Source organism: Bubalus kerabau, chromosome 19, assembly GCF_029407905.1.
Source record: "Bubalus kerabau isolate K-KA32 ecotype Philippines breed swamp buffalo chromosome 19, PCC_UOA_SB_1v2, whole genome shotgun sequence".
In the NCBI taxonomy this organism is placed as follows: Eukaryota; Metazoa; Chordata; class Mammalia; order Artiodactyla; family Bovidae; genus Bubalus; species Bubalus kerabau.
This window is the reverse complement of record NC_073642.1, coordinates 62,165,950-62,310,128: the sequence shown is the minus strand read 5'-3', so window position 1 is coordinate 62,310,128 and position 144,179 is coordinate 62,165,950. Positions and strand designations below refer to the sequence as shown.

The window sequence follows — 144,179 nt, the reverse complement described above, 5'->3', positions numbered from 1 at the left end:
CGTGGCGGCCCCAGGCTGCCACCCTCCTGCGGGCAACAAGTGAGTCCCTGTGTTTCAGCGGTGTAACCCAGTGGGGAGGAGGGTCTACCTGCCCTGCGTGACTGCGAGGGTCCCAGCTCTGGCGGAGGCAAATCCTGACCACGTGCTGGGCGCCATTCTGGGCACTGGGGAAGTGGCAGTGAATAGGACAAAAGACTCCCTTGTCGTGGGACTGGCAGAGGAGACGCACCACAGTAAACAAGCAAACACGAAGACTGATGAACGTCGAGAACTGTAACACTGTGACACAGTGAATCTGGAGTCCCTGGGATGGGGGTGAGGGGTTAGCAATGGAGGTGATGAGCCGGTTAGGGCGGTGTGAGGGCAGGCATGTTCCCGGGAGGAGATGACCCGAGGGCAGAGAGAGGGGCGCGTGTACACAGACCAAACATGAACGTAAGCTGGAACATTCCAGAAACTGGGGGAAAAACAAAACAAAACACAATGCCTGGGGCAGCGTGAGCCAGGAGACAGGAGCCCAAGAGGCGGAGAGGTGTGGGTGGGGAGGGGGGCTGTGCGGGGATTGTAGCCCAGGGACAGCTGGGTCATGGGAACATGTGTGACACTCGAATTTAAAATCTCCGGTCATCAAAGAGCAGAAAGACAAACCACGGATACCCACCGTTCACATAAGCAGCCAAGTCAACAAATCAGAACGTATATGAAGAAGGTCTACAAATCAGTAAAAACAAACAAAAAGGGAGGCGCCGGGAGGGGACAAGTGAAAGGAAAGTCTCTGAACAGACTTTTCACAGACGGAGAAACACCAAGAGACCACAGGCAGGCGCTGAGATGGTTCGCCTGGCAAACAACTGGGAGATGCCAACTTGCTGCCCATGGATTCCAGTTGTGCAGGGTCCATAGCGAGCACATACTCCATCAGGAATCGATTAGACCTCCTGGTGGCTCAGTGGTAAAGAATCTGCCTGCAATGCGGGAGACCCAGTTTTGATCCCTGGGTCGGGAAGAGCCCCTGGAGAAGGGAATGGCAACCCACTGCAGTATTTTTGCCTGGGAAACCCCATGGACAGAGGAGCTAGTGGGCTACAGTCCATGGGGTTCCAAAGAGCTGGACATGAGCAAGCAACTAACTTGACTTTGACTTTGTGTGGTTGTTTAAGAATAAAATCAGAACATACTTTTTCAATTTGTATTTATTATTTCCTTCAGATGGCTACTGAGACGTTGTTGTTTAGTCACTAATTTGTGTCTGATTCTTTCACAATAACCCCAAAAACATATGTCCAAGTGCTAACTTCCAGAACTTGTGAATGGGCACCTACTTAGAATTAGGAGTCTTCATGGGACTTCCCTGGTGGTCCAGTGATTCAGACATCGCCTTCCAGTGCAGCGGATGTGGGTTCAATGCCTGGTTGGGGAGTGAAGATCCCACATGCCTCATAGCCAAAAAACCACAACATAAAGCAGAAGCAATTTTATAGCAAATTCAATAAAGACTTTTTTTTAAAAATGGTTCACATAATACTTTTTAAAAATTACTAAAAATGAGTTAGGAGCTTTCACAGATGGAATTATGTTGAGAATCTCCATACAAGAGCATCCTGCAGTTAGGGTGGGCACTACTTCCATGACTGGTGTCCTTATAACAGGAAATCAGGAGACTGAAGGCCCAGAGAGGCCTGGGGAAGATGGGTGATGTGCAGACAGAGACTGGAGAGGTGCTGCCACAAGCCGAGGATCCCCAGGAGCCCCATTCACTGGAAGAGATGAGGAAGATGATCCCCGAGAGCCGTTGCAGGTGACATGGCCTTGATGACACCTTCATTTAGGACTTCTGGCCCCCAGACCTGGGAGGAAACGAAGTCCCATTGTTTTAACCCACCTAGCTGGTAGCCCCAGGAAATGAGGTTCAGTTGACATGGGATCTACCACCAGCCAACAGTGGGGATTGGGCTTTATTCAGAATTCAGGATGGGGTTGGCACATTGTAACTCCCAGCAAACCCACCAACTAGGTCCAGACGTGTTTCGTGTAGCATTAGCAACTCTGTCCTTGGCATGGTGGCCTCCCCATGTGGGCTCACTTTTCCTTCTGCTGCTTCTTCTGCACAGCATTCCTAGGCAGAAGGAGACAAAGAGCTGCAGGGGGGGAGCCCTTTGCTGGTTCTCATCCCACATCCACCATTCTGTACTGTGCAGTCATGGATCTGCCATGTCCCTCCCTGGGCACCTGTTGGCCCATCTGCAGATGGCCTTGCAGAGAAATGAGTCAGCAATTAGACCTTTAAAATCCACCTGCAAAGGACTCTATCATGGGTCTGTTAGCCACAGACCACCCTGAGTTGTCATGTCACCATGGTAATAGCATCTAATCCCTGGGGGGAGGTGAGGTGGTTTCTGCATGTATCTGTCATCTAACGCTGCCATAACAAAGTACCACTCTGGAGCTACCAGCTAGGTGGGTTAAGTGAACTGAGACTCATCGTCTCCCAGCTCTGAAGGCTGGAATTCTGAGATCAAAGTGTCAGCAGTGTTCATTCCTTCTGAGGAAAAGTGAAAATGAAAGTCGCTCAGTTGTGTCTGGCTCTTTGAGACCCCGTGGACTATACAGTCCATGGAATTCTCCAGGACAGAATACTGCAGTGGGTAGCCTTTCCCTTCTCCAGAGGATCTTCCCAACCCAGGGACTGAACCCAGGTCTCCCACATTACAGGCAGATTCTTTACCAGCTGAGCCACCAGGGAAGCCTTATGAGGAAGTGAGAGGAAATCTGTTCCTGTGTCTTTCCCAGCTTGGAATCCCCAAGCGTTCTTTGGCTCGTAGACGGTTTTCTCCCTGGGGCTTCCCATTGGTCTTCTTCTGTGGGTATCTCCGTGTCCAGATTTCCCCTTTATGTCAGGATGTGAGGACTTCATTTTAACTCAACTGCCTCTATAAATGACTGATTCCAATGAAGGTCACAGTCTGGGATACTGGAGGTTAGGACTTCAACATGTCTTATGAGAGGGACACAATTCAATCTGTAACCTTGGAACAGCAGCAACAACAACAACAAAATGGGTTGATTTAGCTCCTCCTCACATCTAGCCAGCTAGAGGGTGCAGATCCTTCCAGAAGTCAGCCCACCGCTTGTCACAGGGGAGGTGGGAAGGGAGAAAAGAGCAATCAAAGGTGGTATTTGTCGGTCAAGTGCCTGGCCATGCTGTCTGGGCTTGAATCCCCAGCTTCATCTTTCACTAACTTGGTGAACACAGGCAGTTTTCCTAAACCTTATAAGCCTCAGTTCCTTCTTCTGCTACATGAGAACAAAAGTCAGGGTCCCCGTCCTGCTGGGTGACTCTGAGAGTCTGTAAGATGTTCTAAGCACCTAGAGCACGACAGGCACATGGGGCGCCCCAGATGAACCATAACTGTTACTGCTGCTTGTGTCCTCAGTTTCTTGCATCTTGTGGGGGTTCCCTTCATGCGTGGGGAGTCCGTGTAAGAATTCAGAGAATATATAAATGTAAACCAATACGCTGGCATAATTTTTACAGGCTTAGAAATGACCACTCACCTTCCTCGCTGATGCAAATGACACATGTGCCTGTGGGCTGGAAAGATTGCCAGTTGCCGGCGCGTGTTTCCACCAGGGGCGACTTCCGTGGGAGACGGCAGCCCCACGGCTTCTCCCACTGTAGAGACTGGTAAATGTTTTATACTTATTTACAAGGCAGAGCAATTATGTGTAATTATTCCATAATGCAAACACATTATGAATACTTACAGCACCCCTTTCCCCTCCTCCTCTTGAGGAATCTGGCTGAACCGTGCGTGAAAGATATTTTGTGTAATTGAAATTTGGAACAGGTGTAGGAAGGGAAAAAGGAGCCTTCTTGATGGAGGTGAAGAGAACTGCAATCAGGTCTCCTGTTAAAAAAATCAGAAACGAGGGACTTCCCCGGCTGTTCAGTGGCTACAACTCTGTGAACCCAATGCAGGGGGCCGGGGTTCGATCCCTGGTCAGGGAACTAGATCCCACATGCCACAACGAAGATCTGGTGTCCCACAACTAAGACCCGGTGCAGCCAAATAAATAAATACTTTTTTAAAAATTGGAAAGCTATCCCAGGAAGGACTGGGGAGGGGCTCTGTTATGGAGGAATCCTGCATATGAGAGAGCATCAGACTCAGTAGGCAGGGAAATCAAGACCTCAGAGGAAAAGGTCCCAGACACAGCGAGGCCACCACTGAAAGAATCTTCATTTGATCCCTTGCCCGCCTCCCGCATGGGGGGGTCTTGTTCACCGGTGTGTTCCTGTAGCCACAGCACCCCAGAAAGGTCTGGGCACACAGTAGGCACTCAATAAATGCCTGTTAAATAAGCAAGCAAAGCAATGAACACATCACTCTCTGGAGGGAAGCCAAAGGGAGGAGGAATTAGCATTAAATGAGCGCTTACTATGCAGGACAGTCACATGCTCACGTTCACTCTCACAAACACTCTTGGGTCTGGGGTTTGACCCCAGTGCACAGGGAAGAAGCCTGGGATTCAGAAACACTAAGATCACAGAGGTACCGCGCTACGGAGATCAGAGTCTCGCTCAGGACTGGGCTCTGTCCGCCGCACCCCTGACCTGTCTCCCATGTCTAATATCAGCACCCTGATAAAAGAGGCATGCTGTCTGGGTGCCCAGAACATCTTAAATCCCGCAACTGAACAGCACTTCCAAGATCAAAAGAGCCGTCAGACACAAACGCTGTTTTCAGAAAAGAAAAGGGAATCTGAGTAGCTGGGGGAGGCCGTTCATCAGGGGAGCTCATTTTCCCGACAGCTGCATGGAAACTTGAACTACAGCCTCTCAACCTGAACTTCGACTTGGCCTCATTCTATATCGAGCAGCGACAGTTTGCCATCTGTCCTGGGTCTGGCCTGAAGAGGACCTCAAAGGGCAGATCTCATCTCTTCTTGCTTGGCCTTGACATTCCAATCCGTCTGTTCTTACTTAGGAAACAATACTGGCATTTATGCCCTGACCCCTCACAGATGGCCGGTCAGCAGCCTGCTCCCTCTGTCCCTCCATCTGAGAGAGCTGGGAAGGGACAGTCACTTTCAATCTCGGGTGGAGCCGATAAAAGCCCTCATAGCTGGAATTAGACGGGACGTGACAGACGACTCTCATGCACCTTTGCCCTAAGTGTCAACTGGAGACGCCCCATGGAGACAACATGGACTTAGGAATCAGACTGTCATCGGACCCTGGCTTCTTCCATGCTAGCTGTGTGAACTTGGACAAGATCATTTACTTCTCTGTTCAGCTGTCTTTAGCTTCAAAGATGGCCCCTTCCCCAGTGGATTACTGAAGATTTAATTTAATGGGATAATGTCTGTAAATCACCCTGGCTCTGACACGGAAGGAGCTTCTTAAATAGTAGGTATTACTGTTAATAATACCTAGCGAGACAGTGAGTGCGTCTTAAGCTAGAGAAGTCTCCAGGAACACAGCTGCAAATCTTTTCCTTTGTCACACTAAGCTCTTCCCAGGACTCATCCAGAAAGTCAGTTCATCATAGAGCCGTGAGAGACCTTAGAAGCAATTTGATCAGCCCACTTTACAGATGGGGACACCAAAGACCAGAGGAAAGGGATGCCAGAGCCACCCAGTGAGACAGTGGCAGAGCCAGGAGTGGAACCCCAGGTCCCCGCGTTCTCCGTCTTCACTTCCCCAGCTCTGTATGCTCTGTATCAGTTACTCTTGCTGCATAACAAATATCTCCCAAATTTAGTGACTTTAAACAACAACCACCATATTCTTATCTGTATTCATTTGCTGGGCTGCCAGAGTAAAACAATACAGACTTAGTGGCTCAAACAACAGATCTTTTTTTTCTTCTTCTCATAGTTCAAGTCCAAGATCAAAGTGTCAGCAAGTTTGGTTTCTCCTGAGGCCTCTCTCCTTGGCTTGCAAATGGCCACCTTCTCGCTGGGACCCCTCTTGGCCTTTTCTCTGTGCACCCACATCCCTGGTGTCTCTTCCTCTTCTTAAAGGAGACCAGTCATATTGGAATTAGAGCCTCACCCTTATGAACTCAGTGAACCTTAATTGCCTCTTTAAAGACCTGATCCCCAAACATAGTCACATTCTTAGGTACAGGTTAGGACTACAGCGTGTAAATTTGGAGGAGAGAGACAAGGTTCAGCCATGGCAACATCTCTCACTGTTTCTGCAGGTCAGGGGGTTTGGAGGCAGTTCTGCTCCCAGGGGGCAGTTCTGCTAAGGGTTTCTCCGGCTAAAGCAGTCAGATGGTGGCTGAGATGAAACCATGGGGGCTGGGGCATGTGATGACTCTCCACATAGTCTCAGGGCTCCGCTGGGGGTCTCTCCACGAGGACTAGCTTGGGTTTCCCCTAGAGGTGGGATGGCTTACCTGGCAGCACAGGCTCTGACCCAGGTGATCAGCCAATGAGCTGTCAGGCATGCGGTCAGGCAGGGCATCACTTTCGCCCCTTCTGTGGGTCACATGTCACGCGCTGTACCGGGTAGGAGAGTGCACACCCAGAATCCATGTACACCCAGAACCTCGACATGTCACTTTATTCAGACACAGGGTCTTTGCAGATGTGATTAGTTAAAATGAGGTCCTAGACTTCCCTGGCGGTCCAGTGGTTAAGAACCTGCCTGCCAATGCAGGGACACTGGTCTGATCCCTGGTCTGAGAAGATCCCAAATGCCCCGGAGCAACTAAGTCCACACGCCACACCTACTGAAGCCCATGCACCTAGAGCCCAAGCTCTGCAATGAGAGGCCACTGCAGTGAGAAGCCTGTGCACCTCAACCCCACTCGCGGCAACTAGAGAAAGCCTGTGCACTGTGACGAAGACCCAGCACAGCCAAAAATAAATAAATTAAAATTTATTTTAAAAAATGAGGTCCTACTGGAATAGAGTGGGCCCTCAGTCCAATGTGACAGGGTGTCCTAATAAGGAGAGGGGGATTCATATCCAGAGACACAGAGGAGACACAGAGGGGAGGGGGGTGAAGACAGAGGCAGAGACAGGAGGGCTGCAGCCCCGAGAATCACCAAGGATGGCCGGCTGCCACCAGAAACCAGGAAGAGGCAAACAGAGTCTCGCCTAGAGCCTTCGGAGGCAGCGTGGCCCAGCCAACACCGAGAGCCCTTGATGCTCCTGAATAAATATCAAGAGAGTATATTCCTGCTGCTTTATCCAGTTTGGATAATTTGTTACCCAGCCTCAGTGAACCAAGACACAAGCCCTCCCAGATTCAAGGGCCCAAGGGAATTAGACTCCAGCTCTGGAGGGAAGAGGTGAAGGTCTTGAAGAGCACAGGAGATCTTCTTGCAGGGCCCACCTGTTACCAGTGCCATCTGCCCCAGACTCTGAGTCAATTAGACAACTGTGACTTAAGTCACAGGCCTCCAGACCCTCCCGAGCCAAGCCTAGCTCTCAAGGGTGGGCCACCCCCAGCTTGGGGAGCTCCGGAACCATTAAGATAGTGGTTGGACCTGGGGCCAGAATGAAGGCTGGCTCAGGTGGGCAGAGAAGCTGGGGAGGAATGGCCTCTGGACTAACATGAAGCAAGTCCCCTTGAAGCCTGAATAGGGATGTTGACCAGGCAATGCCAAGAGTCTGTCTGAGCTTAAGGGAGATCTCATCTTTCCAGGGCCAGCTGGGGCTAAAGAGGAGGACCGTTCTGATTCTGGAGATGCTCTGCTGCTGCTCCTGGCTGCTGTCCTGCTCTCTTACCACCTCACCCTCCACTGGGGCCAGGAGGAACTGCATCGCAGCTTTTTGCATCACAAGTGCCAACCTTGATTCAGAGTGTTAGGGGTCAGGGCTGGGGGCCAGGGAGACCTCCATGCTAAGACCAGTGCCCAGAGGTCTCAGCAGGAGATCCTAATCATTCCATCAATCGGGATGCTGTGTGTGTGTGTGTGTGTGTTAGTCAGTCATGTGCAATTCTTTGCAACCCCATGGACTGTAGCCTGCCAGGCTCTTTTGTCCATGGGATTCTCCAGGCAAGAACACTGGAGTGGATTGTCATTTCCTTCTCCAATCGGGATGCTAAGAGCTGCCATAAATCAAAGCTCTACCTCGATCTCAAAGGAAATGTTTTACTGCCTAAAAGTGTCAGACCAGGGGTGGGGCAAACTCCAGGCAGACCATATTCGTGAAGGAAACCCTAGTGCACGCAAAAGCAAAGTCACAAGTGATTAATGCCACCAAGTACAATAGAGGTTTATTTCTCTTTATTCTCTTTATTTCTCTTTATTCATGTAAAGCCCAAAGCAGGGTTCTGACGGGCAGGTGCCTCGTCTCCTAGGTGTGATTCAGGGACCCAGGCTCCTTCCATTCTGTGGCTGCTGTATCTTCTCCCATATCGCCACATTCAACTGCATAACTTACAGAAATGATAAGCTCAGGGTAGAGGGTTGCTTACCTCCTGTCTTCCTGACAAGAATGCAGGGGCCGTGAGGGCAGAAAGTTGAGTCTGTTTTATGCTCTAATATATCACCAAATGCCAAGCAGTGCTTGGAACATTGCAGACCCTCAATAAGTCTGTGTTGGACAAATGAATAAAAGGGTTGCTAGGGCAATCAGGGCTGTGTGCCTCCTGATTCACACCAAGCAGGGCAAGGAGAGGGGGTTTAAAAACTAATATTCCTCCAGCTATGAAATACAGACTCCCTTTTCTAGCTTTTGAATCTGACCAGGCCAGTTTAGGAGGCATGCTACCCCAAGACTAGGATCCGCCACCCTCACTGACTTGGCTCTTTTTATCAAGCTTCCCCCTCGTGGTTGCAAGATAGCTGCTGTAGCCCCAGGCATTACATCTTCACACTGTAGCATCCAAAGAAAAAAAGGGAACTCCAGCAAAAAGGAGATCCCCGTAGATACTGCTCTCATCGGAAAGGAAACTTTTTCTCAGAAGCCTTCCTGAGCAACTCATACTCCAAAATAGGAAGAAAGACTTCCCCTAGCTGTAAGAGAGCTGAGCAAAGGAACTACCAGGATTTTTGAGCCCCCAGCATGGAATGTGAACAAGGGTGAGGGGTAGGCAGCCAGTAATGTTTAGCACACAGCCTCATTCATGACCAGCTCAAGGTGGAGCACTGTAGAGGCTGCAGGGAGGAAGAATTCGAGGAATCCAGGCCACCCTGGGAGAGAGCCAGCATAAGCCACACACAGCTCCTTGTCAACTAACCGGAGCAGAGATGGGCTCTAAGCCCGACTCTCCACGGCCCAGCCAGCATCGTCCCCCAAGCTCCAGGAAGCCCCACTCCATGGGGCATGAGCAAGAAGATCCTGGGGAACGCCCATGAGTAGGCTCAGTGGCGGCTTCCCGGGTGGCTCAGCAGTAAAGAATCTGCCTGCCAATGCTGGAGACCCAGGTTAATCCTTGGGTTGGGAAGATCCCTGGAGGAGGAAATGGCAACCCACTCCAGTATTCTTGCCTGGGAAATCCCAGGACAGAGGAGCCTGGCGGGCTACACAGTCCATGGGGTCGCAAAGAGTCAGGCACGACTGAAGCAATTGAGCATGCGTGCACGCAGCTTCAGAGGCGCCCACCTCCCTCAAGACGGAGCGCAGGATGGAGACAACGCACTTCACTGCTTTCAATCAATCCCTGATTTCTGTCATGGCTCCTCTCCAAAATCAACAGCAGCACCCTGACCAAGGAGAAACCGGCACACATCACCGTTCACCACCTCACGCCACCCGTGCATCCTCCTGAAGCTGTTTCCTCCTATTTAATTTCCTCCTCTTTGAGCCACTGTAATATACAGTACAATATATATATTTTTCCCGGAAGGGACAGCTATTTTATCAGCATTACCAAACACCTTCAATTTGAACTCAACTTGTAACCACAGCTGAGGACTACTTCACGTTTAGTCACCATTATGTTGGAATGTTATTCATTACTTTTTCCTATTTTCAGCAATATGTTTTCTAACAATGTGTATCTTTTGTGACTCTTTTTTCTTTTAACACGATTGAATTCTTCTCTACCACACTATTACTTGAGGAGAACACGTGTGCTAAACTCCAGCGTGTCTTTGACTTCTTGGAAAGGGAAAGCAAGGTGGAACTGAATTGAGGCTCTTTTCCCTGAGCCTATCCTCAGGACCTGCGGTGACCCCACTTCCTCCACCCTCCACCTGCCAAATGAGAACCGGGCTCCGTGGGGACACAGGGCAGGGTTGGTCTTCCTGGTTGTCCCAAACTTTGGGGCTCGGTGGGTCATGCAAGCCCACAAGTCTAAGTTGGAGAGGAGGTGGGTGGCCCTGGAGACACCCCCCAACAGAGGGGACAGTCTGCTCTGGCCAAGGGAGTGGTTACAAGTGATGATAAGGGGAAGCAGCCTTGGCACATAGGAGATTCAGGCTGGGAGCAGAGCCTCAGAGCCGGTCTCCACAAAGTGGGCTCATCCCCTTGGGCAGGGGGAGGGTCACAGTCTCTCCCGGTCATGGTGTGTGGCCATCTCTAAAAGTCAGGGCTCTCTACCTGGGAGTCTTGGCTGGTCTTCAGAAAAAGCAGAACCCAACAACAGGGATTGGGGACCTGACAGTTTGGGAAGGAAGAAAAGCAGGAAATGCCTCCTAACTTCAAGGTCTGTCCAATGCCACCTCTGCCAGGAAGCCTTCCTGATTCCTCCACCCTCATCCCTGTTGCTCCTCGCACAATATTCACTTGGGTTCTGCGTGTTTCTGCCACACCCAAACTTCTCTCACTCATCAGTGGAAGCCAAGAGCCTACTTTCTTCTGTTTTTAAGATTTTTTTGATGTCGGCCATTTTTAAAGTCTTTATTGAACTTGATGCAATACGGCTTCTGTTTTACGCTTTGGGTTTGGAGACCCCGAGGCATGTGGGATTTCAGCTCCCTGACTAAGGATTGAATCTGCGTCCTCTGCATTAGAAAGCAAAGTCTTAACCACTGAACCACCAGGGAAGTCCTACAGAGCCTAATTTCTACTCAACACTCAGAAAATACTAGCTGACTTGCTTGATGAGCTCAGGCATGTTCAGGGTGGTACGGCCGTAGACAAAGTTGACTTGAGAGACAGTCAGGGGTGCTGCTGCTGGGTGCAGACACAGGTAAAGCTGAATAGCGCCAGCCTCTGCAGCGAGTCCTCTGAGCTCAGGGTAAGGGCGCTCTCGAAACACAGCTCCTTGAAGAACTGACTTAGAAAAAGGCAAGGCACATCCAAGGGCTAGGTCGTGGCCGAGTGGTCCTTTGGAAAGGTGAATCCCATCATTTCCGCATCACCTGGAGAGCCTGTAATTAACCAGCTCCTGGCAGGTGTGTTGCCATTTACAAAGAGCTCTGGAGGACAGGAAGAAAAATACATTTGAAATGCCTAGGTTGGTGTTGGGTTAGTTAGTATCTAGAATGGGCATGCTGCTGCTGCTGCTAAGTCGTTTCAGTCATGTCCGACTCTTTGTGACCTCATGGACCACACAGTCCATGGAATTCTCCAGGCTGGAATACTGGAGGGGGTAGCTTTTCCCTTCTCCAGGGGATCTTCCCAACCCAGGGATCGGATCTAGGTTTCCCGCATTGCAGGCGGATTCTTTACCAACGGAGCTATCAGGGAAGCCCACGAGCTTAAGAGACCACTGATTTCAGAGAGGTTAAAATAATTAAAAAGATGCATATAATCCCTGAAACTTGGTAATTTGCGGACTTGGAGGTCATCTGGGACTGATGGAGGAGAGGAGATTGAGATTAGGCAGTGGCTATAAGCACTGGTCAGGAAGCACACACATGACTGTGTAAATCAAAACAATAACTCTTACTAAACTTATTAAGGTGGGTGTCTACGTGGAGGGAAAGATAAAGAGGGGCATGGGGAGAAAGTGGAAGAAGTAACTAAGTAATGAACAATAACAATGGTGACAAAAGCGAGAAAGGGATCTTGAAAATATTAAAGGAGGTCACCCATTCAGCTCATTTAATCCTCACAACTCTGACAACCTCCAGCTGGTAAAACTGAAGCTCTGCAAGAGTGGGATGGAGACCCAGGTCCAGGAAGGGGAAAACTCTTATTTATTGAGCACCTATTGTATACCAGGTGCTTGTTCAGCCTCCTAGCAATCTGCCCAGGCAGGCACGATTGTCCACATTCTATAGATGCAGAAACTGAGGCTCAGAGAGGGAAGCTTTCTTGCCTGAGGATACACAGCTCAAAAGGACCAGGCTGAGATTTGAGCGTGGGGATGAGGCTCCACAATGTGCCTGTTTAGCTGGGTGCCCTTTAAAGGCTCAGGCCAGGAGAGAGGGAGAAGAAAGTATGAGGAACTGGAGCCTAAGGCCATGTCTGCAGGGAGTTAAAGGGCTGTGAACCCTGGAAGACGGTGGGAATGGGGAGCTCCAGCCAGTGGAGGAGCCAATCCCCTCTCACACTATGAAACTATGAGCTTAGACGGCTTCACCCACAGGGCTCAACATGTGGGAGGAGACATGTGGCCCAGGATGGCTACAGCCACAGGGCAGGCTTAGTAGACAAACCCCTGTGGGTGTCTTTGCTGCATCCACACTCTGCCCAGACCTCCAGGCAAGTTTCAGAGCATCTGAGCCCTGTGCATCCTTCCTTCCAGCTGCCTACAAACACTTCCGTGCCCAGCTTTGGAGGCCGGGCAGGAGGCTGATACCCAAGGGACAGTTCAGAAACAATGGGGTTAGTAGTAAATTATGGGCCAGTTGAAAGACAGGAGGGCTTCTTGGAAGAAGTGATCTTTTGAGCTGGTGGGAAGGAAGGATGACAGCAGCTTGCCAAGGGGTGCGGATAGAGAGTGAACACCAAACCCCCAGGGCTGTGACACGCTGTCCTTGCACGGCCACCCTGTGCACAGAAAAGGTGTGGCCTGTGTTGCCCTGATGAGAGATTTGAGTCCCAGAGACACATGAGGGCTCACTTGGGTCTGTCTACCTCCAAACCCTGCACACTTCTTGCAGTATCCCAAAGCCCAGCCGATGTTCAAGGTAACAAAACCACTGGGGCACAGGAGCCCTTCAAAAGGGAAGCAAGCTGGGGTGGGGAGAGACCTCGAACAGCCCCCTGTAACTGGAACTGTAGTCAGCGGGCAGAGAGTAGTCATGAGACAGGTGGGAGGGGGAGGCTTTGTTCAGAACTCTGACAAGTCTACCCTGACACCCCCTACCCCACACATAACATGCAACCCCCACCCCCATCCTATCGTCCTTATCCCAATTCCAGGGGTTGCTGTTCAGTCACTCAGTCGTGTCTGTCTCTTTGTGACCCCATGGACTGCAGCACGCCAGGCTTCCCTGTCCTTCACTATCTCCCGGAGCTTGCTCCAACTCATATCCATTGAGTCAGTGATGCCATCCAACCATCTCATCCTCTGTCGTCCCCTTCTCCACCTGCCTTCAATCCTTCCCAGCATCAGGGTCTTTGCCAATGAGCTGGCTCTTTGCATCAAAGGGCCAAAGTATTGGAGCTTCAGCTTTCCAGTGGGGAGTGGGGGTAAATCCCAGCTCACACCGTCAAATCACACGCCAACCAAGCAGATTCACTGGCCCTTGGCCTTTGTGTCCTTCCCACGTATTAGTTACTTTATGTATTTAGCTGTTCTGTTTCCCTCCCAAGAGACTGCAGCCCCCATGAGGGCAGGATCTGCTTTCTTCTCTGCTGCATCCTCTGATCTAGAACAATGTCTGCAAACAGGCAGCCTCAATCAAAGCTTTGTTGCATGAATGAACTCATGTCCATATTCCACACGGTAGCAGCACTAGAGCACCACATCCTGAGGTACTGGAGCAGCCACTACATAGTCTGAGCCAAGTTGGGACATGCTCAGATGTGCAGGAGTGGATAATGGTTAGAAGCCAGGTTGCCAGTGTGTGATTCCTGATCCTACCTCAGGCCAGGTAGTTTTTTTGTAGTTTTGTGGTTTTGTGCAGGTCACGGAATCATACCTTCCTCACGTGCAAAGCAGGAATGAAAATAGTACGTCCTTCATGGTGTTTTGTGAGCAAGAAATGAGTTAACACACATCGTGTTCAGAACAGTGCCTGGCACTTACGAAAGGCCCAAGAATTGATGCTTTCAAACTGTGGTGCTGGGGAAGAGCCTTAAGAGTCCCTTGGACTGCAAGATCAAACCAGTCAATCCTAAAGGAAATCAGTCCTGAATATTCTTTGGAAGTACTGATGCTGAAGCTCCAACACTTTGGCCACCTGATGAGAAGAGCCAACTCATTGGAAAAGACCCTGATGCTGGGAGAGATTGAGGGCAGGAGGAGAAGCAGGTGACAGAGGATGAGGTGGTTGGATGGCATCATCGACTCAATGGACGGAGCAAACCTCAGGAGACAGTGAAGTGCAGGGAAGCCGCGTGTGCTGCAGGCCATGGTATGAGACGTGACTTAGTGACTGAAGAACAACAGTGGGAGTGTTAGTCGTGTATCTGCTAGTGTTTACTGTGCAACACGCTACCAAAAGTAGCGACTTAAAATGGCAATCGTTTACTTAAGGCATGATTCTGCCCTTGGCAATTTCGATGGACGTCAACTATGAGGTTCTTCTGCTTGGCCTGGCTGGACTCATTGGTGCGTGTGCTGGCAATCAGAGATCACGCTCACATGCTGTTTACAGGGAGACCTGGGTGTGTGTCTCTCTCATCTTCCTGCAGGCCCTCTCAGGCTTCGCTACGTGGAGGCAGGCGTAGTTCCCAAGAGCAGAAAGAGAAAGCAAGCCCCCGCATGGAGGCACTTCCCAAGCCCTGGTTGCCTCATTTTGCTAATATCCTACTCACTAAAATAGAGCCACCCCAGTTCAAGGAAGAGAGAGAGACAGACCATACTTCTTGATGGGAGGGGAAGAATTTGTGGCTGTTTTGCAACTTACTGCTGCCTTTACTTTTTCAGGAAGGCCAGAGGCAGCTAAAGGGAACTCAGAAAGCCTTTGCTGATGGCCAGATTGGCTAGAAGACTGGGAGCCCTCTGGCATGTGAGGAATGGGAAAATCCACCCATCTCCCCCCGCCTCCTTGTTAACATTACTTCCCAGTCCTCTGACATAAAAACCAGTTATTTTGCGAGGTTGATTTCTGCTTTGTCTCAAATGGTCCTTAAACTTCAGGGGCTGGGGTGCTGGCTCAGAGCAGACCCTCTTTCAGGGGGTGGTCCCCCTCTGCCTGCAGCATCCTTCTGAGGTGGGGGGTGGTGTTCTCATCCTCAGTCCACACCATCCAGGCTGTAAAAACCGTCTCACTCAACGCCTGCTCAAACAATAATTTGAAATCAACGAATCCTGCTCTAACGTCCTCCGCCCCCATGATTACTGAGCTCTAGACACAGGGAAACAGACATTCTCCACTGAGCCTTCAATCCGTGATTACCGTTATTGCATAATTGAGGACATCAGGAGCAACCGAGGGCCTCGAGCTGCCAGGCCCCAGCTCCCGCTCAAATGGCACCCTGAGTTCAGCTGCTGGGAGACGGGAAAATGTTGGGTAATTGAGACTAAAGACTGTTCTGTGCAGCTTTCTAATTTTCTACAGTTAGTTCCTTTTCATTCTGCAGTGGGGTCCTTTTGGTAATTGACTTTCAAAAACTACTTGTTACATATAGCACTTAAGCAGGAGTGTTCATGGCAGGGCTGAGCTACACAACGGGTCTAGAAGTGGATGTCATCAGGGGAGCCAGCTCTGCAGATCTGGGCTACCCCCAACCGTGCCTGCCACATGCAAGTGCTCAAGAAACATGAGCCATGAGACACATTCGCACAGTTATCAGTGGACAGAAATCATGGCACGATCCACGTGGCAACCACAAACAGAATCCCCACATCTTTCCTCTCACATCACACATCTGGTAAAAAGCTCAGAAGGACAAGTGATAAATAAGGAAACGGAGATACAAATTTGGATCAGTCCTTACCCCATTTAGTTTATTACACACCTACTCTAAGCCAAGCTGGAAATACTGACACGACTAAGGTACGATGTTCACAACCCTGATGGGGACACGGATCAGGAGACAGAACGAGAAAACAAATCATAGTAAAGCAGCAGGAACGTCTACACAATAAGGACTGATACAAATGCCAAGATGGAGCTGAAAGGAGAGGAACTCTCTGTGGGCACTAAGGAGGTAAAAATCCAGTAGGGTCTTAAAATGTGAGCAGGAATCAACCTGGTGGAGAGAGGGGTAAGGCACCCCAGTTAAGGCAGCAAACAAATGTGCTGTCTATTGTAGGGAAAGGAAGAAATTTCCCAGGACCCATGTGCCAAGGGCCTGACCTCAAGCCCCTGGCCTGGGCAGCACCCAGTTTTGCGGGCATGTGCTATCAGACTGTTTTGCAGATAAGTTGTCTGTTTCTGCTCGTGTGGGCCCTCACGCAAGGCTCCCATGACATCCTCTGGGGAAGCCACATGCACTCCAATCTTGTTTGGAGTCTTGTTTTCAAATTGCCACTGGAGTCCATTTGTAAGCCATATAACAATTTTGTTTTTATAACAATATAATGTTTTTGATCCCAAGAGCTATATTCCTCAGCGTAACTATCCATTTTGTTGCTAGATTTGGATAACTCCAGAGAATTTGGGACTCTCTCCAAACATTAAATCTAGCCTCAGAGATTGATGATGATCTCTGCACTGTACATTTTCAAAGAAATGGGCAGGGGACCTGGTGCCCAAACGCTGATGACGCTGAGTATCCATCAGTGGCTCTTGTCTTTCATTTAGTGGGATTATTAAGCTGGTCCTGTCCTCATCCCCACCTTGGGAGTTAGCCAATTTATTCACTCTGGCCTAAACAGGTCACTTTCATTTGCAATTCTTGTGACTCAAGGTCAGTCAGAGGAGCTTAGGACCCCAAGATTTGGATTGGGGTTCAGAAAGCTCTAAGAGGTTCTGCTTACTTTGACAGACAACATACTTACTGAGATACAGACAACACAGGATGTGAGATACAGACAACACAGGATGTTTGTTATCAAAAGTCTGATGAGTGTTTAAAAGCCACAGTTTGTATGCAGACAATGATGGGAAGAGTAGCAAAGCATTTTCCATTAAAAAATGTTGACAAAACCTTTTTCCAGGGAACATGATCCTGAATCCAGATAGATGGACCCAGAGCCCACGTGTAGGCCACTGCATGAGTCACAAGATTCCCCTCCTGTTGTCAAGCGTGGGGGTGCCCCCCTGCACCAGGCTGGTGTGTGAGCCCCTAGCCTGGAACCCCACCACCACCACCCGGAGGATACTGCTGTTCTAGGATGCCAGCTCTGGCTCTCGGAATTACAGGCTGTGAACTACTGAAACTAAAACCCCAGGACCACAGAGGGTAGCAGACAGAAGGACTGGCATTTCCAGCCTGGGAATTCCAGATTGAGGTCCCTGGGTGGGGGCTATGGTTCCCCCTCGCTCCCGAGGGCAACCAGGTGGGTGGCTGCCCCGCTTTCCCCTGGCGCCGACGAGCAGGGTGACACCGTCATTCACCAGGAAAAGTTCATTTTCCCAAAATACCACACGCTGCAGGTATATGGAAGAAAGGTCAGAATGATGTAGGCGTGCGTGTTATAAACCATCTCGTACATAAAAATTGCCTAATTACTGGGAAGATGTGGAAGAGCACATATTACTCTGAGCAGCGGACCCTCAGGGCTGTGCAGGAGTGAGGGGGCGCGTCTCGGGATGCTGAGAACTTCATGCTTCCTCTAGCTGCAGAAAATGCCAAAATTCTTCATACCCCCATCCCCACCACGTTATTACATATAAAGCAACCTCTGTACCAACAGAAGGGAACATCACGCCTATGCGAATCTTCTGTCTTCATTTCACACTTAAGTGATGTGACCGATCATTGTTTTTGACTCTTTGCTCTTGGGTTTTCATTATGAAGATTCAAAAAGGTGTAAATTTCACCCATTAGGTTTGGGAGCACACATGGCATGTTATTTGAATGAATTACATTTTGTTGACTTGTGTCTATTTCAGTCAGATTTTGAAATAAGATGGGTATACATGGTATGCCCCAATCTCCTTTTATTTTGCTGGGTACCCAGTCTCTCTGTGGCCCAATTCAGCAAATAGAGGCTCTTTACCATTCACACACAGTTTCTTCTGCAGCAATACCATTCTGTTTTTTAAAAAAAAACTTCCTAATTCAATTACCCCACCCAAAATCATTTATTAAATGTCTCTTATGTTGTAGACCTTGGGCATTGCTCCCGTATTTCTGTGAACTTTTTGGGGAAAAAACCACATAGCGGATATGTAATTATAAAACTAGCTGTTCATAAATGTAAAACAGGGAGCAAATAGGAGATTGATGGGATCTAAGTCAGGATGATGAGATCAGGGAGGGTTTCCTGGAGGAAGTGAAGCCAGACTTTTAAAGAATTAGTAAGAATTGCTGCTGCTGCTGCTGCTGCTGCTAAGTCGCTTCAGTCGTGTCCGACTCTGTGCGACCCCATAGACGGCAGCCCACCAGGCTCCCCTGTCCCTGGGATTCTCCAGGAAAGAATACTGGAGTGGGTTGCCATTTCCTTCTCCAATGCATGAAAGTGAAAAGTGAAAGTGAAGTCGCTCAGTCATCTCCGACTCTTAGCGACCCCATGGATTGCAGCCTACCAGGCTCCTCCATCCATGGGATTTTCCAGGCAAGAGTACTGGAGTGGGGTGCCATTGCCTTCTCCCTAATAAGAATTAGTTCATTGCAAAAGAGAAGAAAGGGCTTTGCGGGCAGCGAGAGTGTCCTGAGCAAAGACATGGAGGCTGACGGAGCAGCTCATTTGAATAACTGCCAGCCATTTAAGATGCATGACATTGTCAAGAATTGTGAGTGGCAAACCCTTTATTTCCAATTAGTTTTTCTGTGCAGTAAATAGAGCTCCTTCTTGAGTCTTCCTTCTTCTTCCCTTCAGGGTATGATGGTGACATCAGTGTTAAAAGTCGATACCATTTTTTCTAGGAAACAGCCACTATTAGAATACAGAAACCAGGATAACAGAGATTTCTAGGGAGATGGAAGAAAGAGCAAACAGTGAAGCTTTTGGAAGGACCAGTGAGGGGTTTCTCTGGTGGTCCAGTGGTTAGGAGTCTGTCTTCCAATGTGAGGGACACAGATTCAATCCCTGGTCAGGGAACTGGGATGCCATATGCTCTGGGCAGCTAAGCCTGCATGCTGCAACTAAGACCCTCAGATCAGATCAGATCGGATCAGTCACTCAGTCGTGTCCAACTCTTTGCGACCCCATGAATCGCAGCATGCCAGGCCTCCCCGTCCATCACCAACTCCCGGAGTTCACTCAGACTCACGTCCATCGAGTCAGTGATGCCATCCAGCCATCTCATCCTCTGTCATCCCCTTCTCCTCTTGCCCCCAATCCCTCCCAGCATCAGAGTCTTTTCCAATGAGTCAACTCTTCACATGAGGTGGCCAAAGTACTGGAGTTTCAGCTTTAGCATCATTCCTTCCAAAGAAATCCCAGGGCTGATCTCCTTCAGAATGGACTGGTTGGATCTCCTTGCAGTCCAAAGGACTCTCAAGAGTCTTCTCCAACACCACAGTTCAAAAGCATCAATTCTTCGGCACTCAGCCTTCTTCACAGTCCAACTCTCACATCCATACATGACCACTGGAAAAACCATAGCCTTGACTAGACGAACCTTTGTTGGCAAATGTCTCTGCTTTTGAATATGCTATCTAGGTTGGTCATAACTTTCCTTCCAAGGAGTAAGTGTCTTTTAATTTCATGGCTGCAGTCACCATCTGCAGTGATTCTGGAGCCCAGAAAAATAAAGTGTGACACTGTTTCCACTGTTTCCCCATCTATTTCCCATGAAGTGATGGGACCGGATGCCATGATCTTCGTTTTCTGAATGTTGAGCTTTAAGCCAACTTTTTCACTCTCCTCTTTCACTTTCATCAAGAGGCTTTTTAGTTCCTCTTCCCTTTCTGCCTTAAGGGTGGTGTCATCTGCATATCTGAGGTTATTGATATTTCTCCTGGCAATCTTGATTCCAGCTTGTGCTTCTTCCAGCCCAGCATTTCTCATGATGTACTCTGCATATAAGTTAAATAAACAGGGTGATAATATACAGCCTTGATGTACTCCTTTTCCTATTTGGAACCAGTCTGTTGTTCCATGTCCAGTTCTAACTGTTGCTTCCTGACCTTCACACAAATTTCTCAAGAGGCAGATCAGGTGGTCTGGTATTCCTATCTCTTTCAGAATTTTCCACAGTTTATTGTGATCCACACAGTCAAAGGCTTTGGCATAGTCAATAAAGCAGAAATAGATGTTTTTCTGGAACTCTCTTGCTTTTTCCATGATCCAGCGGATGTTGGCAATTTGATCTCTGGTTCCTCGGCCTTTTCTAAAACCAGCTTGAACATCAGGAAGTTCATGGCTCACATATTGCTGAAGCCTGGCTTGGAGAATTTTGAGCATTACTTGACTAGTGTGTGAGATGAGTGCAATCGTGCGGTAGTTTGAGCATTCTTTGGCATTGCCTTTCTTTGGGATTGGAATGAAAACTGACCTTTTCCAGTCCTGTGGCCACTGCTGAGTTTTCCAAATGCTGGCATATTGAGTGCAGCACTTTCACAGCATCATCTTTCAGGATTTGGAATAGCTCAACTGGAATTCTATCACTTCCACTAGCTTTGTTCGTAGTGATGCTTTCTAAGGCCCACTTGACTTCACATTCCAGGATGTCTGGCTCCAGGTCAGTGATCACACCATCGTGATTATCTGGGTCGTGAAGATCTTTTTTGTACAGTTCTTTGGTGTATTTTTGCCATCTCTTCTTAATATCTTCTGCTTCTGTTAGGTCCATACCATTTCTGTCCTTTATTGAGCCCATCTTTGCATGAAATGTTCCTTTGGTATCTCTAATTTTCTTGAAGAGATCTCTAGTCTTTCCCATTCTGTTGTTTTCCTCTTATTTCTTTGTATTGATCGCTGAAGAAGGCTTTCTTATCTCTTCTTGCTATTCTTTGGAACTCTGCATTCAGATGTTTATATCTTTCCTTTTCTCCTTTGCTTTTCACTTCTCTTCTTTTCACAGCTACTTGTAAGGTCTCCCCAGACAGCCATTTTGCTTTTTTGCATTTCTTTTCCATGGGGATCGTCTTGATCCCTGTCTCCTGTACAATGTCACGAACCTCATTCCATAGTTCATCAGGCACTCTATCTATCCTACATGGCCAAATAATTTTTTTTTTTTTTTTTAAAGAAGGGCTGATGAAACAATCCAGGGCCCATGGGAAGCAACTCTCTGACCATCACAGGAGAAATGGCAGGTGCTAGTTTCTGCAATTCCATTTCCCATTTCTGCATGTGTGAACACACACACCTAAGGGTCATCCGGGGTGACTCTTGGGCCATTTAGGTGAAGGGTTGAATAGATTCATACAATAGATGAAGAGAAGGTCCCTCATGCCAGACAAGGAACGAGACATGGCTCAAAGCTCCTTCCTCTGTAGTTAGCAGGACACACAGTCAGAGTAGATTCTTCTTGGGGAGTCCTGCCCTGGACCAGCTGTCCTCTGTGGACGGGGCACATAGGAGCAGGATAAAAATATCTGAGAAAGGAGTTCATGGTCTTGATATTTCTAATATTCTTCAGATAGCTACTTTCCATTAGTGATGTAGCATGGTGTAGTGGTAAAGAATCCACCTGCTGGTGCAGGGGACACAAGAGATGTGGGTTTGATCCCTAGGTCGGGGAGATCCCTTGGAGGAGGAAATGGCAACCCACTCCAGTATTCTTGCCGGGAGAATCCCACGGACAGAGGAGCCTGGCGGCCTGCAGTCCGTGGGATTGCACAGAGTTGGGCACAACTGAGCGTACACACACATTAATGATGTGCATTGCGCAGCTGATACTTCCTGTCTTTCTAACGTGGATCTTTCTAAAGGACTAAATTAATTTAAAAACTGAAAGAAAAAAAATGCAGCCAAGAGCCTGAAATGTGAGCTGGACTGGGGCTGTGGTCCCCAGACCTTTACTGAACACACATTCCATTACTGGTTCATCTACCGCTTCATGGTCTGATGTTTGTCAAGCACCTTCTAGATGCCAAGAGTCGTGGGAGATGCAAGGGCGAACCAAGAAGTGCTTCCTGCCAGTGAGGAGCAGACAGTGAGAAGACGTGACCACACTGTAGGAAGGGGGCTTGGGAGGGCTGCACCTCCACGCTGTGGAAGCAGAGGAAGGGCAGCCCCCGTCCAAAGACAGGGTGATCCAGGGAAGGGCACACAGGGGAGCACAAAGGTTTGGGCTCCCTCCTCTTGGGGGAGGTGCCGGGGCCTGCCTGTGACCACAGCGTGGTCTAACCTCGCCCTCTGTCTTGCCTGGCTTTTCCTTCACTCCCATGGGTGCTGACATATGACCCTGGGCACCTCTTCCCAAGTCTGCCTCCTGTCACATCAGCAGCTAGAAATCAGCCATGGGGGGACTTTTACCCCAGGGAAGTTGTCAAACTATAGATCAAGACTCCTCCCCGCCAGGAAGTGGTTGTTAAAGCAGTAGCTACATGCGTGCCCCACTGTCGGTCTCGACACTCAGCGAGCTTCCTGCCTCAAGACCCTGTCCCTGCTCAGGGTCCCTTTCCTGGAGACCCGGTTAAAGATATCGGGCGACTCAGGTGGGTGCACAATAACTCTACCTTGACACGGGGACTTTGGCCACTTCACCTGATCACAGTGAGCCTTCTGTTTCTCAAATGCTTTCTGGGTTGTGTTACATGGAATGTGGGATGCCCAGGGCGTCTGCAAGGTGGTGGAGAGGACACCTCATCCATGTGCAGCCTGGGACCTAAGCCCCAGGGTCCCCGTCTAGTAAATGGGAATGTGTCCCTCAGGTTCTTATAAGGAATGGAGACCAGTCCCAGCCCAATGCATCTCTCTGCATGAGTGAAAGGCTCTCAGACGGTGGTCCCTGAGAACGGGATTCTTTACTCCCCCAGAACCCAGTGGCTCAAAAACATGCCAAGTGATTAGACAGAGTAGACCACAGCAAACAAAGAAACAGGTAACCAGCCAATCCAAACACAAGACTTTCACTCCCATTTTTTTTCTTTGTTGCCACCGTAAACAGAAGACAGGGAATTCTAGAAGTATTCAATGGCCACAGAGTTCAAATCAACCACCTCTTTAGGACTGCTCCGCTTTGCTTCCACTGTCAGACTACCGGCTGGTAGGTGGAAAGGTCTGCCTTGGCTTTCAGCATCACGCTCTTGTTGCAGAGAGTGGATTAGATTTACCCTCGCCTATCTGCATCCAGCTACAGTTGAGGGTTAACTATTACCTCAGAGTGGGCACACAGCTGTAGGTCTCTCCTTGTGAAGCCTAATCAAGAGGATTCCTAGTAACCCAAGATCGGTATCAGGCCTTTCTTGGAAGCAGATGAAAGCCATTTGTCTTCAGCATTCCATCGTGCACCTCACTGATCCACAAATGATGTGTTTGGGAAGACAGTCTGAGACACTGCTTCTGCATGGCTGTTTGGCAGGGCGTTTTCCCAAGCTCTGTCTCACATCATTTGAAAATTAGCAGTATGTGCAATTCAGGTGGGGTTTAGCAAGCAGAAACACAGGATACCCAGTTACATGGGTGTAACTTCAAATAAATAATGAATCGTTGTTTTTAGAAAAAGTATGTCCCAGGCAATACTGGGGAGATGTTTATACGAAGAAGTTACGTTCATCTGAAATTCAAAAATAACTAGGTATCCTATATTTGGGGGCTTCCCTGGTAGCTCAGCTGGTAAAGAATCCAACTGCAACACAGGAGACCTGGGTTCGATCCCTGGGTTAGGAAGATCCCCTGGAGGAGGGTATGGCAACCCACTCCAATATTCTTGTCTGAAGAATCCCCATGGACAGAGAAGCCTGGCGGGCTGCAGTCCATGGGGTCACAAAGAGTTGGACTCAACTCAGTGACACTTTCTTAGCCACCTGGAACGTCTTCTAAGTGATCTCAGCTACTGCCCTGTGACAAGTCCTGCCGCTTTGTCCATCATGTCCATGTTCTTCTGGAAACAGAGGGGAGCTGAGTTAAGAACCTCTGCCTTTTCTAAGTTGGTTTATTTCTGGTTTGGTGCTTGATTTCCAAACAGGGGAGAGTACCACATTCTATCTGAAAAGTTGGTGGGGGGTGGGGAGAGGAGAGAGTAGAGGGTAGAGGAGACTGAGAGCCAGAGCTAGAAAGACAGAGAGACAGGGGGAGATATCTGAAATTGTGTGTAGCACAGGGCTTGCCCTCAGCCAGAGAAAATGCTTGGATTCTCACCTGCATTCCTGGACCAAATAGAATAAAGAGGAGGGGTGGGGGCGGGGGCAGGAGTCTAAAACCTTCTGCACTTCCGTTGACTACATGATCAGTGCTATCATGGCTCACCTTTGGCCACCAAGGCTTGCACTCAAGGGAGTTAAGGACTGAGGCTGTCCTCACAGTCTATTGGTAATTATAAAACAAGATTGTCTTCCATAAGCTACAAGGAAACTCAGCTCTCATTATTTAATATTGCTACATCATGATCTGATGCAAGTAACTTGTTATTTCAACCCCTTCCTGCTTAGGAATGAACTCCACTCACGTTGCTGACCAAGTATTCCCAGTTCTTCTTGCCCGGGTAGGCTGGGTCGTGGAGCCTCCAAGGACTCATATTGTTCGTTCACAAGACAGATTTTCAGCTCTTTGCCGACACTGACTTTCTCCACCACACTCCCTGAGACCACTTCTGTCCTCTTCTCCAAATGAAATTATCCGTTCTTCCACTGTTTCCTGGCGTGGCAGGGTTTCTTAACCATCCTCTATCCTTCCCACCCTCTTTGGAAGCACCTCCCTTTGTCTGGGTCCATGCGAATGGGGCACCAAGATGTGATCTGTTGGCTGCAGAGTGTATCAGTCAAGCAGCCTCTGGCTGGTCACCACCCTTCCACTGACCTGGCCCAGGGGACGGTCAGCAGCTTACGTCTCCTTCCCCTCCCTATGATTTGCTGCTGGGCCATGCCTTCTTCATCCCACTCTTGGTAAGTAAGTGTTAGTCACTCAGTCGTGTCCGACTCTTTGTGACTCCAGAGGTAGCCCGCCAGGCTCCTCTGTCCATGGGATTCTCCAGGCAAGAATACTGGAGAGGGTTGCCATTTCCTTCTCCAGGGGATCTTCCCAACCCAGGGACTGAACCGAGGTCTCCTGCATCACAGGCAGATTCTTTTCCACTAGCGCCACCCAGGAGGCTGATACTCTTGGGTAACCAATACTTTTTCCCTGAACATTAATGCTTGGCAGATTAATTTCATTTCCCAGTTTTCCTCAACTTCCAGCCAGTCATTCATTTATTCAGCAAATAGTTATCCCCCGTCAATGATGTGCCAGATGCTGTGCTGAGAACTGAGGCTACAAAGACCAACATAAGAGGCTCAAGGACTGCTGAGGGAGAAGGACTGATAATCAGAAAGACTGTCCAGACTCTTCTGACTCCTGATATCATCCAAAGTATAAGCTGCTGTTGCTAGTAACTTTTTCATCTGTAGACATGACGTTTTGGGGGCTCCAAAAAAAAAAGTGTCATGTCTACAGAGGAATGACAGCAAGGAGATCAAACCAATCCATCCTAAAGGAAATCAACCCTGAATTTTCATTAGAAGGACTGATGCTGAAGCTGAAGCTCTAGTACTTTGACCACCTGATGCAAAGCGCCAACTCACTAGATAAGACCCTGATGCTGGGAAAGACTTAGGGCAAAATGAGAAGGGGGTGGCAGAGAATGAAATGCTTGGATGGCATGACCAACTCAATTGGTATGAGTCTGCACAAACTCTGGGACATAATGAAGGACAGGGAAGCCTGGTGTGCTGCAGTTCATGGGGTCACAAAGTCTGACACGACTGAGCTACTCAACACCAGCATGACACGCAGGTTCTTATGTCTTTACGTAAACGACAAAGGAAATGTGGGGAGGACTGAGCATGATAGCAGGACAGTGAGGCCTTGTCTGGGGGAGCTCTGCCCTCCAGCTACGACTCCACCTGACGATACGATGCCCACATTTCTGCACGGTTCCCAGGACCCTTTGTTTTGCTGAAATAAAGTTTCACTCTTTTTATTCCTCATAACTAGTGGCAAAGGAAATATACAAGAGAGGAAGGGAGGAAGGGGGAAGGAAGGAAAAAGGGAAGGAAGAGAGGGAGGGCGGGAGGAACGAGGAAGGCTTAAAATGAAAAAAAGATTTACATCAGCATCAGGTTTAAATAAATCCAGAATATGATGTGATGATGACATTTGAAGATTTGCCCATTCTGTTATTTTTTCATTTTTTTCGGGGTTACTCAAAAATCACCAACCGTGTTTCAACCATCACATACCAGCATGTCCTGGCTGTCCCCTAGGGTGCAGGAGGTCAGTGCTTGGACAGCTCGGTTCACGTGATGTGTACTCCTGACTCCACTTCTCTTGAGCTTTGAGCATCCCTTAGAGAAATATTTTCCTTTAACAGTTCTGCTTGCCCTTTCACCTGCCAACATTTACACAGCACCCAGCAGACAATGGGCACCCACTGATGTAGCAGCACAGAAGCCCCTGGAGGGCTCCCGTGGGCAGCACAGGACCCCAGGTTTCCCAGGGAGCTGGGGAGAGAGATACAGGGCTGGAAAGGAGACAGCTCACTTGGACCCTAGTCTTCCTTCCCCACTCATTGTGGCCTTAAACATTTAACATTGTCTCTAAAAATGTTTAAGGAGAAATTGAAGGAAACCTCCCCAAATCTGGGATGAAAAAAATTAAGAGAAAAAACAAGGGATCCAAGAAGTAACTGCTAAGATATAAAAGAGAAATTGGAAAGAAGGACATAAAGACTACAAGAATGCTTCTCAGAACTGAGAAACAAAGTCTCCTCTGGTCAGAAAAGCCACATCGTGTGAGCTCAGGACCTTCACTCTTCCTTTTGCCTCCAATAGAGAACTATCCTCTCCAGATTGCTTCCTCCTCCTCCTCACTCCCCAGTCTCCGCTCTGACATGATCTCATCAGAGGGAGAGGGGTCTTCCCTGACGCCGTCCCACAGACGTCCTCCAAATTCATTTTCCTCTTCTATGTTCTTCACTGTCCTGTCACTATGTGAAATTATTATAGCTATCTATTTCTTAGTTTCCCCTACCCGATTATAAGCTCTATTGAGAGTGAAAACCTCATCTATTTTATTCACACATCATCTCCAGTGTTCTGAACAGTGCCTGGGACAAAGTAAATTCTCAGTAACTGGCAAATAATTGATTTCCTAATACAGCAAATGACAAGATGCCTCACTGAGTCATGAATTATTATAACAGCAAAGTTAAAGAGAAGATCCTAAGCGTTTCAGAGAGAAAAGGTAACCAATGCATTGGACATCCCTTGGGCAACATTAAATGCCAGAAGGCAGTGGTGCAAAATTCTACAAAATCTTGAAGGAAAAGACTTTTCAACCTAGGCTTCTATACCTAGCTAAATATCTACTACATATAAAGACAGATTAAAGATACACCCTTTCAGACATGAAAAGATTTTTTAAAAATTAATAATAACCTCCCACACATTTTTAAAGAAGCTTCGGGAGGATTACTAGTGCAAAGTAAGAGTAAGGATGAGAGAGGAACTGTAGAAACCAGAACAGGAGATACACTACAGCGAGTGACATGGAGTTCAGTATTACAACCAGGAGATGCCCTGGGTGCAGAGCTCTGCAGGAACCCAGGGACTAACTGGCATCCAACAGAGCAAGAAGGCAGGCTCCAGCTGATTTTTAGCATATACATGTAATATACTATAGGTTCCCAAATGTTATATGGTATGCTATTTTAAAATTTCTGCCAATCACTTTTTTCCATCATTCTCTCTATACAGTCTTAAAAAGTATAGTAGACATACAGTATTGTTACAGAGTGCTATATAATTACTATTTACTTTTATTCCTATGGATTTTAGTATCATGTACCATTACATGTACTACCTATTCAAAATGAGTATTTCCTAAAGGTTAGTTCAAAATGATGTATGGGTAAGGGAAGTCTAACATATATTGCAGACATTCACTTAAAGCCCACAAAGGCCATCCATCAATAGCTAGAGGGTCCCCTGAAAAACCACGGGAGGGCTGTTTCTGCCTTCAGTCGCCACAGGAGAAACCATCAAGCCCTGACCTCTAAAGAGTTTGACCTGATTTTCAAAGCCAGTTCTATTTTTATCAAAGGCCAATTAGTTACATACACATTTTTAATAGTATATTAATTAGACAGACTTAAGAGCTGAACCATAAAGGAGGCTGAGTGCTGAAGAATGGATGCTTTTGAATTGTGGCACTGGAGAAGACTCTTGAGAGTCCCTTGGACAGCAACGAGATCAAACCAGTCAATCCTAAAGGAAATCAACCCTATTTTGGAAGGACTGATGTTGAAGCTGAAGCTCCAGTTCTTTGGCTACCTAATGTGAAGAGCTGACTCATTACAAAAGACCCTGATGCTGGGAAAGATTGAGGGCAAAAGGAGAAGGGGGCAACAGAGGCTGAAATGGTTGGATGGCATCACCGACTCAACAGACATCAGTTTGCACAAACCCTGGGAGACAGTGAAGGACAGGGGAGCCTGGTGTGCTGCAGTCCATGGGGTTGCAGTTGTACATGACTGAGTGACTCAACAATACAATTTGACTGCACATAATCTAACACGGGATAAAATGACCTTGCCCTCTTCTGTCAGCTTCTAGCAGAGGACAGAAACCACCGGAGAGGCCCTCCAGCATTTCTGGTCCTCTGCTAAGACAGGTGAAGTTCTTCACCCTTGTCAAGGAGGACCACTCTCTCACTGATGGCAACCCAGTCATCTAGCCAAAGGCTACAGGAGCAAATCCCGATGAAAGATCGTGTGTGAATGTGGACTACTAAACACACTTACAGTTGAAATGTCACTATTATGAAAGCTTGGGTTTCACTAGAATTTGCCTGCCAGGTGGCCTTCAGTAGGGAGGATAGCACCAGCAAAGCTACAGCTTCACAGTTCTGAGACTGAAAGCTAACCCAAGTAACAGCCAGACACTGGGGAGTGGAAAATATTCAAACATACTTACTGCTTTAAAAATTAAGATTAAACTACAATTCCTAATGTCTTCTGAATGGGGAAATTTAAAAAGCCACCATTTGAAGTAAAAAAAAAAAAACACACAAATAAACCTGTACGTTTTTGATGGGGATCAACTATTCATTTCAAAACAGGTCATGGGCAAGAGGGGCAGCTGGAGGTGGGGATGAGCTTCGGATGCACTCAACCTATTTGCCCGCTAGTTTCTCCCCACATCTTCATTCGCAGGGTCCTGACGACTCAGAGGAAATGTCAACTGAACGTGCCTGTGCTAGTCTAATTTCTTTTGACAGCCTGTTTCACAAATTAAAAAAAAATTCTGAAATTAAGGATCTTTGAAAATGGAAAACAGACAAACTGTCCCAGGATGGAGGGAGGGGGCACGCCATGGATAAAGTAAAAATTGTGGCAACCCAATTCGCAAAGGGTTGGGGGTGTCAGTGTTAGAAATGGTCTGAATTAAAAAACACGAACAATAGAGACTATCAATTAAGCACGAGGGCTCTGAGCCTATGTGCTGGCTCGTCTACAATTTTTTTTTTTTTTTAATGTCTGGCAGAACGTTTTACAAACTAAAACCCAGCAAGACTACAATTCTACCAGAAGGTGCCTCAGATGGTTTTGCTAATAATTTTGATCAGCTGAAATGGAGAAAAGCATCATTTCAATTATTCACTTTTCAAAACCTGTCAATTTTAAGTTGGAATATTAAATGCCCCTTTTCTTTCTCCACCACCAACCAAATAAAACCAAATCCCAAAAGAACACTCACAGAAAGGAAAAGGGGGTCGACAGTGACATTTTCTAGTATGTTAACATAGTAAAAATCTTGATGTTGATTTCTTGCCACTCAGAAGGAAGTGGGAGTCCAGCTTACGTGTAACTTTGAGGGACAGAAAGTTCCTTGAGACAGAGCGAGCTAGGGGGGAGGCTGGCATTGCTCCTGCCGCAGAGATACAAGTGCAAACCACCATATATTGGCTTTTGTTTTAATAGCCTTTTAACCAACTTTGTTAATGGACTGAATGCAATTTAGATATGGAACTTGGCTAAAACGTAGCTTCAATTGGCTATTAAAATTTAAGAGCCAACTAAGATAGCTAATTACAAAAAAAAAAAAAAAAAAGCTCCAGTGATAATGCTAAGCAGAATTAGTAATAGCAAATGACAGTCTGTCTGGTCTTATTCCCATAGGGAAAGAAACTCTTAACTGAAGTCAACCAGAGACTGTGCAGCCAACCTAATTGCATTACTGGTATTATGGCACACAAACCTGGCAGCTTGCTGGGACACAACAGCAAAGGCAGTCTATCCAACCCGAGGCAGAAAGTAACGGCCCTCTTCTCCATACCAGTTACAACAGGTTCCGGGAAATTTTATTTTTATTCGGTTGATGGGGAGGTGGTCTTTCCTGAGGAATCTCCCGGTAAAACCCTGTGAGGAGTGAGGATGAAAGCAGACTCCAGAAAGCAGTTCAAAAGGAAAAGAGCCTTCGTGACACAGAATGAGATTCTCCCGTTAGATATTTAGGTCTGAAAGAGACAATAAATATCTGACTGCTAAAAAGTTGAGCTTGGGGCAGGGGGGTGGCGGGGGCGGGGACAGTGGTGGTGGTGAGTGTTGCACCTCTTTGCTTCATTACAGAACCCTCATTATGGCATCGGGGAAGTGCAGACCAGCTCTCCTGTGAAGATTTATCGTGTGTGGTGGCCACTTTGAATCGGAGGTGCCGGAGTCTTTAACATTCCCTAGTCAAGTGTCTCCCTGCTGCGTCTGTAAATGTCAGTCCAGTTTTTTCACGGCTGTGCGCACAGATTAGAAACAGCAGGAGAGCCGGGGAGTATGACTACAATACCAGTCAGGACACTTGTCTTCGTGGCACTGCTCAAGTGATTCTTGGAATGCAGGACCCTGCTGTTTTCTAATATTTACACACAACTGGAGTCATCAAGAGCAGTAAATGCAGTCTAAAGGCAGTCTGCTTCTTTTGTTAGGGACTTTACATTCAAATAGGGACATCAACAATAACACCAGGAAAAAGAAAAAAAAAAAAACCACCACCACCATTTTAAAAAGTTTCATATTCCACTCCACCTCCAACTGCCCCCACCCCCGGTTTTGCTGCTAAAAGACCAACCAGGTATTATCAAGACTGTTCCCTTAGCCGGCCCTCTCTTCCGAACATCTGTGAGCATCACACAGTTCACTGGGAACAGCAGGGGTTCTGGATTCTTGACCCCGAATTGTGATTCTGCAGGCTGCGGTTCCTCTGACCTCCACACAAATAGACGGGGCCTTGGAAATCATTTTGATGTAATTTCAGCCACCTTTGCTTTCCGAACACTTTGCATGACATATCAAAGACTTATTTGGGGCCTTGTACCACCTGGAATACAGACTTCTTTTTCAAAAGCATGGTTAGGAGCTTTAAGAAAGGGCGGTGTGTGTGTATGTGTGTGTGTGGGGGGAGCCCACTGTAACTGCGTGTGTATCTTAAGAAATGTCTAAACGATCCTATTTTAAATGATAAATTATAGGGTAAGTTATGTATTTGGTCTTAAGTTTTTAAACATCTGCCAAGAATTTTTGGAAGAGAAACCTGAGAGGTGCTTTTCACCTTATGAAACATACACAGTGATATTTGTCAATTATTTCTCAGTGAAACTGGGACAAAAAAACAAAACAACTTCCGTGGCTGGTAGAAGGTGATGGAGTGCTTACATGTGGACCACACCTCACACACTTGGCAACCAGTGCTAAACAGGTAAGGACGTGCATAGCACTCCTCCAGGTAGCCTGACTCATGGGTCAGCACCAAAATATTCTACAAGAGGTAAAAAAAACATGAAGATTTAAAAAAAAAAAAAAAAAAAACTTTTTTTTTTTTTCAGGGGCAGTGCGGTGCGGAATCTAAAGTGCCTAGAACATGAATGTCTTCTTAAGGATCTTAAAGGCACAGGTCTCTCCCTTGAAAAATTCAAGAAATAAACCACTTCTCTCTCGGCCAGGCAATCCAACAGAACAATGTGTACTTCCAGTTGTAATCTTCCGAGATATACAGCCCTAGAACTTCACAGTGTTCAGGGTTAGCAGATCCTTCAGTTGCTTCACTATGAATTTCAAGTACATATCCAACCCGTATGAGGAAAGCTTGAGACATCTCTCACATCTGAGAATACCAAGAAGGTGTGCCATGAACTTCTGTACTATTTTTATGTTAAGGTCAGAAAAAATGTAAAATGCAGCAATTTTTTAGTTATTAAACAAACTGAGGCCCAGGTGTTATAACATGCTCGTTTACATAACTGCGATCACATCTCTACATCGCGACCACTTGCTTCTAAGACACCAGAAGCAGAAAAACCTAGAGAAAAATGGAAAGATTTCAGACTACTGTCCCACCTCCTCCCGGCCCCCACCCAAGGCTGGATTCGAGCCTTTAAAATTCCTTCCTGCCTCTGTACTACCACAAAGATTATCTTATTTCCACTGATAACTCAGACCCCTGACAAATGGTGGACCTAACCAAGACAACAAGAAGGGTTTTTCTGAAGAGGCTTTTGCAATTCACAAATAAATCTGTACTTTGCTCAATGGAGAAATTTTATAGGTAATTTCATGACAAGTCAAGACTACAAAAATTCAGGACTACTACTCATCAGCTGCAAAATGTTACTCCTATAATAAAAAAAAGCTCACCAATATATGAATAACACAGCCTTAGTACAGAGGAAACAACAGTTATTTTATTTGTAAAATAACAACCAAGTGGTATGAGTTGCCTAAACCATCTGGGAAACAATATATTACACAGAATCGCTAATATAGTGAGTATGGCTGTATTTACCTAAAGAACCCCTTTCCAATGTTAATTCTTCAGTGTGTCTTGCATTTTTTATATCTGTAGAGCTTAATGAGTGATGGGTATATAGAATAAACTGTGGAACTTTAGAAGACACATATGCAAAACTTTAACAGTGCAACTAGTACAACTGGAAAAATTACATGAAACAGAAAAATAAGTTTGATTGTTGTGGCAGTGGTGAGATCATAAATGAATTTTTTTCTTTCGTTTTGATTTCTGTTAATGTGGTCTGGGCAGTAAATAAGAATTAATAAGTAAAACGGCACTAATTAAATCAGTGTGGTGCTGGCATAAGAACAGACAAGACAGATCAATGAAACTGAACTGACAGTCAGATCCTGGTATAAGAACTTAACATGTAATAAAACAGGCAAAACAGACCAGAGTGGGAAGCGGGTGGGGAAGAGAATTTAACAAATGGTAGTTAAACTACTGGTTAGCTATTTGGAAAAAAATCTGTTGTGATCCTTATCTCACAGTATACATAGCAAAATGAAAGTGAGGTCACTCAGTCGTGTCCGACTCTTTGCAACCCCATGGACTGTAGCCTACCAGGCTCCATCCGTGGGATTTTCCAGGCAAGAATACTGGAGTGGATTGCCATTTCCTTCTCCTAGGGTATACATATACCACAGTAAATTTCATATGGATTAAAAATTCTGAAGCATTAAAAAAGAAAAAAAGCCCTGGTAAACATTTGATATCGGGATGCGAAATATTTTAAAACAGTGGCAGAAATTACGATGAAAAAGATCAATAGATGAAAGCCACAAAAATTAAGTCTTCAAAAAAAAGGGGGGAGGGGAGTCAGCAACAAACACGACAAAAGATCATTACTATACAAACAGTGCAAACACACACAGTCAAAAAGTGAATAGAATGATTAGTTTACAAATAAAAAATCGCTCAGGTTCACTAGCAATTAAAAAAAAATTACCTTAAAGTGTAAAAATTAGTAGTAAAGTATAAAAATTAGTAGTAGGATGACAAAAATGTTAAGCTGAGCACTGATTTATTGGGTACAGTGTTACATTAAGTGGTGTCCTTTTCCAAAGCAAGTTGGTAACATGCACCAATAACCTTCCATTTTCATAGTCTTTCACCCAAAAGTTTCCTTTTGAAAATCTAAGGAAATACTTCCAAACCTAGCCAGACTCTGAAATGTGTGTTAGTACTTTAGGGCTTCCCTGGTGGCTCAACTGGTAAAGAATCTGCCTGCAGTGCAGGAGACCCAACTTCAATTCCTGGGTTGGGAAGATCCCCTGGAGAAGGTAATGGCAACCCACTCCAGTATTCTTGCCAGGAGAATCCCCTGGATAGAGAAGCCTGGTGGGCTACAGTCCCTGGGGTCACAAGAGTCAGACACGACTTAGCAACTAAACCACCACCACCACCAAAGAAACACTTGTACATGTGGACAAAGACTTCTGCCCAATTTTATCCAAGAATATTGTGTATAATATCCTAATATTGAAAACAACGTCCAATATGAGGGAAACGGTTATAACAAATTCATAAGAAAAAAGTATTATGGAAGCACAAAAACTATATTTACAAAGTATCTGTAATAACATTAAGTATTTAATGTTCACTTTACAAAGCAGAATATAAAGATATGTAAAGTATGATGTTTAAAGACAAAAATGCATAGAAAAGATGTGTCAAAATATTAACAGCAGGTTGCCTGTGTGTGGTAGTAATATGGCTAGACAGTTTTCTGTATATTCTAAATTTTCTACAGTGATCATGTATTACTAACGCACTATGATGATCAGAAGAAAATAGAGCACTAAAAATAGAATTTTAAAGGACAAACAAGCATAACACACACAAATACAATGAGGTGTTTATATTTCCACCAATTATTTACTGCTATGCAACTTAAGCTCTTGATATGCACATTTAAGTTAGAAATTAAAGAAGTAACTGGGGCCGGGGAGGGGGTGGGACGGGGTGGGACGGGGTTGGGGGGGAGTTGCTGCCCTGGCCTATTAGCGTTTGATTTGTCTTAAAGATCATTATTGAAGAACACCTAGGAGCTACTTTACACCAGGGCTTCGATGGTTATCCAAGATTTATCAGTTGTTTTCTAGAAAATACAGAGCACCTGTAGCTCCCGTTGTCTGAAGGCAAGTGCCTGGCACAGGTGTGGGTCCTCAACAGAGCTGCAACCCTTGCTCATCACTAAGGACCTAAGCACACAGAGGGGAAGGCAGGCCATGGTGGGGACAGGAACGTCCCACGTGGACGCTGCATGGTAAAGGAAGAAGGAAGAAAGGCAAATCCACTGGATGCAGGGACCGGAAAGCAACACAAGACTGAAAACAACAAGTATGGAACTGAAAAAGTCAAGGATCAAAAGCCTAACTCCGAATGACAAGGAGGTTATTTGACCACTTTTTAGAAAAATATATGGGGTAAGAAAATTCAGAGAGAGGTAGGGAACAGAAGAACAGCAGAACGAGGGGATGCAGCTGAGGAATCAAACTGGCTACTGCGGCTACTGGGTTTTCATTTCTGCAGCCCTGCCAATAGAGTAACATTCGAGAAAATGCCAGCACTTGTTAAAAACAATATGTGAGGAAATATTTGTTTTCTTAATATTTAACCAACAGGTTTTTGCTATGTTTTTGTGTTTTGAAAAATAAAAAGGCTAAGGCATATACACAAAAACACGCCACACACATTTTATCCTATTTTAAGCGTCAATGTGTTTGAAACAGAACTCGAGAGTCGATTCTAGGTGTTACAAATAAACTTGAGTCCATAGCACTGATGAAAATCCAGCAATCTACAGAAAACTGGAGGAGGTTCTGCCCAAAATCTAGTTCTCTATTCTGTAAAGACACAGAGCCCAAGAACTTCAGGAGGCGTTTAAAAGATTAACCTTCAAAGGAAAGTTGCAGATCTGCTTTGCATATTTCAATATCCAACCACCACAGTGATAAATGCTTTGTGTTGACAACTAAATACCCACATTGGAGAGCAAAGGGTAAAGTCTTTGTGTTGGTTCGGAGTGGCTCAAACCTGGTACAACCCTGACAATTTCTGGTATGTCTACATCCACCTGTACTATTATTTAGTTAATATTTTCTTCAAATCAACTTGCTTTTTGAAAAAACTCTAATACCTACTTTAGCCTTGTCCTAAGCAAGAGAAATTGCCAGTTTAATGCTATTTATATTCTGAATACATATTAAATAAATGCTTAAATATTTAAATAAAAGACCATCTAAAAACACCGTATAGGTTACAAGTTGTAAGGCATACCACTCTTAGAAAATCCAATCCGATTCCAATTTCTCTAATGAAGCAAATCTTGAAATTGTTTATGTTTAAATTCCAAGCTTTATTCCTAATTCAACTATAAAAAGTCCACATTTTAAAATTTCTAATCACTTAAACTCTGAAGTGTTTGGTTTTCTATACAAGTATATGCTATAAAAAATAAAAAACTTGTAAGAAAAATAATCTCCTGTAAATGAACAATAAGTCACATGTATATATTTGACAGTATTTCCTTAAAGGAAGCCAGTCTATAAAATCTTTGATCATGCCACCTTGTGATAACTGTTTTCTTATCATACAGCTTGCACACTTAACTAATTCTCATGTAATCTTTCAAATACATATTTCATTTCTCACGGATATACTTACTATTCTATGTTTTCTTCCATAATCCTTTCCCTTCTTTTTGTACCTCTCATTTCATACAGCAGGTGATTAATAAATGCTTGTGAAACTGAACAAAATCAATACAAACTAAAATCTTATGGTCACAACAAATTGTGTATTTGTATCAAGCAAAAAAGGACCTTTATTTTAAGTTGTGTATTTCCTTAAAAGTAAGGCTTTTGTCGGACATTTATACTCTGGAAAACATACAATAATTAAAAAGTGCAAACACACTGCGTGGGACAGCTTCAAGGGTAGAACCTTAAAATTGGTACATTTTATAAATTAGGCTTTGATAAATTGCATAAAGTATTTATTTAATTAAAAAAAGTCTGCTTTTCAAACACATAGGTACTTCATTGTTACCTCCACTTCCACAAGACTCACATGAAAATAAAACACTTAATACAGAAAAGGAGGAAAAGGTCAACTGGAAAGGAGGAAAGCCAAATGAAGGAAGAAAAGAAAACCAGTTCACAATATTTACTTCTGCACTCTCTTTCTGGTTTTTGAACCTTGAAGAGAAAACAAAGAGATTTAAATCATTAATCATTACTTTACAAAAGCAAAATAACAGATATATAAGCATTTCCATATACAGTTACTAATATTTAAAATCTGTGATTTTGTGGAGTAGTCAGTGGAGATGAAATTCAGACACCAATTTATAACTGTTAATACCCTGAAAATCTTAGGAAATTGTGTCATTTTTTTTAGTGTGTCAAAAGACATTCTAACAAAGTCTACCTTCTACTTGGAGGTTATATGAGAATGCATCCACTGGTAAAATATACCCCATTTACACTGGTCATGAACTATTTCTCCCCCAAATTTTTACTGTGCAATTTAAAACATTAACTCCTAATATAAATCATAGCAACAAGGTAGGTGTTCCTTGGGGGAAAGCACTGAGTTACGCTATTATGAAAAGCCAGGAATTGTGCCTAGATGCGTTGCTTTTTAAAGCCTGCTCCCTCTGCTCTTCAGGCAGGAGAGCAGTGGGCTATTCTGGAATGCTAAGTCTTGTCCACTAGGAATTAAGTAGATCCCAACCAAGTTGCCTTCTAGAAAAGCGTCACATCTGACATTGGCCTACGTGCCTTCCGAAGATAGCTCCTGGGCTGGGAGAAACCAGCGCTTCTTTATCTGGGGTACGTGGATCCGCCTCCCCAAGGAGACTCTGTCCCCCCACACCCCAGGCCACCTCCACCTCAAGCACAGCAGAGGCAGAAGGACGAGCCCAGCCCAATCACAGCCGCCTGTGCTGGCAAGTGGAGTGTGCCTTCCAGGCCTCGGGCTTCCTTCCGCCAGGAGAGAGCAGCGGAACCAGGGTGAGGGCAGCGAGGAGCCCGCAAGTGATCAATGAGCGCACTGAACAACAAAGAGATCAATACTTCTTTTCTGAAGTGAACAAAACATCCTTTGAATCTAGGACAAAATATCTACCACACAGGTCTAATCACACACAGTTTCTAAAGGCTTTCTGATTATAGGTTTATTTAGGTACTTAATTGGAAGATCAGTTGTTGTTTTGTTTTTTAATTCTCCAGGTTCTAGTTTCTATTCAGTTGCCATACATTTCAATTCATGCAAACTTTAATCTTATATAAATGCCTTTTTTTTCACCACCACTCATAGTGCTCAGCCTATATACTATGGTGGGCTTAAGAGTTTTTCTTCAATTTTTGTGATATGGCCTTCTTTTAAAAATATCCCATGGCAGACTTTTAGGTTTTTACTATAATAACTTTGAAATTAATTTTGCATAGAAAACTGAAACCGCTGTGATTGTCTGAAACTGGCATAACAGAATAACACAAAATCAAGGTCAAAGGGAATACATCTCCCTTTCAATAAAATCTGAATCTACTGCCACATTACAAAGGACACTAAAGTTAACAGTTATAACTACTTTCTCATTAATGTCCTAATTTGACATTCTACTCTTATTAAATACCGCACTGCTACTTATCCCCATTCAATCTAGATTTAAAGTTTTCCACTGCAACTAATAATGCCATCACCACCTAGAATTTATTATATAATAAGTATTATGCAACGTAGACACCTTGTTACAGGTATCAATTCAAAATGGCTCCTAATAATCAATTCTGACTGTTTCAAGAAAAAAGCTATTTCTCCTCCAATCCCTTTAAAATATATACTCATTTTCTTAATATTTTACTATGAGTAAAAGGCCCAATCATAAGACTAATGTGTAAAATTTAATATTTGAAAACTAAAATATACAAGATTGGGGTATTCTTCTATGATGCAGAAGGAAAAAAAAAAAGTGGGAAATTTCTTTGCAGGGTGCCTTAGAAATACCTCTTCCTTTACTAGACCATAGCTCTTCAAGGGGTAAACATGTCATGCTTTCCTCAAAGAACCCTCAGGAATAGTCCAAAATCCAAGGTACTTAAAAAATACCATCACCAAGAGTAGGCTGTTGAGTACTGTCTATTGTATGAACAGCAGGGACAAAGTACACTAGCCATAAATATCATGGCTATATTAACTAATTTTTAGTGCAATTCTGAAATATTGGCATGGTTTTGAAATGCCAGAATACATGTGGTTTTTTTTAAAGGTTTATCATTTTGTGGGGGAAAAAAATTACTTGCAGCAAATTACCAAATTTCCTCAATTGGTAAAAATTATGCCTTGCATAAAAATAAAAGGATTAGAGGCCTCTGTTCTTCCTGAAAACCACCCTGTCACCCCCTCTCTTTCTTCAAGAAAACCTACACAATACACATTTTGAAAGCTTTCAGAAAGTGTTCTTACACAATAGACCCCCAGCTAGTCAAAATGAGTTTAGGTGTATCAAGAAAATTATACACATTTTTAAAATGGTCTAAATAGATATTAAAGGAAAGTTGCTCCCATTTTGCTAGGCACAGCATTCTAAAAGATCACACAGTGAGAAAAATCTCTTACCATATTGTAAACCATAAATTGTGTTTGAAAATAAAATTGTTAATGAAGAAACTGACATTTCTAAAGCAGCTGTTAGAGGTAACCATTCTTGAAACATGTTTCTGACACAAAATCTTAAAGCTCTAGAAACACAGAATTCACTGAATCGTATTATGCATTTCTTTAAAAAATTCAAATGTAATAATGTGCCTTCTCCTTCAAGTTACTTTAAATTGATGAATACAAATACATACATTTTCATGAACCCCTGGATGGTTTTTTTTCTTTGCAAGAAGCAATAACATTTTACTATCTCAGGTAAAATTTCTGTCATTTATGAATATTTAGATAGCAAAATACCTTAACCAGCCTTATATTTTAATGGAGAAAAAGAATTACAATGGGAAAATAACAGCATTTAATTAAAGCAATTCAGAGTTTATATGAATAAAAGAGAATCTATTATCTTCATTTTTTTAACATCAAAAAAATCTGGATTGTTAAATTAGTGATGGAGTCTATTCTCTTCTTTTGTCATTAATAAATAAAACAAAGGTACTAATATATTTTCTTACAGTAAAAACCCATCAGTATAAGGATCTTAAATTAAAATTTTAGGTATAAAAAACACTTTTCATAATTATAGTCAAACTGAAAATCAGCACCAAAACAAATATCTCAGATGCTCATTAAGCAAAGTTCAGGGAACAAACGACCCTCAGGCATGAAGGGAGGCAGGAGGCTTCCCCAGGCACAGCTGGGAACTGGCTTCGGTCTACATGGGTATCAACCTTACTATAACAACATAGGCCCTCTCCTAAACTAAAATTGCCTGTTTTAAATGTAAGGGGTTTCTTTAGGTAAAAATATTGTTCGATCATTATAAATGCTCCTTGATTTGGCTCCCAGTCACCATCATAGCTGTAGCCACTAGCCTCTGGCTGAGACATACTTCCATGTATTGCTCCCCGGGACTCCTCACTTTCTAATAACAAAATGAACAAGACAGGGGAGGAGGTGGGGGGGAAACAAAAACAGGAGGGAATGGAAGACAGCAGCAGAAAAGTGAGAGGCACTGTTTCAAAGCCTTTAGCTTCCAGAGTGATGTTATACACTCCCTCTTCAGATGTCCCAAGGATTCTCTTGGGTAAATTCAGATAAACCTAAGGATGAACTATCCATAATATACAATGAAGAAAATGATCGTAAAATCAGGGTGAAGGTGATTCTCGCTCAAAAGTCAATTTCTGCCTTCCACAAACATGCACCGGTGCTACTTGTCTAAGGGAAGGGAAAACACAGCACTGGCCTGGCTCTACAGGGCACTGACAGTTTGATGAAATTTTTTTCCCAAAATAAGCTTTTTCTTTCAGAAATCAGAAACATTTCAGGGCCAACAAACTAATAAATAAAAGGCAGACAGAGAGGAGAGAGATTTGGGGGGTGGGGATTGGGGGGTGAAGAATGGTACCGTAGCCAGCTCTGAATCTCTCCTCACCGAGGCAAGTAAACCATCTCTCATGAACCCTGGAACACTCCCCCCGCTTTCTGAGCCCCACAGGTGTGCCTACACACCACAGGCTGGCCGCTCACTAACCAGACCAACGTCCAACCTTGTCTTGCCCTTCACAGTGCTGCCTTGCTGAGGTCACTTCTGGAAGCCACGCTTGAAGTGTTCTCAGAACCAGTGTAGGAGCCACTGAAGAAATGACTTTATACTTTGCTTCCTGTTTCAAGAGCTTGGAAAAGTGATGATTCGAGGCTTTAATTCCTTGCAGCCCAACTTGTTGACAGAAGAGTTGGCAGACCCTGCAGTAGGCCATGTATAACCACCTGACCTGACATGCCCCTTCAAGCCCAGAGTTCTGTGGCTAAGTGTGGGAAGTTGGCCAGAGAGCAGCCAGAGAAGTGTGTGTTCTGGTCTGCACATCTAACCCTTTCACAACATTCTGTCATGTAAATGCTTTGTGTCTTGGGCTCCATATCTGCAAAAAGAGACCAACTCCTGGTCCCAACTTCAGATTCCTGGAAACATGATCAGAGTATGTAAGACAATGTGTGAACAAGGACAACGTGATGGATGGTGTCTAAGACATTCTCTTACTTTTTTAATTATACAATAAGAATGTTACGACCCAAACAGTTAACCCTTTATTCACCGGGAAGAAGTGAAATTTGCGTTTATTATATAAGAACTAATAGACCGTTCAACTTACGGGTTTGTGTGGCCTCTTCTGTCTGTTTATCCGAGCATTCCATGTCTTCAACATTAGATTCTACGCTTTCCTCAGCTTCTTTCTTTCTCTTCTTACACATAAAAATTAAAAGAAAGAAAAAGAAATGTGGCATGATGATTAAGTAAATATACCAGATATTAGCACGAATCTATCTATACAGGATTGAGTGCGCCAAAACATACAGAATACACACAGCTTCAAGGGTGGGAGTCACCTAAGGAAGGGGTCAGGGATGAGAGAAAATCCGGTTAAGAGAAACTTTACCTATATAGTTAGCCTAGGAGTGGGTACATTTGCTATATCCACCTTTTTATGCTTCATATAATTTATCATTGAAAGTCATGTTTTAGCCACCCAGACTGACTATACAGAAACCCTTTTTGAAAGCAAAGTGTTTTACAAATTTAATACCATGGCTTGCTCAAGCCAATGATACTTACTTTTGCCATTTTACACAATGTGGGAGGGGTGGTCGGGGTGGGGGAGTAAATTCATTTAATAGGAAAATATATACCTGGCCCATGTATTGCATCAATGGTTATACCCTATAAGTTGGTTGGAAAATTGCATTCACTAATCAACAATGGCAAACTTCCAATAAATGGGTTTGTTTTTTTTTTTTTTTTTTTAAGTTTAAGAAGGCCATAAACCTTACTGTAAAGGAAGAGTCTTAAAAGTATACAGTGCTCCTAAAATCTCAGAAACAGAATGGATTTTCTAATAGTCTCTCAGGCCTTTCCTGTTTTCTATGTACTTTTCTAGTCAAGTGTTATTAATACTTAGGAGCTAATGCCTACATTCTATCACAACCAATTCTTTCCAAATGTTCATATAACTTATTTTTCTTACTTTCTATCACAACTATAGTTTCTAACTAGTTCAATACTGTGTAAAACATTTTAAAATTCTTTTTTTCTTGTTACTTTCTTAATTTTATTTTTTATTGAAATACAGTTAAGTTACAATATTGTGTTAGTTTCAAGTATACAGAAAGTGATCCGGTTATTTTTTTTTAATGGAGGAAAATTACAATGTTATGGTAGTCTCTGTTGTACATCAACATGAATCAGTCATAATTATATACGTTTGTTATTATTTAGTCGCTAAGTTGTGTCTGACTCTTCTGTGACTTCAGGAACTATAGCCCACAGGCTCCTTTGCCCATGGGATTTTCCAGGCAAGAATACTGGGGTGGGTTGCCATTTCCTTCTCCAATCTCCTTCTACATATATATATGTGTGTGTGTGTGTGTGTATATATATATATATCTCCTCCCTAAAATTCGTAACATCTCTCTATGTGGGTATACCTATAGAAGGACATTAGTAATGAACCGAAAACTTTGTATTTTTCATACAGCTTTATCCCATGTAGTCTCAAATTTAAATGTGTTGAAATCCACATCAGAACTCAGAGCTTCTCTCGGCTTCCTAAAGTAAGTTTGTAGTATTTAGGAAATTATCTGATACCTCCCAAATCTCAGAGATTACAGCACATCAGAAGGTCCTTGTTTATATTTTCCTAACAATTAGTTTTAAGTTAAACTTTGTTGAAAAAATAATTTTCCCAGCTTCAGGCCGTAATGTGTACAGCTATGAAAGAGTATAAGGAATGCCTGCTGACAGGCCACGGTTCTTTTTCCTAATGGCAAGCATGGGTTCTGTTCCACAGACAACTACAGGGAAAGCACAACTCTATTCAAATGACATCATCTTAAAACCACCAAATGGTCAGAACTGTTGTTATCTATATACCACAATTAATCCCACTGTTCCAAAACACGCTGAGGGTGGCTATGGAAAGATGAGAACTCAGACATACCCACCACGGCCCTGAAGAAAATGCAATGCAAATATAAAAATAATATCCTGACTAAACCTTACGAAACTTTCAAAGGCATTCATTTAGCAGATTTGTATATGGAGGTATTGCTTCTCAAAAATAGCTGAAGAGTGGCTGTAACTTCATGTAAGTGATGAGAGAAGGGGATAGTGCCTCACATCTTTCTTTTCCAAAGTGTTGCTTCATGATTACCATCTAAACCCTGCTGGGCTGAACAGATTGGTTCGATAATTACATACAATAACTGCAGTGGGCAGGTAACCCTCAGCTGGCACAGGGCAGCTCCCCTGTGAGAACTTCCATATGCAAACCGCACTGATGGAGCGTATTAGGTGCCTCTCTCCTGCGGGTGCACAGGCCTGATTAACGCCAGCCAAGACTCCAAGGTTAGCATGTCAGCAGATTTGTGATGCATTAGGCAGGAATAAACACAGACACTTTTGTTCGTTCGGACCAAAATTAAGGAGGAATATTTCAGTACTACGTTGCTTTCCATACGGGAGAGAATGCATTTTCCAGTTTTAGGAGAGCAGATTTTTAAATGTCTCATTATAAAGGGAGCTATCCAATACGTTCTACCTAAGAACCCAATGCATTCATCTTGTTTTCAAGCTTATTTAATAAGTAGGAGCTTTCTTTATCCCCATGCAGGTAAATTACAGAGGAATGAAAATCAGACAGTATTCAACCAACAAAAGAAACACCTGTGTTTGAGCAGGACGCACTGGGGAAAGCACTGCATTTCCTGAGTCCATGCTCCAGGTGGGTGTCTCTAGCCCGGCTCTTCTGACAATGCATACAGTAAGGATGGAAAGGACCAACGGTCTACAGACTAAGACCAACTAACAACAACAACCACCTTCATGTTAAAGAATATCTAAGTATGTTACCCATTTTACAAGGCAATGAGTACACTTCCTAACAATGTGCTGCCAGCTTCTTTCTCCTGATATCACCAAATGCTTCACTTTGTTACCTGACAGCATCCTGGGCTTCAGACAGTGCATTATTTTGGTTATCTGTGAACAGAAAACAACTTCACAAAGTGTGCTGAGCTCTGACTTTGACATATTCCGTATCAGGTCTCACAGTCTCTTTCTTTACATTTATAAACAAAACCAAAATATTACAGGACATACAAGAGTAATTCATAAGCTTAGGATAAGGCTTTCTTTCAATTCAGCATGGCTAAAATATCTTTTAAAAATTAGGTTTATTTCAAAGGGCATGAGTGCATACATTACACATTATATTTCTGAAGTGCCTAGATATGCTAGGCTACAACTTCTCACCTCTAATTTAAAAACAGGAAGACAAATCAGCTAGATGCATTGAACTGATAACTTACTAACAGTCTAACTGAATGGAGGCCAGTTATAGACTTAAAGCTGTTTTAAGGGAAAAGAGAAGTCTTCAGAGACAAAAACCAAGGACCAATTCTTTGCACCCCAACTCAAACATCCAAAGATAACCTCTAAATGCTTTCAGCAACATCTAAGAGAAGCCAATCAAATTTATGGTTACAGCAAAGGAGATGCGTGCTCAAGGACTGCTGTTGGGTTTTCCCCCCCGTATTACAAAAGTCATAAATGTTTATTATATGGGACTTCCCTGGTGGTACAGTGGATAAGAATCCACCTGCCAATGCAGGGGACACAGGTTCGATCCCTGGTTGGGTAAGATCCCACATGCTGCAAAGCAACCAAGCCCCTGTGCCACAACTACCGAGTGTGTGCTCTAGGGCCCACAGGCCACAACTGCTGAGTCCGTCTGCTGCAACTACTAAAGCCCGCGTGCCTACAGCCTGTGCTCTGCAACGAGAAGCCATGGCCATGAGAAGCCAGTGCATGACAACTACAGACAGCCCTGCTCGCTGCAACTGGAGAAGGTCCATGCACCACCATGAAGGCACAGTGCAATCCAATATAAACAATTTTTTAAAAATTACTGTTCCCTCTATTCTGTTCCCTCCCTTTCTCATAGAAAACCATATTTCAAAAAAGTGTTTATTATAGAAACTTAGAATGCACAGCTTAAAAAGTTTAAATGTTTGGTATTGCACATGCGTCAAACAAAGAACTGTACACACAAACATGAGATTGCAACACACAGTTAATCTTACTGAACTTCTTTGATTAAGGCCACTGAAATCATCAGGCAAATGTCCACACTTTACAAATTACTATTATATTCCTTAATAGTAGCCAGAAATAGAGTATTTGTTACTAGTGGTAACTAAAAGGAAAAAGACAGAATGTATCTTCTATGACCCTAAAGAAACCTATGTGCTACACCACAGTGTTTATAAAACCAGTGGATCTTAGTTAAATTTTACTATCTAGGCAGAAAAAACTGAGGCTGGGACAGAAGAAAAGCTGGGAGAACCCGTTCAGTATTTCAATCTGGTGGGGGTAAGGCCAAGAGGACTCAGAGCTCGTGGTTCTTCTCAGAACTTCCTTCCATAGGACCATACTTCCTCCCACAAGACTTTTCCGAGTGACGTGGTGGTTACCAATAGCGGTGCTTTCACTGTAACAGACCCCTTCCTGGAGAGCCAGTGAGCACTTACATTCATGTGTTCCTGGCCAGCCACTGCCCACGCCCTCGTTACCTGCTCTCCCACCCTGGACCCTCCTGGGGGCAAGGGCACCTGCCATTATGCATGTTACACAGGCATACGTATCTGGGGTCTGCACCTGTTGAGCAAGTAGTCCACTACTACAGTAAAAACAAACAGCCACGATGCAAGCCCCTCAAAAACCATGTAAATGGACGACGAGTAATTATAGAAATGTTTTGAGAAAAAGTAGGAAAAGATCAGACATAACGGAAAAGAGAAGAGATGAAAAGATGGGAGGTGGGTTAGGAAATGAGTCACTGACTTAAGAGAAGGGCAGATGAATTTAAAGAATGGTCTAAATGTTACCATACACCAAAGTGATTTATTATTTTAAATGAGTTTGTGTGTTAAAGGCTGTGATAAGAGTAACACATGCTGTAATTTCCTTCCACGGTAACCCTGATTCTACTGGAAAAGAGGCAGGAACCCCATCATGTACTTTCTAAGCACCTACTGCGTGCCAGGCTTCCCTGGTAGCTGAGCTGGTAAAGAATCCGCCCACAATGCAGGAGATTCCAGTCTGATTCCTGGGTTGGGAAAGACCCCCTGGAAAAGGGACAGGCTGCCCATTCTAATACTCTTGGGCTTCCCTGGTGGCTCAGATAGTAAAGAATCTGCCTGCAATGTGAGAGACCTGGGTGTGATCTCTGGGTTGGGAAGATCCCCTGGAGGAAGGCATGGCAACCCATTCCAGTATTCTTGCCTGGAGAATCCCCAAACAGAGGAGCCTGCAGGCTGCAGTTCATGGGGTCGCAAAGAGTCGGACACGACTAAACGACTAACACTTTCAATGATAAGAAGTCATTTCAGAGTTCCTTAAGTGAGTCCAATGTAATCCCACATATATAGAATTTCACTCTGTGAAGTATTAATTCATTTGTAAAGTGACACAGGCAACACGACATGGTCAAACCCTGATTTTCCTTACATGGCTGACAAAATGTGGAATATCTACGTCCTTCACCAGTTCAAGCTACCACACTCTTATGCCATGAAGAATGAAGCACTGCCTGTAATTATATGAAAATGGTGTGGCAAATATCATTGCTAACTCATGAGTGAGCAAATAAAACCAATGCACCTGTACACTGTCAGAATAAATAAACAAGTGGAAACATTGCAACTAGGTGGCAAGCACACGTGATTGCTTGCTCTATGGGCAACACATTTTTTAGCAAAAATTGCTTTCACAAAGTAGGCATAAACGTCCACTTGCTTATCTGGAGCGAATGTGTGTTACTTCTGAAGACCTAGAAACGAGCTGCTTTAGGCACCTACTGTCACCCACACTCCTAGAAAAATAAAGCCACTGAGCAGACAAGGAGCTGAAAAACAAGCTGGATCTGAGCACGTGACCTTCAGGAATACTACATGACTGAGAACTTACTCTCATCAAGTAATAAGGGCAATCAAAGCCTGGCAAGATCTCCCAATATAAGCACTTCGGGAAACAGTAAATCCATCTTCCACAGTGTTGGCAACAATGGCTTTTTGAGACTATCATCACTCACATCACAAGCACCACAAATATGATCAAACTTGTGATCACTGAACAACTGCGAGCTGTATCCAGACATTCAACAAGCAAACGTCTAAAGACACACACATGACAGTACTCTCTTCTGTGCTGGAATTAATATGACCTGAGGCTTCCATCACCTGTACCATTAATGTCAAAACTCCAGCAAAGTCACGGTGTTTCAAGGGCAACTTACAGGCAGAGGCAAATGCACAGCTAGTGATGCTTTAATTGTCTTTAATATTTTATATCTAAAACCACTAGGAGATTTTCAAGTGCCTTGAGTTCCTATGAGGGAAAAAACTATATAAATGCATAATAATAATAATAATTAATGGTTATATGGCCCTGAACAATTCATCTAACTTCTGATTTTCACTTTCATCATTTGTAAGCAGATATATTCTCATATCAGTGCTGTAAAGTATATGCAAAATAACGCAAAAGTACTGACAGACTGCAGAGTACTACGTACATGCTCAAAGGAGACCCAAGGCTGATATAACCAGCACTGAGCACTATCAAGTCCCCTGGGTAAATTTCAAACTAAGAATTAAAAGCACAAGACTCTGAAGTTGTAATGCTGCAAACTAAAGAGGCCAATATTTATAAAAATACATATTTCAATGAAAGCCAAACCCTCTGTATGTACTAGTGGGGAATTAAACGCTCTAAAGGCATTCATGAACAAGTTCTTAAAAATAAACCAGGCTGCATTAGCGTTCCTATTAAAAACAGACTGTCTGACCTCCCCCCACAATACATCTATGCCACAACATTTCTAATCCTTAATCAACATGGGTGAATGGTGAACGCAGAATCCTCTGGCATCAGAAGGCCTCTGCTTTACATCAACTGCCTTGGTCCCTTAGTATCAATCAACAGCTTGAGGGAAGAAAGTTAACTTCAAACTCATTAATTTAACTATTTTTAATATGAGTGAGTTATGGAGCTCTATTTTGTAACCTTTATTTCACAGCAATTATCATCTTGTTTTTGTTGCAAAATCAACTTTTACCCATTCCCCATCATTGACTATTCCAAACCATCAACTTGAACACACACACTCACCAAGTCAATGTTAAGCCAGTCTTCATTCACATCCGCCCGATATACTTGATTGCATAAACTGAACTTTAACGATATATGATCTTAGTTGAAGGTGTTGAAAGATTCAAATAAAAATTATTTTATTTGAATCTTTATTTTCCTGACATCAAGACACCAGAAAGACTTGAGAAAATGTACTCAGTGAAACAACAGCATTAATGTTGCAGTTAACATTTACTGATTAACTTATCACGTGTTCAGCACTGGTCAAAGCACTTTCTAAATCTCATTTAATCCACACAACAATCTTATGAGCAAGATAGGCAATATTATTATTTCCACAGAAAGATAACTTAAAAAAAAACTCATTCTTTATTAAAAATGAATTCACACAAATGTTTAATATAATTCCTAAAAACTAGTCATGATATCACAGAAAAATGCAATCTTGGTCTAATACTGTCTTTTGAGATCTAAGTTTTGAACATATCTTATAAGCATATCTGTTTATTATGTCCAAAAATAAATCTCCCTACATACCATTCAAAGCACTTATATGATGCCAAATTTCCTTTTCTATCTTTTCCAATAAAAATTAAAACACGGCATGTATGAATAACTGTCTATGAATACAAACTGGTCATGAGGCTGATAAGTGCTATTATTCAAAGTCTTTTAGACTTAAATGCCCAATATCTGCTTTGTCTATTTGCAAAAGGAATGGTTTTCACATGGAAGCTAGAATTCTAAGATACTCAAATTTTGGTTGGCAGTGGTTCTCAGCTATGCCCGCACAACATAATCACCTAAAAATCCTGAGGCCTAGGTCTACTCCCATAGCTTTTGGTTTAATTGGTCTGGGGTGTAAGCCAGGCAATGGAATTTTTAAAAGCTCCCAGGTGATTTTAATATGCAGTCAAAGAGGCCACCCCCTGCCTTTCATTTGCACCAGAATCATCTGAGGCACCTGTGGTATGGTGCCCTCCCAGATCACAGCATGCAATACACAGTTGGAGACCCCACTGTGAAAGAAAACGCAGTCCTCCCCTCAAAAAGAAATCTTATAAAGTAAACTGGAGGCTTAAAAAAAGATTTTAACGATTAAAGAAATGAGAAATGAGAATTTTTAAAAAAGAAATAACAAGGAAACCAGATAGCTAATAAGCAGAAAAATAATCATTATAGAATTTATAAGTATATTAGAAATTTCGAAAACAACAGACAGAGCTGACAACTAAATGACATGAAGGAAAGGTCTGGGATGATTATAGATGATGCAAAAGAAACAGACCAAGAATTAAGTAAGCAGTTAGACATGGAAGATGTGTATATTCTCTACACAGTCAGATGCAACCACAAACATCACTGAGGTAAGTGGAAGAATACCTAAATAAATACAGAGGTATACCATATTCATGGAACAGAAAAGAATATTGTGAAAATATCAGTTTTTCCCAAAAGTCAATGCAATCAAAATCCCAGCAGTATTTTTGTGGAAATTAGTAAAATGTATAGGGACAAAGGGCCAAAAACCAGAAAGACAATCTCATAGAATAACAAAGCTGGAGAACTTAACTATCAAATATTACCACAAAGAAGTAGTTCAAGCAGTTTGGCACTGATACAAATGCAGAAGAGCAGGCCTACGGTAGAGAACAGGGCATCTAGAAACACATTCAAACATGGGTGGCCACCTGAAAACCAGCTTCCTGCTCTAAGGACACTATGATCTTTTCTGTAAATGGTTCAGATCAGCTGGATAACCAGAGGGTAAACAAACACCAATTCACACCATTCACAAAATCAAATTATGTTAAATTACAGACCTAAGTGAAAAAGACAAAATAAAATTTCTTGACACAAGAATGACTGTGAACAAAATCTTTCTAGACTAGAATACACAAAGCACTAGCCATTAACAAACACATACACACCAAAAACCCCTGATAAATTAGGCTTCATTAAAGTTAAGAACTTCTGTTCATCAAAGATGTCATATTAAGAGAGTAAAAAGAAAAACCACAGACTGTATTTAAAAAATGTGCAATACATATATGGTGTATATACAAAGTACTTAACTCAATCAAAGAAAAGCAGACAACTCAGACATATTTTAATAGACCTGAAATGCACTTCACAAAAAAAAGGTTATCAAGACTGATGTGCACATGAAAAGGTGTTCAAAATCAATATTCCCAGGATATGAAACTAAAACCATCAAGAAATACTAGTGAGCACCTACCAAAGTAGGTAAAATTAACATAATGCAATAACTAGCGTCAGAGAGCAACTGAGACTCTCCTAAGCTGCTGGTGGGAGAGCAGAGTGGACAGAGCCTTGGCAGGATCTGCTGAAGCTATTAAGCATACACAGACCCTACCCCCTGGTAGCTCTACTACAAACACACCCAACTTGAATTAATTATGTGTGTTTCCTAAAAGAATTTATAAGCGTGTTTTTAGCAGTATAATTGCAATCACCGAAAACTGGAAACAACGTATATATCCATGAACAGCAGAAGAAACAAATGAATCATGATACAGTCATACAGCAGAGTACTGCATGCATGCTCAGTCACTTCAGTCGTGTCCGACTCTGCGACCCCATGGACCGTGGTCTGCCAGGCGCCTCCGTCCATGGGACTCTCCAGGCAAGAGTACTGGAGTGGCTTGCCACTGCCTTCTCTGTAACAGAGTACTATACAGGAACAAAAACCAAAAAGACTTCTGCTACTTGCAACAGCACAGACATTCGAAATACAAACGAACCAAAGACTCAAAAGTATACAAAACACATGGTGGTACTGCCAAGTATTTTTAAAACAGCAAAATGAACTCACGATGTTAGAAGTCATACTGTTGGTTATTCTTAATGAAGGGTAATGGCCAAGAGAGGTTTCAATGAATGATCCAATCTTGATTTAGGGGACATTTAAATGCATGTGTTCACTTTTGTGAAGTTCAAACTTCTCGCTTATTTGTGCACTGTGCTGCACAGGTAGAGCTTCCCTTGTGGCTCAGCTATAAAAGAATCCACCCGCAATGCGGGAGACAGACCTGGGTTCGATCCCTGAGTTGCAAAGATCCCCTGGAGAAGGGAAAGGCTACCCACTCCAGTATTCTGGCCTGGAGAATTCCATGGACTGTATAGTCCATGAGGTCACAAAGAGTCAGATACAACTGACCGACTTTCACTGCACAGATATCATAATTTCACTTATTTTAATGGACTTTAAAAAATTAGGGGCAAAAGATACTTGACAAAATCCAAATAAGACAACATTCAAAGTAAAGAAATCAATAATGGGATTTATTGATATAATGGGATTTACTGATTTATTAAGGACAGATACAGTGTGGACCTAAGAGAAGCAAAAGATATTAAGAAGAGGTGGCAAGAATACACAGAAGAACTATACAAAAAAGATCTTAATGACCCAGATAACCATGACAGTGTGATCACTCATCTAGAGCCAGACAGACATCTTGGAGTGCAGAGTCAAGTGGGCCTTAGAAAACATCACTATGAACAAAGCTACGGGAGGTGATGGAATTCCAGCTGAGCTATTTCAAATTCTAAAAGATGATGCTGTGAAAGTGCTGCACACAATATCCCATCCCAGCAAATTTGGACAACTCAGCAGGGGCCACAGGACTGGAAAAGGTCAGTCTTCATTTCAATCCCAAAGAAAGGCAATACCAATAAATGTTCAAACTACTGCACAAATGCACTCATTTCACATGCCAGCAAAGTAATGCTCAAAATTCTCCAAGCTAGGCTTCAACAGTACATGAACTGAGAACTTTCAGATGTGAAAGCTAGATTTACAAAAGGCAGAGGAAACAGAGATCAAACTGCCAACATCCGTTGGATCATCGAAAAAGCAAGAGAATTCCAGCAGAATATCTACTTCTGCTTCATTGACTATGCTAAAGCCTTTGACTGTGTGGATCACAAGAAACTATGGAAAATTCTTAAAGAGATGGGAACACCTGACCTGCCTCCTGAGAAATCTGTATGCAGGTCAAGAAGCAACAGTTAGAACTAGACATGGAACAACAGACTGGTTCCAAATCAGGAAAGGAGTATGTCAAGGCTGTATATTGTCACCCTGCTTATTTAACTTATAAGCAGAGTACATCATGAGAAATGCTGGACTGGATGAAGCACAAGCTGGAATCAAGACTGCCAGAAGAAATATCAATAACCACAGATATGCAGATGATACCACCCTTATGGCAGAAAGTGAAGAAGAACTAAGGAGCCTCCTGATGAAAATGAAAGAGAAGAGTGAAAAAGTTGGCTTAAAACTCAACATTTAGAAAACTAAGATCATGGCATCCGGTCCCACCACTTCATGGCAAATAAATGGGGAAACAATGCAAACAGTGAAAGAATTTATTTTCCTGGGCTCCCAAATCACGGCAGATGGTGACTGCAGCCACGAAAAGAAAAGACACTTGCTCCTTGGAAGAAAAGCTATCAGAAAAAACCTAGACAGCATATTAAAAAGCAGAGACATTACTTTGCTGACAAAGGTCCATCTAGTCAAGGCTATGGTTTTTCCAGTAGTCATGTATGGATGTGAGAGTTGGACTATAAAGAAAGCTAAGCATGCAAGAATTGATGCTTTTGAACTGTGGTGTTGGAGATGAAATCAGTCAATCCTAAAGGAAATCAGTCCTGAATATTCATTGGAAGGACTGATGCTAAAGGCGAAGCTCCAATACTCTGGCCACCTGATGTGAAGAACTGACTCCTTAGAAAAGACCCTGATGCTGGAAAAGATTGAAGGCATGAGGAGAAGGGGACAACAGAGGATGAGATGGTTGGATGGCATCACCGACTTAATGGACTTGAGTTTGAGGAAGTTCCGGGAGTTGGTGATGGACAGGGAAGTCTGGCGTGCTGCCGTCCATGGGGTTGCAAAGAGTTGGACACGACTGAGTGACTGAACTGAACTGAATGGGATTTATAGGGAAAGGAATTCTTAGTAAACACCAAATCCACTTAGATATAGATTTAAGAGCAAACTACCATTAAAAAACAAAGAAATGTATCAACTGCAACAATCTGCTGCTGCTGCTGCTAAGGCGCTTCAGTTGTGTCCGACTCTGTGCGACCCCATAGACGGCGGCCCGCCAGGCTCCCCCATCCCTGGGATTCTCCAGGCAAGAACACTGGAGTGGGTTGCCATTTCCTTCTCCAATGCATGAAAGGGAATCGCTCAGTCCTATCTGACTCTTTGCGACCCCATGGTCTGCAGCCTACCAGGCTCCTCTGTCCATGGGATTTTCTAGGCAAGAGTACTTGGAGTGGGGTGCCAATAATTAAAATACAGTTTCTGCTATTCTATCATACAAAAACAGCTAGACAGACCTTCACCAAATTTAGGGTATATTTGGAGCAATCTGACTTCAATTATGGGCTACATGGTGTAAATTTAATGATGCTGAGGTGTGATCACATCCAAGAGACAGAAGTTGTCCACCAGAGCAGCTGCAGGCCACTGATGGGAGCTGGAAGACCTTTCTTTGCTCTTGTTCAGTCCTCTGTACCATGTTCCAGGCTGAGCGCCAGCAGGAATTTATTTATTATTTATTTAACAATGGTTAATGATTTTTCAGAGGAACTATGGAAAGGTAGACTAGCATCACATAACTTAGAAAAACAAAAAATTGGAAAGTAGAAAAAAAGGGTACTTGGACATCACTTATAGGGAGCAACAATATATACTGCTTGAAAATAAAAAATTGCAGGCCCATGCTCTAGACCTAGTCAGCAGATCTCCAGGGATGAGACCCAAGAGATTCTAATGAACAGCTCTTTTTGTTGGCTTGGGCAAGCAACTTAATCAAAACCTTATAAAAAAAATAGCTAATGGAGGTATTAATGTCTTTTAACTTGCTGAGTTCTTTCCAGTAAATTAAGCTGTTCTTAACCCAGATGGGACAGGGAGAAATTCTTTAAGGACAGAACTACATGTTATTGATCCCTGTAGCCCCGGGGACCTAGCCCAGATCAGGTACATAAATTAGACCTTACACATAATTGCTGAAAGGTGATTTAAGAGTACACAGTGAATCCAGTAACTGTTGCAACTATACCCACAGATTCTAAGTGCCGAGTTCTAATCAACACTTGAAATCTTTGGCTGCAGTATCTTTTAAGGAGAAACTAACACTTAGTATCTTTCTACTTCAGCTTTATGTCAAATCAAAATTCTGTGCTTTAAATAATACCCTTAGGTTACTGAGACCAAAAACAGTTACAAGCGGATGCATTCATATTTCACTACACTTTCCAAATTTACTGTACCACAATCAAGCATGGCTGTAAAATACTAGATAGAGGCCTTGCTTCATTTCACTGCTGACCAATTCTTATAGGTTTAAAAAAAAAAAAACACTCTTATCTCTTAGGAATATAAAGAGAAATATACATTGAATTGATTAAACTCATTTCTTTCAGAGATTTGCTGCTGCTGCTAAGTCGCTTCATTCATGTCCGACTCTGTGCAACCCCATAGATGGCAGCCCACCAGGCTCCTCTGTCCCTGGGATTCTCCAGCCAAGAATACTGGAGTGGGCTGCCACTGCCTTCTCTGTCAGAGATTTGAGTGTCGTCAGTACAAAGAATGTACACTTTAAGTTTTTTAAAAAATTATGACAAACGAAAAGAATAAAGAATAAATATGCAATTATAAGGATTAATACAGTTTCTATGACGAAGCATTATACTCAGCTCTGAAATTCTGAGAACCAGAGCAAAAAAAAAAAAAAAAGAGGAATTTCAATACATGTTCCTAAAAAAGAGATGGAATATACTAATTTCTCAGAAAAGAAAGCTTTCTCTTGTTGGAAGTCCTCAGACTCAAAAGTTGGATGAAGCTCTGCTTTTATCTGTTTTAGATGTGGTATATTTACAATTTATTTTAAGAAAGTGTTCTGATGCTTAAAAACAAAAACTAACTCTTTCACTTTACAAATAAAAAACAAAAGGCTAACAAAATCAACAATTAATCTACAGTTAAATGCCAAACAAGAAGCTTCAGGATCTTACCTAATCTTAACTTTGATTAATTTCTTTTCAATACAAAAACAGTCTTGTGCCAGTTTTGAGGTGGGGGGAAAAAAAGGGCAGCAAACCAATGAAGGAAACCTAACAGTTCAGCTTTTTATTCACATTCTTCCCCTAAATGAAGCTTTATACATGTAGGGGATGATCTAACAAGAAATTTCCAGCTTTCTGAACTATCCAAGGACACAAGAGAATTATAAGGTCACAGATGTTAGCTCTGCAGCAGACTGACCTATTCAGCTGTAAAGTCAGCCAACCTGGGGAAACAAAATTTTCTCCAGCATGTAGTTACAAACAACAGTGATTTGCACAGGGAAGGGAGATGGCACTGGACAAGTTCTCAGGACTACAGAGATCTTTATTTTTCAATCAGCAAAATTTTAGAGCAAAACACTACAGAAGCCAGCTATAAATATTAATGCACAAAAATCTGTCCTGAGCAAGATGTGAGCTGTATGTTTATACATATATGCAAATTCTAAGTTTACCACCTTCCTGAAGAATTCTACTCAGCCTTCAATTTATCCTCTTCACATAAAACTGGATATGTTCTTCCTCATGGTTGTTGACCACAAAAATGGAATAAGGTACAATTAAGACAAAACTTATGAAAGCAAGAAGATGTATATATAGATGCATATGTATAATTTCAGATTCTGTGATGAAATTATAAAGAAATCTACTATTAGCCAAAAAAAGTCAAATTAATGATCCAATTTCAAAATTCCTATCTCCTCTGTAAATTAAAAAAATTATGAAAAACTTTTAATATGCTGCTTATTTTAAAGGGAGAAAATCTGTTTTTAACTCTTTATCTCATAGTTTGGAATATGAGACTTTCAAAAAGTCTACTGGAATTTACAGAGTTAATGACAATTAAAAGTCAATAATGTAAAAACATATTTTTCTTCTAAAAGTAGTCTTCCTTTTTCATATAAAAGTAACTAACACAATTTCAGATTAAAGAAGGAAAAAGTTAATCAATAATTATTAAAAATAACCAGTAAGATAATGCATACCTTAAAATCTGAATTTTAAAGTGATACCAGGGGTTATCTACAAATCTGTACAATACTTCTACCATAGGTTTATTATTTAACATCTTTCCAAAAAATTAATCTTCTTATATACAGATACACAGCTTTATGAAGTGACATTTCTGTAAAGAGCAAAATAATGTTTAAATGGGAAATATACCACACCAACAAATAAGGAAACTTTCAAATGCAATTTTCAAATGATAATTTTTCAAAACCAATTTTCAAATGGCAAATACTTGGACCACACCAATGAACAAGGAAAAAGTGAAACACGGGATCAACCGAAAGGGGCGACATGCGAGAAAAGGACACACAGTATGTGAATTGAGCGCCCCACCCAAATTCCTCTGCCAGATATTAGTAACCCAAGTTAGACTTGTTCAGGGAATTTCTTAACTTGCTACCGGACGTAAGAAACACATACTCATTTTTCTAAAACCCTCTATGTATTTTTCCATATCACAAAGGTTTGCTTTTATGTAATGATGATAAATATTTAACTGCAGAGCAATCTGCTATTTTCTTTACTGAGCTACTGATTTACTTGCCTCTATTTGTTGCAAACAGTCACAGGAAACCCAAAGGAAAATTCAATAACAAAACTCACTTTTGCCACTGGTTTTGCTTTCAAACTTCCATTCTCCACAACAGTGAGGTCCAGCTTTCCATCATCCTTACTTCCTATAGCTTTCAGTCCTTGCAAAAGAATATCTCGTAACTTTTGATAAAGAGGTTTTTCGACATAATCCAGTAGTTTCACTGTTTCCATGTACTTAGCAATTTCATCTAAAAGAATAACACAATTATTTTGTAGTTTTTATCATAAATACAACATACTTACCTCTTCTAAGAAAATGATCCACAATTATAGTAACATTAGAATGCAAATATATAGCTTGTTAAATATGTCTTTCTATCACGTCTTCATTGAAAGTATGCTTCTGAATTCAGGAATTGTCAGATAAGTCAAATAAAAAAATGTATTTTTAGATACAACACAAAAAACATCTTTTAATTCTGACAGTAAGAAAGAAGACAAGCTTAACATGTAAATATATATAAAAACAATTACTAATATAATTTTAAAGCTACTTTTTAAAAGGACCTAAAATAAATATTATGAAGTAAAATGTGCTTAAGTACAATAAATATCATAGCCAGAATTTTTTTTTTGCCACAGAAGCCATTAGTTCTAGAGAAGACAGCTGCATTTTTTGGGTAAATGAAAAATAAAATATGAAAATCAGGTTGAAAAAAAGAAACACAAGGAAGCCCTGATTGTCCCATAAAAGAGAAAAACCAACTTGTGAATGATAAAAGGTCTACTGGACACTGAGGCAGAACCAAACCCATAAAAAGAAATCTTACTAGTCAAGATCAGCACCTCTCAACACCCATCTAAAAATCCATCTTTGGGTTAATGACTCATACATGTATATGCCCAGTCCAGCCTTTCCACTGACCTCCAGACTTGTATACCCACTGACTTCCACTGACTCATATACTGGCTGTGTAACCAGCATCTCACATGCCAACCAAATCCAAAATCCTGACCAACCCCTAAAACCTGCTCACCCTGTGTTTTTTCTGTCTGAATTATAGAAAATCCCATTCTCCCAGTTCCTCAAATCCTCCTCCCACATCCAATAAATCAAGACATTATGTCCGTGCTATACACGCATTCATTCATTCATTCATTCAGACATTTTAAGTACCCACCACATGTCAAGCATGATTCTAAATACTTAAGTACGTGAGAAAAAAGAAACAAAAATCCTTCCTTTCAACTTTCTTAATCTGATAAAGGGGATCTACAGAAAACCAAAAGCAAATGTCACCAAGTGTGGTAAAATACTGGACTTCCCTTCTGAGAGAAGAAAACAGCAAGGAAGCCCATCTGTACCGTTTCCATGCTGCCTGAAAGTCCTGCAGTTTTTAGCCGGTGCAGTAAGGCAAGAAAAGAAACAGACAGCACTGAGTGGAATGATGCAAAATGGTTTATTCACAACATGAGTGCACGTAGAAAAGCCTAAGAAATCTATTAAAAAACTTCTAACCAATATGTAAAGTTAACAAGATCATAGGATATAAAGTATTTAAAAATCTTTCTATACACTAGCAACAAGCATTTAGAAAAGTAATAAAAACATATCATATACAATAGCATCAAAAAGCATCAAATACCTACAAACAAATATAATGAAAGATGGGCAAGATTTTTTCCAAATGAAAACTATAAAACACAGGTCAGAGAAACTGACACCAAATTAAATGAAAGCCATAAAGTATCAATTATATAAAGATGCCAATGCTCCCCAATTAGTCCACAGAGTCCCTGCGATCCCACTCAAAATTTCAGCACATTGCAGAGGGAGAGGACATGTGTGGAACTGACAAGGTGATTCTAAAATGTACAAATATACAAAGGATCATGCAAAACAGCAAAGTCAAGTTTAAAGAAGAAAATGTGCCAGAGGACTTAAACTATCAGAGAAAGCTATAGTAATTAAGACAGTGTGCCCCAAGAACAGAAAAAAAAAACAACTACTATGAAAGAGCCCAGAAACAGACTCACAGATTCGCACATGATTGAACACAAAGGTGCCATCACAGAGCAAGGCTGGTCTTTTCAAGAAAGGCCGCTGTTAACACTGTGAACTATGCGAGGCGATAGCGGTGCTAAATCCTGTTCATCGTTCTCCAGTCTGCATGTACAGGCAGGTCTCGGAAGACACCGCGGGTTAGCGCCAGACCGCCGCAATAAAGCAAGTGTCACAATAAAGCAAGTCACCTTTTCTGGTTTCCCAGTGCATTGAAAAGTGATGTCTATGCTATACTGTAGTCTATTATGTGTGAAATAACACAATGTCTAAAAAAACGTGCATACCTTAATTAAAAAAACACTTTATTGCTAAAAAGTGTCCACCATTATCCGAGCTTTCAGTGAGTCATAATTTTTTGCAATAATAATATCATTGATCACAAATCACCATAAGAAGTATAATAATAATGAAAAAGCTTAAAATATTGTGGGAGTTACCACAATGTTTGACACAGACAGGAAGTGAGCAAATGCTGTTGGAAAAATCAGCACCAGCAGATTTACTCGACACAGGCTGCCACAAACCTTCAACTAGTAGGAAAAACAACACATCTTCAAAGTACAATAAAGTGAATCGCTATAAAATGAGGTATGCCTACATAGCAAATCATCACATTATAGAATTATATTTGTCAATTATTCCTCAATAAAGTTAAAAAATAAAAACATTTAAAAAATGTTAACAATGGGAATGAATTTCACAAATGCAGTATTGAATGAAAGAAAAAGAACGCCACCAGAAACTAGAACATTAAAAATCCCTGCCCTCGTGAAATTATCTGTTTAGTTCACTCTATGATTCCATTTCCATATAGTTCAAAGAGAAATCCTTGATGTTGGAAGTTGTGCTAGTGATTCATTAGGCCAGAGGGAAAGGCTGGTGACTGGGAGAAGGCAACAGGGAGCAAATCTGAAAAAGCAGTAACATTCCATTTCCAGATGTGGTTGACAGGTTGCAAATTTAAAGAGCTTAAGCTCACACAGTAGACCTCCCTGAAAAGGAGACAACTGAGCAAAGGCTTGAAAAGACCTAAATATATCCAGACTGACCACTGCTCACACCTGCACTGCTACTTCCCTTGCTCAGATTATGGCGGGAGGCTTCCAACTAGCTCCTGTTTGTACCTGGCCTTGCCTCCTTAGCAGTCGATCTTCAAGACAGGAGCTGGAGAGACTTCCCTTAAAGATAGACAGTTCACATCCCTCCTTTCCTCCACACCTCATGCACTCTTGCTCAAAGTAAAAGCCAAAGCCCATGATGGCCTAGATGCAGGCATCAGCAGGTACTCATGCCCTTCCGCGTGGACACGTTCCTCCCCAGAGCTCACTCCCTGTCTCCTTCCCATAGCTGCTCAAATGGCACGTCCACAGGAGGACCGTCCCAGGCCGCCCTATTTACAGTAACAACCCACCCCATCCCTTCTATTCTATTTCCTGTGTTTGTCATTTTTGCCACAGTACTAACCATGCAATAAACTGTGCAATTTACTCCTTTACTGTCTACCTTTCCCAACTAGAGCTTCACAAGGACAGGAGTTTTTACTTTGATCCCTAGTGCGTAGGAGAGTCTGAGGCACAAAACAGAGCCTCAACTAAGAAAATAGCTGCATTACTGAATGAAGTTTGGTTCCTTGACTGAAAGCGCTGAATAACAAGTGAGTAAGGCCCACATGTGGAAAGGCCCACGTGAGCAGGCCCCAGTGAGACGGTTACACTTAACAATACCGAAGCTCTTACATTAAGCGTCGTTAGTCTATGGACCTCAGGAGGTTTCTCCTCTCAGAAAACAAAATTCTTATGAACACTGAAGAAGTCTTTGCTTACCTGGCTTGTTTTTCTCAGGAAAACATTTGTCCATCAAACTCGCAATATTTTCTCTGTATCTGTTAAAAATTAAAAGAATGAGTCATTGTTTGATGCTTGATGCCATGGAAAGTTATTAATACTTAATAACAGTAAATAGCACATTAAGCAGCACTGTGCTACATCCTAAATACACTTACAAACATTCTTCTAAAATAAATTCAACAAAAAGAAACCCAAGGAATCTTACTGTTAAACAAGCCCTTTCTTATTTCTACATTAGTGTCAGTTAAAGCTATAGTCCTTGTAAAGAAGTTCTGACCGAACATCTGCCTCATCATTTTGCCCGAAATAATTTACTGTAAGTTTTCCTTTACCTAATTTTGGAATCTCTAACGTAGTTAGGATCTTTCAAATTATCTTCCCACGGCAGATGGCCACTAAGCCACTGGATCATGCAATAACCAAGGATTTCCAAGTCACCGCGTCTTGATGGTGCTGTGAAACAAAAGAAGCAGATTCAGCACAGTGAAATGATGTTTAAGGCAGAATTTCAGGTATATCTAAAGCAATAAGGTAAAAAGAGTCAACCATATGGTCTTCTTTTTCATCATACAATCTTGACTCCATTTTGAAAAAAAACACCGAATACTGGGCAGTATCAAAGAACTCATTTACCTCCAACTAATAATTTACTTTATAACCCAAACTGGCAAAACTCTACAGTTTCAAACTGACACTACTAGTCTACGAAATAAATTATAAAGCAATGACACATTTAACAGTGCCCTTGGAAAATGTGCAGATATTAAAAATGCTGCAAGCTATTAAGAGGCCCAGAGAACAGGGGGTTTTAGCTCCTCCACAGTGTTGGACACAGAAAAAAAAGAAACGATGGCTGAAGAAACAGGCCAGCTGAATGGGTGACAAAGTAAGTCTACTGGTTACAAAGTTGTAGCTGCATAAGAAAACACAAACCTTTATGGAGGAAAGCCCCCAGCATTCCAATTAAGCTAAAGAAAAGCAAAAGAAGCCTCACTGCAGCTGACTGCACTACTTCGCCACTGACCCATCACGACCTCGGAAGGGTGAGAGGAAGACGGAGAGAACACAGGTGCCCTGTCCCTCAAACGCAGGAGCTTAGGCTCTCTCTCCTTCCCCCGCCTATCCTGCCTCTTCAGTTCTGATCCGCCTGCTTATCCACTGGTGCAGGATGAAGAGCCACGCAGGGGTTCAACGGAAAGCACTGGTGCTGTAGCTCCAGTTCAGGTGCCTCAGACGTACCCACACCGTTGTGCGCGTCGATGCTGGTGAATTCAACTGTGCCATCATGACATCTTTTGGGGTCTTCTTTGTATTCTTTATGAGTCCCTTCTGGGCAGTATCGATAAGCAAGGCCATAGTCTACCAAGTACACCTATAAATGTCCAAGCACCAAGATAAATTAAAGCCTGTAAAGCTCAGAAACAGAATACTGTCACTGGAGGGCAGATTCACCCACAAAGCCACACTATGACACCCCACATGCTTGATCCAACACGCGAACAACATCAAGTACTTAATTCTGAAATACCTTTTATTTAAAGAAAAACATTAAATGACCGTGTAGCTACAGTGCAGATAATACCACCTGACTTACTTACGCAAGTATGTGCTTTACTTGTAATAATCTTGTCTCCTCAATTTGAGCAAGGATCATAAATCATACACTTTTTCTTATGGCATCGAAAACAAAACTGAGCAGAGTAAACCATCAATACTTGTCTCGATACAACTGCCACACGCTGAGTGCAAGTGCTAACTCAGCTGACACGTGGTGTGTTCGCTTTTCCTCTCTTTACTTATAGAATAACCAAGTATCGATTCACTTCATAAAAATATTTTCAAGATTATAATGATGACCTGAAGAACTTTTAGATGAGGCTCTTAGGTACATTTAAATATTATATGTTAAAGTCAAGTCTTCATAATTAAAACTAAATTTTAATATAATGTATACACATATCTATGGGAATGTACATGTACATCTGATTAGCATACAAAGCTAATAAATTTGGCTTTCCTCTGTCCCAGAGCCACATATTACATCTCCAACTCCGGGTAACTGTCTCGCAGATGTATGCATCTGGTCACAGGAGGGAAGTGAAGTAAAAATATGGGTCTGGATTGAGCACATACATCTAATACTAAAAAAATTATCCCATCCAAAGCATATGCCCAAAGGATAGCCAAGCTGCGAAAATATTTCCACCTGAACAAAAGGCAGCATGTTTTAGTCAACTGTAAAAAGAAATTATATTTGTGTTTATTACATAAGTCTGGTCTACTTCAATTAACAGAATCCTTACCATTCAGGTTCTTAGCTGTGTATTGTTTGCTTGCTTGTTTATTTTTAACCTAAATGCAAATAAAGTAAGTTGCCTGGAAATTCTGTGGCTGCCTTTAGGACTTCTCCATTGGCCTGCTCTAACCAGCAACTTTCTTCTGTGGTATGTACATAGCTCCTTACAGCCACCATAACAGAGAGAGGGAAGGGGAGGACAGGAGAAGAAAGGGGAGCCAAAGGAGAAAGGGAAAGCTAAACAAGAGGAAGTCAAAGTCAGGCCTAAGACAAAGAAGAAAAAAGTACAGTATATTGACTCAACACACCTAAAGTGCCCAAGTGTCCCTTTCTTATACAAGCTCAAGTTAAGAAGTGAGAATACACATAAAACGGATCAAACACAGAGGCCCAACTGTGACTTCAACTAAACCTGTGCTGGAGAAGACTCTTGAGAGTCCCTTGCACCACAAGGAGATCCAACCAGTCCATCCTAAAGGACATCAGTCCGGGGTGTTCATTGGAAGGACTGATGTTGAAGCTGAAACTCCAATACTTTGACCACCTCATACGAAGAGCTGACTCACTGGAAAAGACCCTGATGCTGGGAGGGATTGGGGGCAGGAGGAGAAGGGGACGACAGAGGATGAGATGGTTGGATGGCATCACCAACTCTATGGACGTGGGTTTGGGTGGACTCCAGGAGCTGGTGATGGACAGGGAGGTCTGGTGTGCTGCGGGTCATGGGGTCGCAAAGAGTTGGACACGACTGAGCGACTGAACTGAACTGAAACCTGACTTTTACCAAAATCATGGAGTCGGCTTCAGGAAAATTATAAACCCCTCTAACTCCAACTAAATTGACCCAAATAAAGGTATAATAACATCAGCTTTTCTCTTTTCCTTAAAAAGTAAAAATTATAAAGTGAATATAATAAGCTTAAAAAATGCATATTTCAATTCCAAACCCTATACAAATTTAGACAGCTAAGATATTTCTGTAAACCAATTGATTTCAATAATCAACATGTTAAAGACCAAATTTTCCAAGTAACAGAACACTTACATTTGATGGATTTCTTGAACAAAGGAAATAAAAAAAATGACAAAGCAGACAGGCAAACATAATTCATTGGTGCACTATGTAATTTTAAGCTTCCACCCCCAAATAGCTATTTGAAATTCATTTTGTATCACAAGTACTTCTTCTGAATATTATTTAGGGCAAAATAGCCAACTTGATAAAGTGCCAACAAATCGCATCAAAAATGTAGAATGTTAACTAGATAAAAGTGTCAAGAAGAAATATTATTATTACCATATCTACTTCAAAAAGTAAAACTTCTGCATGGGTTCAAAAGTTCATAGCAACTGTATTTGTTTTCAAACAACAGGTTAAACAGTAGAAATTAAAGTTATAAAACTACCTGGTCAGGATTCTTGTAGCTTAGAAGAAGATTTGAGGCCTTGATATCTCCGTGTACATACTCATGCTCATGAATATATTCCAGAATATCCAGCTATGAAAGCATCATATACAATAAATTAATGCAGTACCTGACACCAACCAGCAGAGGACCAAGCGTCAACACAACTAGCCTTTACTGGATTAAAAATGAGAAGAATGTAGCTCACATACAATTCTTAAGCTTAGCTGCAAGACAGTTTTCCGAGAAAATCTTTTGGCATTTGCTTCATATATTTTCTGAAGGTCACTCCCAAAGCGATCTATTATCATAAATCTGTAACTAAAGACAAACAAGAAAAGTCAATGAACAGAATGTAACTCAGGAAAACCTACTTTGCCATGAGTACTCTCCTTTCAGAGTAATTTTTTTCAAGGCAATGTCTAGTAAGAAAGTAAAAAGTGAAAGGAAAGAAAGACATCTGAAATTAGTTCTTCCAATGAAAAATCTCAAGAGCTGCAAGGGCTGTACTGGTTTTGCCTCTTATCTTAGGGGCCTCCTGGTCTCAACAAGTTACGTGAGACAGCATTCAATGCAAGGAAAAAACACCCACAGAGAGAAGACAACAGACGCTTTACAGTAAAGATAATAAAATAATCTGAGTAAGGCTGATATCACTGATTTTTGTCATAGTTAAAGTTAATTTATGCTTCTGGATATCAGCTTCCTGTCTGTGACTGTTCTCTATTTTTAAGGGACATTTTAGCAGTATTAACATTCTGTTAAAATCAAGACTGTCAAGAGATGCTATAACAAAAGCTAAATGCAATAAAACTGCTTAAATGGTATAAAAGAATTGTATACTAAGTACTCGACAGACAAGATTTGGGGAACAGTAAATGTACCAGAAAAACATAAAGATTTTCAGTTTTGCCACAAAACCAACTCTGTCACCTTGGCCAAGTCACATTTCTTGTTTGGGCCCCAATCTGCATAGGTGTCAAACAAGCCAGTAGGGCCTCATGCTTTCTAAGGTCTCTTCCAGCACCCAAACTCTACGACTCAATAACTATACAGATGTTTCTGTATGCTGTGTATACAGTATACTTCAGGGCACTGAAAAGCATCACCTAGTCACATGGTTCATCTTTTGCTCTGGGAACCATTTTTATCTTTATAGTTTTCCAAATTCTGAGCTGTCTAGTTAAACCACTCGATAAATCAATAAAAAACCAGGATGTATCAAACACTCAAAATGAAGCTATTTTCTAATGGGAATAAGATTAATAATCACTGTAACAACAACAGCTGGCATTTACTGAAATATGAGAATGGCCCTATTCTAAGCACTTTAGATGTATTAATGTCAGTGCATTTAAACCTCCCATCAGCCTGATAAGGCAGGCACCCCCAGGAGCCCCATTTTACAGCAGAAGAAAACTGATCATTGGTCATTTGTCCTCTAGGAAGTGGTAAATTCACATTTTTGACCACCACACTAAATATATGAAAAGAAATAAACATAAGTAGGACACAAAAATCTTACATATTTTAGGTTTCTAAGATAAAAATACAGTATGACAATTCTATAGGAAAAAGGAAGAGCTAACAGTTAAAAGGCAATATGCCAAATAAAAAATCCAAGATTCTACCTATTCTTGAACTAGAAAAGAATTAGAGATCCTTCTAAACATCTTTTAATAAAAGAATTAACATTTATAGAGGCAAAATTATTTGTCCAAAGTCATGTAATTAGTCAGTGGCAAAATGTCTTCATTTTTCTAAGACCGTCAGTACCCCGACCTCAAACATAATAAAGAGGGAACACTGATGCTGACTTCCTGATTTCCTCTGTACAATAGGTTTTGAGAGGTTGAGGGAGGAAATCAAGGACTCATGGATGTGTTTGTTTTTACAAATGAGTGATATGATTGTGTAATTATTATAAAATAACATGTAGGTAACAAAAATACAGCCTCTGCTGACACTCTGAAAGGGAGCTGAAGCACACAGAATTTAATTCTATTGGAGATCTATTAACACATCACAGGACGTGGAGCTCTGTCTTTATTCACAGATCACCCCACCACTACTCTCAGCAATTCCTCCCTCTTCTCACCATGTCTGAACTACCCACATCAAATGAAGCAAGATTCTGTCTACTGCACAGAAATCTACCACGTTCTTCCACAAAATTATTTCTACCACTGAGCACTAAAAGAAAAGCTACTTCCAAGTAACTTCTCTAAAGTAAAACCACTGGTGTATACTTTCCTGGGGACTTGAATACAACAATGCAAATAATGGGAATCTATAAATCAGCATAAATGATTTAGTAACGAAAGCAGCCAACATTTTTACGAGCCTAACACTGTGCTAAGCACTGTATTCACATCACTTCAGATGAGTTACAGGAGGAAGTAAGGATTTCTGGCAGGGGAGGAGGGCGGGAAGGAGTCTTACTTTTTTTTTTTAGTTTTGTAAGAACTAAAATAATTATTTCTTAAGAGCTTCAACCTAAAAAGTAAATAATTACCTTACGGGTGATGTACCTTCCCATTCAGAAGATATCTGCAGCCAACTCTACGTCACAGAAGACACGGGCTCAGTGGTAAGGTCACCAGGAGTCAATGGGGGGTCAGCTGTACGTCAAACATGTCTGTTCCTTGCGTAAGCACCTGCAGTAGCTTCCTGCCACCTACCGCGAACAGGCTCCACACAGCCCTTTCTTCCGTGTCTTCATTACCTGCCTCAGCCTCTTTCTCCAGGTCATTTCCTTCTCTTTCTCATGTGTGTGCAATCACCCTTTCTTTGTTAAAGACAGATGGCCATGAGGCCACCCCGAAGGCCAGAAGCCTACTCTGCCCGTGTTCAGGTCACTCCCCGCTTGAGATGCTATTCTTTGTCTACAGTGCTTTTCTAAACCAGCAGTTCTTAATATTTAAGGGATTAAAGACCCCTTTGAGAGTAAAGCTAACACGCACACATTCTAACAGCTTTACATTTAATACTCTTTATTATGTGGGTAGGTGTTACTCTGCTTCACAGATGTGGTAACGGAGACAAGGAGTAACGTACCCAGTCATACACATTTTAAGGGGCAAAGCACAGATTTGAAACCAAGTGTCTGTGTCTAGTCTGCTCTATACTATTTCTCTAAAAAATTTCATGAAAACTACAGAAACTTGTCCCAACAAAACTATAACAAAATACTATCTGGCCATTCCCTGGGTTCCAGGATCAGAACTTCCCAGTGCAGAGCGCTGGCCGCCCACCAGCAGCTCCTCTGATCTCCATCTTGTCCGGCGGAGCCCCTCTCGGGTTCAGGCTCTCTGTCCTTTCCCCCGTCTCATCGCCGTGACCACCCTGCCCTTGCCAGTGGCTGGTTTAAGAATGAGCACTGATAAAACTCCAACAAAGAAAACATGGAGGAACGCCGGGCACAAGACCCCTGAGAATGGTTTCCCTGCCAGGAAACTGAAACTCACGCGAAGCAACCCTATTTTCTGCTGTGGGGGACTGTCTGCATATGAAGTCTAGAAACGGGCAGTCACCGTGAGACTGCACAATGGAGAATTAACAGAGAACAAAGCCAAAATAAAGGAACCGGGGCACCTGATGGTGACTTAAAGAGAGCTGAGTCAGTTTTATCTTTACCTGCAGCTGAGAGCATCCTAACCAGTACATCCTAGTTCCAACCAAAACGACTCTCCAAATCTCAGCTACCAGCACTGCTGAATGACACTCTATTCATTCAATCAAATATTTTTTAAAGTGTCAATTATGCATCAAAAGCATTGGAGGTTTCCTCCAACTCAACTCTGCCAACAATGTCCTCTCCTCTCTGAATTCCTAAGACACACACGAGGCAGAATCCCACAATTTGGCACTTAAACTGGTCTCTGGTTGTTTCAAACAACTCTGCTTTTCTCATCAGCTAGACTGAAACCTCATCAAGGCGGGCAGATTATACTGATGTCTCTAACAGGAAATGCCATGTTGAAGCCCGAGGGCTCCCTTTGACATAAGCAACATAAGGTTTTCTCTTTGCTTATTCATTATTAAGGGAAAACAAACAAACAAACAAACAAAAAACGCAGGCACATTCGGCTTTGTGTTCCTACTCGTCAGCTGGGTTCCAGGCAGCTGCTACCACTTGGGACAAGCCCCCCAGACGAGAGAGAACACCGTGTTCATCTCGGCAGGAGACACTCCACACAACCCAGGTGAAGGCCAAGCAGTACTGTAGGTAGGTGCTCAGTACATAATTCTTGACTAATCAAACTGAACAAAAAATGCTCAAAATGGGAGGAGAAAAACAAAATACACATGTTTTTACCTTTTTCCATTTTTGTCATGTAGACCAGACCCCCAATACTTAGGGACACCCAGGTACTTCAGTTTATGGGTACGGATCCATTTTTGAACTACAAGTTAAAACACATGCTTGTGATTTCAGTTTTGTTATACATAAGCAGGTTTTTATATCTTCAAGAACAGAATGCGTAAGATTCCACCTTAATTCACAAAAAATAAGTGAACAGTACATAATAGCCAATAAATGAAAAGTACTTTACAACTGAAACATTTTTATTAACCTACAAAATTGTGCTATCCTGCCCTAAATGTTGTCTTTAAAATGAAAAACCTGCAAAAGACATTTTTTTTTTAAGTCAAACCACAGTACTGCCATTAAGATTAATAACTCCAATTACCTAAGTGTTTACTTGTTTCCACAGTCTTACTTTTTGCCTCATTCGAAAGGTCCTCAGCCAGGAAATCAAGCTCGAGGAGAGACAGAGCCTCTAGAGAGATTCCCAAAGCCAATACCAGCCTACAAGGAGACTCCCTGGATCTTCAGAGGGTATGGGACAGGGGAAGGGGACAGGAGGACAGGCAGGGTCAGGGGAGGGGGAAGCGACCTTGCCCTCTTCCTTGGCGGTCTGTTCTACTTCCTCGTGACGGCAACCCTGCAAGTCATGGTCTCCAGAACTTAGGAAAACACTCAAAAGAAGGTTTGGAGATCCCTGAGCCATTCTCATGGGTTAAGGCTAACTCTCAGTTTTTAACACCGTGTCCTAAATCATATATTATTTATTAACTCTGTATTATCAATATAAGTTAAATCTTATCATAACAAGTCCATTAAAAGATCAAAATTCTTTCACACAAATCTCAATAAATACAATCTGTAAAGTAAAAAATAACAAAACCATACTGCTCTAATCTTGGCTTAAAACAAAAAACAAAACCAGTGGTCATCGTAAAAGTGCAAACACATGTGTACTGTATTTCTTACTTTGTTCTGGTTTGGCAGCTCGCTGGTAGAACTTCAATTCAGTAAAAAGAGGTCCATTATCACTGGGTTCCTTAAAATAAAAGAGTTCATTAGTACACACCGTAGTTAAAATTACTGAGTAATTTTCAATGAACCTTCAAAAAACACTAATAAATCAATTTTTCTTTCCAAACTCTTTGCGACTCCATGGACTGTTCCCCCAACAGGCTCCTTTGTCCGTGGAATTATCCAGACAAGAATACTAGAGTGAGCAGCCATTCCCTTCTTCAGGGGATCTTCCCAACCCAGGAACCGAACCTGGGTTTCCTGCACTGTAGGCGGATTCTTTACCATCTGAGCCACCTAGGAAGCCCTCTTCCAACAATATGATTTTGATATTTCAGTTTATAAACTATGTTTGAGATTAAGTAAAATGCTTGGATATGTTTCAGATAGTCTCAGAAGAGTCCATAAGTCTTGTATTTCTCAGGGTTCATTTCTACATGTGGTAAATGATACAAAATCAGATATACAGCCTAATCTTTGCAGAAATTTAAGAAAACTTTTTAACCTTATTTTCACCATTATTAAACTGTCTCTTAAGCAAAGATCAGCAACCATGTTAACTGTTTCACTAAGGGGCTACAAGATTATTTCTGAGATTTAAACACCTGATTTAACCCATTCCTTTCCAATTTCTCATTACAGTTATATCTAACATCAAAACTGGCAGGAAACCAATCTTATCACAAAGACAAGTGTTCTGGAACCCCAGAGCAAGCAAGCATGTCCAGGTGACTAGATCCTTTGTCTTCATTCCTATGATTTTCAAGGAGGGAAGCCTACAATTTATTCCCCGAATGATTATTTAAAGTTCAGAGGGAAACGAGGCTCAACAAACACTGTTTTCCACCAATGTTAGTGGACTATACTCATTTCTTATTTTAAGGGATATGAACAGTTAAAATTATTTGTGAAGAGGCTTATATTCATAAAAAAGTACTTGAAAAATAAGAAACATCAACGTGTTGGGAGTTTTGCCTAGCTAAATAAATCTGGGATGGTGGGAAACATAATTTTGTGAACTTTCTAAATAGTAAATTTTGTCTAATAAAACTGATCAGTATTTAATGTTTGATAGTTTATGTTGATATTATCTTAATTATTAACAGTCTAAAAAATTTTGAAAAGTATCAAATTTTCAAATAAGGAGGCTAATATTTCTAAACTAATTTTAGGGCTGTTTTCTTTTGGAGAAGTTCAGGAAGAAAGTTATTTCAGTCAGAATGTCTGTGTAACTGGAGTTTCAGGGTCAGTGGAGCATTAGAAGAAGCGGTAAGAGAAGTCTACTACCTTATCAGAGAGAGAATTTGAAGAAATATGTAGATTTCCACAAATATGCAAATACTTAATATATGTTCACATTTTCTTTATTCAAGATACTCTCACTGTCAGAGAGGTTAATTTTGCTCTTTAAAGTTTAAACAAAACTAGTCTAAATACACAGTTTAGTATCTCAGATTTCCTGTTATTCAGAAGAATAGAAATCCCTAGTTAAAGTACTTGCAGGAAGATTGATTAGACAATATGGAGAGTCAGGCAGTAGCCACTAAGAGTAAGTATTCCACAGCAAAAGAGCAACATACATAACACTGGGATCAGAACCGGAAAATAAGCTAGCCTTATTTGTTACAGGCAAGCTTTGGATGAGACTGGTATACACGGGCTGTATACCATGTATTAAGAAGTAGAAACTGACCAGTATACTAAGGTGTGCCAAATCACTACGTTATGGACTCACAACCTTAAGTTTTGCCATAACCTGTAGTTCTTTTCCTTGCAGCAATGGGAGCTAGACAGACACCTGTGAATGCTTAGAGCCCGTGGCTGAGAACAGGCCTGCAGAACAGACTCAGTGTAAGAAATGGAAATTCAGGAGAGGAATTTTGGGAAGTATCTCTCCAAAGGCTAACTTTTAGAGTAGCTCATAACTCAGGTTTGAAAGGAGTTTCCTAAGACACATTCCTGGCTTATTACCATCTGTATAAAATTCTGATTTATTCAGTTTCAACCTATGTCATATCAACTTTAATTTTCAAGCTTTCCTTCAGGCAATAATTTATTAAACTTATAATAATAAGAATCAACCTATATAAATCAAACTATTATATTGAAAGTCCCATTACAATAAAGACTCTTTGATCTCATCTCATCCTTTTTTCTAATTCAATAAAATTCCATTATAACAAAATAAAGGACCTACTTCCTTGGCATTGCACTCCAGCCAAAGCTAGCTATTTCTGTTGAAGAAAATACCTTAACTCATAACTAAAAATTTTATTAACATACTTCAAATCTAAAATACTTTGCCAACTCTATAATAGCCAAGATTTAGAAAAGAAATTGGGACTGACATTTTAACTAGAATATCACTAAACGTTTCTTTAAGACTTCTAAGTGTCAAAATGAAGATGACAACAGAAAAAAAATTAAAATGTGATATATTTCAACGGCACCATCTAAAAGCAACTGGCTGCCATTTAAAAATGAAGCTGTATAAAGTTTCTCCTTCCTACCAAAAAATTATGATATATGAATTGAAAATTCAGGTCACTTCTCATAACATCAGTGTGGGAAATTAAACATCAGTCTTCAACTTCTTTCCAGAGAACTTCAGACTACAGATATCTATTAGCACATGCTGGAAACAGACTATAACATAAAGAACTGTTAGAATGTAAGATCCCAGAACCTGGCCTCTGCCCCCAGCTCTGCTACTAGCTCACTGCCATGAGCACAAAGGGGACTGAATGAAGCGTCCATTATACAATCTGTTAGCAAGGAGACACAGAAGGAGGGGCTTCCCTGGTGGTTCAGTGGTTAAGAATCCACCTTGCAGTGCAGGGTTCATGGGTTCAATCCCTGGTCAGGGAACTAAGATCCCACATGCTGACAGGCAACTAAGCCCAGGCACCATGACTACAGAGAAACTTGACTGCCACACCAAAAGAGAGCGAGTGCCACAACTAAGACCCATGCAAATAAATATTTTTTTTAAAAAATACACAAAAAGACGTTTTCCTCCTTGCATTATCCAATTTACCATTTCTCTCTGCACGTTTACTTTCCTGAAATAAAATACAGAGAGTGCCTCTCAGGTCTCCATCACCGGTGCCCTAGCACCGTGAGTCCAGGACCACTCCCGTAAGTCAGTTAGGGTGAACCAGACTCGGTCACTGAGGAGGACAGAGACTATACCTGCTGCTGCTGCTGCTGCTGAGTCACTTCAGTCGTGTCTGACTCTGTGCGACCCCATAGACGGCAGCCCACCAGGCTCCCCCATCCCTGGGATTCTCCAGGCAAGAACACTGGAGTGGGTTGCCATTTCCTTCTCCAATGCGTGAAAGTGAAGTCGCTCAGTCGTGTCTGACCCTTAGCAACCCCATGGACTGCAGCCTACCAGGCTCCTCCGTCCATGGGATTTTCCAGGCAAGAGTACTGGAGTGGGGTGCCATCGCCTTCTCCAAAGCATGAAAGTGAAAAGTGAAAGTGAAGTCGCTCAGTCGTGTCCAACTCTTAGTGACCCCATGGACTATGTAGCCCACCAGGCTTCTCCGTCCATGGGATTTGCCAGGCAAGAGTACTGGAGTGGGGTGCCATCGCCTTCTCCGGAGACTATACCTAGCATATACCTAAACATCTGTCTTAAATGTGTTAGTTGTTACTTCACTTCAAGACCAAATGTAAGAAACGCGTGGATTAGTACTTGGAGTTCTTGTGCACACCCTTTAACACTGCGAGCGCAGCAATCAAATGTTCCAACCAGGCTTCCACACGGAGACGGAAACCCTACCAGAAGCACAGGGTACCTGGTGCCCCCAGGGAATAAAAGGATACCAGGCAAAGGTAAGCACGGGCATGAGCACAGGATCCCACTGAAGACTTCAGAACTACGGTGTTCTAGGCGCCAGACCCCACCAGCGGCTCTCAACCTTGATGCACAACAGAATTTCTTGAGGAGACTTTACTAAATATACCGATAACCCAGCCCTGCACTTGGAGATTGTAATTATCCTGTGTAACCGGAGCTGAGACCACTGTTTGATTTGATATGCTATTAAATTATTAAGTCTAATTTCACATTAAAAATCAATTTTCCTTTATTTCTTAAATAATTTTTTTCTTTCTCTAAAGATAAAATACCAATTCACTTTAGAAAATCCAGAAATACTATATTTTCTTTCTATATATAGCTATTTTATTAAATTATCTCTGTATTATAGTTTTACATCTTGCTTTTTTGGGTAATTAATTACGAAGTTTCCCCCAAAGAATAGTACTTGTTCTTTGAAAAAAATGGTATTTAATAGCTCCTGATGTTTAAACAGCAAATGTTCATAAACAGTTCTGATCTTAATACTGGAAAGAGGTGATAGTCGTTTCACATGTTTGTATTTGATGAATCATTTGACTTCTACAAAGCTCTATGAGAATAAAAGAACTGCAGATTAGTAATGAACAGAGCTATGGCGCTGCCTGTCACAGGTGAAGGCAAATCACAGACAGGCCTGCGCTAGAAGGCACAGACGAGAAACAGAAATAGGTGCATCAGGAAGTTACAAGGTGGTAAGCAATTATGGCCAAAAAGTTTTGAAAAGAATGAAACAGGAATTTAAGGGCGGCATAAAGAAAACAAATTTTAAAACAAGGTCCTTAAAATCTAGTTAGGGAGATAAAATTAACACATAAAAAGTAAAACAAGTAGTGCCATGAAAAGGATATTAGCAAGTGAAATTGTAAAACAGATGGAAATATACAGAACGGGGGCTCCAGCGGTTTAAAGGAGTTCAGGAAAGACAGGTATGAGGGAAGACGACCAACAGCAATCACTAAACCAGCTCTTAGAGAGGAAAAAAAAAAGTCAACAGTATTTTTGCTTATGGCATTCTTCCAGGATCACAGAAAACCAGGACATTGAAAATGTTACTGAAATATTAAATGCGAGAGAGAAATCAGCTGAATATTTATCATCGCCCTAATTACAAAGGGAAGACGTAATATGGGTGAATGGGAGTAGAACCAAATTAGGAGACAGGAGACACAGAGGCCTGAACCAGGGTTGATGACAAATGGCTTTTAACTTAGAAATGTAATTTACTACCTTAAGCAGTGAGGAAATACTTGTTTCTACCCATTTTCTTTCATAATTCTGTAAGCGAAAAAGACACTGACTAACAAATAAAATTCTCAGAACTACTCATAGTGAAGAAGAATATTATAAGTCTAAAATAAAACATACTTTAAAGAAGCTAAGGTTACACAGAAGAAAAAGAGACATGGTTACACAGCAGCCCCACCTACAAGCCATGGCTCAGGCACTTTCCTCTGAGACCTAGAAATAACCATGCAGGTAAAGCAGCTGCCTGGTGGTCAGAGACAACCGTATTTTCTGAACCCCACTATTATGACAAGTTCATAAGGGGACTTGTTTTTTTCCCACAGTGGAAACTATTTAAAGATCCTAAGAAGAGTCTCATCTTACCCATAGATTTTAATATTTTAATTTGTTGTATCAAAGACAAATGCAGATAATATTCCATGCAAATTCAATGCAAATGACCCAATTTAATAGTACAAACTTTTGTTCCTCTGATATAGCAGCAAACTAAGTATTTCAAAGGAATTTAATACATGAGAAGGAACAAAAATCCAAAACGAAAAGGCATAGAAGAAAAGTGAAATGGCAGGGGAAACAAACCAACCACACTCACTTTAAAGTTACCCACGTTGCTTCCACCCACAGGCATGACGGAATAGCTGGGATCCAATTAGCCCTCTCACAGTAAACAAATATGAACACTGGACAAAATACAGGAAAATTACTATCCTCAGAAATCTGACAAAACAGGCAGTACAGGACTGTGACTTCTAAAGGACTGGAGACAAGCAAATGAGCCCCAAGACAGGACACGTGAGATGCTGTGGGGCCAGAAGGGGAGACCAAGCTCAGTGCGCCAAGAAGCCTGACACCGACACCACACAAGGAGATGAGAGATGCTTTCATTGCAGGAATATCAGGAAAAATTAACAACCAATATCCTTCATGAACAAAGATGCAAAAATCCTTAATGAAATATTAGCACATCAATTCCAGCATTATGCAAAAAGCGTAATACACCGTAACTAACTGGAGTGTCTGATAAGAATACAAAGTCAGTTTACCATCCAAATATCAATCAATATAAATGCCACATTAACAAAATAAAAGAAGAAAATCCTATGATTCATCTCAAAAGATGCAGAAAAAGTATTCAGAAAATAAACAGGCAAACTGCAAACTAGGAGAAAAGATTTACAACACATGTATTTAAGAAAGGACTTGTATGCAGAATAACTCTTACAACTGAATTATAAAAAGCAAAACTAGTTATTAACAAAAAGAGGGGGAAGGGCAGTACCAGAAGACCACAAAAGACTTAAGAGGCTCCACAAAGGAAAATATATCAATTGTCAATAATCATAATGCAAAAGTGCTCACAACCAGTCAGCAAGTAAATATAAGTTAAAACTATGAGACACTACTACATTTCTGATATCACAGTCCCAACAAACCAACAACATACCTGACAATTCCAAGTGTTAAAGGGGACACAGAGCAGCTGGAATTCTCACATGTTACTGGTGGCTGTGTAAAATAGTAACAACCACTTTCGAAATCTGGCTAGTACTTTCTTATAAATTTAAATATGCACCTTCCCTATAAACCAGTAATTCTAGGTACTGATCCAAGAAAAACAGTGACCAGAGTATTTACAGAAGGTCTGCTTATAAGAGCCCAAAACTGGAAACAATCCAAACGTCTATCAACAGGAAAGAGAAAACTAAGTCTAATATAGCTACCATATAATACTACGACATAAAGACTGACCAAGCAACTGAGATGCCAACAAGATACCCGAGCCTTTAAAACACTATGCTGAGCATAAGTAGTAAGAGACAAAACAGAATGTACTGCATAAATACCATTTATAGGACATTCTAGAAACAATCCACAGGGAGGAAGGAAACTCAGACAAGTGGTTTCCTCCACGGTGATCAGAAAATGACACCAGAATCTTTTGGGAGCGATAGAAACGCTCTGTATTTTAACAGAGGTAGGATTATACAGGCATATGCACTTGTCAAAAAGGATTCAAATTGTTTATTTCATATCTATTTCCTTATAAAAACTATACGTGAATAAAAACTTGGTGAAAACAATCAAAAAACAACTCAGATCCAAGAGTTATTAACTCAAACGGGATCAAATATATTCTTTTTTTTTAAAAAAAGAGAGTAAAATAAATCAATCAAAAAACCTTGAGGTAATTCTAATTCCAGAAATCTGTAGCCTTTAGGGAAAAAAGCAGCACTGGGGGGATTTTGTGGTAATCTGCCCAAATAAGAGACCCTGTTACTTCTTCTATTTAACAAAAACGTGTTCTTTATACACAATAAAGAATTTTGAGAGGGGAGTTACAAATGCTGGTAAGCAAAAAGATGCATACACCCTCACTTACTAACAAATAGTAGTTAAAATGCTTGTTAGTGCCAATATATAACTTGACCTGGCTATTCAGAGTATGCCTATGTTAGACAAGATATTGTCTACCTTTACCCATTACAAACTAATTTCAACGTCAGGGTAGCAAAAAGAAGTTTCAAAGTGACCACAAATAAATAACTGTATTTACTAAAATGAAAGGGGAAGGAAAGATAACGGGAAATAAAAAGAAAAACTGACCAAGTGTAAGTTCAGAAGCAAATGCATGACAAAATACAATAAAGTTCATTAAAGTAGTATAATCTTGTAGGATATAAAAAAAGCATCTCATCTATTATAAATATAGCTGAAATAAAATGAAGGAGCTGAATATTTTTATTCCACACCTACAAACCTCCAGCCTTTCATTCATTTTTTCCACAAATACTAGTGCCACTCTAACTCAAAAGAGAGGGGAGAGAATTTTTGAATTCAAATTATTTAAAACTATAAAGCTATGTTTTGTCTCATTTAATAATTATGAAACATTATTAAAAAATGCAGTACCTTATGGTTTAATTAATTCTAGTTATTAAAAAGAATGTTTTACAAAATAAATACTACAACTAAATCAACAGAAAAGAAAAAAATCAGCTAGAAACATTTCCTTACCACTTTTACAACACAGGGTGCATCGTTGCCCACGGATTTTGAAGAATTCATATCAGCTGTTTGAAAAAGTGACATATATAATATCAGAACAAGAAGTAGCACTATTATAGCCTTTTACTAACCCTTTATTAATATTTAGATCTGTATATCTATAACCTCTTGGCAGAATAAATTTCAGTTCCCAAATATGTGTCTCAGGATATCATTACTGCATATTTCCATCAATTTTAAGACTTTTTCCCCACAATTTAACATGTCTGAAATTAGAAGTCATCTTACAATTGCTGCTATTTTCAATGTGATCATCAATTAAGTATGGAAAACTGAGTTAAAAATTTCTTTAATTCAAAAGTACTCCTGGTCTTTGATACGCTAATATATGCTCTGAATTCCCAAGAGGATGATAACTAATACAATTTCTTAAATTTAACAAACTAGGGAATCCTTTTAAGAAGTAGCATTAGGTAGGAAGGTAAGAAGAGAGGGAGCTAAAGTTCTAAAAAGCACTCGTTTGGGGTAAAGATAACTTCTCTAGATCAGTGGCTCAGGATATTGGCACTAGACCTTTGAAATGCCATCCAGAGTAATTTTAATGTGGCTGTCGTATTATTTTGTGCAAATAAGAAGCATAGTTGCCCTGAAATGCTGAATTAGGAAAATAAGGTTTCCCATACTCATTAAACATATATTTTTTACCAGATAGCTATTACATGCCAGTTTCTAAGAAATTGATTTAGCAATGAACAGGAGCAAACAATCTCTACTTTTATGATGCTAACATTTCAGTAGTTGGACACAGACAACGATTAAAATATAAAGTATATTTGATGGCAGTAAGTGCAAGAGAAAGAAAAATGAAGCAGGAAAGGAAGGTAGAGAGTTGCAAGTTAGTAAAAGGAAACAGTGATAGGGTGTCACTGGAGCAATGGTCTGGAGACTGAGGGACGGAGCCATGGAAATAATCTGGGAGAACATTCCAGGCAGTCCAGCGCAAAGGCCTACATGTGCCCGGAGAAGAACAAGTGAGGTGCCAAGTAACAGAGCACAGATCAGAAAAGCAGCAGAGAACAAATACAAAGACAGGTGACCTAAAGCTGTGGCTATGAATGCGATGGCGAGCCACTGGAAGCTGGAGAAGAGAAATGGTAAGCTCAGACTGATTTTCTAAAGAATTCTGCAAGTGGCTTTGTGGAGAACGGAGGGTGGACAGTTAGAGCAGAGCAGAGGGTTAGTTAGGCTATCAGAGTACTCTGGGTGAGGAATGGTGGCAGCGTGAACCAGAGCGGCAGCACACAAGGCGGCGGTGAGTGGTCGGATTGTGGACATATTTTTAAAGAAGAGCCAACAAGATTTGCTGATGAATTAGATGCAGACGGTAAGGCGGGGTGGAGGGGAGAGGCCAGGATGACTCCAGGTTTGGCCTGAGCAACCAGAAAGAGGAAGTTGCTACTTGCTATGACAGAAAACTGCAGGAGGAGCTGGTGTTTTAGGGTCTTAAGTTTGAGATGCTTATTAAACATCCAAGTTCAGGTGTTAAACAGGCAGCTGACGTACATGTCCTGAGTTCAGAAGAGTGGTCCAAGTTGGATAAAGAAATTTGAGAGTCAACACAGAAATGCTATTCGTTCAAAGTCATGAAACTGGAAGGGCCCCTAGGGGATGAGTATAGACAGAGGAAAGAAGAAATCCTAGGACTGGGCCCTAAGGCATTCTCACATAAGAAGCTGAAGAGATGCAGAGGGACAGGCAGAGGAAACGGAGAAGACACCAATCAGCTGGAAAGCAGCAGTACTGTGAAAAGGCTGTAGCTAAAAGACTTCAGACAACAGAAGGAACACCAAGTCATAAAAATGGCTAAATGGGCAAGCGTAAGTCTGAGCTCCTTAAGGAACACTCCTGCTGTGGTGACTACATCACCCAGACACTGAATTAATAACAGAGCAAAGTTAAATTTTTTAAAATAAGCATTTAATGCACAAAGTGTTAAAATGAGGATAGTATCCCAAAAATACTTAACAATTCAAAGGGGGAAAGGGGGAAAGGGGGAAAGGGAAGTTCGATAATTCATTCAAACATATACTGAAAAATATGCCAGATACCAGCAAACAATAAGAAGAGTTGTTTCACTGCCAAGGAGGACATATTTATTCTGGGAAAAACAAAATTTCAGTGCACTGTGAAACACACTATGAAAGGATTAACAGAGGAGCACTGTAATCAGATACCACCTGCCCTACGGTCAGCTTTGGAAACATAAAGCAAAAGAAACATCACCTACAAAGATCAAGAGGCAAAGGGCAGCATGCTAGTCAAAGACAGATTCTGAGGAAATAAAAGGGGTGAAGAAAAAAGTTACATAGGGACCAGACTGCGTGGAAGGCCTGGGATGCCATTCTCAAAGTCTGGCACTTCATCCTAAGGTCCCTGGGGGAGCCATCGGAGAAGCATCAAATAAACAGCGTAGATCACTCAAGCCACAATGTGAATAACAGGATGCAAGAGGGCAGGGCTGAGCAGAGAAAATTCACTGCTATAGTGAGAATCCAGATAAGACGTGAAAATGCCCTGAACCCAGGTAGGACCAGCAAAAGAGAGGGAGAAATGAATGTATCTGAGAAGTCTCATAGCTGAAGCAACAGCACCAGCTGAAATACCAGGAAGATTAGTGTAATAACACTTGAGAATGCTTTCCAGTATCTTGCTTGAGGGATGTCATTCAATCAGATCATCTTCTCCTGATCCTGACAGAATCACAAGATGGAAGATGATGATATAAATTTTAGACATGCCTGTGGGTCATCCAGAGATCCCTTGTAGGTCACTGACTATGGGCTTGGACTCAAGGGACCAAGTAAGTCCTTGGCTACTAATAAAAGATATGGAAATCAACAAAAAGAGACAACAGAAGCCAAAAGACTCAATGAGATCACTCAAAGAGACTACACAGAAGGCAAAGTGAGCTGAGAGAACAGAGGTAGCTACAAAGATGACTGAGCACATCAAGAGGTCGGAGGAAGACCACAGGTGAAGGTGTGTATTATGAAAGACAACAGGAGCAGTGTTTATGAGGAGGAAGGTAAACCGTATCAAACGCTGCAGGAAGCATCTAAACAAAAAAGCAGTCTTTCAGCAGAAAACCGTCAGTTAGCAGAAACTGCTGATGATCTTGAAAATGGCTGTTTTGGGGCCAGTGGGCAGAGAGAGATAACGTGGAAGCTGCAATACTGAAGCAAACTCCTTTTCCAGATCAATCTAGTTTTTAAAAAGTGAAAGCTTTATTACAGAAACCTGTCAAACCATTGATTATTAAAAATACTATTAGATGGCACTTTCTGATGAGAAATACCAATACAGATAAAACAGCTAGCACACATGCAAAGCAAGTTGCAAATTTGCCAAAAGCAACTTAACTAACACAAAGTGAAGAATTTACTTGCTTTAAGACAAGTTCCCATTCCTAACATAGGAAGTCTTCAGTATACACATTCTGCAGTAGAGCGAGCTTACAGAATTGCCATCTCTAAATTACAAGGTCAAAAATACAGACCTGGCTAGTACAGCTATTAACCTTTCATGACTTATGAAGGCTTTCAGTTTAAGTCAGATAGTCTAGGTCCCTGGGATGGGTTTGGTTCTGAATAAAACTAAAGAAACAATTTACTTCCCCTAAGACAGGTGCCACTGATCTAGAGACACAGTATTTATAAAATACAGTAAAGTGCTGGTTTTCAAACTATGTTTCATGAACATACCTCTAGAGACGGCAGCTAACCAACTACAACTCATTGGTCCTGGTTGAGTCAGACCCCTCCTGACTAAGAGCAGCTGCTCTTTCATCTATGTCAGCGGTTCTCAAACTTTCCCAGGCATCTACCTGCACCACCTGCAGGGCTTTTTCAGTCACAGGGATATACCTTCTCCCTATAGCTGCTGATTCGTGGGTCTGGGGTGGGACTCAAGAGTGTGCGCTTCTAACAAGTTTTCACACGATGCTAATCTAGTATTAATAGTAGTATTGTGAGGAAGATGTTGCTTGAAAGAAAAAGAAAGTTTTTAAAAACAAAATTTTATAAACCTCATACAGAAATTTAATAAATAAAGTTTAGAGGAGTAAGAATATGTAATAGAAAAGTCAGAGAGAAATATCAAAAGCAATCATTAAATGCACTGTATCAATACTAATATTCTAAGAGAAACAGCTTTAGAAGCAATCAGGTAAAATGTTTTTCAAATGAACAAATTAGCTAACTTATAGTATCTCAGGGTTCCACAATGGGTCCCCTAAAATTTAAATAATGTGCTAATTAAATAGCACATTTCAGACTTAATATGCAATTTTTAGGTCATTCTCTTAAATTCCACCATGATGACTATTAAGGCTGCAGAGAAAGAAAAAATATCCATACCTATTAAAGATATGAAAAAATCTCCAAATTACACTAAACAAACAGAATGTATCCTAATTGGGTGGAGGTGGGGAAAGAAAGATATGGCTTTTTTGGGGTCTCAAAGGAGATTAACATCATATAGAATATCTATGAAATATAAAGCCTATGCTCACTAGTGGCAACACTGCTGCTAAGTCGCGTCAGTTATGTCCGACTCTGTGCGACCCCAGAGACGGCAGCCCACGAGGCTCCCCGTCCCTGGGATTCTCCAGGCAAGAACACTGGAGTGGGTTGCCATTTCCTTCTCCCGTGCCTGAAAGGGAAAAGTGGAAGTGAAGTCGCTCAGTCGTGTCCGACTCTTAGAGAACCCATGGACTGCAGCCCACCAGGCTCCTCCATCCATGGGATTTTCCAGGCAAGAGTACTGGAGTGGGGTGCCATTGCCTTCTCCAGTGGCCAACACTAGAGATGTTTTATCCTCTATTTCTACTGTGATTAAATCAACTGTCTTCTCCACTCCCACGTCAGAGAGGTATTTTTGCCTAATAATATTGACATAGACTATTAGGAGCATCCTGTAAAATCTGCAATTAAGGAAATATTTTGATAACAAACTTGTAAATCTTTGGACTGACAATGAGAAGTAGTAGAATACTTACCAAGATATATACAACCAAAGCCACCTTGGCCAATGGGAGACCCCAGTTTCCATTCCTTTTTGTTCATATCAGTGATTATCTCCCCGGCTGCAAAATGTTCTGCAAGACGTCTCTTTGCAGGGCCCTGTCTTCCAACCTGAACTGCTTTTACACGAGGCATTTTCACTATAAAACAAAGCAACACTCAAAATTATAATCCTGGAAAAGTTGACAATGTTTTCACTGAGGAAAGCTTTCTATGCAAAGGTGCTATTCAAATTCCTACTTACTCCAAACTTTAAATAAAGGACTCATAAGTGCTCAATTCTGTTTATCTCTTAACTTGGAAGAGGAAGCAATAAGTAACATGATCCATGCAATTACTTGCTAGAAAATACTTCAAGTTCCAGTGGTATAAATCATCAATGACTAAAAATGCTATTTAATGCTAACAGTGTATGGGGGTGGTGTGTAATTTCAAACTCTTAAGAATAACCTATTTTAATCTACTAATTGAAAAATACTTAAACAGTTTTCAGGATTCTATAGTTCCTTAAAACTATATTATAGATATAGTAAAGAAAGAGATTGATAAAAGCTGTAAGGTAGCCTGCAACATCTGAAATGGGTATTCAGATAAACGATGTCTGTTAAAATTTGACAGTTTACGTAAGTAGTTTTGTTTTGAGCCTAGATATTCTAAATACATACACACCACATTAGACTGGAAAATTTAAGCAAGTATCTACCCACTATCATTCTACATACACAAACTCCATTTATGCAAATGCTCTTTATTAATTTATTGGTAAATTTTTAAATTTAACTTTTCCTGACAGAGTACTGATATATATCTTCATTGTCTATATCCTAAGTTAACAAAAAAACTTCAAAGTAAGTGAATGTGCTTATTATTTCTTCGTATCAATTAATTCTCTTAATGTGTTTGTAATCATTAAAAGAGTTTCCTGAATGGAATTTCAGTGCAACCATAATAGCCCACATTCAAAACACCAAAAAAAGGTGATTTTGACAACTACAGTTAAACAGATTGAGTATAATAACTAAAACACACAGTACTATCAAATACTAAAAGGAATGCCTTCTAAATTTTATCAACTTTATCAAACCACCAGAGTAATCTCCTATTAATTTCCTTACAGCATTCAAGACAGTCTAAATGATTTAATTAGAGAAGATTCCTGAACTTTAAAAAAAAATGTGAAACTATAAAAATGAAAGATCACACCCACATACTAATCAACCCAGGATGACCAGCTCTAAGATACAGCCTAGTCTGGTAAAATTACTGAAATTAACAATAAAAGAAAATATTCTTTGTGCTTCCAGGCCAAAAAGAAGATATTCTGCAACGAAAGTAAAATCATATTGTCATCACATTGACACCAACACGTTATGTCAGGAAAAAAGGGAAGTAACATATTTAAGACTCAAGGAATGAAAATACAAACCAGAGAGTCTATACTCAATTAAATTTCAAGTCTAAAGACTTCAAAGTGTTATCAACATAGAAATGGGGGAAAGGAGTAAGAATCTACTAAAAAGCAAGTCTCAGATACACCAAATGACTAAAGAAACATCACTGTAAGAACTGACAGTGAGCAGTAAATAGATAATTATTTGCAGAACTGAGTCTCAACAAGGGTTATAAAGGAGATGATAGAGTATATAATAGGTATATGTTCTGACAATGCAGACATAGTACAACTGCAAAAAACGGGAAAACAAGCTGAAAATAATCAACTTTCGCTCATATTGTGATGATCCTTGGTTTTGTTAACTAAGGATATTGTAGGCAGACATGGAATAATGCAAATGAATAATTATGTGATGTTTTAATTCTACCATTGCGGTGTCCTTAAAAAACAGGATTCAAATATGGAAGGGGATGCAGATGAAAGAAGAGGCAGGATTGTATTTGGAAGTATCATTTTTAATTCAAAAGGTATTTTCTCTTTTACAGAGAGAATATATATATAAACACACACAGACATATACCTCTGTATTCCCAAGCCCCATTCACAAATAAAAAAGCTGAGAAAAAGAAACAACACAGTAGTAAACAAAGAGCATTCCTAGTACACAAACTGTATTCTTGAAATACTATTTCCTGTTAAAACGGTGCCTTGAACAAATGACTGATTTCAGGTCTGGAGCTAGAAATGTACAAGATAATCCTGGAAGATCTCGTCATTTCTAGATGTCAAGGACGCTATCAAAAACTACTCGAATTATGTCAGATATGTCTAGGGAGTCAACCTGGAAGATGCTACCACTAACCAAAGATGATCCAATTGAGTCAATAAAGATAATAACCATAATGGATTAAAACACACAAAATGGGGAAATCAAAGAGTTTATAACAGTAAGAAAACTTAAGTGGTCACCTCCAGAGGATAGCAAGAAACCACTCAATTTTGAAAACCAGTGAATAAAAGGAAACAATCAAGCATCCATCCTTCCTTTCGTATATGAATTGTATCACTAGGTAACCAAACAGAAGAAGAGAAATTTCTCCTTACACAGAAAAATTTCAGCTAGTAAGGGAGTAAGAATGGTTTTAGCTTAATCCCACTTCCACCTCCTAATGAATTAACGGATCCAGACACTAAGCACTGATAGACACTACCATCAAAAGGAGAGAACTATTCAGACAGTATATGCTTCCTGATAAAAGAACACGCCACTAGCCTTGAAGAAATCCTGCCAAAAAAGAAATAATAAACAAACAGAGCCTGAATCTGATTCAGCCTATCAATTCACAGGATATGAAGGGACCAGAAGAATACGATAAACTATGACACGGGAATGCAATCAGCAGAATTCTAACTGCGGGAAGGAAACCCTTATGGTGCATATGACCTCACTTCTTCAACAGATAAAGGAGGGAAAAAGAGATGGGGGAGAAGAAAACTACATTTTAAAAGACTTTAAAGCATATCTAACAAAATCTGGCAAATATAAACCACAGTGTTGAGGGATACACATTTGAATGATAAAACTATAAAGAAAAGAAAGCCATTACCAAAAAAGCTGGAGGTGACTTTGGGGAAGCATAAGAAAGTTGGGATTTGGATGGGGTCCGTGGTGGGCACATTTTTCTTGACATAAGTGGTGGTTATGATAAAAGTTCCCTCTGATTCATTATGTCTGTATGTGTATAATAAGGTTTTCTGAATTGTGACATATTTTATGGTTTTTAAACTTTATTTTACTTTTTTTTTTAGGATACCTTTTTATTTTTTTTATTATTTTTTTTACTTTACAATATTGTATTGGTTTTGCCATACAAATGACTGTTCCTATAATTAACAATCACCAAGAGATCAAAATTGGAAATCCTTTCATATTCTATGAGCTTGGTCCAATCACACATACACACACAAAGATTCCAAAGTAAAACCTGTACTTCATTTCCTGTGAATTACTGGTGGTCTTTTGCTTTTTTACTCATGGGCACTTCTTATATATTTTATATGTACTAAAGAAATTAGTTCTTGGCGTTGCAACTAATCTTCCCAATTTATTTGTCTTTTGACATTGTTTATTTTCAGTTTTGGAGTTTTATGTCATCCTTAGAAAGACCTCTCCCAGTAAAACTGTTTTTTTTTTTTTTTTTTCAAACATATCCCATGTTTTCCTTTAGTTATCTTATGGTTTCATAAAATTCTTTGCTAATTTTTTTTGTCTGTCTACACTTATACTGGTATAAGATATGAGGTGGGAATCCAGCTTTTTTTCCCTTTTAGTCAGTCATCCATACACATTAGGGAGATGCACAAGTACTGGAGAAACCCACTCCAGTGTTCTCGCCTGGAGAATCCCATGGACAGAGGAGCTTGGTGAGCTACAGTCCACGGGGTCTTCAGAGTCAGACACGACTTAGCGACTAAACCACCACCATATATATCAAACCAACCCAAGTAAACTAACTATAGAAAACAGTTCATATAACTTGTATAATGTAAGTCCTTTGTATCACCAGTTTCTTTGGAATGGAATGGAATGGAAAGTTGGTTTCTAGTTAGTATTTGAAACTAACCTCATCCTTGGGTTAAAACTTCCCTCATACCTCTAGACTACTCCACATGAATGTGAAGAAGTCACTGACATATACTCTGCTGCTCTTACAGAAAGGGGCCACTACAACACAGAATTTTCTTTAGAATAATCCTAACTGAAACTCCTTTCCTCCAGTAGCTTTTTTGTGGAAAAAGATACGGCGGTCCCCATCCAGGCAGTCCTACAATCTTAGATGGGCCACAGACAACCAACAGCCATGTCAGTGCTCAGAGCTGGCTTCTGCTGGGTGTGAGAGGGTGACAATGACGGTGGATTAATAAATAAGCATCTGGTCAGTAACTTTTTAAAACATTTACTTTCAATTGAGGGCTAATTGCTCTACAGTGTTGTGCAGGTCTCTGCCATACATCAGCACGAGTCTGCCACAGATGTGTCCCCTCCTTCTTGAACCTCCCTCCCATCCCACCCCTCTAGGTTGTCACAGAGCCCCAGTTTGAGTTCCCTGAGTCATAGAGCAAATTTCCCCTGGCTATCTATTTTACGTATGGAATAACCTATCTTTTAAAATGTGAGGACAAACAAAAGACTTAAACAAATGCAGCTGGTTATGCTCATTTCATAAAAAGACTTTTAGAAGTTTGTCTTCTCTTACCACAATATAAAGAGTTTAAACAGCATTTAAATTATCTATCCCTAAAAAGTTTGAAGATCTGCACTGTGAAAGCCTGACAATACCAAGTACTGGTAAGGATGCGGAGCAAACAGAGTTCTCACACACGAGCCAATGTTTCAACCACACTGAAAATCTGTTGTGCGGCAGCTGCAACCCGACAACAATTCCTCTCCTGTGCACATGCCCAGGAGAGACGGAAACACATCCACCAAACACACGTTAGAGGGTCCAGCAGCTTTACTCAGAGCGGCCGGACACTGCAAACCCACGTGTCCATCAACAGGAAACAGATACAATAAAATACATGAACCTCCAGAAACATCACTTTGCCAACAAAAGGCAGTATAGTCAAAGCTTTGGTCTTCTCAGTGAGAACTGGATGTGAGAGTTGGACCATAAAGAAGGCTGAGTGCTGAAGAATCGATGCTTTCGAACTGTGGTGCTGGAGAAGACCCGAGAGTCCCTTGAACTGCAAGGAAATCAAACCAGTCAATCCCAAAGGAAAGTGAAAGTCGTTCAGTCGTGTCCAACCTTTTGAGACCCCATAGACTGTAGCCTGCCAGGCTCCTCTGTCCACGGAATTCTCCAGATCAGAATACTGGAGTGGGTAGCCATTTCTTTCTCCAGGGGATCTTCCCAACCCAGGGATCGAACCCAGGTCTCCTGCACTGCAGAAGGATTCTTTACCATCTGAACCATCAGGGAAGCCCAAGAACACTGGAGTGGATAGCCTACTGCTTCTCCAGGGCATCTTCCCAACCCAGAAATGAACTGGGGTCTTCTGAATTGCAGGTGGATTCTCTACCAGCTGAACTACAGGAAAGCCCATATTCTAAAGGAAATCAACCCTAAATATTCATTGGAAGGACTGATACGAAAGCTAAATACATTACTAATTATGTATTTAGTATACATAATTAGTATCAGATACATTAGCCATCTGATGCAAAGAGCCAACTCACTGGAAAAGACTCTAATCCTGGGAAATTTTGATGGTAAAAAGAGAAGCAGGCAGCAGAGGATGAGGTGGTTAGATAGCATCAAACTCAATGGAGCTTGATAGCGCAAACTCAGGGAGATAGTGGAAGACAAAGGAGACTGGGGTGCCCATGGGGTCACAGAGTCAGACATGACTTAGTGACTGAAGACCACCCACCCAAATGGTATGTTGATAGAAGAAGCCAGACACAAGACGACACACTCTGTGATTCATCTCATTAATCCGTGATGTGCTAAGTCACTTCAGTCGTGTCCTACTCTTTCGACTCCATGGACTACTGGAACCCAGCAGGTTTCTCTGTCCATGGAACTCTCCAGGCAAGAATACTGGAGTGGGTTGCCATTTCCTTCTGTAGGGGATCTTCCCGATCCTGGGATCGCACCCTCATCTCTTGAGTCTCCAGCACTGGCCAGCAGGTTCTTTATCACTAGCGCCACCTGCGAAGCCCACTCCGTAATAACAGAAGTCAAACAAGCAGGATCACGGAGTTAGAAGGTTTCTAGGGCTCTGGTCATGTCGTATACCCTAGTCTGGGTAATATCTACATTGTATGTTCACATCATTAAAATTAATCAAGTTATACGCATGACTTATTTCATGCTATTTTCAAATTTATGTAAAATTAACAGCTGATTACACAAACCTTAAATGTTATTAACAGTCAGGATCCAATCAGGAGTTAAAATGCATAAGTAAATTAAAAAAACTTATAATAAAAAATTATTAATTTGTAAAAGGTACTACTGACGATTAAAAAGGGTAAGAGAACTCTAAGGAAGAGCAAAGGCAGGGAGCAGGTACAATCTACAAGATCAAAGGAGAGAAGACAGAAAGGAATTCCTCACTGGATGGGCTGTGGCCACAGCCCACTGGGCGGCAGAGCCCTGGAGGGTGCCTGCTGTACACAGGACTCCACCTGCTGGGGTCCTGGTGGAAACAAGATAACTGCTACTGGGATGCTAAACAAAGCCATGGAGGATAATAAGCATGCTTTGCTCATCCACTCTTTGAAAGGGTGGCAGGGGCGGGAGGCGATGGGGGTGGGGGTGTTGGGGAGACCAAGCACACTGCAACAGCAAGAGAAGCCCCTTTCCCACTCTGCCTAGCAATGTCCCTCCCTCGCCCTCTACTGACTAACCTAACGTTGTGCTGGAGAGGAAAAATGCTTACAGGGTCTAGTTCAAGCATCATCAACAGAGCAAAGAAAGATGTTTATGGAATTGAGAGGCAATAAATTGATAACCTGCATAAGTTCCACAAAGGCTGACAAATCTCTGTACACGCACACACACTTGGGTACCAACCACATTGGAACGTTTTCACCCAGCAAGTGTCCCTGGGCCCTCTTCTGCTGCCACCCACTCCTGTTCTTCCAACAAAGGCTACTGGCGGTGCCCTCGGGGTGGGCCACTTCCTTTGGAGAACCTACTCTGCCAGCTCTGCCTGAGACCTGATCAGGCCTCAGACCTGAGGGAGCCCCCTCCTGGCACCACCTGCACCCTGTCTGACCTTTGCTCCACTTGGTCACTCCTCTTATTCTCTGGTTCAGAGTAAAAGATGTCTCCGAGCTTCAGAGAATATAAAGTCTCAATCTCCTTGTCCTTTTAAGAGGATTTCTGAAAAGAAGAAAGGAAAAGTACTTAAAATCAGAAGTCTCTGGTCAAAAACTAATAAATAACATGACCATAACCGTTTGCCTCAGTGAAGACCTTAAAATATTCATTGGAATTAAACAATTGCTTTAGTATATTATAGGTTTCCCTTAACAATGAAATCAATACCTACATTAAGGTTTCTATTAAAAGAATAAACCAGAGGGAACAAACATCCACCAAATTAAATCTTTCTGCATAATTTCTGCCCAGCTGGAGCAAAGCAAATCCAAGTTATGATGCCCAATCCAAGAGAGAGATTTCAAAGAAAAGAAAGTTCACTGACACTAACCATTATATAATCTGACCACTTCTTCTCCCACTGACATTAAATGAAATTCAGATTCAAGTAAAAAGCACATGAAAATGTAAATCAACACCACCCTTTACTGAAATCATTCACTGGTATATTCCATATTAGCATATTCACCAAAACTTAATTGTAAACAGAGTAATTATGGCACTAAAGTTATTAAATACACAAAGCAAGCTTGGGACTATACATATTCAAATAGAAATTCAGTGGCAGATCAACTTTTATATCTGAAACAATACCCTAATTAATAGTCAGCTCTGATAATAAAATGGTCCTCTGTTTTTCAGATAACATTCCAAAAAAAGTTCTGCTATGAATATTAAAAGAAAGTTTTGTGAAAAGATTCTTAAAATTTCAATAGCTATATTTATCACAATATGGTACTGTATTTAGACAACCGGCATTTTCCAAGTCCTGGATTCAAATTTGGAATTTTTTTTTAATCCTCTGTTGAAGAGAGGAAAAAAAAGCTTGAATGAATCCAACAATGCCGCTTACACTCAATGAGCTCTGAATTCATCATATCCAAACTGGGAAATTACAATGCTGTATAAAGCTTGTCACATATTGGATGACTAGCCATACATTTTCCCTAAAATAGGTGTGTACTTGAGTTTATCTGAGGAGATCATATATTTTTACGAAATTTTCTTTCAAGTCGTTAAGTTCTCGGACGCTTTTAAACTGCACAGAGACACGCTGATTCAAGGATAATTTTGAACAACCTGGACTATTCACCAGGCCATTAACATGGCACCAACATATTGTTACCTCTACTCTTTGCAGCAGAGAGCACTTTCTCGCCCCCACTCCCCATATACACTTGCTGAAAATATTTTCCATACACAAAGATCTAGCTCTTCTGCAGTCAGACATGACCTCTCAAGTTTCAGTCCTGTTCTTACTGCTTATTGCATTTGATAAATGTTCCCTATAAGTTTATGAGCTCCCTAACTACGAGACCTGTCTTACAATACACTGCACTTGGTAAGAATTCAATATATGTATCAAGTTATACAGCAAAAAGGTTAATAAGTTATCTTTTCCTCAAGTACCTGACATCTAACTTTATGCTTAATATACATCCAAATGGAGTGGACAGTGCCACTCCTTTGAAAAGCCCAGCAATTGAAATCCACATCAAACCCTATTTAGTAGTCTCCTCAAAACTGTAATTCTCCTTCCTAACTCATAATTCTCAACAGATGACCTCTCTCCTAGTTCAGAGAAAAAAGCCAGAAACTTCAATGGGAGTTCCTCTATCTTTCTAAGACTCAAACCCACAAACCACCTGCATCCACTTCAAGTCCAACTTTCCGTCCATCCTGTCCTCCTCCTCCATCAACACCAGCTCCTTCTTCACCTGCATCCCACCCCCTCCTATGTCCTGACTAAAACTATTAACCCTTCTCTCAAATATTCAACATCTCCCTCAACTAGAGTCTTCCCATCAGATTTTAAATATGCTCATGTCATGCCTGTTAAAAAAAAACAACTTTTTAATTCCCCTCTGCTATCATCAGTACCAACCATCTTAAACTTACCTGTACTTACTAATGTACCCTTTCGCCTCATGTCACCACAACTCACTCCACCTGGACCATGAGTCCAGTCCGACCACTCTCGCTCAGGGCACTAAACCCAAGTACCCTTCGAATCACCTCACTCACCCTGCTCATTCCCCAGCAGCACTCAACACTGCTGTTCACCCTTCCTTTTGCTTTCTCTTGCTTTTCTTGCATTTTGCTTTCATTCTCTTGCTTTTGCTTTCTCAACAGAACACTTCCCTGGTTCTTACTCTACTGCTTCCGGCCCTCACAGCCTAGATAATTTGGGAGACACAGCAGTGAATAACAGCTCATTCTTTCAAGGAATTTGTTCCACTTTTTGAGTATATTTTTCCAGGATTGCACCATTCTAAAAAAGCAGACCATCTATATTTCCACAGTTTACACAATACAAATTTTATAAGAATAGATTACATAAAAGAAAAACATGCTGTTAAGTAAAATTAAGACCTCTGGAAATAAAGTTAAGAGCTTTAAAAGTAAGATGGAGGCATATACAAAAAATATAACTGATTGATGTGACTTCCTTAAGCTAACAGATCTCAAGAGTTCATAGCCTTCAAGCAGTACGTGCACACCCATGCTCCAAGCAGCACTATTCATAACCACCAAAATGTGGGAGCAACCGAGGTGCCTGTCCATGGGTGGGTGGATACACAAAATGCGGTATAAACATGATGCAGTATCTGCAGCCTCATAAGGAAGGAAATTCTAACCCAGGTTACGATATGGAGGCACAAAGACCAGTGCTATTATTTCAAACGTTGCTCCTGTAGATGTTAATTACACAAATCTATCCATTATCACAGCAGTAAATAAAGGTCAACTGTGAATGACGTGAACTCAGGAAGGAGAGGAATGGTTTGTTCATTCATTCATTCATGCACTCAGCAAGCACTCACTGATAACCTGCCACACGCCAAGCACTGCTCTAGTTCTCCTCTAGCTCTTCACTGCTCTCCAAGGAACCAGACAAAGGGCCTACCTTTGACACTTACATTCTAGAATAAAGAGAATAAGACCTACCAGAACAGGAAAACTATCTAATATTTTAGAGGAAGAACAGGGTGTGTTTAAAGAGAAGAAGAGCATGTCAGGGGACAGAGGACAGGGAGAGCACGGTGGCTGGGGGTGGCGTGCAGTGTCAACAGAAATGTCACTGGCAGCCCCCCTGAGAAGGGGAGACCCGAGAAAGGGCAGGAGGGACGTGGGAAAGCTGGCCATGAGCATCTGGGCAGAGGGCTGAGCCGTGCAAAGCCCCAGAGTAAGGAGTGTGCCATGCAAGCAGAGACAGCAAGGGTCCCAGGTGGCTGGTGTGGAGTGGGCAAGGGGAAAGGAGAAGTCAGAGAAGGAACACAGGAGCAACAGATCAAGGGGAGCCCCAGGGGCCACTGCAAAGGCTCTTCTGACTTTAGCAAAAGGGTAAACATGATACTAGGAACAGGTATTATTGCATCTTGATTCACAATCTTTCAAATCAGTCAGGATGAAAATCATACTCTGATAACTCAAGTCAAGAATTCTCCCACTGACCAATTTCTCACCAAAATTTTTACATTTTTTAAATATTTCTGGCTAATGTGAATTATTCCATCCTCAAAATTTATTCCGTCTATAAGCTGAACTTGATATAAATCTAAAACCTTAAGTGCTTTAGTCATTAAAGTCACCTCAAGGTAGGACTGGTTTTATAAAGGACTGAAATTCATTTCCCAACAGCATAGACTAGGACTAGACCTTACCCTCCCTTTAACATACAAACAAGTCACGTGGTAGTGCTATTAAACTCAGTGGCTGCAACTCTGGGACAGGAAATACAAAACTTTACTATGCTATGCCTCCTTTAAAATTTAAAATAAAAATAATACTGAATCCTACAGAATTCTGTACTACAATATATAGTGTCTGCTTCATTCATTCATTTGCTCAACAAATATTTACCTCTGTGCCAGGAACTGCTCTAACAGACGGAAATAAAGCAGTAAACAAATCAGACAAAAATTCTGCCCTCACGGAGCTTATACATTATTTGAAGAGAGAGACAATTTTTTTCAAATCTGAAACATGTGCTATGTCCACTGGTGACAAGTACTGATGGAAAAAATAATAAAGGAGGAATAAGGGGTGGGGTGGGGGAGCTGGGGTTGAAACTGAAATGTAATCTGGTAAAGCCGCACAAGAAAGTGACATTCAAGCAAAGACTGGTGCTTCCCACGTGTCTTGGTGGTAAAGAATCTGCCTGCAATGCGGGAAACGTGGGTTCAATCCCTGGGTCAGAAAGATCCCCTGGAGAAGGAAATGGCAACCCATTCTGGTATTCTTGCCTGGGAAATCCCATGGACAGAGGAGGCCAGCGGGCTACGGTGCATGGCATCCAAGAGTCAGAGACGACTTAGCAACTGAACAACAAGAAAGCAAGGGAAGCCGGCCAGGCGGTGATGGAGACGAAAAGCATCTCATGCTGAGGGAGCCACACGCACAAAGGCCGAGGGCCATCGCCTGCCCAGCACAGCAAGGAGGCTGGCGCAGCTGGCAGAGCGCACACTGGCTGACGCCAGACGCGTAAGAGGGCCAGGTGCGGCCATCACATCCAGGACACAGGCCACTGTGAGGACTGACTCTGAATCTCAGTGAGGTGGGAAATCATGGCAATGTTTGGAGCAGAGGAGTGGTATGCTCTGATTGAGGTTTTCAAAGGACCACTCTGGTAGACGCGTCAAACAGACTTCAGGGGCAAGGAGAAACCGCTACCAGGAGAGCGTGGCTACTGGAATACCCAACGCCTGCCTTCATGCTGCTGACTAGTAAGAATGGCAAGCTTTTAAAAACTGATTTTAAGCCACCAGAAAGGGATACAGAATAACAGGAGGTTTTTCCAACCTTTTTTTTTTTAACTTTATACAAGCTATCCACTCCCAAAAAAACAAGTCTCCAGTGCCAAGTCGAAACAATCAATATTAGTGACAGATGGTCTAGGAAACATGCTAATCATCTCTTACTCTAGATTTTCTAAGCTCTATCTTACGGCAAGTTAATTCACCAGGAAATGAAACATTTGAACTCATTTATTCCAAAGGCCTTTATAAAACACCTCCAGTATATGTGCTGGGCAATGTGCTGGGGCTACAAATATAAACACAAATAAAATGCAACCTTTGGCTTGAAGAAGCTGCACTTAGCTTCATGCAGAAACACCATCACACAGTTAGGATTTAATATTAGACCATCAGCTTCAAACAAGGATCAATAAAAAGCTCGCCAGGTAAAGAATGTTTCTGAATTCTTTGATAAAAACTATTTATTAAAGAAAGTGAGCAGTTGCAGACATCTACAAGATCAACCTTTATTAGTTTCATGGTGGGGAAAAAAGTGCCTCTTCCAGTGATGGAAGTTTTTAAGCCATTAAGAGCTATGAAACTCCTGTTTCCCCTTTTTCAGAGTGGCAGGAAGTTCAAAAGAAAGGTATAAACTCGATTACATAACTACCCATTGTGGGAGGCAGTAATTCTCAAATCCTGGCTACACATCATGATTACCGGTAGAACTCTGAAACACTAACGGCCCTATTTCACAAGGGCCCCAGTGCCTTATGTTTTAATCCTGCACAGGCAGCTGTGAAGTGCAATCTGGACCACTGGTCTATATACATCATCCCTCCATATCATCAGGGGATTGGTTCCTCCACCCCCTTAGAAAGCAAAACCCACTCAAGTCCCTTACATAGAATGGCACAGTATTTGCATATAGTCTGTGTACATCCTCCCATATACTTTAAATCATATCTAGATTATCTACAATAATACAATGCAAATGCTATGTAAACAGCTGTTCACATGGCAAATGTAAGTTTCACCTTTCGGAATTTTCTGGAAATTTTTTCCGAGTATCTTTGATCCACAGTTAGTTGAATTCACAGTTGACTGAACCTGTGGATGCAGAACCAATGGATATAGAGGTCAACTGTGTTCTGGCGCATCTTCCTTTCCTCATTAAGTCAATCATTTTCAATTAAGGGCTCTATTACATACAACTCTGTTGCATCAGAAAATTTTAATAAAAGCCTCCTTCATTTTAGAAGTTGGGTAAAATATATAAAGTAGTGAATGAATGCTACTGAAGGACTCCCCCAGCCCCACCCCACCCAAATCACCTTTTTCCCATCCCACCCCAGGCCAAAAACCTTCATTCATATTTCAAACTTATTTGAAATTAAGAAATAATTACATATTTGGTATAAATAGCTTCCTGCCTGTCTACAATAAGTCAAAGAATAAAATCAACTAGAAGATAATCGTCAATAAGAACTTCATCATCTCTTTTGCTAAATTGTATCAAGAATAATTTGAAAGCAATACATCTAAAGACAATTCTCTTACAAATGAGCCAGCTAATCAGAAGTTGATTAATGATGAGTATGAAGAAATCATATGAAAAATAAAATATAGAATCTTGAGTTTATATACCCTTCCCAACAATATACAGTGTCTCTTTCATATATTTAATTCATTTTATCCCCACAAATCCTACAGTTGAGACAGAACTGTGAGAATGACCACAGGAATGAATGCCGAGTTACTACCAATACCATTTACCATAAACTACTGAGAAGCAGGAAGGTTTCCTCTGACTTCCTGTTAGGGACACCCAATCAATCTCCTGGGAAAAGGCAATGGCACCCCACTCCAGTACTCTTGCCTGGAAAATCCCATGGATGGAGGAGCCTGGAAGGCTGCAGTCCATGGGGTCGCTGAGGGTCGGACACGACTGAGTGACTTCACTTTCACTTTTCACTTTCATGCATTGGAGAAGGAAATGGCAACCCACTCCAGTGTTCTTGCCTGGAGAATCCCGGGGACGGGGAAGCCTGGTGGGCTGCCGTCTATGGGGTCGCACAGAGTCAGACACGACTGAAGTGACTTAGCAGCAGCACCAGTGAGAAGCAGGAAGGTCTCCTCTGACTTCCTGTTAGGGACACCTAATCAATCTCCTGGGCTTCCCTTGTGGCTCAGCTGGTAAAGAATCCATTTGCAAGGCGTGAGACTTGGGTTTGATCCCTGGGTTGGGAAGATCCCCTGGAGAATAGAAAAGCTACCCACTCCAGCATTGTGGCATGGAAAAGTTCATGGACATTATAGTCATGGGGTTGCCAAGAGTTGGACACGACTGAGCAACTTTCACTTTCCAGTCAATCTTCCTAGTTTCACTTAGAGAACCATGCGTGTCAATAGAAGTATGAAAAGTAATCATGGCTGTTATGAATACCCTCAGCAACACTAACAAGTTAGTTAATGTTAGTCACTCAGTCATGTCCAGCTCTTTGTGACCCCATGGACTGCAGCCTGCCAGGCTCCTCTGTCCACAGAATTCTCCGGGCAAGAATACTGGAGTGGGTTGCCATGACCTCTTCCAGGGGATCGTCCCGACTCAGGGACTGAACAAAGGTTTCCAGCATTGCAGGCAGATTCTTTACTATCTGAGTCAAATATAACACAACAAATCATGCGAATTTAGAAGTGAACTTCCGTAGATAATGATCCTATCAATTCATAGGTTTATGCCTGAAAAACATTAAGCTAAACTCAAAGAAACATTAAGCTAAATTTAAGACTGTGACACAATCTTCAGAAGCAACTGTCATACTAGTCATGTTTTCACACCTAAGCTGCGAAGAACCAGGTGAAGACTCAAACTTCTAACTTGGAAAAATAAAGTAGATTATCTTCATAGAAGAAAAATTTCCTCCTAGTCAGTTTTTTTAAACTTGTATTAAAAGTGATTAACATTAGATTTCTGTAAAAAGTTTTAGTACGGTGAATAAAATGTTTAAAATACAGTTATCAGATGTACTTCAACTTTTATTTCCTTTAAATGACATCCAAAAGTTCTAAAAGAGGAACACTAACAGCAGAACTAAATTTAACCGAGAATATACAGCGTGGTGCAGTCTAAAACACAAGCCCCAGACACCTCACCACCACCACTTCCCCCTAGAAGGAACAATTTCATGCGGTTTCTGCTGTGCACTTCTCCTTCCAACTTCTGATGTAGTGGTTAAAAGATCCAAATAGGTCTCCACGAACCAACCGTGAAGAAGACCCTACAGTAATACCTGGAAAACTCCTTGCTTTGCCCAGACGAAGGCATCACCTCAAAGAAAGGGGCAAGCTTGAAGATGCCGAATTCAAAGGGAGGTGGCACCTAGCTCCTTGATCCGTAAGCTCTACAAAAAAGAGCTAAAAGGAATGCTTCTTTACGTAAAGAAAACACTGAAAATTTTCTAAAATTAGAAATTTTGAACTATATTGCTAATTTTTAAAATAACATTTAGCACACTTTGACGATCTTGTTAAATGATAGATCTCCCACCATTAGTTCTGCTATTGGGCAGGGGAGAGTGGGAGGGTGGCGTGGCGGCAAAATTAACTACCAAACTTTGGTCATGGTAATTCTCCAGGTGTTCACTATTACATCTCTACAGGATAGCAAATGAACAACATCCTTCCTTGTATATTCTTGCAGCAGGGCTCCAAGGAAGACTACTTCTAAAACCTCTAAAGGAAATTAAGATGACCAAACAGTCACAGTAAATCAGAATAGGGCTACAGTCATTAAAAAATTCTGCATAAAAATATAATAAACTTTTCAGAATCCCAGAGAAGGGTTTTTCTATGCAACACACAAAATAAAACACAGAGGCCTAAAGAAAATTGATAAATTTGACAAAATAAAAACTCTCCACAGATTAAAAACACCATAAACAAATTCAAAAGACAAATGAAAAATATCTACAGAATATGTGACAAAAGGCTAATTTTTCTCAGCACATATTAAAGAATCCTATAGATTATAAGACAAAAACCCAACAGAAAAATGGCAAAGTGACAGAGAGAGGCAAATTCATGGAAAAGGAAATACAAATAACCTTAAGAAAAAAATTAGAGGAATTAGCAAATGCATACAAAGTAAAAAAGTGATCTAATGAACTCCTATGTACACATCACCCAGTTTCAACAATTATTCACATATCACCAGCTGGTGTACCAATTCATAGCCCCTCCCAAGATATTTCAAAGCACACCTCAAATATAATACTTCATATGTAAGAAGTATTTACTTCTAACAGTGACCTTCTAAAAATACAGCCACATTAATATTGTCACACCTAACAAAATAACAATTCCTTAATATCACTTAATAAATAAATGTTCAAATATCCCCAAGTGTCTCCAAAAAAAAGTCTTCCTATAGTTGATTTTCTAGTCACTGTAACTGGCTAATATGTCTCTGAATCTCTTAAGCAGACAGTAGGTACCACCTCCCTCTTTTTCTTTCTTTCCCTTGTTGGTGTTCCACGCTTTGGATTTTGCTGATTATCTTTTAATTGTCAAACTTTACCCCTGTAGTTTTCGTTACTGTGATTGCTAAAACTGCTCTATCTCTGGTGTCTGCCTTTCAGCAAGAGACCACCAGAACACACCTAGTCCTGTGAGTTGGAAGAACACACACCCACGGAACAGTGGGGCATCTCGATAAGACATGTTGTAAAGAACTCGCTGGGGGTACAGTGGATAGGAATCAGCTTGCCAATGCAGGAGACATGGGTTCGATCCCTGGTCCAGGAAGATGCCACATGCTGAGGGCAACTAAAGCCTGCACGCTGCAATTACTGGAGCCTGTGGGCCTAGAGCCTGTGCTCCGCAATGAAGGGCAGCCTCCGCCCACCACTAGAGAACAGCCTGTCCGCAGCAACAAAGACCCAGTGCAACCAAAAATAAACTAATTAATCTAAAAAAAAAAAAAGAATCTATGACAGGATTTGGGTTTTACTTGGGTAAGCCAGGGGAGGGTCTAGGAGGGAAGCTTCCCTGATAGCTCAGTTGGTAAAGAATCCGCCAGCAGTGGAGGAGACCCCGGTTCGATTCCTTGGCCGAGAAGGTCCCCTGGAGAAGGGAAAGGCTACCCACGCCAGTATTCTGGCTTGGGAGAATTCCACAGACTGTACAGTCCATGGGGTCGCAGAGTCAACACAACTGAGTGACTTTCACTTTTCAGGGAAGAAATGGCACCCCACTCCAGTACTCTTGCCTGGAAAATCCCATAGACGAAGGAGCCTGGTAGTCTGCAGTCAACGGGGTCGATAAGGATCGGACACGACTGAGCGACTTCACTTTCACTTTTCACTTTCATGCATTGGAGAAGGAAATGGCAACCCACTCCAGTGTTCTTGCCTGGAGAATCCCAGGGACGGGGGAGCCTGGTGGGCTGCCATCTCTGGGGTCGCACAGAATCGGACACGACTGAAGTGACTTAGCAGCACAGGTTCTCTAAACTGGATGCAATTAGAAAGTAGGGGGGTTCTATGTTGGGTATCTCAATAAATCTTACTTGAGAGGAGACAAGAACAAAGTGGTAATTGGTAAAGAAGCTGTGGTCACTCATTCTAGCCAAGTATTCTGTGGATGGCAGCAACTCCGGCTTTGTTTGTGCTTTGTCTCGTTTTTTGTGCTCTCGGAGAAACCTGGTTTGAGGCGTTCCGTGAGGCTGGCTGCTGAGCTGGAGGACGCAGGGCCAGCTGTGCCCCAGGCCAGCTCCTAACGCCGGGCCAGTCCTCTCGCTTTTCTTTTGCCCTCAACAATGAAGCCCTTCCAGCTGGCCACCCTGTCCCTCTGACTCAACCCCAAGAGCGTTGGATATTTTTCTGGTCTTACAACCTGGGACGTCAACAGGGCCAAGAATAAAAAAATATGGATAGCAAGTATAATTTTTTGTAAAAAAATGCCTCTTTTGCTAATTAACAGAAGCAGTGAGAGAGTAGAGTGCATACTGCAGAGTCATTTGCAAAATGAAAAGTTTTTAGGTGGTAAAATATTTGCTTTAATGACTAAAAATATAAACGTCATAAAAATAGTATAAAAGACAAAACAGAAACATATCCACGTTACTACAAATACACAGCCTACTGTTAAAAGAAGGATGACTTCCAAAGATCAAGAGGACAAAAGTAACAAAATAACCGATGTAGAACTCGCCAGAAAAAAGCTTTTAGTTGCGGTTTACTGATACAAAACATGACAAAAATTCAGCTGGAAAAACTTGATGTGATAAACTACTGCAGAATATATGATAAAACAGTTAAGAAAATACTGTATAAAAATAGCACGAAGAGACTATCTTCTAGATTCCACTGAAAAACGCTGAAGATTCTAAAGTCAGTTTCTTCTGCAACCTCAGCATCTGGATGATGGCATTTTTGTTACCATTCCTTACTGAGAGGTCCAGATAAAATCAAGTACTCAAAAATCTACATGCAAAAGAAAAGTGAAAGTCTCAGCACTGAGTGGAGTTAAGAGCACCAGACCATACCTCTTTGCACACCTCTCACAATGCCTGTGACACTATCACCATGAGTTGCATATGTGCTGTGCTTGTTTGATGTATTTTATGAGGATATGAAGTCAGGGAGTCTATCTTACCCCAGTATCCCTTGAGTCTAACGTATCACTTGGTGAGAAACCAACAGCTATTTCTAAAACTAGGCTGAATGAAGTCATGGTCCAGGGCCACCTGCTACGAACTGAGACAAGGCCCAACTTCTCCAGGTCCTTTTCCTTAACTAAAATGGCCTGAGTTAAAGTTTAACCCGGTGCTTTACCTACCGGCTTGTAAGGGAAGAAGCATGGTTCATTTTAGAAGTAGGATGAACTACAAAAGGATCTATTCCAATAACCAGGAGATGTATATTTTCCATTCTAAGGTATTTCACAGTTAAATATTTTGCCAATGGAATCTGTTGCCAAGAGAATGCAAAAGGGCTAGAGAACCTTCTTGACCTGCCTGCTCACTTCAGGAAAAATAAATGGTCCCTGAACAAAAGGAAAGAAATATAAAGGAAGAAAAATCGAGGGAAAAATGTTTCTAGTTGCAAATACATCAAGGTGATTCAAGGTGCACGTTAGAAGGTTAATGAACTCAATAAGAAAAAGGCAACCAATTTAAAAACACACAAAGGATTTAAATAGACATTTCTCCAAAACAGATAAACAACTGGCCAAGAAGCACACAAAAAGATACTTGACCTCATTAGTCATTAAGAGAAATAAAAATCAAAACTGCAATGAGATACTACTTCCCACATGCTACCACGGATATAAACAAAAAGACAAAAAATCACCAGAACTGGTGAAGATTTGGAGAGACCCGAACCCTCAAACAACTGCTAGTAAAAATGTAAAAAGATGCAGTCAGTTTGGAAAACAGTTTGGCAATTCCTAAAAAGAAGTTAAACAGAGTTTCCACGTCACCCAGCAGTTCCAAGGGTAGTATATACTCAGGAAAAATGAAAACGTGTACACATAAAAAACCTGTGCATAAATGTTCACAGCAGCATTACTCATAATAGTCTACGAGTGGAAACAACTCAAGTGTTCTTCGACGGATGAATGGATAAATGTGACATACCCATACACTGGGATCTTACTGAGCAATAAAAAGAAACAAAGCAGATTCTGCTACAACACAGATGAACTTTAGAAACATACTAGGCCAAAGAAGATGCTCACAAAACACCACATATTGTATGACTTCAATCATGTAAAATTTCAAAAACAGGTAAATTTGTAGAGACAAAAGCAGATTAGTAGTTTCTTAGGGCTCTAGGGGGTGCTTCCCAGGTGGTTCAGTGGTAAAGAATCTGCTTGCCAATGTAGGAGATGCAGGAGACACAGGTTTCACCCCTGGGTCGGGAAGATTCCCTGGAGGAGGAAATGGCAACCCACTCCAGTGCCTGGAAAATCCCATGGACAGAGGAGCCTGGTGGGTTACAATCAATGAGATCACAAAGAGTTGGACAGGACTCAGCAACCCTGAGCATGCACGCAGGGTTCTGGGGAGCATGGGGGAGAATGAAGACTGACTGCTAGCTAGTTAGTGGGGGAGTTCTCTTAGGGTTGATGAAAATATTCTAAAATTAGATTATGGTGATGGTTACAGTCCTGTGGCTATACTAACACTGAACAATACCCTTTGAGTGAGCTATATGATAATTGAACTGTATCTCAATAATGCCTTTTTTTTTTTTTTTTCCTATGACAGGTGGCATTTGGGATCTAAGTTCCCCGACCAGGGATTGAACCCGTACCCCTGCACTGGGAGCGCAGAGTCTTAACCACTGGATTGCAAGGGAAGTCCCAATAAAATAAAAAAAAAAAAAAAGTTAATGACAGGGAAAATGTGATATCAAGAATGACAAAGAAGAGGAGTTATGACATTCTGCATAAAGAAACTATACTTTCTGAATGAAGGACAGAAATCACCCCAACACAGGCTACCAAGAACACTGAGGAACCAGCTAAAGGCAGATTTTGCTACGTCACCAGCGTGGGTCCTGACCGCTCCACTGAAGGGCACCAGTACAGCACACAGCTATTTGCAGGCACTGCCACATGGGACAGAGAATTCACCGAGACCATAACTCATTTGATCACGAATGACTTCTGCTGATCCCTGAAACTCTAACATTGTTATCTGTGGTTCTTAGGAGTTCAAGTGGGAAACCGAAGGAAAGGTCAAGGGAAATGAAAAGCTGTGTCTATGTGAATAACATTCACCTGAAACTGGCGTCCTGAACCACGGCTTACCAACACAGGGCGGTGAGCTCCTGGCAAGGGACAGAGTACAGCAAGATCAGGAGAACACGTGTGGGGCAAGGACCTGCCACCGTGATGAAGAAAGTTGTCTTTTACCAGTAGCTCAGATGAAAAACTAGATGGCAGGCTCACCATAGCTGGCGATCACATTAAGCTGGGGGAGATCAGGGACACATTAGGTCCCGGAAACCAGATTCATGAAGATTCTTACAAGCCTAAATAAAACTGCACACTGAGCAGAACGATTCAACAAACAAGAGCCAGAAGGAAGACCAGAAACATTTCATTCAGGTCCTTCATACTGCAGCTGAAGCTGAGGCCAGACAGTTTTAATAATGTGCCCAAGTTCAGAAGGTGCCTTAAAGGTAGATGAAGGCTGAGGATGCAAGAATGCTAACTCTCAGGCTACCTGCTACCAGCTGTGGAGATAAGCAAACGGGGAGAAAAGGAAACTTGGCCCTCACCTCACCACACACAAAAAATCAGTTCCTGGAGACTGAGACCTAAATGTGAAAGGTCAAAGGATAAAACTTCTTGAAGATAACATAAGAAAACATCTTCAAAACCACAGAGTAGCAAAACTTTGTGAACAAGACACAGAAAACACTAGTCAAAAAGGAAAAGACCTGTAAACTGAAATTGATTAAAATTTAGAATTTCAGTTCATCTACAGACACAAGAGTGAAATGGCAAGCCACAGGGTGGAAAGAGATTTTTACAATTCATATTTTCAACAAAGACTTCATATCCAGAATACATAAAAACCCCAACATTTCAATAAGAAAAAAAAAAAAGACGACAATTTGTTTAAAATGGGCAAATGACACTTGAATTGGAGAAGGCAATGGCAACCCACTCCAGTGTTCTTGCCTGGAGAATCCCAGGGATGGGGGAGCCTGGTGGGCTGCCGTCTTTGGGGCCGCACAGAGTGGGACACGACTGACGTGACTTAGCAGCAGCAGACACTTGAATAGGCACTTTATAAAACAAGATATTTAAAAGCCTAATAGCAAATGAAAAGGTGCTCAAGTCACCAGTTAACAAAAAAAATGTCAATTAAACCACACTGAGATCTTCAACACAACCACAGAATTGTTTAAAAAAAGAAAAATGTAATGTTTAAGCGATAGTACCAAGCACAGGTGAAGCTGAAGAGCAATGGGAACTGTGTTTTCTGGTAGAGGCATGAACTGGTACACACTTTGGAAAACTGGCAGTACCTATCAAAGCTAAAGATACACACACACCGGACTAGCAATTCTACTCTTAGTATACGCAACTAAAATGAATACATACATGAACCAGAGATAGGAACAAGAATGACTTCAGCAGCATTATTCAAAACTTCTCCAAAGTAGAAACTATTCCAATATCCATCTACAATTACAACAGAATGGATAAATTAGTCTACAATTTATGGTGGTTTTTAAAAATTGTCACAGAACTTTTGACACACCTTTCTTAAGATGTGAGGTCTAAGTTCCTTCCCCTTGAATCCAGGCAGACCTGTGTCCATTTCAACTAATAGAGTACAGTGGAAGTGACGCTGTGTGACCTCAGGATGAGTCACTCTCAGCAAGCTTCCAGTGGGGATCCAGTCCACATGCTTGAAGAGCCAAAGGCCCCGTGGAGGACCTGGAGCCAGGGCACAGCCACCTTCAGAGCAACCACTATACCAGTGACCACCTCTCCGTCTCAAAGGAAATCTCTGCTTCTGGATACAGACGATGACTTTCCTCTGGTTAAAGGCCATCATCGGCCCCGTTACACCCTTTCCAGCAGCAATATCTGAACACTATCCAAACGATCTACTCAAAAGTTGCAAAGAAGCAAAGCAAGTTTCAAGTAGAAGTCTTTGCCTCCATTCAAACTGTTTTAGATATACCGCTGGAAAAACAAATAGCCTGTTTCAAAAAAAAAACAAAACAAAATGTAAGTGCTCCAGTCAACAATCCCAGATGGTCCTGGTCTTCATGACATCCCAGCCAAAGCACCATACATGTGAGTGAGGGAACCCTGAAACAACAGGGCAAGCTGTCCTAACCAAATTCCAAATCCATGAGCATAGTAATACAGTTGTTGTTTAACTCCCACTAAGTTTGGTGTTAGGTAGTAATCAATAATCAAAAAACTCATGTATTATACAATAACAGTTAACCAGAACTAGAAAGCTACTACCAACACAGGCAACATACTATATGCAGCATGAATGAATCTCAGATGTGCGCGTGCTCACTCAGTCATGTCCAACTCTGTGACTACAGCCCACCAGGCTCCTCTGTCCATGGGATTTTTCATGCTAGAATACTGGAGTGGGTTGCCATGCCCTCCTCCAGGGGATCCCAACCCAGGGACCGAACCCAAGTCTCCCACACTGAAGGCAGATTCTTTACCGTCTAAGCCACCAGGGAGGGTATGAAGGTAAAATAAAGAGTAACTCTAGGTTTTCAGGCATAACTGACTAGGTAATACCATTAATACCATTAACTGAACAGTTAAACCATGGGGCAAATAAAGACAGGAGCAGAAAGCAGGGACGATGTCCTGTTCATTTTGTATTCAAGGATCTACCCCAGTATTTAACACACAGTCTCTCCAGCTTCCAAGATAAACTCATTTTCACCCTACTTTTTTTGGCCCACCCCTTCCTGGTCTCCTCTGTTGCCTCCTTTGTGTCCAGCTGCCTCTTAATATCAGGGTTCCCAGGTTTCCATCTCCAATCCCCCTTTCAGACACGTGCACATGGATACATGCACGCACACAAACACATACCTTTCTCCCATATTTTCAATCTCAGCTGATAGCATCATTTTCACCTACTTGCTCTTTTAAGCTAAAAACTTCAGAGATGACCAAGAATTTGGATTGCAGTTAGCTAAATTAAAAAAACAAAAAATTAACAGGATAAGCAGAAGTTATCATGCTTAAACACCAAAACTACTGCATAAAAACAGGCTAAAGAAGTCATGGCTTAAATACATCTAAGGGTTTTACTCAACTCTAGGTTCAACATATCATGTGGTCATTAAGAGGATACAGCTGATAATAAAGGATCAGCTGAAAGCATGTAGATGATGAAAGGTAATCTTTCCTATCCTAATAGAAAAGTGTTGTATCTAAAGTAAGGGATGCAACTCAATTTTTTTTTTTAATTTATCAAGCCCTGCATGGAGTACTGCATTCAATTTTAAGCACTACCATTTAAAAAAATAAAAATAAATTAAATCAAAGGAAAGTCACTAATGTGGTGAAATGACATGAAATCAAGACTTGTAAGAAACAGTTAATGAACTAGATGACGTTTCAACTCAAAAAGACTGAGAAGACTTGATGACCATTTTCAAGTATTTGAAAGACCATAATGTGAAACAGGAATTGAGCTTGTCCTACATGTCTCCAAAAGACAGAATTGAGTAGGAAAAAAAAAGACTTCCACTCAACCTAAGAAAGTACTTACTAACAGTCAATACTTCATTAAGAACAGCAGAGAGCAGTGGTTCTCAAACAGGGACAATTCTGTGCCCCCTGGCCGGGGACGGTGAACACCCAACAATTCAGAGAGCCCCCCCACACAGCAAAGGACAACTCATCTAAAATGTCACCAGTTCCATGACTGAATAACCCTTTTCTATAGGTAGTGAGCTCCCCGTTGTTGGAGGCATTCCATTATAGACGAAACAATGTGATGATATCCAATACATGACTTTTAAGAATGGTATTAATAGGAAATGAGTGGAAAAAAGATTTCCCTGTTTCAGTAACTCTCCAGAGAAAAATGCCCTCAGGTATATTACAGCAATGATGATGATGATACACGCTTATTGAACACATACAGGGGACCAGTCATTACACCAAGCAATTCACTGAACATGTTTCACAGGCCATTCTCACAACCACCCTATGTAACAGCTATTATTTCACCTTGATGTGATGGTAAAATCAGCTTACCCTGATGTCACACAGCCATCAGTCTGTGAACTCCGGTCTACCTGACTCCAATCAATTATGTACATCATTGTCCAAACCATAAATACCTATGGCTTCAGAGCTTCTTTACGCTAGAAAAAAATGCAACAGTATATATTCTAGAAGTATTGGGACCATGTCTGAACAGTTTTGTACTCACTGCAAACCAAGTTGGCTAGGAAAAAAAGAACAGGATTATTTGAAGTAGTCCTGGGATGAAGGAGAGGACAATTATCCTGATTGTCCCCAACTGCCTACTTCTGTAAGCGCCAAGAAGCTCTTAGATACCCATGGAATCTCAGTCAGAGGCTGAGATTAATGATGACATCCCTTTATCCATAGGCGTGAACGCTCAGGATGGACAGACGTTTGAACATCCCCTACTGGGAATCCTGCCCTTAACAAATACACTAGATGCAGATACATGGTTTCTTGGCTGCCTCCACCCATGCCCATCTGTCAGGATGGCAGTGTGCCTGCTCACATGCTGGTCAAACTGTCACTAGGGCATAGGTGCCAAGCAATGATAGTTTTAAATGGGCAGCTTGCATAGCACTGTAAGAGCTTGCTCTTCTACAGAAAAAAAAAATTCCGTTTTAATACTGAAGGGTTGAGATCATGAGTGAAATAGTTTTGGTCAATCTAAACACTTCAGTGGGAAAAAGATCTAGACTTGTAGAAAAGAATCAGACCAAGAAAATTAAATCAAAGAGAAAAACTGCTCTGAAGGCAAATAAGTGATCGCACGAAAGCTTCTCACACTGCCAATCTTTCATTAATACATGTCACGGTAATCTCTTATGCAGTAAAATCCTTTGCTCAACAAGTCATCACTGATGTTTTATAAAAATGGGATGATACGCTTTTCCATGTTCTAAATTAAAAAGTAGAAATGCATGGATATTTAGCAGTTTGATGTTAAAAAAGTTCTATTTGTTGAGAAGCTATTTTTTTTTAATGACAGAAGTCTAATCTACATCTAAGATAATCTTTTAAACGCACAAGAGAAGGCAGAAACCAAATGAGATTCCCAAAGGTGAACAGAAAAATAAATATAATTTGTTCAGGGCAAGAAATCAAGAACAGGAAGTGGTTGTTAAGAGAACAGAAACTGAGTATTTCTGGTCACAAATTAATAAATTAGGACTCGGGGGCTGTCACCCATCACATCCCCAACTATAAGAAAAATGTTCCTAGACTACATCTAGGCTTCCTATTCCCTCTCTAAAGACCCTTCCATTACTGGCAGGAAGCATCTAATGTTATCACTGCCTGGAAAGTCCTTCCTCAGACTAAAACCCTCATCCTGCCATCTGAGCTGTCTGTCCTTGCTCAGTCCTTGGTGACTCTGAAGAACAGCTGGTCATCACCACTCTCCATGTGGTTCTTCAAATACAAGTATCAGGACGTTCTGATTAAATAACCCCTGAGTCTGCTCTTGGCTGTGATAAATAAAGGAGATTCCATTAACTTTTTCTCATTGGACCAATTCATCAACTCTTTTATGTTTTCATCATTTCAGTTGCTCATCTCTTGCACTCCTTTTAGGCCCGATAAGAACTGTCACCAAAGTCAACAATGAGCCACACACACAACTTACTAAAGGAAGCGTTGATGTGAAGGAGTTAGAAAGTCCAGCAGAGTTCTCAGGAGCCATCACTAAGGTGAAAAGTCTGAAAAAGTGGCCAAAGTCTAAAATCTACCAAAGCCCTTCTGAGAAATACAAAGGACTTACTGTTATAAAGTAACAACACTGTCAGGGTCATGGCTGCATCCTCTTCCTACTAACCTAGCACTGCCATCTGAGTGCTTGCTTAGTAACTCAGTCATGTCCACCTCTTTGTGACACCATGGACTGTAGCCCGCCAGGCTCCTCTGTCCATGGGATTCTTCAGGCAAGAATACTGAAGTGGGTTGCCATGCCCTCCTCCAGGGGATCTTCCCAACCCAGGAATCGAACCCGCGTCTCTCATGTCTCCTGCATTGGCAGGCAGGTTCTTTACCACTAGCACCACCTGGGAAGCCCCATCACTGCCATACATACCCCTAAAAAAAAAGTCTCTTGAAGACTATTTCTACCATATCCTTCTTCCTGCTCCAGAACCTACAGCACCTTCTAGCAGTCAATAAACTGATTATAAACTAGCCAGCAGTTTCCTAGACACATGAATGAATTATCCTCCCCCAATGTCCCTCCTCTCCTTCACTTCCATGACACCCCAAAACAGCCAGTTCTTATTTTCTCTAGGACCTAAATTTGCTCATGCTATTCTCTAAAATGTTTTCCCACTTCCTCTCAAATCTATACATATTTTTTTCAAGACTCAAGCCATGAGTCTTTATACCTTCAGACATCTGTATTAATTTCCATACTTAATTGCTTATTCATTTTGTTTGCAGTTTAGAGCCAACTGATTTTTGATAAAGATTTAAAAAAAAAAAAAGACTCAATGGAGAAAGCATAGTCTTCTCAACAAATGGTTCTGGAACAAGCAGACATCCATATACAAAAGGAAAAGAAAAGAAAAAGACCTAAAAGTCATACTCCATGCAAAAATTAACCCGAAATGGATTCATTAATCTAAATGTAAGACATAAAATTATTAAACACTTAGAAGAAAACTTGGAACATCTACCTGACCTATGGTTCGGTAGAGTTCTGAGACATGCATGACACCAAAAACGATCCATACGTTGGTAAGTTGGACTTCATGAAAATTAAAACCTTTTGTGCTGCAGAAGACACTGTAAGAGAATGAAAAGACAAGCCACAGACTGAGAGAATACATTTACAAATCACATATCTGGCAAAGGACTTGTATTCAGAATATATAAAGAATGCTCTAAATTCAACAGTAAGAAAGCAAATTAGAAAATGGGAAAATGATTTAAACAAAGTAAGATATGAGTATGTGGGAAAGAAAAAAATATTTCCTCTACCATTCTAGGTTCTTTTGCTACTGCATCAATTAAACTGGCCTAAGACAAATTAAGAGGAGAAAAACAAATTTAATTGTACCTGCACAAAAATATGGGCCCCAAGGGCAGGTCAGGCTACGGAGACTTATTTGCCATCCTGAGCAGAGGAAGGGGACAGGGGGCTGGGACTTCAAAGAGGAGAAAGGTAACTCAGACACGTGATCAGATGTTTGTTATTAGATGCCACACAGTTAGGCCTTTCAGTTAAAAGTTATCTCTGGTAACAGCTCTCTCTGAACCAGGCTCCTTATCTAAACTAACCTGTCAGTTGAAGTGAAGTGAAGTCACTCAGTCGTGTCCGACTCTTCGCGACCCCATGGACTGTAGCCTACAGGCTCCTCCGTCCATGGGATTTTCTAGGCATGAATACTGGAGTGGGGTGCCATTTCCTTCTCCAAATATGTCAGTTGAGGGGGCAGTAAAAAGCTCTGGAATCTTTTGGGTCTTCACTCTCTCTGGCTTAAAGTAATCCACTTGCCATAATGACACATTTTGTGGAGGCTTGTTCTGAACCACTTCAAAGGACAAGCATATGGAAAGATGTTGAACATCGTTAGCCATTAGGAAAATGCAAATTAAAGCCATTCTGAAATACCAATACACACCTATTAAAATGGCTAACATAAAAAATACTGCTAACACCAAATGCTGGTAAAAATGTGGAGAAATTGATCACTCATACAGTGATGACAGGACTGTAAGATGGCACAGCTCTGGGAAAGCTTGCAGTTTCTTAGTGAATAAAACCTATACTTACTCCTACAACCCAACATCATGGAGCATAATAGTGATCAAAATTAGGAAACTCACTGATACAGTGTTAGTAACAAAAGTACTTATTCAAACTTCATTTTTTACCGTGTGTGTGTGTGTGTGTGTGTACACCTTGTGACATTTCATCGTATGTAAAGATAATTAAAACCATCACAATAACCAAGCCACAGAACTGTTCAATCACCCCCAAAGAAACTCCCTCAGGGTACCCTGCTATAGTAACATCATACTCCCAACCCTCACTGTGGCAAAACTGAGCTCTTCTCCACTACTGTAACTATATGGTTTCGGGAACGTTATACAAAGGAATGTTAATCACACCACCTTTTCACTCAGTACTGTGCCCTTAAACTCCATCCAAACTGTTGCTCGTGTCAGTAGTTTGCTCCTTTTTGTTATGATTTTGTTTTGTTTGCTCCTTTTCGTGTTCCATTATATGGCTAAACCTCACTTTATTTGACCATTTACCCACTGAAGGATGCGTCGGCTGTCTCTGAGTTTTGGCTTTTATAAACGAAGCCACTAGAACATTCACATACAGGTCTTCATGTGAACGTAAGCTTTTATTTTCTGAGGATAAATGCCCAGGGGTGTAACTGCTGGGTCATGTGCATGGTGTATGTTCAACTTTTTAAGAAACTGTCAAACTAAATCCCAGAGTGGCTGCACCATTTCACATGGACTGCAACATGTGAAGTAATGCATTTGAAAGTCACAATTTCTACAATATTTTCTATGCTATGCTAAGTCACTTCAGTCATGTCCGACTCTGTGTGACCCCATAGACGGCAGCCCACCAGGCTCCCCCGTCCCTGGGATTCTCCAGGCAAGAACACTGGAGTGGGCTGCCATTTCCTTCTCCAATGCATGAAAGTGAAAAGTGAAAGTGAAGTCACTCAGTCGTGTCCGACTCTTAGCGACTCCATGGACTGCAGCCCACCAGGCTCCTCCGTCCATGGGATTTTCCAAGCAAGAGTACTGGAGTGGGGTGCCATATAAAACCAGTATGCAAGCCTCTTAAATGTTATAACCTGGCCTTGGTTTTTTTTTTAATGCATTTCTAGAACTTTTTCCCTGATTTCCAAAAAAGACTTTTTTCCTTACTACCACTAAAAAAGAATGCGTAATTAGATATAATCTGTACGGTGATCGCTCTGCTACCATGTTAAATAGTAAATTTCAATAACAAGTGGAACAAAAGCAACAATTCCAGCAGAAACAGCAAAAGTTTGTTTCTCTATGTTCCTGACAGTCTATGAAGACTGAAGGCTTAATGGCACTTTCTAACATGCCATGTGATCACAGTGCATTTATACACAGCATTATCACACAATGGCATTTGTTCGGCTGTTATTAATACTTCGTAAGACAATCTGAGGAAAGCAATTAATCTGAAATAAAGCTGTAGTTATCTTAGCTCTAAGATTTCTAACTTCATGACTTTTTAAAAAATTTTGGATCTAACTGACAGAGATAACGGAGCCTCTCTGGGATTCTTGAAACAAGGACCTAGCACTAACAAGACTATCTGCCCCAAACGTGAACAGCAGCAAGACCGGTACTCTGCAAAGAGAAAACTAAATAAATGCACAGAAGGAAACTATAAAGCCGTGAAAAGTAAAAGATGGTGCTGCCCTTTGCCCACTGGCTTTCCAGTTCTCATTCAGACTGGGTACTAAGCTCTGTTAAGACAACTGTGTCCAGAACATTCCCAAATCTCAAATTAACAGCCCTGCAACTTAATTACATGACTTCCATTTAGTGTATCTTCCCACTTAATACATACGGCTTCCTGATCAATACTTCAGTCTATGTGGAGGTTTAATATTCACCCTAAACATTGGCAGTGCGGACAGCATCTCATTTTCAAATCGGAGATGGTTCCTTTCTCTTGGGTCAAAGACCCATGGAGAGACAGGACTAACTGCAAAGAGTCATGAAATCCACGTACCTCCATGAAGACTAAACAAACAATACAATTCAAACCAAGCTGACAAAGACACTGTGGCTAATAAAATTCTTGATAAATTTACCAATGAATGTTACTAGAAGTAGTTTCCTGTCATTAGTGTTTATCAGTGAATATTAAAAATCAAACTCCAATTACGGGGGAAGGGCAGATTTCATACCTATCCACACTCTAGAGAGCTTTTCTTTCAAGTGTTGTCCACATGTCATCCAGAAAAGAAGAGTAGAATGTGCTTGAGTTTGAGTTCAAAGATTTAAGATGACATTGGGAGAGATGGAGCACTGCATGAAATTAGTTCAAAACAACAACCGTGGAGTGTTAGGTACTTAAATATCATTCAGAAGCTAAGGGGGCAAGATATTAAAGGGCATGCCCCTCTTTACATCTTTTTTTTTAATTAATTTATTTTCATTGGAGGCTAATTACAATATTGTGGTGGTTTTCGCCATACATCAACATGAATCGTCACGTCTTTATAAAGGCAAGGAAGAACATATTCACAGGAATTTGGGTCAAAAGGGCCAAATGCATCACAGAGTGTAAACACATCTAGGTTACACCACCCAGCTAATGCTTTAGCAGGATTCCATCACTTTTCCATATTATCCTTACACCTTTATTAAAAATTTCCTGTTTTCTACATTTTACCACTAACAGTATAGTTTTTCGAATGTGCCATACACACTTGACTTCTCTTGTGCTGGGTGCTAGATAACCAAAGTTCAAAACAATGACCTCTATTAGCTTAAAAGAAAAGTTGCTTCGACAAGACTCTACAATCGCAAGAACAGATTCTGCCTCCAGCACAGCTCCTGACATACAGCAGGCACAGGACGTCTGGTGAATAAACAAGTCCATCTCTGCTCACTCTGAAAAATAAACTCGGCAAACGTGCAAAATGTACTACCAGTCTGAAAAATATTCTCCAGGCCTATTCGGTAATCCATCCATTCTTAAAACTTAGGAAGAACAATTTCCATGAAAGCCTCAGTCACACACACACAGAGGCAGCACTTAATTTCCATTAGGTTCAATGCCTGATCTATGAAGATACTAACATTTGCATAAATTCAGGAATCATCCTTCATTTTGATATAAGGTAAATTTTCAAGCTTTGCCTCATTTCCAGTAAGTTTTATTTATCAAATAAAAATACTTTCAAAGTTTTATTTTTTAAACCAAAATTCTATTCATAGCACTTCATATCTTATTAGGGATGGCTTTAAGGAAAAATATGTATATAGCTGTCAAAATAAAAATCGTATTTTTCTTTCCAAGACATCTGGGACCCTCACTTACATTATTTATTATTATTTCACATTAGCTCTCAAAAAAAAAAAAAAAGAAAAAGCCTGGCCTATTTAAGAAATTTAATTTTAGGGTCTGTCAACATTTTCAATGCACTACTATTAATTTTAAAATATACAACTTGCACCCTGGAATAAAACTTAACGTAAGCTTTCCACATAACCATCTCCTGGGCACTTACTAACTTATTATATGCCAGGTTCTACAAATGTTACATTCCTTCATTTTCTCATTTGTTTAACAAATATCCTCTCACAATTCTTGCTGTGCTTAACATAAGCCATTACACTCTAGATCTGGTATTTGCACTAGACTGTTGTTGCTGTTTAGTCGCTAAGTCGCGTCTGACTCTTTGTGACCCCATGGACTGTAGCCCGCCAGGCTCCTCTGTCTACGGGATTTCCCAGGCAAGCACACTGGAGTGGGTTGTCATTTCCTTCTTCAGGGGATGTTCCCGACCCAGGGATCAAATCTGTGCCTACTTGGCAGGAGGATTCTCTACCCACCTGGAAGCCCTTTTGCATTAGATACTAGTGTAATAAATGGACAGTAATGTTTAACACAACCAGTCCATTCTGAAGGAGATCAGCCCTGGGATTTCTGTGGAAGGAATGATGCTAAAGCTGAAACTCCAGTACTTTGGCCACCTCATGCGAAGAGTTGACTAAACTGGAAAAGACTCTGATGCCGGGAGAGATTGGGGGCAGGAGGAGAAGGGGACGACAGAGGATGAGATGGCTGGATGGCATCACTGACTCGATGGACGGGAGTGTGAGTGAACTCCGGGAGTTGGTGATGAACAGGGAGGCCTGGCGTGCTGCGATTCATGGGGTCGCAAAGAGTCGGACACGACTGAGCGACTGAACTGAACTCTTAACACAAGTTTACTGTCACTAGATTCAAGCTGGGTTACTGTTATCCCAGAATCTGATGAACAATGTTGACATGACATAGCACCTGTAGCAGCAGCTTCAGCAGAGAAGTTTGTGTTAAGTGACTACTGAATTCCCTTCTACAGACAGCTGATGAACATCATCTTATCTTGGAGGAGAAAATGGCAACCCAACCCACTCCAGTATTCTCCCTGGGAAATCCCACGGACAGAAGGGCCTGGGGAACTACAGTCTGTGGGGGTCACAAAGAGTCGGACACAACTGAGGGACTAAACAACAACATCAAGAACCCCTGCTGCCCTCTGAAACTTCTTTAAAACTGGAGATTAAATTCTTCCCCAAAAGTATCACACTCCGCATGTCATGAAAAGTAAGGTGCCTTTATTCTGAACTCTTAAAAACAAATGCTGCCTATTTATTTTTAACTCTTGCAAAGTTCAGACTCCACAGATGGGCAACTGCAGTTAAAATAGAAAGAAATTAAAAAAACAGTAATTAATGAGGCTCTTCAACAGTTCCTTAAACGCACCACCTTCCCAACAGCAAAACTGGTTATTTCCAGGTTGTTCCAAGAAAAGGAGATGGCGAAGGGAGAGGAAGAGTCAACACCAAGCAAAAAAAAAAAAAAAAAAAAAAAGGCAGGGGGGGGGTGAAAAATGGGTGGCCTCAACAGGAACCTCGTGTCTGCGTCCCCTTCCTTCCTCTCTCTCTCAACCCAGAGACTCTGATGCTTTTTGTCTAATTTAAATAAATGACCTATGAGTTTTGACACCGGAGCCAAAAATTATTCGAAAAAGGAAAAACTACTTGCTGTCCTTGAATATGGCTACATCAGCAAAGGGTGCCAACCCGTAGCTACGGAGGGGCAACAAAAAACCGTCAGAAGGATGCTAAAATCCCTTGTAAAACTCTCCTACAGAGCTTCACAGCCTTGAACCTTGCGGTCAAATGCAAGCAAGCTCTTACCCGGCCCCAGCCGGACACCGACTGGTTAGAAACGCCTGGAACGCTACCCTCTGGGGAGAAGGCTCCTTCGCCCATCTCAAGTCTCAGGACCAACGTCACCTCCTGAGATGCTCTCCGTCACCCCTACCACTCCGGCCCACCGTCGCCTATCCTATTACTAGGGAGCTTTTCGGCATCTGCAAATGGTCCTATTTGCTTCTACTCCGATTCCCCTGCAGAGTATGAGCTCCGAGAGGGAGGAAAGACCCCGGCGGTCCAGGCTGGCCTTACAAGGGCCATCTCCCAGACCCGGCCCGAGCTTCCAGGACACGGCGCGAGTCTGACCGGCCTACGTGCCGTCCAGAACCGGAAGCTGAGCCTCGGGCACCCCCCCGGCCGGTGCAGGAAACCCAGGGCCGCAGCGGGACCTGAGGGAGCCCCGGCGGGAGAGGACGCCGGCGCCGCGCCGCCCGCCGCCCTCGACACCGCCCGAGGGCACGGCCGCCCGGCAGCCCCACGCTAGCCCAGCTCCCCGGCCGCCCCCTCCACAGACCCCGTTCGGCGCCGGCGCCCTCAGACCGCTTAGCGCGCGGCTGCCCTACCCCAAGCCGCAGACCGTCGCCTTCTGCCCAGTACGAACTTCCCGCCGCTTTCGCCGACTCGCAACTCCGCGGCGGCGCCGGCCCCGTCACACCCTGCAGTATGGGGCCTTCCCATTGGCTCAAGCGAGAGGGAGAGGCGGAGCGAGCGGGAACGCGCGGGATGGGCGGAGCCCGCGCTGGCTCCCGCCGGCCCCCGAGGAATGCCGGGAGCAGCCGGCCGGCCCTCGCACTGCGTGCTGGGAAATGGAGTCTTTCACTGGCAAAGCGAGATCGTGTTGGCTCGGCCCCAGTGGGCCTCTGGGAAATGCGGTCTACAGTCTCTTGAATCCGTTCTTATGGTCAGATGCTGTATCCGTCAAAGCCCTAGGAACCGAAATAAATATCGCCCGTGTTCGCAGTAGCTTGATTTACTAAATAATGTGTTGAAAAGAGTTGGATGTAAAAGAATATTCCTGTTTGGCCAAGTGGTGCTTCCATTTTCCCACCTACTGGTCCACACCTGCATGCTTGTCACACAGCCGCTTGGTTTAGTATATTAGGGCCTGGCTCTGGAAGCAAACAGCTCGCGATCAAATCCCGGCTCCTCCACTCTCTAACTTTGTGAACTAAATGACTTAACCCCTATGAGTCTCAATATCTTGTTTTTGTCAGGATTAAATGAGATATCCTAGAGACAGTGCTTTGTCTGTAGTAGATGCTCAATAAAGAGCAGAGAGTATTCTCGCCACTCATAGCCACGCATCTAAATCCTGTCTGTCAAAGCCTATATCCATGCCTACCTAATCTGTGTATTCCATCCGTAATTATCTTATGCCATAGTTTGCTTTGTAATTCTAATCAGTTGTCTAAGCCTTCGGTAAACCATATCCATGAGACAGTAACCTTATTTAGGGCAGCGGTGCTGTTCTAGGTCAATCTCCCCCAAAGTCATAGGCGGAGGGAGATTTACAGTGAAACTAATGAGGCTTAAGCACATGTCTCATCCAAAGCCTTCTGTTAACCATTTTAGTGGGTTTTTGTTTTTGGGGTTTTTTGTTTTGGTTTTGGTTTTGTTTTTTTTTGCCAAGGTAAGATATTTTTGTATGATTTTCTTTAAGCAGACCCCCAAAATTGTGTGAACTTCGGACCTCACAGAACCTGGAATCCCTATCCACTGGACAATGCAGTATTTTGCCTGTCGGGCAGCATTTGCCCCTCCAAATACCCTCCAATGCTCCAGATGCTCCTCCAGCTTGCCCCCCGCCCCCTAAGCTGTCCAAGCCAATACCAGGTTCCTGGGCTCCAGGCTCCTGGAGGATTTGGCTGGTACGGAACCCCACAGAGGAGTGGAAGGAAAGAGAGCTGTTGCTGAAAGTAAGTATTCCCCTCAATCCTGGTTGGCAAGGTCCCCTGCAGTCGGCTGGGCCCTCAGCTGAAGGCCACTGCTGCCTGGCCCTGCTCTCCAGCTTGCAGTGACAGCCCCCTCCCTCTGTGCCTCAGACCTGCAGCTGAAAACCCCAGGACCGCTGCTGCGCCAAGGTTACTGCTCCATCCCCATGGTTCCCACCCTCACACTTTTGCCAGTAGTCTCATTGCAAATAAACCCTCTGCAGATAAACTCTGTTTTAAATGTGTCGTCTGCTTCTTGTGGAGACTCTGATGGCAACACATACACAAGGCGAGCACTCAGTGAATACTTGTCAGCGAAGAGGTCTCAAGGGTCACACATCTCACGGGTGTGGAATTCCCCAGCAAGAATCTGTGGCCAAAATCCACTGAGAGAAAGATAGTCTACATATGGACACACACATATGCACACACACATACACATGTGCACACACATATACCATATATACACATATGTGCACACACACATAGACACACATATATACATACACATGTATACACACATACACATATTCACAAACATATACACACACACATACACACTAAGGAGTCTTGGAACAGGACTTATTTGTCACACCATCACCATGTTCCCCTAACCTCACCATACATGTGCAAAGGGTCCCTCCTTTCACACCGGGTTGAAAACTGGCTGGCCTTGAAACACACTTAAATCAACAGGGCCTGGAATATTCCAAGGTGAGAATGGAAGGTATTTATTCGCAGCTCATGACTCCTTCACCCTCACTCAGATGACTTGCTGTTAAACAATGCTTAGATCCAACCATGCGCCAAGGCAATTGACAGCATCTTCAACACCACACACAGGTGCTGAGATGTCCTACCGGTGCATGGCAGGACATCAGTCCACACTGCTATCACAGAGACTGTGTGTCTGACTGTGTGTCTCCTGTACGTACAGTTATAGCCCTGGGACACAGGAGCCCTCAAAGGATGATTATGCATTGATACCTTGGTATCAAGATCAGGGTTCTGCAGAAGATGACCCATGAGGACTTGATGGATCTGGGCTTTAGGATTTAAGAATTGAACTTGAGAGGAAAAGTTCATGAGTATAGTCCTGCCATATATTCAAAAATATGTATATCATCCAAACAAATGTTTCTTGTTGTTCAGTCACTAAGTCATATCTGACTCTTTGCAACTCCATGGACTGCTCATGTCGGTGATGCCATCCAACCATGTTATCCTCTGTCATGCTAAAATCATCCCCTTCTTCTCCTGCCCTCAATCTTTCCCAGCATCAGAATTGTTTCTAGTGAGTCGGCTCTACACATCAGGTGTGACCAGGAGTTGGGCAAACCTCTGGGAACTCTGGGGTTTCCAATTTAATGATTGTTTACTGAGGTCTTACTATGTATTAGGCACTGCCCTTTTTCACATGCATTATCTCCGGTCTTAAAGTGGAAAAAAAATAAAAAGCTTTACGTGATTCCAGGCCACCTGAATCTACTTCCAGCTTCCAAATGTTTTTTTTTTCTTTTACTGACCCTTTATGCATAGCCTCAGTACATGAGGATACTTCCTAGAGGGAAATAATTTCAATGCTGTGATAGAGATTTATGGAAGATGCTGGCTTTTAGTTGGACAATGGATCATGGTAGATAAAGCAAGGTGAGTCATGAGTGGGTTCGGCCTGATGAATAAATTTTTTTCCTCCTGCCTGGCAAGAGCAGATCAGCTGAAAATCTATGCATGGCATCTGTGTTGATTTGCCGCATAGTCAGGCTCTGGAGTGCCCTCCTTTATTTCCAGGCACTCTCCAACCCTGGTAACATGAGTATAAAGACACAGACGGGAACAGTAACACAGGGTACTTCGGGAAAGGGAGAGGAGATTGGTAGTAGCTAGATCATAACAGAAGCTTAGTCTGTGAAGTTTAAACAAGCATGAATGTCATTAGCAAGCAACACTGCCCTGGCAGGCTTCAGCAGATACTGGACCTAACAATGAGTCAGTTTATGAGTCTTTGCCCTTGTTGTTTCCATCTATAGAATGGGCACAAGCATCCTGGACCAACCAGTTCTGCACCTCCCAAGGCCAATGAGAGGGAGACGAGGTTGTGTCTGAGAAGGGCTTTGATCTTCATGAAACAAAGCTGCTAGGGTATCCTTGCTCAGTGTAGGCATCCTAACAACAACCCAAGAAATTATTACCTCCTGGGGTGAGGGGAAAGGGAGAGGAATGAGGAACAGAATATGTTCAGAAGTCTTCAGAGTGCCCTGGCCAGGTTCCTACTCCTCCATCCCCTTTTGATCTCATCCTGGGGGTCCAGAGCCCCTATTTCCATTTTAGCAAGGACTTTTGAGGATAAAGTTGGCACTTTTACCATGTGCCAACCACTTGATACAGTGGTTGATACAATCTACAGTATCCTAACAGATTTATAATCCAGACATGATTATAGACATGATTACAAATTCTAGTAACTATGATTTTTATGAGTATTTATTATATGCTGGGAAAACTATCTCATGTAACTCTGAGAGGTTGGTAATATAATCCCCAGTGTCCAGATGAGGATACAAAATCCCAGAGAAATGAAATGATTTGCTCAAGGTTGCACAGCTAATGGCGGCCAGTAGAGCTGGCAGACTCTAAATCCATCTTGGTATCAGTCATACCTGCTGACTCTTAGAAAATGTAATGAGATAATATGGTGACTCTTAGACTCCGTGCACTGAGAATGCAGGAAGAACACACTGTTCTGCCAGACCTCATAGTCAAGGTAACACTGACCTAGTTACTCAGCTGAACTAATCTAGCAACTCTCACAATAGAAGAGATAGGTTCTTTCAGATTTAATGATACAATAATCAATGATTACAGGCTTCCTTAGTGGCTCAGTGGTAAAGAACCTGTCTGCCAATGCAGAAGCCACGGTTAAATCCCTGAGTCAGGAAGATCCCCTGGAGAAGGAAATGGCAACCCACTCCAGTATTCTTGCCTGGAGAATCCCATGGACAGAGGAGCCTGGCGGGCTACAGTCCATGGAGTTGCAAAGAGTCAGACACGACTGAGCGACTAACACACTGAGGTCAGAAGTGGATGAAAGAGGCTTTAAAGTCCTAGGAAACTGTTTCCTTCACCTTTCCTTCATCCTGATAATGATGACATTGATGATGATAATGATAATGATGATGGCTGCATCCATTTATTAAATTTTAAGCACTTTCCAGGAATTGTGTAATAATCTACAAACATTTCAAAAAATCTTCACAATAACCCCTGAAGTTTGATATTATCCATCCCCCAACTACAGAGATAAAGAAATTAAAGCTCAGAGAAGGTAAGTAACTGACTCAAGGTCACACAGCTAGTGAGTGATACATTTGGACTTTAAGCCAAGGTTTAGACTGATCCAGAAGACCAAACATTTAATTGCTCTCCATGCCGTGCACAGACCATTCATCATTTTGTGTGTTTGTATCTCCTGAACGGGTTTTAAAGGTGCCGTAGCTATTTGTCTTCCCCAAGATTTGAGAAAGTAATGGTACAGAAAAAATTTAATGTGTGAGCCTCTGAGAGTGATTGAAATGTTTCACACTCTGCTGATGAAACTCCCTGAGCTGGGGGTGATGTGAGTGGTCAGCGGATGGGTTGCTTTCTGTCCACTTGTCGGGAGGAGTGGCAGATATGGTACTGACACTCACACACATTTCTACCGCCTTCTACTGTCATTTCCTGCTGCAGGGGCTGCAAATCTAAAAGCTGTGTTTCCCAGGCATCCTAGTGCTTAGGATTCTGGATGTAAATTAGGTTCCTCCCATGAAATTCCTAAAGGAAGATTTGGAGGCAAAGTGAAGTGTCAGTCAGTACAGTCATGGAGTCTTGGGATTTTTCTGCAGCAATGTTTCAGTGCCATGTGGTAATGCCATGTGTGTCAGAAGGCAGCTGTGTGGGTGGAAGTAGGAGCTTCCTGGTTGATGGGTGGTGGGTACAATTGTGAGTGCATCCTAAAGAATTTAGCCTTGCCTAAAGACAGCTCTGGCCTTTGTCCTCAGCAAGGTGATCTCCAAGACCTTGGAACATCAGTTAGGAGTGTCTATGTTTGCTTTGGAGCCTTGGGTCACCAGATTGTCCCACAATATGACTTGGTGTGGAGGCTGGCCATGCTAGAAGGATCAATAATGCAATCTACGTGGATTCTTTGGGTCATATGGTATCAGTCAACCTCTGGAGGGACTGGAGACTGAGCTCAGCACATGGACAATGAATCACACATTTGTGATGGAGCCCTGGTAAAAGCCCTGGATACTGAGACTTAGGTGACTGGTTGGTAACACTCCATGTGCATGGTCACATGTTGATGCTGAGAAGGTAGAACTGTCCTAACTCCACAGGGAGAGGAGCTCCACATTCAGAAATCTCCTGGGCTCTGCTTTTGCCCTTACAATTTTAATCTGCATCCTTGGCCCACAATAAAATGTATCCATGAGTGCAGCAGCTTCTGGTGAGTTCCATGAGTTCTTCTAGAAAATTATCAGAACTAAGGGTGGTTTGGACTATAGGATGTTTCACCCCAAAAGAATGAATTTCACCTTTTTCTCAAGTGCACACAGATCATTCTCCAGGATAGATCACATCCTGGGTCATAAATCTAGCCTTGGTAAATTTAAAAAAATTGAAATCATTTCAAGCATCTTTTCTGATCACAATGCAGTGAGATTAGGTGTCAACTACAAGCAAAAACTATTAAAAATACAAACATATGGAGGCTAAACAACACGCTTCTGAATAACCAACAAATCACAGAATAAATCAAAAAGGAAGTCAAAATATGCATAGGAACAAATGAAAATGATAACACAACAACCCAAAACCTATGGAATTCAGTAAAAGCAGTGCTAAGAGGAAGGTTCATAGCAATGCAAGCTTACCTCAGGAAACAAGAGAAAAATCAAATAAATAACCTAACTTTACACCTAAAGCAACTAGAAAAAGAAGAAATGAAGACTCCCACGGCTAGTATAAGGAAAAAAATCATAAAAATAAAGCAGAAATATATGAAAAAGAAATAAAGGAGACTACAGCAAAAATCAACAAAACTAAAAGCTGGTTCTTTGAGAAGGTAAATAAATTAGACAAATCATTACGCAGACTCATCAATAAAAAAAGGGAGAAGATTCAAATCAATAAAATCAGAAACAAAAATGGATAAATCACAACAGAGAACACAGAAATACAAAGGATCATAAGAGACTACTATCAGCAACTATATGCCAATAAAATGGACAACTTGGAAGAAATGGACAAATTCTTAGAAAAGTATAACTTTCCAAAACTGAACCAGGAAGAAATAGAAAATCTTAACAGACCCATCACAAGTACAGAAATCAAAACTGTAATCAAAAATCTTCCAACAAACAAATGCCCAGGACCAGTTGGCCTCACAGGTGAAATCTACCAAAAATTTAGAGAAGAGCTAACACCTATCCTACTCAAATTCTTCCAGAAAATTACAGAGGAAGGTAAACTCCCAAACTCATTCTATGAGGCCACCATCACCCTAATACCAAACCAGACAAATATGCCATGAAACAAGAAAACTACAGGCCAATATCACTAATGAACATAGATGCAAAAATCCTCAACAAAATTCTAGCAAACAGAATCCAACAACATATTAAAAAGATCATACATCATGACCAAGTGAGCTTTATCCCAGGGATGCAAGAATTCCTAAATATTCACACATCAATCAATGTGATACCACCACATTAACAAATTGAAAGATAAAAACCATATGATTATCTCAACAGATGCAAAGAAAGCCTTTGACAAAATTCAACATCCATTTATGATAAAAACTCTCCAGAAAGCAGCCATAGAAGGAACATACCTCAACATAATAAAAGCCATATATGATAAACCTATAGCAAACATTATCCTCAATGGTGAAAAATTGAAAGCATTTCCCCTAAAGTCAGGAACAAGACAAGGGTGCCCGCTCTCACCACTACTATTCAACTTAGTTTTTAAAGTTTTAGCCATAGCAATCAGAGAAGAAAAAGAAAGAAAAGGAATCCAGATTGGAAAAGAAGTGAAACTCTCACTCTTTGCAGATGACATGACCCTCTACATCAGATCAGATCAGATTAGTTGCTCAGTCGTGTCTGACTCTTTGCAACCCCATAAATCACAGCACGCCAGGCCTCCCTGCCCATCACCAACTCCCGGAGCTCACTTAGACTCACATCCATCGAGTCAGTGATGCCATCCAACCATCTCATCCTCTGTCGTCCCCTTCTCCTCCTGCCCTCAATCCCTCCCAGCATCAGGGTCTTTTCCAATGAGTCAACTCTTTGCATGAGGTGGCCAAAGTACTGGAGTTTCAGCTTTAGCATCATTCCTTCCAAAGAAATCCCGGGGCTGATCTCCTTCAGAATGGACTGGTTGGATCCCCTTGCAGTCCAAGGGACTCTCAAGAGTCTTCTCCAACACCACAGTTCAAAAGCATCAATTCTTCGGTGCTCGGCCTTCTTCACAGTCCAACTCTCACATCCATACATGACCACAGGAAAAACTACAGCCTTGACTAGACGGACCTTTGTTGGCAAAGTAATGTCTCTGCTTTTCAATATGCTATCTAGGTTGGTCATAACTTTCCTTCCAAGGAGTAAGTGTCTTTTAATTTCATGGCTACAGTCACCATCTGCAATGATTTTGGAGCCCAGAAAAATAAAGTGTGACACTGTTTCCACTGTTTCCCCATCTATTTCCCATGAAGTGATGGGACCGGATGCCATGATCTTCATTTTCTGAATGTTGAGCTTTAAGCCAACTTTTTCACTCTCCACTTTCACTTTCATCAAGAGGCTTTTTAGTTCCTCTTCACTTTCTGCCATAAGGGTGGTGTCATCTGCATATCTGAGCTTACTGATATTTCTCCCGGCAATCTTGATTCCAGCTTGTGTTTCTTCCAGTCCAGCATTTCTCATAATGTACTCTGCATATAAGTTTAAACAGGGTGACAATATACAGCCTTGACGCACTCCTTTTCCTGTTTGGAAACACTCTGTTGTTCCATGTCCAGTTCTAACTGTTGCTTCCTGACCTGCATACAAATTTCTCAAGAGACAGATCAGGTGGTCTGGTATTCCCATCTCTTTCAGACCCTCTACATAGAAAACCCTAAAGACACCACCAGAAAATTACTAGAGCTAGTCAATGAATATAGTAAAGTTGCAGCATATAAAATTAATACACATAAATCCCTTGCATTTCTATACACTAAGAATGAGAAAACAGAAAGAGAAATCAAGGAAACAATCACATTCACCATTGACTTTCTTCATCTACCTAAAGAAACAAAAGACCTATATATAGAAAACTATAAAATACTGATGAAAGAAATCAAGATGACAGAAATAGATGGAGAAACATACCATGTTCATGGATTGGAAGAATTAATATAGTGAAAATGACTATACTACCCAAAGCACTCTACAGAGTCAATGTAATCTGTATCAAGCTACCAACAGTATTTTTCACAGAACTAGAATGAATAATTTCACAATTTGTATAGCAATACAAAACACTTTGAATAGCAAAAGTAATCTTGAGAAAGAAGAGTGGAACTGGAGGAATCAACATGCCTGACTTCAGGCAGGTTGATTCCTCCAGTTCCAGTCATCAAGACAGTATGGTACTGATGCAAAGACAGAAGTGTAGATCAATGGAACAAATAGAAATCCCAGAGATAAATCCACACACCTATGAACATGTTATCTCTGAGAAAGGAAGCAAAAATATACAATGAAGAAAAGAACAATCTATTTAACAAGTGGTGCTGGGAAAACTGGTCAACCACTTGTAAAAGAATGAAACTAGAACACTTTCTAACACTATACACAAAAATAAACGCAAAATGGCTTAAAGATCTGACTGTAAGACCATAAACTATAAAACTCCTAGAGGAAAACATAGGCAAAACTCTCTCTGACATAAATCACAACAAGATCCTCCATGACCCACCTCCCAGAGTAATGGAAATAAAAGCAAAAATAAAAAAATGGGACCTAAGTAAACTTAAAAGCTTTTACACAACAAAGAAAACTATAAGTAAGATGAAAAGCCTTCAGAATGGGAGAAAATAATAGCAAACGAAGCAACTGACAAAGAATTAATCTGAAAAATATGCAAGTAGCTTATGCAGCTCAATATCAGAAAAATAAATGACCCAATCAAAAAATGGGCCAAAGAACTAAATAGACATTTCTCCAAAGAAGGCAAACAGAGGGCTAACAAACACATGAAAAAATGCTGAACATCACTAGTTATCAGAGAAACGCAAATCAAAACCACAGTGGGGTACCATCTTACAAAAGTCAGAATGGCTGCTATCCAAATGTCTACAAACAATAAATGCTGGAGAGAGTGTGGAGAAAAGGGAACCTTCTCACACTGTTGGTGGGAATGCAAACTAGTACAGCCACTATGGAGAACAGTGTGGAGAGTCCTTAAAAAACTGGAAAGAGAACTGCCATATGACCCAGCAATCCCATTTCTGAGCATACACACCAAGGAAACCAGAATTGAAAGAAACACACGTATCCCAATGTTCATCTCAACACTGTTTATAATGGCCAGAACATGGAAGCAACCTAGATGTCCATCAGCAGATGAATAGATAAGAAAGCTGTGGTACCTATACACAATGGAATATTACTCAGCTATTAAAAAAAAACACATTTGAAACAGTCCTAATGAGGTGGATGAAACTGGAGCCTTTTATACAGAGTGAAGTAAGTCAGAAAGAAAAACACCAATACAGTATATTAATGCATATATATGGAGTTTAGAAAGATGGTAATGACGACCCTGTTCATGAGGCAGCAAAAGAGACACAGATATAAAGAACAGACTTTTGGACTCTGTGGAAGAAGGCGAGGGTGGGATAATTAGAGAGAATAACATTGAAACATGTATATTACCATATGTGAAATAGATCACCAGTCCAAGTTCAATGCATGAAACAGGGCACTCAAAGCCGGTGCACTGGGACAACCCAGAGGGAGGGGATGGTGAGGGAGGTGGGAGGGGGTTTAGGGATGGGGGACACATGTACACCCATGGCTGATTCATGTCAATGCGTGGCAAAACCCACCACAATATTGTAAAGTAATTACCCTCCAATTAAATAAATTAATTTAAAGAAAAACCCTCCCCCAAATTGCAATTGCTGTTGGAATTGAGAGTGGTGGGCTGTGTTCTCTGCAAGTGACTAGAACTCTGGCAGAGTTCCTGAACTCTCTAGTTCCCATGGCTGCCTCCTCATTCTTCCTCTTTTTGATTGTAGCAGAGCAAGTGGCTTCCCAGGTAAAGCAGTTTTGTCGTGCTTTCACTAGCGTCCGCTACTCTAGCCCTTCAGCAATTTTACAAGTACCTAACTCCCTATATTAAATCCCTTTGTGCTTAAAATACCTGGAATGGTCATTGCACCCTGCATTAAACTTCAGCTATTGTGGGAGAGCAACAGTTAGAACTGGACATGAAACAACACACTGGTTCCAAATAGGAAAAGGAGTATGTCAAGGCTGTATATTGTCACCCTGCTTATTTAACTTCTATGCAGAGTACATCATGAGAAATCCTGGGCTGGAAGAAACACAAGCTGGAATCAAGATTGCAGGGAGAAATATCAATAACCTCAGATATGCAGATGACACCACCCTTATGGCAGAAAGTGAAGAGGAACTAAAAAGCCTCTTGATGAAAGTGAAACTGGAGAGTGAAAAAGTTGGCTTAAAGCTCAACATTCAGAAAATGAAGATCATGGCATCCGGTCCCATCACTTCATGGGAAATAGACGGGGAAACAGTGGAAACAGTGTCAGACTTTATTCTGGGGGGCTCCAAAATCACTGCAGATGGTGACTGCAGCCATGAAATTAAAAGACGCTTACTCCTTGGAAGGAAAGTTATGACCAACCTAGATAGCATATTGAAAAGCAGAGACATTACTTTGCCAACAAAGGTCCGTCTAGTCAAGGCTATGGTTTTTCCTGTGGCCATGTATAGATGTGAGAGTTGGACTGTGAAGAAGGCCAAGCACCGAAGAATTGATGCTTTTGAACTGTGGTGTCGGAGAAGACTCTTGAGAGTCCCTTGGACTGCAAGGAGATCCAACCAGTCCATTCTGAAGGAGATCAGCCCTGGGATTTCTTTGGAAGGAATGATGCTAAAGCTGAAACTCCAGTACTTTGGCCACCTCATGCAAAGAGTTGACTCATTGGAAAAGACTCTGATGCTGGGAGGGATTGAGGGCAGGAGAAGAAGGGGACGACAGAGGATGAGATGGTTGGATGGCATCACTGACTCGATGGGCGTGAGTCTGAGTGAACTCCAGGAGTTGGTGATGGACAGGGAGGCCTGGCGTGCTGCGATTCATGGAGTTACAAAGAGTCAGACACGACTGAGCAACTGAACTGAACTGAACTGAATGTGGGAGAGGAATTGACCCTGATAAATGACATCTTGTATCAATTCTAACAAGAAAGCTTTTCACATTTTAAAATGTGAAAAGTCTTTAAAATCAGAGTATGTCCTATAACTGATCAATGCCATTGTAACTGGTGTTGGTTTTATTTTTTCCCTATTAGTAGCACATGAAATAATGGGTTATTTTACAACTGATGGAGCCTTGTGTGTGTTAGTCACTTGATCGCATCTGACTCTTTGCAACCCTGTGGACTGCAGTTTGCAAGGCTCCTCTGTCCATGGAATTCTCCAGGCAAAGATACTCGAGTGGGTTGCCATCTCTTCTCCAGAGGATCTTCCCAACCCTGGGACTGAACCCTGGTCTTCTGCATTGTGGGAAGATTCTTTACCATCTGAGCCACCAGGGAGCCTTAGAATTTATTCAATTCTAGGGTACTTGGTCTCTGCTTCCTCAGAACTTCTCTGCAGACCATCTCTCCTCTTTGTTCCACTCCCCACGTTGCACATTGGATCTGACACTCCCGAACTCTCTCAGTGACGTGGAGCTTTCCTCCTTTCTCCCACCCCATGCTTTTTGAAAGTGAAGGCAAACATCCTTAAAGAAAGGAGGAAGCCGTGTGGTAATGTTGATAGGAGTGTAGGTTTCATGAAGGAAACAGATTCTGGGACTTCTTTCTACATTTAATTGCTGCATGACCTTGGATAAATTATTGACCTCACTGAGCTTCCTCCCTCATCTGTAAATGCTAGCAGTGGTTGGGATTCAATGAAATAGCATGTGTAACATTCCTCGCTCCTGGTACGCACTCAGTAAAGTTTTTGCCTCCTCCTTCTCCTCATCCCTCTCTTATTTTCTTCCTTCAAAACATCAGGAGGTGCACTTCACTCCATCTCCAAGAGCCAAGCTACAAGCAGCTGCCATTGTGGATTGTCAGGGGTTTGCCATGGACCCAGGTCACATATACATACATGTTCACATCCAGCTGCCAAGTTGCAAACTAGGAAAGTTAGAAGAGCTTTTTCAAAAACAAAAGCAAATTGTTGCTTTTATCTTTGCAACCATCCAATTCTTGTTATGTTTTGATTTCAAGACTGCTCCAAGATTCTGAGACAAAAGGCACTATATATAAGCATTATTATGAGACTGAAAGGGTCTCTGAGCAAAACAAAATCCTTTCATGACAAAAGAATTAGAGAGATTTGATGCTAAATATAGTCACTGTGTGGAAAGTGTTTTTCCTTTTTTCCACATATCATCACCATCACCACCTCCTGGCTTTAACTAAACCCACAGCCTATCAATTAGTCTACAGCAAATATTTCTAAATAATAGCAACCAACATATCTCAGCATCGGACCTTCTATCACTGGTGATAGAAGCAAGGTCTGATGCTGTAAAGAGCAATATTGCATAGGAACCTGGAATGTCAGGTCCATGAATCAAGGCAAATTGGAAGTGGTCAAACAGGAGATGGCAAGAGTGAACGTCAACATTCTAAGAATCAGCGAACTAAAATGGACTGGAATGGGTGAATTTAACTCAGATGACCATTATATCTACTACTGTGGGCAGGAATCCCTTAGAAGAAATGGAGTAGCCATCACGGTCAATGAAAGAGTCCGTCATGCACTACTTGGATGCAATCTCAAAAACGACAGAATGATCTCTGTTCGCTTGCAAGGCAAACCATTCAATATCACAGTAATCCAAGCCTATGCCCCAACCAGTAACTCTGAAGAAGCTGAAGTTGAATGGTTCTATGAAGACCTACAAGACCTTTTAGAACTAACACCCAAAGAAGGTGTCCTTTTCATTATAGGAGACTGGAATGCAAAAGTAGGAAATCAAGAAACACCTGGGGTAACAGGCAAATTTGGCCTTGGAATACGGAATGAAGCAGGGCAAAGGTTAATAGAGTTTTGCCAAGAGAATGCACTGGTCATAGCAAACACCCTCTTCCAACAACACAAGAGAAGACTCTACACATGGACATCACCAGATGGTCAACACCGAAATCAGATTGATTATATTCTTTGCAGCCAAAGAGGGAGAAGCTCTATACAGTCAGCAAAAACAAGACCAGGAGCTGACTGTGGCTCAGATCATGAACTCCTTATTGCCAAATTCAGACTTAAATTGAAGAAAGTAGGGAAAACCACTAGACCATTCAGGTATGACCTAAATCAAATCCCTTATAATTATACAGTAGAAGTGAGAAATAGATTTAAGGGACTATATCTGATAGATAGAGTGCCTGATGAACTATGGAATGAGGTTCATGACATTGTACAGGAGACAGGGATCAAGACTATCCCCATGGAAAAGAAATGCAAAAAAGCAAAATGGCTGTCTGGGGAGGCCTTACAAATAGCTGTGAAAAGAAGAGAAGCAAAAAGCAAAGGAGTAAAGGAAAGATATAAACACCTGAATACAGAGTTCCAAAGAATAGCAAGAAGAGATAAGAAAGCCTTCCTCAGCAATCAATGCAAAGAAATAGAGGAAAACAACATAATGGGAAAGACTAGAGATCTCTTCAAGAAAATTAGAGATTCCAAGGGAACATTTCATGCAAAAATGGGCATGATAAAGGACAGAAATGGTATGGACTTAACAGAAGCAGAAGATATTAAGAAGAGGTGGCAAGAATACACAGAAGAACTGTACAAAAAAGATCTTCATGACCCAGATAATCACAATGGTGTGATCACTCACCTAGAGCCAGATATCCTGGAATGTGAAGTCAAGTAGGCCTTAGAAAGCATCACTACGAACAAAGCTAGTGGAGGTGACGGAATTCCATTTCAAATCCTGAAAGATGACGCTGTGAAAGTGCTGCACTCAATATGCCAGCAAATTTGGAAAACTCAGCAGTGGCCACAGGACTGGAAAAGGTCAGTTTTCGTTCCAATCCCAAAGAAAGGCAATGGCAAAGAATGCTCAAACTACTGCACGATTGCACTCATCTCACACACTAGTAAAGTAACGCTCAAAATTCTCCAAGCCAGGCTTCAGCAATACGTGAACCGTGAACTTCCAGATGTTCAAGCTGGTTTTAGAAAAGGCAGAGGAACCAGAGATCAAATTGCCAACATCTGCTGGATCATCGAAAAAGCAAGAGAGTTCCAGAAAAACATCTATTTCTGCTTTATTGACTATGCCAAAGCCTTTGACTGTGTGGATCACAATAAACTGTGGAAAATTCTGAAAGAGATGGGAATCCCAGACCACCTGACCTGCCTCTTGAGAAACCTATATGCAGGTCAGGAAGCAACAGTTAGAACTGGACATGGAACAACAGACTGGTTCCAAATAAGAAAAGGAGTACGTCAAGGCTGTATATTGTCACCCTGCTTATTTAACTTCTATGCAGAGTACATCATGAGAAATGCTGGGCTGGAAGAAGCACAAGCTGGAATCAAGATTTCAGGGAGAAATATCAATAACCTCAGATATGCAGATGACACCACCCTTATGGCAGAAAGTGAAGAGGAACTAAAAGGCCTCTTGATGAAAGTGGAGAGTGAAAAAGTTGGATTAAAGCTCAACATTCAGAAAACTAAGATCATGGCATCTGGTCCCATCACTTCATGGGAAATAGATGGGGAAACAGTGGAAACAGTGTCAGACTTTATTTTGGGGGGCTCCAAAATCACTGCAGATGGTGATTGCAGCCATGAAATTAAAAGACACTCCTTGGAAGGAAAGTTATGACCAACCTAGATAGCATATTGAAAAGCAGAGACATTACTTTGCCAACAAAGGTCCGTCTAGTCAAGGCTATGGTTTTTCCAGTGGTCATGTATGCATGTGAGAGTTGGACTGTGAAGAAAGCTGAGCGCCAAAGAATTGATGCTTTTGAACTGTGGTGTTGGAGAAAACTCTTGAGAGTCCCTTGGACTGCAAGGAGATCCAACCAGTCCATCCTAAAGGAGATCAGTCCTGGGTGTTCATTGGAAGGATTGATGCTAAAGCTGAAACTCCAATACTTTGGCCACCTCATGTGAAGAGTTGATTCATTGGAAAAGACTCTGACGCTGGGAGGGATTGGGGGCAGGAGGAGAAGGGGATGACAGAGGATAAGATGGTTGGATGGCATCACCGACTCGATGGACATGAGTTTGAGTAAACTCCAGGAGTTGCTGACGGACAGGGAGGCCGGGTGTGCTGCAATTCATGGGGTCGCAGAGAGTCGGACATGACTGAGCGACTGAACTGAACTGAACATATCTCAGCAGTTACCATGCACAAGACATGGTCCCAAATACTTCACATCTAGTGTCTCCTTTCGTTTTCCCAGTAGCTCTGTGAGGTAGGTACCATAATTAGCCAATTTTACAGATGTGGAAATTAAGTCTTGGAGAACTTAGTCAGGCAATTTGCCCAAAGTCACACAACCAATAAGTGGTTGAGGCAGGATTTGAACTCAACTCTGAGATGTCAATGACTATGCTCTTCCTACCTGGGCTATAGAATGCATTCAATAAACCTTTGTTAAACAATAAATGAATAAACTTCGATTTACACGAGCAGATTCCTTGAAGGGCTCTGCACTGTGTCCTGAATCCTCTTAAAGCTGCTTCACAGATTTTTAAACCCCCTGAGGTTTTTGTCTCTGTGCTGTAAGACCAATGATGTCAAAAGGAATGTAGAACACACGTGGTCCCAGATCTTCAGAAATCTAATCACTGACATAAGTGTCAAGATCAGGTGGAGATTAACAGAATTCCTAGAAAATAGCAAAATGGGGCTGGAATGAAAAGGCATTGCACATCTGTTATGGGAGGCATTGAGAAGTGGCTGACTTACGTAATCCTTATTATCAGTCCTGAAAGGCAAGCGTGATTATAATTTCCTACTATGTGAGAATAGGATCTTTAACCATGACTGTGGCTCATTGGTGACAGTGGGCTTTTATACTTGGGATTCTTTGACTCCAAAGCCGTGATAAGTCCACACTCCCTACTGAAACTAGGTTAGTGGGCTTTTCCCCACTCTTTTTCTGCATCTATTTCTCTGGATAATACCTTGAGAGAGAGTGAATAATCAGGCTGTTGATAAATTGTATGCACGTCAAGCAAACAAGTCAATTGTTGTTTTGCCTCTAACAGGTGTGCCTTGATTGCAGACCATTAGTGACCATTATAAAAGAAACCCAGGTTGCAATTTCCCAGGATTTGCATTTCTCACCAGGGAGCTGAGCTCAGACAATATTTTCAGAAGCAAACACCTGCAGCAGAGGCAGAACTCATGACCTAACAGAGGTAACATTTATCTTTGGAAATTAAAACTAAGCCACAGGATAATCTGTGAACTAGACCATTGTTTCCTCTGCCTGGCATTGGTCTTACAGCATAGAGATAAAGCCTCGGGTGTTTTAAAAATCTGTGAAGCAACTTCAAGAGGATTCAGGACACAGTGCAGAGCCCTTCAAGGAATCTGCTCATGTAAATTGAAGTTTATTCATTTATTGTTTAACAAAGGTTTATTGAACACCTACTACAGCCGGGGTGCTGTGCTAGGTTCTCAGGATAGGAGAACAAGACAAGACCACTGGCCCACGGTTGGCCCATTATCTCTCCTTAAAGCATGTTCTCCTCCTGAACATGCTCCTCCTCCTTATTATAAAGCAACAAAAAATTAATTTTAAAGAAAAGAAATGATAATGGGTCTCTATAACACTAGAGTCTGCCTTGGTTCCTCTTTCCTTTTCTGAAAACTTTGCAATGCTGCCTGCTAGCACTTCTTCTTCAGCCTCAACTTCTACATCTTTAAGGCCCGTTGCTCTATCTTTATGTTCGTATCTATGCAGATTTCAGAGGGTAAAAAGAAAACCTTGGGAATCATCATCGCATAGTCAGCTTGTTAGAAATGGAAGTGGACAATAGAATATTATGCAGCCATAAAAAAGGAACGAAATTGGGTCGTCTGTAGAGACTTGGATGACCTAGAGTCTGTCATGCAGACTCTAAGTCAGAAAGAGAAAAATAAACATTGTATATTAATGCATATATGTGGAATCTATAAAAATTATATAGATGATCTCATTTGCAAAACAGAGACACAAACATAGAGAACAGTATGAACACCAAGTGGGGAAAGAAGGGAGAGCGGAGTGAACTAGGAGACTGGGATTGACATATATACACTATTTATAATTTGTATTAAATAGATAACTAATGAAGACCTCCTGTATAGCTAAGAGAACCCCACTCAGTGCTCTCTGAATGGGAAGGAAATCCAAAAAAGAGGGGATATATGTATACACGTGGCTGATTTACTTTACTGTACAGTAGAAACTAACACACGGAGAAGGCACTGGCACCCCACTCCAGTACTCTTGCCTGGAAAATCCCATGGACGGAGGAGCCTGGTGGGCTGCAGTCCACAGGGCTGCTAAGAGTCGGACACGACTGAGCGACTTCACTTTCACTTTTCACTTTCATGCATTGGAGAAGGAAATGGCAACCCACTCCAGTGTTCTTGCCTGGAGAATCCCAGGGACAGGGGAGCCTGGTGGGCTTCCGTCTCTGGGGTCGCACAGAGTCGGACACGACTGAAGCGACTTAGCAGCAGCAGCAGAAACTAACACAGCATTATAAAGCAATAAAAATTAATTTAAAAGAAAAGACATGAAAATGGCTTATCCGTGAGGATGGATGAACTAACCCAAGGAGGGAATGTAGATCAAAAAAAAAAAAAAACAAAAAAGTCAAAGGACTTCCCTGGTGGTGCAGTGGATAAGAATCCTCCTTCCAATGCAGGTGACACGGGTTCGACCCCCTGTCCAGGAAGATTCCACGTGCCACAACCACTGAGCCAGTGCACCTGAAGCTCGTGCTCTGCAACAAGAAAAGCCACTGCAGTGAGGAGCACACGTGCCTCAGTGGAGTAGCCCCCCATCACTGCAGCTAGAGAAAGCCCACATGCAGCAACACAGACCTAGCATAACCAAAAACAAAAACAGAGAGTTCCAGTGGCAATGGTGGACTCACTTACGTCATGCTCATCTCCCACAGGACAGTAGCCAACAGCAGGCAGACTGAAGGGGATTTGACCCTTGAAACAAGGGAGCCAGTGTGTGGGAGACCCATGTTTATCAGACCTTTCCATTGAGAACACTCCACAGTCTATAGGCCACAAGGTGGCAGGAACTCAAGAAGAAAACCACAATCCTTTGAGACTGAAGAGTCAGCTGCATGAGAAAACCTCCAAGGTTGCACAAAAGGGAAGCAACAATTGGAAGGTTGAAAGAGCAGGCAGAGCCAGCTGCTGCCCCTTGCAAAGGAGACTGAGTCCTACCCAAGTCAGAGGAGCTTGGTTATTTCAAGTTAATTTCTGGTTCATTACAGGCTACCCATTGAAAACCTAAAACTACCAGGCCTGAAGGGCTTCCTAGGTGGTGCTGGTGGTAAAGAATCCGCCTGCCAATGCAGGAGATGCAAGAGACTTGGGTTTGATTCCTGAGTCAGGAAGATCCCCTGCAGGAGGGCATGGCAATCCACTCCAGTATTCTTGCCTGGAGAATCCCCCTGGATGGAGGAGCCTGGAGGGCTACAGTTCATGGGGTCTCAAAGAGTCAGACATGACTGAGCGACTGAAGTGAACTGAAGGATTATAGAACTGAGAAAGGGAGCCCAACAATGTCAGTAGTTTATTTTAGGCACACAGCTAAAGTGTGGAAGGGCTGGGACTCAAATCCAAGGATTCTGCCTCCAGAGCCCACGCCCTCAACCACTGCATTCAACTTTACTCTCTCAGCACCCTGTATTCTTCCTTTAAAGCTCTCACCTTCAAAGTCAACATCCAGAGTCTTCGCACAGTCAGTTGCTTGTCTCCTGCATGAGAAGAAAGATTCCCTACGAGCAGAGGGCTTTCACAGTGCCTGGTACCCAGGCCCATAAAAATCTGTTGAATGAACAAGTGAATAGTTTGAGGTGGCTGACTCACCAAAGCCTATGCATGTATAATGTATTGATATGTTTGCTATTAGTAAACACATATCATTAAAAATGCAGTCCCGCCATATAATTTCACTCCCTCTTATGATCCTGGAGGGAATTAAATCACCAATAATCACTCTGGTTGTAGCTGGGTTTATTTGCACGTATCTGTTACTATGTTTAAGCACCATCAGGAATTTATAAGCATAATATGAATGACTCAGTATTTTGATTAATCAGCTCAGTAGGGGAAATTTCCATGGGTAATCAGACTGAACATAAAGATCGGGCACATGCTGAGAATGAATCGAGGGGAAGGGCGAGACAGAGAGAGAGATGAAATTACTTTGTAGTCAGAAAGGCAGTTTGAGTCAAGGCCACAGAACTTGCAAAGTTTCTGTTTTTATCGTTTATCTGTTTGGCTGTACTGGGTCTTAGTTGCAGCATGTGAACTCTTCGTTGTGGCATGTGGGATCTAGTTCCCTGATCAGGGATCAAACCCGGGGCCCTTGCTTTGGGAGCTAGGAGTCTTAGCCACTGGACTACCAGGGAAGTCCCACAAAGGACAGAGCTTATGAAGGCGAGCAGAACAGACAGTAGCTGGAAGGTTTTTGTTGTTGTTGTTTTGTTGCTAAGTTGTGTCTGACTCTGTGACCCCATGGACTGTAGCCCGCCAGGCTCCTCTGTCCATGGGATTTCCCAGGCAAGAATACTGCAGTGGGCTGCCATTTCCTTCTCCAGGGAATCTTCCCAACCCAGAGATCAAACCTCCATCTCCTGCTTGGCAGGTGGATGCTGTACCACTGAGCCACCTGGGAAGTCCCAAAGTTTCTGTTTTATCATAAACTTAGATTGGTAGCTCTATTAGTTTCCTGTGACTGCCATGACAAATTGCCACAAACAGGTGACTTAAAAGAGCAGAAATGTATCTCTCATAGTTCTGAAGACCAGAAGTCCAAAATCAAAGTGTCAGCAGGGGGATTTCCCAGGTGGTCCAGTGGCTAAGGATCCAAACTCCCCACGCAGGGGACCTAAGTTCAATCTGTGGTCAGGGAACTAGATCCCACATGCCATAACTAAGACCTGGTGCAGCCAAATAAATAAATACAATAAATAGTAAGAGAACAAATGAAAAATACAATCCACCAAAGTGTCATCAGGATCAAAAACTAGGGGAGAACCTTTCCTTGACTCTTGCAGCTTCTCGTGGCTCTGGGCATGTCTCAGCACTCCTTGGCTTGTGGCAGCATCACTCCAATCTCTGCCTCTGTCTTCTCATGGCCTTCTCCTCTGTGTCCATCAAATCTCCCTCTTCTTTCTCTTTTAAGGACACCAGTCCCTGGATTTAGGACCCACCCTAAACCCAGGACGATCTCATCTCAAAATCTTTAACTTGGTTACAACTGCGATGACTCTATTTCCAAATATTTGCAGGTACAGGGGTGAGGACTTGAACTTAGCTTGCTGGGGACATGATTCAACCCATAACACCAGAGAGGCAATGTCACTGCCATTATTCCCTTGAATGGGATACAGAGAGGGGGCTGTGCTGACAATTTCCTTCTGACTTCAGGTACTGCTGGGCATGGCCCCTGCTGCCACGTGTCCTCCCCAGATTGGATCCTGCTCTGGCACAAGCACAACCACTCTGAAGGATCCCCACTCTCCAGAGATGGAAACAGAGGCCATCTCTGGTTTTACCACAAGTTTAAGGTTAAACCAGCTGGAGGAATCAAAGTTTGAACCCAGGTGTGGTCTTCTCCAGAGCTGGGTATATGTCCATCCCACACGACCTGGAACACTCTCATTATAAGAAAGCCCCTGTACCCTTTAAATCCTTTGTTAAAATACAAATTCTTCCTTAGAGAAGTTAGTCAAGCCTTCATGGAAACCTCGATTGTGGAGGAATGTATTAGATGAACTTCTAGAATACAACACCATTTAATACATTCCTGAGATGTATTCTAATACACTCAAGAGATCCCCCTGGGAGGTCTTCTAGAACACAAGAGATTCCGGGGCTACCTGTGGGGAGACAGCAATAAGGAGGCACTCTGATATAAGGGTAAATTTACAAATTGAGAAACTGCTGCCCAGAGAGGTTAAGTGACCTGACCAAGAGCACACAGCAAATCAGTAGCATAATCAGAAATCATATCTGAGAGTCCTAACTGTTGTGAGGAAACTCAGAAGGCATCAGCCAACCTGAAATATTCAAATTTGCTGTGCCGGAGGGTTGCTGTCAGCGGAAGCTAGTATAAACAGCAAAGCCTAAACCAGACCAAGGAGAGGCTCCCACGGGTCACCCTTTCCAGGAGGCCTCTCTTGCTGCAGAGTTCAAGAGGAGAGTCCAAGAGCATGAAGCTGAGAGTAAGAGACCTGAATGCTTGTGGTAGGCCTGCTACTGAAGACTCAAATGACCTTGAGTCAGTCACTTCTCCCCTCTGAGCCTCAGTCTCTTTAACTTGAAGCAAAAACATGGGATTTAATCATCTCAAAAGTGCCTCTGGCACCGGGCATTTCTTATTCATAAGCGTCGACAGCTTGAGCAAGCCTCCGGGCCAGCTAGAGCGAGTTCAACCCCAAACTCATATCTGCCATTTCCTCTGCCCACATCCTCTCCTCCTTCCTCTATGAGCAGCTTCCTAGGAGTCCAAAGGGAATCATCCTCTATAACTTTTACTTCACAGCTGAAAGGTGCAGACCCCACTTCCTGCTTCCACGCTGGGTGGTCACGTGACCCAGGCCTGGCCAACTAGTGTAAATTGTACCCAAAAATGCTGATTGGCCCAAGGAGGGACACATGATCCAATCTGAGCAGATGAGGTTCGACTCAGGGGCTTTGGTGGGAAATACTGAGAAAAAGTTCTCTTTCTGCTCTCCTGGCTGAGAATGTGAACTTGGGACAAAGGGAAGGAGCTTGACCGACCACGATGTCAAGAGACAGAGGGGCACCAAGTCCTTGTAACATTGCTGGATACACGGTGCCCTGAACCAAAACACTCCAAGGTTTGTAGAGACATGAGCCATGATAGTCACTTTTTTTTGTTTTTGTTTTTTTTTGCTTAAGACAGTTTGAGCTATCACTTGTAACTAAAAGTTTCCTGATTGATTCGAAAGCCCTCATTTTAAGAATGAGAAAATGGAAACCAAGAGTAGGAAAATGACTTTTCCATATAATCTGACAACAGGAAGCACCTCAGTGCCCATCAACCCCAATTCTTACTACTCACAGATAAAGAAACTGGTGTCCAAAATGAGATGAAACTTCTTATGCGTACACAGCATACTCACATACACACAGAGTGGCCTGAATCTTATTACAATGCTGAGAAACTCTGTTTATCATCAAACATTTCATATATCCTATTACACATGAGAGTATTATCTAGCCTGGTGCCGTGAAATGCTTTTTCCCATAATGGAATTTTACTCTGGAAGTGTATTTTAGTATTAAAAGGTTCCACTTTATAATGTCGATGGTTCAATCTGTGATCTAAAAGGCACTTAAACGCTTTGAACAAGAGGCATAAAAAGCTTTTATTGCAAAAGCCTTTCTGGATCTACCAATTTTGCCATTGATCCTTTTCCCCAGAAGGCTTCTCTGGAAGCAGCCCAGGCAAAAGCAAACCCCATGGTGGGACTGGACCTCCAGCAAGTGAGTAAGATACATTTCAGAGGACTGCATCTTCCATACACCCATTTGCAGATATTGAAACTATTCTGGTTGGACTGCAGCAAGCTTCTTCAGGCACGTGCCTTGAGCAAAGACATCCAAGCCATCCAGAATTCAGAATCAAGCCCAAGAAGCTTGATTCTAACTCCCTTTGTTACTCCCAGTGTGTGTTTTTGGTTGGGTCACTTCATCTGTAACATTGTTGTATAGTCGCTAAGTTGTGTCCAACACTTTCCCACCCCATGAACTGCAGCATGTCAGGATTCCCTGTCTATCTCCCAGAGTTGCTCAAACTCATGTTCATTCAATCAGTGACACCATCCAACCATCTCATCCCATCCTTTGCTGCCCCCTTCTCCTCTTGCCCTCAGTCTTTCCCAGCATCAGGATCTTTTCCAATGAGTTGGCTCTTTGCATCAGGTGGACAAAGTATGCACGCTGCTTCCGTGTCCTCTCTCAGGCAAAGACAACACCTCAGAAACACAGCTCCTGGGGCTTCCCTGTTGGTCCAGTGGTTAAGACTTCACCTTCCAATGCCAGGGGTGTGGGTTCAACTCCTGCTTGGAGAGCTAAGATCCCACCTGCCTTATGACCAAAACGTGAAACAGAAGCAGTGTTGCAGCAAATTCAGTAAAGGCTTAAAAAACATAAAAAGAAAGAAATATGGCTCCTGGCTGCAAGGAGCTCATTGTCTAAAAGGGAGGAAGGATGCATGAACAGATATGACAACGTGCATGAGATAAAGGCACACCCTGAAGGGTGGGCTGGGGTGGGGCGGATGTCAGAGATGCTTTGTCTGAAAGATGAGCTGCCGCTGGAGGCAATAGTCAGAGGAGGCAGGACTGCTATGGAGGCAGCACGCGTAAAGCCCCCAGATAAAGACAGGGGGATTTCTGGAATGACAAGTACAGTGGCCTTTGTATCTGCAGGTTCCAAGATGAATGAATCGGTGAATCTAAAACTGTGGATACAGAGGCCCATTATATAAAAGGGGCTTGAGCATGTGAGAATTTGGTGTCCACAGTGGCAACGGGGGCTGGAACCAATTCTCCAGTGGATATGGAGGGAGTAGTGTGACTAAATTAGGACGGAGAACAGGAGATGAGGGAGAGGAGTAGAGAAGTGTGTAGAGGCTGGGCCCTGAAGAACTTCCTGAGCTGTGAACACCAAGGGACTCGGGGAGCCTTCAAGGGAGATGATGACAAAGGTTGGGACCTGGAATCCTTTGTTTGCACCTGGACACACCTGTCATCAAGCAACAAGATACAAAGAAACTGTATGGGACTGAAAATAACTGCAAGCCTGCACATTTGGCATCACTGACTCAATGGACATGAGTTTGAGCAAGCTCCAGGAGATGGTGAAGGACAGGGATACCCGGCATGCTGCAGTCCATGGAATCGCAGAGTCGGACACGACTTAGTGACTGAATAACAGTGCACATTTGGGGCAAATTCAGAACAAAAGATACAAAGAGACCAAAAAAATTTAACTGCCACTTTTGAACAGCCTAGAGCAAAGCCAGGGGGTTGGGAGCAAAAACAGGGTACCGCACACGTCCCTTGTACACAGTACCGCCTGGTGGGGAGGGCAGACCCCCTAAGCCACCCCTCTGGCCTGATCCCTGGACACACCCTGCTCTCATCCCATATGAAGGAAGAAACTTGCCTCCCCCTCAAGAAGAAAGCAAGCAGGGGCCCCAATAAAACCTTGCCTGAATTTTTCCTCTGGTCTCTAGTCAATTCCTACTGACTGGGGGAAGGCCAAGAACCCTGGTTGGTAACAACTGAAGAACTCTATATTTGTGAGTGTGTGTGTGCATGCACGTGAGTGGGTATGTGCAGGGGGCAGGAGGATGACATGGTTTGATCTGTGGTTAAGAAGGATGGTTCTGGGACCCTGCGGAGAAGGGCGTGGAGAGACCACCAGCTGGAACACTAAGTCATGGCGGATAGGCAGGATGGGCTTTAAAGCATAAAGATGGCTGCTGATTCTGGCACTCTGCTGATGGAGAGGTGGAGTTTGTTTCCCTTCCTCTGGAGCTGGGACTGGTCTTAGTGACTTGCTTGGTCAGCAGAATGTGGGAGGAAGAACACTGAATTCTAAGTCTAGGTGATAAGAGCCCTTGGAGTTTTGGTTTGGCCTTGGAGTACTCACTCTGGAAAGGGGCCAGCGGTCCAGTTCACCTAAGATCTCCATGTTGGAAGGATGCCTGAGCTAGCCACTCAGAGGCGTGTACTGGGAGCAAGACGCCAAGCTGGGCCTGGCTGTTCTAGTGATCCCAGCCCAGTCATCAGACATACGAGCACAAATTCATCTTGAATAATCCAGTCCTAGCAAACACGGGGTGGAGAAGAGGCAAGGAACACAGCCTGCAGCTTTGGTGGAGCTGCTTGGCTGTCTCTGATTCTACAAGACGTCCGAGCTGAGGCCAGCCTCTTGTGGAGCACAGATGTCTCCATTCCTAACCCACAGAATTGTGCCTATAACGGAAGGGCTGTTGTCTTATGCCACTAAATTTTGGGGTGGTTTAGTGCCCAGAAAGAGATTCACAGAACACCAGACAAGCTCAGAGCATCAAATAGAGTAAAAAATCACCTGTGTGTGCGCACACACACACTCTCTTAGGCTCGTTTCCTAGTTCCTAGTTCCCTCCCACCCTGCCTCCTGCCCCAGCGGCGTCACTGCATTTAGCCACAGTTCTGAAGTCACAGGGACAGTGGCCCTCTTGAGAAAGTACACGGCATACATCCGAACAGCATTGTCAGCGGGTGGATTTCACTAATCAATGAGAATTTGATGCAGTT

The 144,179-nt window shown here is 42.1% G+C and overlaps 1 protein-coding gene across 4 annotated transcripts; it reads right to left on the bottom strand.

Annotated features, from left to right (window-relative positions):
- Nucleotides 1-36,939: 36,939 nt before the first annotated feature.
- Nucleotides 36,940-118,065, bottom strand: VRK1 (VRK serine/threonine kinase 1). Of its 4 annotated transcripts, XM_055555409.1 has the most exons (14): nt 117,910-117,924; nt 96,682-96,754; nt 83,597-83,761; nt 78,550-78,605; nt 70,377-70,446; nt 69,417-69,504; nt 65,311-65,419; nt 65,099-65,191; nt 62,636-62,768; nt 61,729-61,849; nt 61,373-61,431; nt 57,554-57,732; nt 41,775-41,865; nt 36,940-37,154 (listed from the first exon to the last, which is right to left on the bottom strand). In XM_055555409.1, the coding sequence occupies exons 3-14, from the start codon at nt 83,754-83,756 to the stop codon at nt 37,123-37,125; spliced, it is 1,191 nt and encodes a 396-aa protein (XP_055411384.1). In that variant the 5' UTR covers nt 83,757-83,761; nt 96,682-96,754; nt 117,910-117,924; the 3' UTR covers nt 36,940-37,122. The 4 variants fall into 4 exon arrangements, with proteins under 4 accessions (XP_055411384.1, XP_055411382.1, XP_055411385.1 ...); XM_055555407.1 differs by lacking the exon at nt 96,682-96,754 and having other exon boundaries at nt 117,910-118,065; XM_055555410.1 differs by lacking the exons at nt 96,682-96,754; nt 117,910-117,924 and adding an exon at nt 90,802-90,824.
- Between the last annotated feature and the right edge of the window lie 26,114 nt (nt 118,066-144,179).

Excerpts from the sequence above, each read along its gene's own strand:
- VRK1 (XM_055555407.1), bottom strand. The coding sequence starts at position 118,024 with ATGGGAAGGCCCCATACTGCAGGGTGTGACGGGGCCGGCGCCGCCGCG. Across the intron at positions 69,505-70,376 it reads AGCTGCCAAACCAGAACAAA|TTCAAAAATGGATCCGTACC; the intron begins GTAAGAAATACA and ends TTTAACTTGTAG. Across the intron at positions 61,432-61,728 it reads GTTAGAGATTCCAAAATTAG|ATACAGAGAAAATATTGCGA; the intron begins GTAAAGGAAAAC and ends AATTTTTAACAG.